The following is a 121,896-nucleotide window of genomic DNA, read 5'->3' on the forward strand; positions in this document are numbered from 1 at the left end:
ACTCAAGTTGAAGATATTCATTTCATGAAAGTACAAATAAAACAGGTGATAGCAAAGTTTGCTGGTGACAGTAAAAATACTTTGGCAAGAATAAAGTGTTTGGCAATCTAGCTATGCAGAACATGAAAAACTACCTTTAAACTGAATATGTTGACACTTCGTGGAATTGTTCCTTTGGTGGACCAGACCGGAGTATTGATTGCAACACAAGAGGTTCACATCTACCTGTTTACTTTCTCTGTTTACTGTTTGCATTCCTCTGGCAAGCAAAGATATTATTTTTCTGTTGAGGACCCTAGAAAAGCGGCCACCCTGCGCTCAGTCTTCGACCTCAGCACCCGCTGTAGCACTACTGATATAATGAGAGACTGTGGAGAGAAACTACCTGCGCCAGTAGAGGCTCTTGGTGCGGCATCCAAACAGCGGCTTCCACTCTCGGCCCTGTGGATGCCGTTTTGGGATGCATTCGTGTCACGCTGACCTTACTGACCATCGGCTGGCTAAGAGGGGAAATGAGCGCAGGGCATGAGAAGGAGGCAGCACCAAAGTAAAGTGCTCACCCTGAGCCATTATGATTAACCATCAGCAGTTTTTGTGTAATCATCGCCAATGTGCACACAGCAGAATCCTGTATGGAAAGAGCTGCAGAGAAAAATCAATCACATTATATTACTGTGGACATGCTTTATTGACCTCTGTTGGTGTTCACACATTTCATACTTGATTTGTATCTACTGGCGGGCGTTTAGAACAATGTGGGCAATTTGGACAATGAGGAAAAACAGGGCAGCATTTTCAAGCCTAAAGCCCATGCTTATGGATTGAGTACTACTTTACGAAAAAGAGCAACCTTTTTAGATGCACTTCCTGCATACATTTTATGAAATACCCACAAGCGTTGGATGGAGCAGTGCCCTCATTCAGGCCCATCAGAGAATATTTGTTGTTTTTATATATATATATATATTATATATATATATATATATATATATATAATATGTATATAGTAGTGTGTGTGTGTGTGTGTGTGTGTGTGTGTGTCTATAATATATGGCTGCATAAGAGCCAGGCTCATAGCACAATGTCTGGAATCTCCTGTAGCTCAGACAGACAACTGTAAATAAGAGTTGGATGTCTCATTATATGAACATCAAGCCATGACAGCTGCATTCATCCAAAATGCATTGTATTTAAAGGTTAAGAGTAGTTATGAGAAAAGTAATGTATTATTAAAATACCTTTCGGAGTGAAGTACCTTCAGATATATTTTCCTTGGTAATGAAAGCAGGATTCGGTGGAAATGTAGTAATTTGGAGCCCCATTTCTTTAAGCCTTTATTCCCCCTCTCCCTCTTCAACGATTTATCTGGGGAGAGTGAAGAGCTCACAGCTCGCGAACAGACAGTAAACATTTTGTTATAGTCAGAACCATCTCTTATTACTGGTTTTTCATTAAAAAAGAAAGCCTTTCGAAGCATTCAAAGCATTTCGGCGGATGAAGATGCTTCACAATTTTCTCCCTCTCACCCTCTTTCTCTCCTCACTATACCTGAATCCTTTCTCTTTTTGATGCTGTTAAGGGAGTAATTGAGTGCAGAAAATGGCTTGGCTTATTTGGACTGAGCCTGATCCAGAAATGATTAAAGCTAAAGGGGTTTGAGGTATTCAAAGAGAGAGAACAACAACAGAAAGAATATGGTTAATGCTTTTTTCTTTTTCCATTTTGTGAGAAGAGAAGGAGACGCGGGAGGGGTGGTCAGGCTCAGCAGCCAGACAGGCTGGTGTTCGAGGCGAATCGGGGGGGGGGCACAGAATAGCCCCTACTCATACCCCTATTAAAAGCATCAGGATTGTCAGAGACATTAAAAAGACAGGAAATCACTGTAAGAAATGAAGCTTCTTTTACCAATTACTGAATACCGAGTGCACACCTTGGAGCTCTTTGTCCTCTGTAGCACCAGTTCCCTGTCTCTCTACCCCTTTTCTCTCCCTTTTTCTTTCTTTTTTTCTTTCTTCCCGCCTCGCTCTCACTCTCGCTCTCTCTCTCGCTCTCGCTGGCTTACAGCCTTTGAGTCAGATGCATTAGCACCAAGGCCCGGAGAAGAGGCAGCGTTTTCAAAGCCCAGTTGGACTCACTTCTAGCCTGTCGTTGTGGCTCCTTTTCAGGCTTTTATTCGCAGACAGTAGGGGCAGGTCTGAAAGAGACGCCCTCAACCTCTCCACTCAAACATTTATCTCTCCCTTTTTGCCTTGCTACAGCAGAGATGATTAGCGAAGGGAGCCATTTACTGATCCGCAGTCCCTTTCCATACAGCGCGTTACAAAATAAAAAGGGAGCACATTCAGCTTGTCTGATTAACACACACCTACACAGTTGTGCACATTCAAACACGTACTCTCTAACAAACATGTAGTATAGCACTCAAATAGTCACAAAACTGTATCATTCAAATTGTGTTGCAGCTCTTTCTGTAGTTATGGGGGACAGCAGTATTTTTTTTAAATGAAGTCTCTTATATTTTATCAATAATTGATATGAGTGTGAGCCTTTAGTGGAGGATCTGTCAGGTCATTGAGTTTGGATAGATGGGCTCTGTGGTGCCCTCTCACCCCAGCCATGACTCTTGGGACCTATAAACACCTCGCAGACTGGCTCGCCATTCCACTTATTGAACCAGTCAGTTAATTACTTCCCACTTAAAACAATACCAAATAGCTAATGTAGTCAGTAGAGACAATTTAATGCCTGTGGTTGTGTGGGTTTGCAGCCTTTTCATGGGTGTAACGGCACAGCAGCTCTCCAATATGAGTCCATGGGAGCCGTCTTAATGTGTTTCACATTATGGGTTTTGTGAGGATTGTTGCTGTGGATGGGGTTATGGTGATAGCCACTGGTAATGGTATTGTTAAAGAAGATATAGCTGCCAAATTAGAGGTTCACAGAGCATATTTACCAGGGCAATAGCTGCCTTCACTATCCATAACGTTGTTAGTGAGTTTTCATAGACCATGCTGACGGATGCTGTCGCCTTGTTCGGGATTTGCTCTTATCAAGACACATGAGGATATTATTATGTAAGATTACTCATTTTCAAGAGATTTAACTCAGGGTCTGTTCCTTTGCAGCCGCTCCCTACACCCCAACCCCACCCCTGCTGCACACCAATCCCTTTACATCGTCCTCACCTCATCTGTCATCCCCACTAGCAGACAGTGGGGGACACTTTTCAAATCACCCAGTGTTTTGCCCACAAGCGCTGTTGTGATGCTAATAAGATTTTCATTTGTTTGAAAATATATTACTTCATTTTAGCTCCCTGCATGAGTACAGGTATTTTTAATGGTTTCAGCTTTTTAGCTTGGTGTTAATGTCAACCATCAGGAAGTTGCCAGAGTTGACAGCAAGGGTGTGTGTGTGTGTGTGTGTGTGTGTGTGTGTATGTGTATGTGTGTGGCGTGAGGCATCACTGCTCTCTGGCAGCCATTTGCAAGCTTAATGTTGTAGAAAACAACATCCATCTCTCTGCTCCCCCCCTCTCAAAACAGTTTCATTAGTCCTGGCGCTCTGACCCCTCTTCTTATAGTGTTGTCAAATGTGACATGCATCATATTATCAGCGAGTGATGTAATCAATAAAGTTTTTATGTCTGTGCTGCTGCCAAGTTGCCCAGCCTGGTGTTCACAGCGTGCATATTTTAAAACGCAGGGTCAAATTGGCATTGTATATGCTGCCTGACCGTCTCCCATTCATCCTCAGTTGGCTAATAAATAAGACAGGCTGAAGGCACTGACTATCAATAATAATAACAGAGTGAGTTTAGTTTGGGACCATATGATGAATGAAGCCTCCATGCTTTTGTACAGCTTTGTTTGGTGCTGACATATTGCTGTTCTGAACAAGTGAGTCTCAGACAAACACTTTGATTCAGGGGATTACATTAGTTAAACAAATATCCATCTGAATCAAGGCCATGGTGCTCCCTCTGGTAGTCCATCTGTACTGTTCAGTTTGCTCTGCATATTTAAACCATGTTGAAATGAAACATGTGGTCGTATTCTCTCACCCTTTGTGAAACAAAACTTCTTAGTTTTTAAGTCATTATAATTTGAAAAATGTAACCCTAATGATGAGATAATATAGCAAGATTTAGTTTATGTTATAACAAGATATGGTGGCATGTTGTTTTAAAAGATGCTTTCAAATATTTGATATCATAATGACAAAACGATCCAGGGAACTCCAAAGATACAGTAGCGACAAAAATGAACAATGGCAAATTAAAATATATGATTAGTTTTTATTTTATGCTTGTGATGAGAAAAGGTGACTTTCTGCTATTGAGAACAGTAGATTGTATTGTCTTTTGTGTGCATACACTAAGAAACACTTTAAAATGCATGGGGCTGTACAGTAAAAGAGGTAACATTATTTCTCTCTGATCTGTTGGTGGGACACAGAAGCTGCAAACTTACAAGTCTTCATCATGGATTAAATTACACCATCAATGGGGTTTCTACACTGAAGATTATTAGAATAGGATGCTCTGTGATCAGGAAACCCCATGGTTTAACTATAGAAATAATAATGTATTACAACAAATCATGACATCTTGCACAAACTCAAAGCTGTGTCAACACTGAAATACTCGCTGAAAAAATGTGAAAACTGTTTATTTTCCGTGTCAATGTAATCTGCCTCACATCACAATTTAGTCTATGATCAGTAAAACGTATTGATAGAAATAAAAATAAAAACATAGTAGAGCAAATACAGATTAGAGAACCCCCCAACGACACACAAACAGGCTTTGACTGAATGTTTTTCTCGTTACAACACAAATGTTCCTTGTACTAACAACATACCTTGAAGGTTATTACAAGATTGTTGTTACAAGAAAGAAATTCTTGTTAGACTAAACAAGTGTCTTGTTAAAAGAAAATTATATCCTTAAAATGTAGAATATCTCATTATCAAAGGGAATTATCTAATTTTCTGTGCTAGTTGTAGTGATAACTTGCCGTAAAGTAAGTAAAGTAGTCAAGTAGACTACAGCAAATAAGTAATTAAAAATAAATGTTAAAAAAAGTTTAAATAAGAAGATTTTATAAAATGCTGAAATAATATAAGACGTGCATAAACATACAGTAACTAGGGCTTTTTACAATAACAACCATATACTTAAATATTTAAGTGAGAGCTGACGGGCTTGAGCGTACTGCCAGCTGGTCATTGTTATTTCCATCATGGATGCTGTCAAAATATTGATGTTTTCTGTTTGTGTGTCAAATGTATTTTTAAAATGGACAAAATAATGTAGTGAAGGTCTCATGTTCAAACAAAGTTAGAGTCTGACACATTTATAAAATGACCTGTGGGTAATCACTAAGTAAAATATGCTTAAGCCTGAGCCAACAGAAATGGACAAAAAAGCACTGATAAATTGCTGTGCTCATTGTGGATTCTGTACTCAATTGTGGCATTTTCCAGGGTAAATGGAATTGTACATTAAAGTCTGAATATGCCTGACTTTGGGGGAGTGATACATTTTATTTTCCCTCTTTCTCCCACAGATGTGGCCTGTGGAAGCCACAGTATTGCAGTGCTTTCAGGGAAAAGGCCATCTTTAGGACCTCTTGATCAATCTGTGACCTTTAAGTACATAGCCATCTCGTAAATAGGAGGGTGCGCTTACAGAGACTTCAAAAGCAAGGGGACCCGATAATTTCAAAATGGAGCGGTGTGGAGTGGCGCTGGTGGGGAGTCCATAAAAGCCTGCCTTGTTCTCTACTCACCTCCTCTTTGCTCCACAACAGCCAGTTAGGGTAATAGCTCAAGGGAGAAAGGGGAAGAGAGAGAGAGAGGAGGGAGGGATGGCTGGATGGAGGGAGAGAAAAACAGGTAATTACTGGTAATCATTGGTCGAGGAAGAGCTGATGATCACTACAGTATAACAGATTGTACTGTTCCCTGTTGAAAAACACTGAGGAGACCGGATGTGGCGCTGTCGGCAGGTAACGACTGGGAAATTAGTCGGTAACCTTAAACCCCCCTCGCAATCATAGAGAAACTCTCTCCCTCTTTCTCTCCTTTTCTCTCTTTCTCTCTCATTGAGAGGAGTTATATAAATCTCAATGTTCCACTCAATAAGTACTGTATAAGTAGGGACTATGGGTCCTTTATTATATTACAATCTTTTTTATTTAGATTGGACATCAAGTAGAGGCAAGTAGCTGTGGTTCAACAAGGAGACGGGGTGATACAAACAGAAATATTAGAGTGAGAGACACCAGCACTTGTACCTCAGTCTTGATTTTAATCTGAAATATATTCATGAAATACTTCTGTCCAATACCTTTCCAAAATGTCTGTTTAGTTTAGACAATTCAGTTTTGCTTTGATTTAAACATAAAGTAAAATTCAAACTGTGTCCATAGGTAATAAAAGCCCTGAAATGTGATTTTATTATCTGTACACTGCAGTGAGATTCCCTTGCAATTCCCCTGCAAATAGCGTCAGTTTTCTAAGCCTGGCTGTCTAGCAACATTATAAATTTTCTGCTAAAACCGTGTACATTAAACAAAGACATAAAGCATTAATTAAATGACAGTGCCTCTAACTATTCGGTGGAATGCACTTCAACCTTTTCCAGAAATTACTCTGCATTGATTGCGACCACTAATACTTTTTTTTTTTACCCAAACAGCAAATTTGAGTCCCATATGATAATAGATGGGAGAATTGCGATGCAGTGTAGACAAGCCAAACAGCAGACATATTTGTGCAAAAGTAGGACCTTTGTTTGGTCACAAAAAAATAAATGTTCCATGCAAAGGAGTGAAAATCAAGCATATAGCCTGATCATTTTCACTAGGTCAGAATCAAATTATATTTGCTGCAGTTAGGTTTCAGATCTCTTAAAAACAACTTATGCAAATAAAATCATCAATGCAACTGTATTGTAGCACAGAGTATCGCTTCTACTTCAATGATTTCTTATATCACCTCTCACATTCACAGTGATGAGCTACTAGAAGTGTAGACTTTAGCAAAGCCAGTGTCACAGGAAGACTTATTGATTTTGAGCAGTGCCTTCCTTGGGCTCTGTGTGACTAGACAGTGGCCTCATCACGGTGGGAGTCTTTAGTGGATCAATTGGGAGCACTTGTGCCGCTTGTACCTGTTTGTAACTGATAAGACAACACTGCAGAGAACTCATAATGATTAGCGGAGGATAAACACAGCAAATCAACATACTGGGGAGGGAAAAGAGAATTAGCCTGAAACATTAATTGTCCATTGTCAATCAGTTATTAATCCAATTAGACATTAGTGTATATAACTGTAGACAAAGAATCCAACAAGAATCTAAATCCTGGAGCCAAAAAAAGTGCTTTAATCATCCCATAATAGTGACATGGGGAGCATATATCCTGATCCTGCCTCAGTTCAAAAGGAAGTTGTGAGAGATCATTCAGTCTTGACCTAGATGCTAAAGAACAGAGAGAGATGACCCACGGGAGATGACCCTGCCCAACACAAAGGTTATATTTAAAATGGAGGTACACAACTCTTGAATGAAGACAACCTTTTGTTCGTTGGAATAAAAAAACGTGTGTGTGTGAAGTGCCATAAACTATGACTGACATTTGAGGGAAGATGCCTCTTGTTGTTGACATGTGACAGCACCATCTGTTGTCATGGGGAGCCTGTCACTTAAAACAGGTAAGATCGAAATATGCCACTGGAAATTTATGTCTTCCGTCAGTGCTGTTAAACAATGCAAGACCAACGGAGGCTTAATTCTCACTCAAAATTACAGTATCACTAGCATGTTACCCACACCCATGTGGTACACTGTTTTTTGTTTTTTTTGTGATGTCCATTATAGCCAGTGTATAGTTTTTGTCATGACCGTTCAAAGGGAATTGCCAATAACACTGCTAATAATAAAAGGCTTGTAATGGAGCATACATAGGGGGTTTGTCATCTCGCTACAGTTTAATCTGGCTCAGGTACTCCGGCAGTGGAGAACAGGTAACGTGAGACTCAAAGATTCGCTGCATTAGTTCTGCTTAGCTAACCGTGAATGCTAATTGCAGGAAGAACAAACTGCTACTCTCCCCTCCTTTTCCTCTCTCCTCCCCCTTGGCCAACGGTAGAGCCCGCTGAGAAGCACAGAGAGTGTCATACAGCTTTGCTTGGAGCGGGAACAAAGAAGGTTGTTCTGCAACCGAGATTCAATATGTAGAGGGAAAACCCAGTTTAACATACAGTTGCTGATTTCCCCATAGCCATCATTTTCCATAAGTGTTACCAAAATAAGTGGAAATCTTTCCATTATTTAAGCTACGGCATCAGTTTCAACTCTACCATATCAGGTTAAATACTGTATTTTTTTATTGGCCTCCTTTTAAAACTGCAGCCTTTGAAAGCCATTTTCCCCCCAAGGTGCGAGTGGTATGCCCTCTCAAAGGAACAGAATAACTACATGTTTAGGATTTTAGGTGTAATTTGACCAAATATCTTCCAAGCACTTGACACTCCACAATTATCTATTGTGCAGATGAGATTGTCAGGTACACACATTTAAAAGTTCTGTTAGCTGAAATTCCAAAACCATCATCCAGCACTAGCATTGTGTGACCAAACAGCCTCTAATGCAAATTTCTCTTTGAAATAATAACTGAAGTATTACAGGATGAACAGAGATCAGAGTGCAAAATTATACCAACCACAAACATTCATAGCAGAGGGCTAAAATCTCAATTAAGAGACTGCGCTCCATTCAGAGGAAACCAACCGTGAACCACCTTTGTGAGAAAACAAGACAATGAAAGAAAGGGCTAAGCATGGAAGAGTTAAATCCTGTGCTAATACTGATACTGATACTAATCTGTGGGCAAGGTCAAAGACCCGGTTACACACCAGAGGCCATAAGGGCTCAGAGGTGCTGGTCAGCCTGAGCCGCCAAAGCTGTGATCTCTCTGAGGTTCTGACCTGGGCAAATGAGAGGCCACTACCCTAGTGGCAACCACTATCTCCTATCAGTCTTCTATCCAGACATCTATAGGCTACCTGCAGGGCCTCGGGCGAGAGCTATCATATAGCCACTGTACCAAGCACTCCTGTCTTTACCTTGCAGTGGAGATTTATTGTAATTGGAAGATTCCTTTACAAAAGCTTGGGATCAGCGTTTCTTCAAGGATCTCTGTGCGATCCCATGGGGGACACCCTTTGATCCTGACCTTCGAACCCTAAGGGTTAAGCCTTCCCTTTGCAAATGAGTTAGACATGATGGACCACTTCCTAATTGGCCAATTGCTCAGTGCCATTTTCTTGGTCCTGCTGGTTTAACAAGTGTATGTTTTCCTTCCCACTCTCCAATGTCTTACCACATCAGTACTGCTTTGGAGTGAGTCTTTTTCCACACAATATAGATTCATATGCTTTGCTAAAGAAGTCTACAGGGTCATCGTGCATGAAAAAGGTTCACATGGCAGAGCCCTTAATTCCCTTAAATATGTTTAATATCACCATTCTGTTGGGACTGTTTAAATCAGTGTTTGTGTATTCCATTGGGATCCCCGCATGTTTTCTCTCTTTTCTCTTTTGTCTCTTTCACTCTACCTCCCACTGTGTGTTAGCCTGATAATGCTGAAGGCTATAGTAGCTCTTAAACCATCAGAGACATTGGAAGAGAGGACTGGCGGTGTCGAGTCCCACCCTGCAGCATGTGGTTTGTAAGTTTCTGCCCCTCCCCACCTCCATCCTTTTCCCAATCAGATTAGTTTTTCTAATAGTGAGAGGAAAGGTTGTTGCCGGTGGGCCCTGCAGGCTTGGAAGAACAGGTGGCCAAGTGCTGAAATGGTTTCTCTGCATGGATCTGCAAAAGCAATGTGCAGGTCTGCATCTGTTTTAGACCAGATCACAAACATCTGAAAGTTACCAGAGCAATATAAGATCAGAGTATCCACAACTTTGGAGCAAACTTGAAAATATTCATTGAATCCATCATCACATAATTAAATGCTGTAGTATAGTGTATTTGGTAACCCTCATTCTGCAACAGTGTGAATAATTTGTCCTGTTGCAAATAGAGTTCGGTTCAACAATTACCTGTACCTGTGTTGTGAGACATCTTTCCAATCTACCTGCAGACCGTTACTCAGATGGATTACCCAGTAACCTTTCCCGATGACCTCTGTAGGGTTTGTTCACCTGCAGGACCATGGGAATCTCCCCTGCCGAAATACCTCCTCCCCAGTACACAGAGAACGTGCCTCACCAGCCGCCTAGCACCAAGATGGATTGTTTAGGGGTCCAGAATTAGTCAGGTCAGGGAATCCTTGGCCTCAGGCCTGGCTAATTACTTTCTAATGTGACGACGATTCTTTTGAAGAGCTATTTTCTCGCTGACCAAATCCCTTTAAAAGCATCTTGGGGCTGCAAAGGGGAACAAGAGGGAGTGCGCTGCGGCAGGCCACACCAGGGCCAGAGGGGGGGCTCAGGTTACACTCTGCCTGCTGTGATGCATTGTTGGTGGGACGCCTAGGCTCCAGTGCTCCCCCTCCCCCTCCTCAACCACCACCACCTCCATCCTCCTCTTCGCAGCACTGTCCCTCCAAAAGAGGCTGCCGCAGAGCCTCGCAGAAACTCTGACACCAGTCCAGAGGATGCACTCTGCACATGAAACCTTACACTCAACTAATGGTTACAAATGTGTTTTCAAAGAAATCCCAGGTCTCCCGTATAAACCATAGACTCACACTGCTGGATAGGCATATATGTACACACACTCATTGCACACAAATGTGGGCACACTGGAACACACAAGTGGGGACAATTGGTGTTGCTGAACTGGGAAATTTAAAAAAACACTGCATGACTGTTGAGATTTAAGGTTCCTTTTTTAGTTCACTTCTGTGGGAGACAAGACAGAAAAAAAATTCTATTTGAAATGATGTCAGGTCATTTGATTTTTACCACCATAATAATAGAACATTTTATAGCAAGTTGACTCTTCAAGGAATTGCCTTTAGAAATTGCAGGTGGTTTGTGGCTTTGACTGACACATCACACAGATTTCAGCAAACTCTTGCTTTCTTTCTCTCATTCCCTTAAAGAGAATGTATTCCCTTCCAGGGGAGTGATCCCTAATTAGCTGTCAGGTGATAGTGTGCTGCTTTCATTGTGCTCACTACTGCTGCTGCGCTGCAGGCTATGTGGTCAGCAGTCAGTCTGAGACTGAAGTGACAGATCATCTCTCTATATACTAGACCCCTGCAGCTGAAAGAGACCACTTGGTCCTTACAAAGAGATCCCAACTCTCCATATTAAGAAGAACTCAATATCAAATCATAACAAACAGATCTCTGACCCAGCAAAGACAGGAGGATCACTTGAGAATCTGTCTGTGTTGTCACAAATAAAAACAATAGCAGGTGATGTGTTTGTGTCCCACCAAGTAGACGACTGATGACTGGATTTGGATCTGAATTATTTAGTGGCCCTATGTGTTTGTCAGTTTAGTCAATGTAGGTGATTTTAATGGAGAAAAAATACTTCTTATATCATGTTCCAACATTCAGTGAAACTGACAACGGCTTTTGGAAAATTACAATCACATTTGCCATTTAAGTGTGAAAATAACTATCCTTTCCTGTATTTCCCAATAAAAGCCATATCTTCTAACTTTACAGGATATGGCAGACAGGTAATTCCTGATATAAAAGATATGATTTCTTCCTGTCTGTCTGTTAGTTTCACTGCAGGTCTCCTCCAGACAGTTCCAGTATCCACCCAGGCAGCAGAGGGACCTTGTTTGAAGGTCATGTCAGCACCGGGGCGTAAACGTTAGACCTTTTTGTGGTCAGGGTAAATGTACAAGGCCGCCCTGCGGGACCACTCCTTCCCTCTCTTTAATCGGCGTATAACAGGCCCTTGTAGAGCCAAACTGTCTGCGACACATCAGCACTTAGAAATAAAAACCCCTCAGCCAACCCTGCGACGGCTGTGGTCGGAGTACGGCAGCTGGATCATTTCAAAGGGACAACACAGACAGGTCTGCTGGTGAAAGGGAAAATCCATTCTAACAAGATACATCTTATTTCTGTATTTTAAAATCTTCCAAAATTGAACTTTTAAATATAAAAATATTTGTTATCCCTATGATTAAAAAAAGACTTGGAGGAAGATGATATCATAAATATTTAAATGATGAAACTGCTTCACTGACTTTGCTGACACAATGGCAGTGCGGGTGTTTATGGCACTATTGTCTGTTAGCACTACAATAAATCAACCTAATACATGCAAATACATCTTGAGGTTTGTCACAATGATAATAAATTACAGATTTAGCTCTCTGGTTTTAAGCTTTTGTCTTTAAAATAAACTATGTAAGATAAATTAAATATGTTTGCATCATGATCTAGAATACATTTCTCCAATAATTTCCAAACTGTTCCTGTAACAAATTTTTCTTATTGCTCTAAAATTCAGCTCCCCTAACATTTGCTGTACACTCCATAAATAAACAGTCTACAAAGTTAATAGGACAAAACACAGAATATACAGCCCTCTCTCCGTCAGTGAAGCCAATAATCTGAAGGAGCCGAGAAAGCAAACTTAACAGTTATAATGCTCCAGCCGAGAAACTTAATTTACCAATTTGCAGGAAGACAAGATGGCAGGAAACAAGCCAATTTGCCACGTGTGCAGCGCACAACAAACCCCAGCCTTGCTCCCCGGCCTCATGAGAGGTAATTATCCCTAAAAAAGAATGCCATGCTGTATTAAGATGTAGCCGCATCAAAACGAGGGAGACAGCCTCATTACAAGTAATTATGAGGGAATTAGAAACATCATTTAACTAAACGAGCAAATAATGTCCAGGATATTGAAGAAGCTGCCTGCACTTCTGCCGACCGCTGCAAGTCCCATTACAAAAATTGTAGGTCTTTAATAGAATAATGACATGCTTTATCTTCCCTCCCTCTCTTTGAGAGGGTCTTGGAGCAGGGGGTAGGGCTGAGGGAGAGAGGGGAGGATGTGAAAACAACTGTTGCAGAGCTCTCTGTCCTCAGTGTGGTCTCGCTCTTGAGCGTGTAGCGTGAGGCCTTCAAGATAATCCCCCTATTATCTTTACAAATACAAAATGGAGAGCAGAGAATTGTATCTCACATCCATTATTGTGTTAAAGGTAATGCTAATGGACTTATCTCTAGAGTAATATTCGAGTTCTCTACATGTACTGTAGCCTATAATAGTTTGATGCATATTGGACAGAGAATGGCACTTCAAAACAGGCAGTTCAAGAAATGGTTGGTAATTTAACAATGAAGCATAATGCATTTTGCCATTAAACTCCTAATCCAGATTTTTTGGTTAAATATTGTTCATGGGGAGTTTAACTTGGAGATGCAAAGGCTTTCACTGGTTCAAATAACAGAGCTGCTTGTACTTGACCTTGAGTTATAAACATCTCAAAATATGTCACCTCGATACTGTCAGTCACAGTATCATCATTTTAAGCATATTGATTGTAATACTAAAACCCATTCTTTGGGTTCGATTTAACCAAATGAAAAAAATATTACTATTTTAATTTAAATCCAGGTGTTTTTTCAGGCTGTGTCGGTAACCATTTGCTTTATGATTTTTGGTGTGTCTTTAACGTACCCTACATAATTTCCAAAGCAATGACTTTACCATATTTTACTTAATATACTTCATCCATATGTTGCCATTTCCCTTTGCCTGGTGTACAGTCGCATATTCCTCGCCTGTTAAGGAGAAGGGGTGGGGGCTGGGGAGGTGGGGGACAAACACAATTTCCCTTCAGCTCCTTCATTTCCAGTTGATATAAAACAGAATCATGAAAAATCACTTCTGGTCCAAGCTCTCCTTTTTAACCATTAACCCATAAATACAGATGCTGGTTAAAGCCAGCGGATGACAGGGCCTGCCTCAAAAACCTTGTTACACTCCCCTCAAATTCATTTAGGGAGCAAACAGGTCTTGAGAGTTGTCTGGCTTAATGCATTGCGATCGCTTTTAAAACTCTTGTCTTGAGGCAGACCCGAGGCTCTGCATCTGCTCGTGGTGTTATACTTCATAACCTTCCACTCTAATATGAAGCCGCACATACCCTCTTTAAATCAAATGGCTGTAAATATGTTGGGAGGTAGTTGAAAAGCCCTCATTCAAATAAATGATGAAGGGATGGATTATGTAAAAAAAATATATGTTCTTCAAATATTAGAAGAGAGCATTATAAATAAAAAAAGCAAAGTAATGTTGCTGCAGCCTGTTTAAATTTAATGGGGTCTCTATTAAGTTAGTTTTGATCTACATCGTTTTATCTCAAGACGTAAAGGAGGTGATATCCGGAGGTTTTAGTATAATTCATTATTATCCTGTAAATATCCTCTAAAAACTATCCTGAGTCAATTTGCCCTGTGCTCTCTGTCTTTGCCTCTCCATCTCCACACTGTGTGTAGCCCACAGTTTCCATTACCCCCATCGTAAATTAAACCACAGAGTGAATTACACTTGCTTTTCACCTTACCAGGCAAGTTTGATGAATCCTAAGGCACAACACATCATCTCAACAAATCTTCATCACCATGCCAGTCGCTGTCTCTTTGCAGTTTAAACCACTTCAAATCATTTTCATTGCCTTGCTATTAAAATTTGTAATTCACACCTGCCATTGCAGTGATACATAGTTACATCAAACCCCCTCCTCTGCCCCCACCTATTCCTCTCTTTCACTTTCTCTCTCTGGCTCTTGTTCTCTGCTTTGCTCCTCTCTGCATCTCTCTCTCTCTCTCTCTCTCTCTCTCTCTCTCTCCTCCTGTCTTGTAAATCAAACAACCTCAGGTGACAGGTCATGCAGATTTCCCACAAGTCAGTGGGGTGCAAACATCCATCCAAAAGAGCGGTGCATTGCCGTCACACCTGATGACATAATGACCACTTGGAAACTAATAAACAGCTTCAGTCAACCAAAGCTATTGCTCCTTTTCATAAGCGTTACGGTACCCCATCCCTCTCTCTGTCTCTCTTTTCTCCCCCTCTCCTATCTGTCACAAATTCATCCTCCTGCACCTCACCTCTTCGCTGCTGCTGGAGTTACCCATAAATCACTGCTGTTGTCTAACGCTATCCATTTTCCCAGAAACACAGGGCGGCTGTTGCAGAAATTGGGTCAGGCATAATCTGCAGGGCAGCAGAGCCTGGCTAGTCATGATTCTGCTAGGTAATGTAGCCATTAGCACACAGGGAGAGATTGGTGGGATGGGTAGAAGGGGTTGGGTGGATGGGTGGATGGGTGGGTGGTGGTGGCGGGGGTCCCTTGTACATGATGTGACACCCAAGAAAAGCTGGCAAATGACATGGTTTTATCGCTCCCCATCAACCACAGGACATTTGTGTGTGTGTGTGTGTGTGTGTGTGTGTGTGTGTGTGTGTGTATGCGTATGCGTGTGCGTGTGCTTGGGAGTGAGTAAGTGTGTGTGTTTCTGTTCAGGCTTGTGTTTAGTATTTGCATGTATATAACTGCTATGAAACTGGTGAAAAGCTGACTTGAAAATCTAAAGTAGCTTCTGAATGAACAAGACATACTGGATATGGTGTCCACCATTCAACATGTAACTGATGCAGTGATTCATTATGCAGATGGAGAAAAGAGAACAGCTTTGATTAATGAGAGTCTTGAACTTTGACAATATGCCTCTTTATTATGTTTCCCATTACAAGGCCTGATGCTAAGAGGCAGACTTCAAATGAGGGAAGAACCGGCCCAGAGGCATGATGAGCTTGTGACAGTGTGCATCTCTTTTCCACCCTGCAATGTGCTTTATCTACTTCTTAGTTTCCTCTGTATGTATTACCTTTATAAGGTGACTTGCTCAGTGCTCAGATCATCAACCTCTTGATTAACAGCAGAGTGTGGTGGTTCCTAGCAGTGTTTAGAAATTCAAAATCAATCTGAAAGTACGACTTTGCATAATGAAAACAACTGCAGTTCTGCTTGCAGACTAATCTGCTTAGGAATCAAACATACACTAGTTGGACCTTGCAGAAGGATAAATGCATGACATTTCACACTGTATCCCTACAAAGGCACTGTCCCTCCACATATACAAGCTTCAATTAAAATACACCTAAAATACACCTGTCAAGAAGCTCACAACGTAATATTTGATTAAATAATAGACGTATGGTAAGAAACCAACAGCGAAGTAAACTACAATATGAACGGCAATATATTAATTAGTGACTCATTCAATCGTTACTTTAGTCATGGTTAAAGTATATAATGATCCTTCAACATATAGAAATTATCACACTGGATCATTTCAATAGAATGCCTTGTAATAGTATTAGTTTGTATGTTCTTCAGGGGACAAGACGTGTCAAGACATCTAAGCTCTTCTATGTTAATAGTTATTGAACAGTTAAGTTTCCGAATGTAAGTACACAAAAACAGTAGCCTAGATAAAATAAAGCCAAGCAAGCCCAATTTTCACTGAAATAGAAAATTTATTGAATGAGGTTATTATTGAAGGTCTAAATTACAATAGAAACAATGATAGTTTTCCTTAAATGGAATAATTATGCTTTTCCTGTCAGGTGAAGTAAAATGACTGATGCTTTGTGACATATTTGACAAACCAATAATGAATAAAAAACAGTGTAAAAGCATTTCTTGTGGAAGCCATTTTTCTTGAATGGGATATGACTGCAAAACTCCATTATTTCTATAAGTCAAGGTTGTAGATGGAAAATAAAATAAAAAGTACAAAAAATATTACAATTAATTATACACATGGTGTATTTATACACGTAGGGAAGCTTGATTGCTTTCTTGCGAGACGTACAGTTGCTGCATAATAAGAATTTCCTCAACAAATAAAGTGATACAATTAATATACAGCGGTTATGTGGAGACACTTATGAGAATGTTGTATTGTAATGTGTGTTTTTACGTGGACCGCAGTGGTGAACATACAATAGAGTCAATCAGTACTCAATCTTGTTATACAGGTTGTATAAAGGTAACGCTGGCAGGTTGCTCCCCGGGTAGTACAGGGGCGTCGGAAAGGCGATAGACCGGGGAACTGGAACACGCAGTAAGGAATTATCTCTGAAAACCAGCGGCATCCCCACTAGTGTCTGTGCGGAGGCGTGGGCCATGTTGGCCGCCTCCAGTTCAGCTGATAGCTGCCGTTTCCATTTGTTCCTCCTGTTCTGAAACCACGTCTTGACCTGAGTCTCCGTCAGCTGCAGGCTGGAGGCTAAGCAGGCCCGCTCCGAGCTGCTCAGGTACCGCTTCATGTCGAAGGTGGACTCCAGCTGGTACACCTGACTGCGGGAGAAAACCGTGCGCGTCTTCTTCTTGGCTGAGTTGCCCTGCTTGTCCGCACCGTCTGTCTGTCTCTCCTCCGACAGAGGTGACATTTGATGGCACGGTCTCTCCCGCTCCTCCTTATAATCCTGCAGCAGAGGCTGAGGCAGGTGCGGCCGCCGTGCGAGCCCGTCATTTCCAGACAGAAGTCCTTTAGCTGGACCTAAACGCGAGCAGGAGGAGAAGGAGGCGATGAACATTACAACCGACAAATAGCCTGGTTTTTTTTACACAAGCGAATGAGAAAAATCATTTTACATGTTTTCGGCATACTCAGTTTGAGAGTTCGTCAAGTGTGAACTCTGACTTACTAAATCGACTGCTGAAAGCCGGTGACTTTTTAAATAAACAATTCAGCACGAGTATGCTCTGTGTACTGTAAGCTATTAATTAAATCCAGCTCAATTTAACGCTCAATTGACGACATGTAGTGCAGCCATTTTAGAAACATGTTTCATCAATTAGCGGGCTCAATTAAATTTGAAATGAGAGGAAAGACAGAGGGCTAATTATTCGACCTTCCACTTTTCCGCCGCCGCTGCTGCGTTGATAGTCTGCACACAACAAACAAGTGGAAGTGGATGAGCTGCATGTGCGTGTTACAGTCACACATACAAGCTAATGAAATGTGAGCTGAAGTGCAAACAAAAACATAAAACGGGAGGCCTGTTTTGTTTTTTAGGACCTACTTTCATGTAATTTTATATAGCCTAGTAAATAAAAAATATGAAAAGTGTAACTATGTGTAATACCACATTTTTAATTCTTCTTTTGTGCCACTTCAACAAGTTTCGTTCCCAATAATGATAATTATGATAATAATAATAGGCTAAAAAGCATAATAATAAATAATAAAAAATGTCCTCACCTAAACAGGAGAAATTATGGGTTTGGTGCTGGGTGCATGGCTCGCTGTGACCCGTGTCGGAGCAGAAGCAGTCTGCTGAGTCCTCCCCGCCGCTGCACTCCTCCTCGGAGGACACCGACAGTGAGCGCCTCCTCGGCGGAGGCGCCGGTCCCTTGGAGAGCTCTTTGGTTCCGGAGCGTGGCGCGTCGGACGGCGTCCCTAAAATAGACTGGATGGTAAAGCTGGAAATTGGGCCCGACGAGCACTTGCTCCCGCTGTCTTCTGCGCTACTCATGCTAGCTTCATAACAGTATCGAAGTATTGACTGAATCTGTCTGTCCCCTTGTATTCCGTTAATGGTCTCTACACGATGGGTGCGTAAAAATAACGAAAGCGGCTTTTGTCTTCTTTTTTTTACCCCCTAGCCTGTTTAATTGTGGGGTTTTAACATTGAAGGTGTTTTTTCTAGAGCTCGGGGAACATGAGTGTATTCCTGGTCCTCCTCCTCACGCTCTGGATCAGAGGCAGCAAGGTTGCGTTGCTTCATTTGCATGTAGGTAAGCTCCTCCTGGGCCAATCGCAGCCTCCAACATAAGCCCGGAAATTTCAAACTCCTGTCAAGGTTTTGAGATGGGATGAAGAGAGCGAGAGTCGAAGAAATCCAGTAGTACTCATTTCTGCACTTAGAACATTTACAGAAATTTTTACTTAGGCTAACTCCAAAAACAGTCAGCTGCAACCTTTGCTTTATTTTTTTTTTTATTAAAACAAATGCAATAGCCTATGGGTTGCTACGGGCTAATATAGTGTTGAGTAAATTAAAACCTAGTTATGTAATTGTTATTTGCACTATATTGCTATGTGTCATATCTTGAGCAAACATGTTAAGGTAGCCTATATGAAAAATATTTTAATATTATTTAGAAATCAACGGCTTTTGCAATATCTTTCCTATGGAGTGTGTTATGTGGCTTAAGTAGCCCATGCCTAGTTTATAAATACAATTTAATATCTTGTGTGATTCATGAAAAATAGGAAACGTGTCTATTATCCTACACGCAACATGTACAGTCAGGGAGAAGCTCAGTCAACTGAGGATGACCTCATGCAAGAAGTGGCATGTCGGCTTTTTTTTCTATTATCCTATGCATGCTAAATTGGCCGAGGTGACGGTAACACGCACACAGCCTTGGAACTAATACAGAGGCCTAACTCATTTTTCCTGAAAATAATAAACTCATTCCGCCTCCATTATCTGCGATTAAGAATTAATTTGATCATTACTGGGCTAATCTGCCTCGTGATGACCGCGCGTGGAGTGGAGGCTGGCTAATTGATTGACTAATTGATTGGAGGCGGTGGGGGCTGAGTGCGCGCACGCGTATGTGTGTGTGTGTGTGTGTGTGTGTGTGTGTGTGTGTGTGTGTGCGCGCGCGCAGTGTGTGCGCAGTGTGTGAGAGGAGGGGGGCGCGCTTCCCATGCTCTATCTTTGTGTGTGTGTGTGTGTGTGTGTGTGTGTGTGTGTGTGTGTGTGTGTGTGTTTCTGGTTGTGTCTGGCTACGGGACAGCTGCGGGGCTTGAGCTGGCGGTTCAGGCACATTATCCCTCTTTTACTGCTTTGAAAGGGAGCCCCAGACACATTACAAATGGTCAACTTTAATCATCAAGTCAGTCTTCCCGGTAGCCACACAACCGGCATTCGGTGTTAAGACAAGCTGGTAAAGGGAGAAGACGGCGTCTATGGACGCTGATGATGATGATGATGAGGATGATGGTGCTGACAGCAGCTTCTGTCGTCATCATCATAGCATCCAGACAGAAGCATCTGGATCCACGCGTAAATATCGTCAACTGGCAGCGGGGCCGGCAGCTGCTTAACGATCTTAACAAAACGCTTACGCAGGGGAGGCTTTACTGAACGGGGCAAATATATGAGGGCAGTCACGGCGGATGCTGGATTTATGGTGGTTACACATACGGCGTGAAATCTGCAATGACAGTTAAATGGGTTTATTTTATATGCCGCTCTTTTCAAACAAAGACCTTTTGTCAGTGCAGCCGCCTTCATCACTTTCAGACGACTTTTGCAAAGTGCGATTAGTTCATCATAGAGATAGGCTAGTGGACATAAGAGACCGCTATTGAGCTGCAGGGAATGAGTTACACACGCTGTTTTTATGTCAGAGGTGGCGTTTATAGGCCAGCGGTGCAGGCCGAGCAGTGTAGTTCCTTCTGTTAGTATGGAAATGCCCATCCCTTATCCACGTTCCTGCGTTTCGCCGAGGCCCAAACAGCAAGGAGCGAGCCTAAGTTCGTGCTCTATCACAATGATAGGTGGTGGTATGGCCGCCCTACCGCAATAACAGAACAAGATCTTTAGCAGGAGAGAAAGGTCTGAGAAAGACAGATGAAGTTATGAGGCGCTTTGATCTGGGAATCAAGCTTCGATAAATATTAAACAAAGACCCTTTACACGTGTGTATTATGATGTATGGCATGTCCAACTCTAGAATAAGGAAATTACCAGAGAAAATGATATCGATACATTTTCTAAGTATAAACGTTGATTATGTTTCGATTTTCATTCAAGAAAGCGGGGCCTGCTCTTTTTTCAAGAGGTGTGTGTGTGTGTGTGTGTGTGTGTGTGTGTGTGTGTGTGTGTGTGTGTGTGTGTGTGTGTGAGAGAGAGAGAGAGAGAGAGAGAGAGAGAGAGAGATAGAAAGTGTGTATATGTGTAAGGGAGAGGGAGAGAGAGTTGTAAACGCAAGCAGAGCGCCCGAGCCCTGGAGGTGTACAATTTATGTAATCTGAGTGTGGAAATGAACTGGGTAATTTATTGGAAAACACAAAGTCAGGAAGATTGGATCAGTACAGCCTATCCACAGGCTCCTATCCATCAAGTTCCAATTAACAACCTAACCATTGAGTTTTAATGGCTTTCCAATCTACTGCCCTGATAGACTCATCAATTCCTCGGGGAGAAATTAAGAAAATCGACCGCCCCCCGGCGTTTCAGTGTCATTCTTCACAGCAACTATATGTCAAATTAAAAACACAATTAAAATTTAAACTGTTCCAATCAGACGGTGCCCCGCAACCTATGTTTCACTTAATAGAACTTTGATGAAAATCGGATGCTCGCATTCAATCAGCAAAGCAAATGGGATGGGTTTAAAACAAGATTTCCTCTTCAGGAAGTGTCAAAAGAGTTGTTCAAACACGCGTCACACCAGGGACTGCTTGCCCTCTGATTATAGAAATTCACCAGTACTGTGTATCTATAACAGGAAGCGTTTGATGACGCACAGGGCCAACGTGAAAGGTCTTTTTAAGGGGGATTTACTAGAACTTTTCCATACACTTTCGGCCCATTTTGCCCAAGGAAGCAAAGAGGATCTTTGTTGTTTGGTATGATTTGTTAAAAAAATTGAAAACTTTATAAGGTGAGAATTAAACTTATTTATTATATCATTCCCTTACTGTTTCAATTGAAATATCATTGATTCCCATGGTTTCTTGGTAGGGAACCCTCTGCCACCCCCTGAAGGACCTCAGAGAACCTCATTTCATGAACCACTTGCCAGAAATAATTCTTCTTCTGCCATGACAGCACCTATTTTGGCTCTCTAAATAAATGCTTTAATCTCTGCATGCAGTCCCGCTATAACACACTTTATTATAGTACACCACCACACGTGTGAGCAGATGCCATTGGCTTCAGAGAAGAGGCCAGCGTTACGCAAGGTGGTCGGGCCACTTGTGTGTTTCCAAACTGGCACTAAAACCTATGATAGGGCTTAAAATTACCCATTGAGCTCTCCATTTTAATGTAATACACTGCGCGCAGTTCCCGGTCACGTTCGTTTGCCCCCGTTCCTGCAAATGTACTTTATCTGATTTTGGCCCCGCTCCCTTCTCTCCTTTACATAAAGATGTCGCACAAATGGAAATTATCGAGTGGTAATTTTTTCAATTTATGCGCGCAAATCAAGGTCATACGCTGAGTCGAAGCCGCGCGTGAACGTTGCTCTTACTTGACGCAATATGATGCAGACGTTTATGGATCGATATGTGCCAGAGGAATAATGCCATACTAATCTATTAATTTGCAGTAATGGGGCTGTGTTGAATGTGCATGGTAGGTGCGCGTCAATAACTGGGTGATTTGACGATATTTGAATGAACCCTTTGTCTCTTGATGAGGTCATCATATAGAGTTTATTGCTGACTGATTCATTTCCAATAACCGCATTAGCCTACAGAGAAAAACAAAAAATGACCTTTGAGGCAAATGCTGTTCTGACTACGTGTCATTTGTTACTCATAACCTCATCTGTTAAATTTTGAATTTTAAAAATGTTTTTTATGGTAATATTTCTCATGTTTGGGCAACCCAAGTGCAATATTGTGCAGGCTGTTATTATATATATCTATGCATTATACTGCAACAGACTGAACCTTCAGACAGCCTACAGCTAAAATTGTCCTCAAACTATGAAGCTATAGTTTTTCTACCTGCGCATCAAACACTCTACTAGGAAATTAAGCTCTGAGTGTTGGTGTTTTAATTAAAGGGACCAAGCAGAAGCAGGATGTAGTTTTCTCTGTAGAAGTATCCACCTGGACTCTGTCACCTGATTACACAGTTCACTCTCTGCTCTCGTAGCCTCCTCCCCTTGGATCGGCATTACTCCCTTGTAACTTTAGCATAATGAAAGATACTTTTGTGGGAAAAGTAAAATAATATAGGGCTAAAAATACTATGTGCAGTAATAGTACCATATATGTAGTAACTGTAAAAATGCCAGGTTCAGTCTCAGGCTCGGCGAGAGGTAGGCTATAACTTGGATCCTGTTAATAAATACCTCGGCCAATCGAAATTTGAGCCGCTTTCTTATAGCCTTATTAAAAAGCAACACCATCACCATGGGGTCGGTCAGCCAGTATCGTATTATTATTACACTTTTTATTTCATTTCCATTGATTTCCATTGACAAGTTGGAATTCCAATCTCTCCACATTCGCTCAGAAGTTATGCGTCCTTATTCACAAAAAATGTTAAAGCAGGATCATTTGCATGAAAACAACGATTAGCCTATGTCATCGTATTTTTTAAGCTTTTTTATAAGCCACCTTATCCATAGACTATTATATAGACCTATTATTTAATTAACTTACATGCAAACTTCTGCATGTCTTTGTTGAGATAGTCGTATCAAGTGTCCAGTGACACCTGTAGGATCATGTGTGTTACAAAGTACCAGTTTAATAATTTAGGCCCTATTTCTAATTTGAAATTTTACACTTATTTTTCTAACTGTAACACTTTTTTAAGATAAGCCTTTAATTTAGGCTACTATGTGCAATATATGCTTTAACTGTGGCTACATTGTACATGTATTAAAAAAAACCCATAAGAGTAAAAATAAGATTTTTAGAAAAACTGTTTTTATATCCTAAAACAAGTGTCCTACCTCACACTTAAATATAAGTGCCATCACAAGTGATCCTTGAGAGATGTGTCCGCAAAATTACGTTTAAACATAAAAAAGTGTTTAACATAAAAAATAAGACAAGAATGTCTTAACATTGATGCTCTTGCAGCAACACCAAAATAAGGTGAGGTAGCCTACTTGCCATAGATCCTAATATCCTTTCACCTCACACTAAACATACAATACACACACACACACACACACACACACACACACACACACACACAAAAGCTCATACTCAGGGAGTAATGTCCTCTTCTGAATACATTACCTATAATTTTGGCAAGATGGTGGCAATTACGCATGTAATTGACCAAGCCACTTTTTTATGTAAAATAACGTTTTTAAAGTGCATAACACTAAGATGATTACAGTAACCCACCTGCCTAAGCTACAAGTGTGTGTGTGTGTGTGTGTGTGTGTGTGTGTGTGTGTGTGTGTGTGTGTTGATGGAGGGATCGACGTGTATCTATTATCAGAAGATTTATTTGGCTCATCATCTACTTTTAATATTTTGTTTTCTTTTGGTGTCTCTTGTGCACAATATGTTAACAGTTTTATATTGCAGTGATTTAAAATATATATGTTAACCTCCCCTGGTAATTACTGAGATTTTCTAATCCATCACTGGATACAGAAGTCATACAAAAATATCCTAAAATGTAAGGAATATTCTCCATTTATTTCACAACATGGTTCAGCAATACAATATCAAAACGTTGTTTTTACTGTACAAAGGAGAAGCTGCAAGTGGCAGCCCTTCTCCCTGGGCCTCATTAAATACATACATTTACATATTTTTTACACCAGTGATATTTTTGTCGCTCCTGTTCAAAAACACAAAGTAGATTAAGAGACATTGGAGCTCACACTTGTGCTTGAAGGGCGTGTCCATGTGGAGAGAACAAGAGTGAGAATCACCAAAACTAAACATAAAGCTACATGGGTAGTTTACAGTTTGAGTGTCTTGATTGTCCCCCGTCAAGCGCTTCAAAAAACAAAACAAAAAAAGGGAAATTACAACCAAAGCCTCATCAATATTCCACCGTGAACAGATGACAAAAAACATGTAGGCCCTAGGCTATATTTCCCATTCACAGCACACCGTCAGTGTATTGCACATCATCATGTAATCAATTCTGGAAATGAAAATAAAATCATATAATTAGACTATGTCAGACGATTTCAGGCCCGCGCCTTTAAGCCGCCAATTTTTGTAAACATTATTATTATTATTTTTTTTTTTTTTACATCACACAGAGTTGGCCTGCCCAGCAACAGTCATGGTGGAAAAATAAGACACTCATCAGGCAGTGTAAGCAGATGGACTCCTGAGGTGATAATTACATAGGTTTATAATAATAATAATAATAATAATAATAATAATAATATAAATAATAATAATAATAATAATAATAATAAACAAAGTTTGAGTTGTTGGATTATGTGTAAACGGCACCCTTATGGAAAATGACACATGACAATATATTTGCCAAAGTAGGTCCATGTAGGCCTGACAGTGTGTCTCTATTCTTTTCTTTTTCCTTGTTTCTTCATTCAGTCAGTTGTACAAAAATATTAGGCTAAGTCTTTTTTTTTTTTTTTACTTTCGGATGAGTTGATTTGGAAAATAAACACCAACTTGTGCCGCAAAGACTCAAACCGGTCTGAGCAGCGGCACGGATGTGACGATGGGATGCGAGTAATAGACGCCCGGGTGCGGGAAGGTGAGCAGTGGCTGGCTGGCGGGCACGTTGGCACCGGCGCCTCCGTTCTCCGAGGCCGAGTTCTCGTGGTAGAGGATAGGCACCCGGACTATCCTCTGCGCTGCGGCGTGGCTCAGGTTGGCTGCCTCCAGCTCCGCGGCCAGCTGTCTTTTCCACTTGTTCCTCCTGTTCTGGAACCAGATTTTCACCTGAGTCTCCGTCAGGTGGAGGGACGCGGCCAGGCCGGCCCGCTCCGAGCTGCTCAGGTACCGCTTCATGTCGAAGGTGGACTCAAGCTGGAACACTTGGCTCCGGGAAAATACCGTGCGCGTCTTCTTCTTGCGGCACGGCTTCTTGTCGTCGTCCCTCTTCTTCCACTCCTCCAGCTCGTCTTTTTTGGCTTCTTCCGTGTCGCTCTCCTCCAGGATTATCTCGTCGCCGCTTTTGTTGTTGTGCTCATCGTCGTCGTCGTCGTCTTTGGCATCTGGTTCGGATTTGAGTACCAGTTCCGGCGAGTCTCTGTCTGTGCCTGAGGTTGGAGAGGAGTCTCTGGCTCCTGGTTTCTCGGTGACTGAAATGGGGACACAGAGAGATGTGGTCATAAACACTGGGGCCGGACCATGTGTTTGGGGTTTTATTAAATAAAGCCTGTTGATACTGGGCAGCCCATGGTGCTTTGGGAAATCTAAAATGGTTATAAGTAGTGCCAGAAACATATGGCTTGCGAGATAAACATAGAGCTAGACATGACTGACAACACCGTGGTCAAGTATATTCAAATAGCCAATTATTTTTACCCAGCTAAAAAAACTTTTAATAGATTAAAGAAATAGTGTTCAAAATATTTAGGCCTGATTTATTTATAGTTTTAGTAGAACAAATCAGGGTTGTACAGTCACTTTTAAGCTTTCGAAAATCTTTTCCTTTCTTTGCATAAACGTAAGATAGTGCCATTCATATCAGCATAAATCCCACATGAATAAATCACCGAAACAGGCAGGTAAAACGCTGTCAGTAACGGAGCCTCTGGGGTAAGATGTTCATAGTGAGCGCCAATAGACAAATCAAAAGCACGCTGCGCATCGTCACACTCATCCGATGATTTGATGATGTCTACTTCATTTTATGCTCAGTGTGTCACTTTATTGATCTATTATCCCGCGTTGTGGCATAACAAAATAGGCCTTGGTAGAGGACAAGGCGTCAAATCATTATGCAGTCTGTGGTGTGGTAAAATGAAGGCATGTATTATTATTTCCTATCATCAAAAACGCACAAAATCCTAGCCTACATATCTGAGTAGGAAGTGCAGTGAGCAGTTGATAAAAACATATTGCTGTGTCACAGAATGCACAGGGGACATCCTGAAAAAGTTTTCCCTCTCTAATATAAATACTGAACGCGAAAAACTCCAACATCAAGATGGAATTCAAAGGCTAAACATGTAACAGTTGCTTTCTCGTAAGTTATAATCTGTCTGTGTCCATAATATAGGCTATATAATAAATACAGTTGTGCTCTGTCTGTCGGTCTTACCTTCGTTTCTGTGTAGGTGGGCGGATGAGCTTAGGGCGTAGGGGTACCACCACGCCGAGGTGCGCTCCAAGTAGTGAGCCGGTAGACTGAACCTCTGTGCGGGCAGGTCAAAGCGTGGAAAGTTGAAGTCCCCGACCTGGGAAAGGGAAAATCCTCCCTCTAAGGCCGCCTTGGCGGCAGCCAGCACGGGCTTGGGTTTGGATGGTTTGCTATCACAGTTCAGCAGGTTCTTAATGAAGAAAGGAGAGTCCTTGGCCGGAGCGCACGTCTCTTGCGTTGTCTCTGGCATCGCTGTGGCTGTGGTCTGAACGCAGAGGACCACGGAAGCAGGAATTAAAATAGGGGGGGATAGCAAGGCTGACTTACAGATCGTCGATATCCTGGTTGCGGGGAGTCCCGGTTTTATTCTTCTCAGTGATTTTATGCGGAGACTCGATCTTCACCCGGAGTGCGCGTTAAAACACACGTCCTTCTAGGCAAGCAAAATAACAAAATAAAATGTTTGCGAGGTAGGCTAAACAAAACACATGTATAAACATGGAGATGTCTCCTTCCGGGCTCTTTCGTCAACACGCAAACTGTGTCCACCGTGTCAGTCAGTCTGGCGTCTGATGCTAATGATGAAATAAAAATGTCATCCAAGTTAAATGCGGAAAGTATAGGCGATTGGGCATGTACAATGGCAAATGGGATTAAGGGAGAGACGGTGAGGAGAGAGAGAGAGAGAGAGAGAGAGAGAGAGAGAGAGAGAGAGAGAGAGAGAGAGAGAGAGACCATCCTCCCCTTTCGGTGTGCTATAGCTGCAGGCTGTGTGTGCTCGCCTGTTATTGGTCTCATATAGTCCAATTAGGCAGCAAATGAACACAGGGCTGTTAGCGCCAAAAAGGAAGGTTTGGGATAAGCGCCGCGTCACATAACTAACATTACAGTCAGGCACAGACTGGCCGCACAAGGTTGCTCGTAATCCAGTGTTGTTGTTGTGTTTTTATATAGGCCCATATTTAACCACTTTCACTCAGGTTGTAGGATTTAAATTAGACCATTTATGAATAGATTTTAGGATAAAATGTTAGACTATATTTAACGTCTAAAATTATAATCAAAAGGTATTTGTTTTAAAGAAATCACTTTCTTAAAAATATAGCCTACTTAAAGCTTGCATTGATTATCCAAGGCCTACGTGTGATGCTTTTATATAGTCCCTTCAAACAGATTACAAACAGATACAAAGCAAATTAGACAAAGTACGTCCTGTGTGTGTGTGTGTGTGTGTGTGTGTGTGTGTGAGAGAGAGAGAGAGAGAGAGAGAGAGAGAGAGGTGAATAAGCCAGCCATCTAACAGCTTGGCCTATCCAACAGCAAACAATACTCTCACTACAATGCATACTCATAAAATAACTGTAATACCAATTTAAGTGGTGCAAATCGGAATCATGTGCTATTTTTTTTAATCAGTAGGCCTAGGTTAAAACGCCTCCTTTCTTGTGCAGAATCGTTCAACTTTGACAATACGAAATTAAGTAGGCTATATAACTAAACGTGTATGGTCACCATGCCGGCACTCTAATCGTCAATTAGTCCCCAAATGTTTTGTTTCACAGGCTCTCAGACACAATATGAGAAAGGCCTGGGATCAGGCTGCAGCTACTCAACGTGTCACCAAAGGGCGATTAGATTCATATTTCTAATTCATTGATTTTCAGCGAGAGCCACTTCCACAATGTCTGCGGGTCGCACAGTCATTTATTCCTCCCTAATCGATTTGGTTAATTCATCCCTCAGATTGCACTCTTTGTAAATGTGCTATGTATATTCACTCATTGATATTAATTGACTTGTTAAAAAGCAGTCCATTGGTTGGAAGCTGGAGTTGAGGAAGAACGAGGAGACAGCGCCCTCTGTGGGCCACAAGGAGGAAATGCAATTGTGTAGACAGCCTGAGAGAGAGAGAGAGAGAGAGAGAGTGTTGCTGCTTGTATTAATCCCGTTGTGGGGACAGGAGCCCTATCACACGGTCACATTGTGTGGACTCCCATCCTATTTGGGGACACAAAACAGGTCCCCACAAGGTAAACCACTAAATTATAGGCTATAGATTAGGACTGGAGACAGGCGTGTAGTGTTTATGATTAGTGTTAGAATATGAAACAGTTGGATCACATGTGTGACCTAACTGACATGTACTCATTTCATCATTATCATCATCACCCATTCCCTAAAGACACTCATTAGACATGTGATATGCAGCCATAATAAAGGGTGTCGGTGACACGGTAAAGCTTGCGTTGGGTGCCATGGTGCTTCTTTTCCCATCATGTAGAGTTCTTACATGCATGTCCATGTAATTAACACGTGTTATTCATTTAGTGAGCTGCTCAAGTGGAGATATCTGTTACTGTGATGCAATTACCACCTTTCTTAAACATCACAGGTATTTGATGGCACTCTCAGACTGAAGTGCAAAATGTGTATATGTGGCTGGGCGCTTCTATTTGTACAAAATCCAAATACTTCACATCCTTCTGATATGCTTCAGTTAGTATTTGTGAAAATGGACCGCTCATTAGAAACTGGATAAGCAGTTCTTGGTCTTTAATTTCTGGGACACAGACTATACATCTCTATATTACATGTTTTGACTTTTACATCATGCAGTCATATTTATTATTTTATTACAGCAGTACTACTGAATCAGGTGGATACCAGTTTTATTTATTTCCCAAAATACAATTTGGGTACTGTCACTGGGTCCACAAAAGCTCTATCCACACTGGGACAGCATTAATCTCTGGTTACAATTTCACCCATGTTTATTGCAGTATTTATATTGCTGATACACTTCACATCACTGAACACAAAGAAGTGATGCTAAAAAATATACAGACTTGTTGAAGATTATTGTGAAGCATTTTAAACATGTCATAATATTTCAATAAAGGAAAGAAGGTGTAAGGATGTAGGAAATGAAACACAAAAAGATGCTGATGCCTGATGAATGTATGTGTGACAAAATAAAATAAATAAATATATCATTTGGGAGCTGTTCAGTGTGCAGATATCATTCCTCCTTGTATTATTTTAACCCTTGGATAAAAGTGATTCTTGTAGGCATTTGTCATATTGGCCTGATTCCCAGGTTGTGTTTTTGAATAGTCCAATAGAGATTGTTGAAGGACCTAGTAATATTTACACCATAAATAATATTTTACTACTACTATAATGTCCAACACGCTTAACTGGGAATAAAAAGAACACAACCAATGCTAACCATGAAAATAAACAAACTAAGATCCTGCAGTCTGTACTACAGTTCATATTATGCATTGATTAGAAACATACAGTACTGCCCAGAGGCCATATAGGCCTCCTGAATGCTCCATAAGTCTATTTTTGTTGCTCCTCGGGTAGGTTACCATGACTTTTATATTATTTATTTCAAAGCACCCAGATATTGATTACTTCACAAGGAAAAATGACAAATGGCAGGAGGGAATGACACGGTCAGCAGGTTCTATTAGAGAAATGATAGTGTTGCTCGTGGTTTGTTAAAAGGTCCAGTTTAGATACTTTATAGGTTTACATCCATCATCGTCTAATGACCTATTTGATGAAAAACACGCGCTCTGGTGACAACGGCCCTGTGCAGCCAACTTCGCTTTGTAATTGCTCCCATATTAAATATAGATTTTTGTTTTGATATCTTGTGAGAATTCCTTTCTGTGGGTCAAAATTGTGATAAAAGAGAGGGATGCAACGGCAAGAGCTCAGAGGGAAAAAACTGAAAGGAAAATGGGGAAAAATAGGTGGGCACGAGATGTTGACGGTGGAACTGTGAGCTTGTGATTTTGAGTTCTGAGCAGCTGTGGAGGAAGTATTCAGATGCTTTACTTAATACTGCAATATGAAAATACTCCTTTAGAAATAAAAGTAAGTATTATTGTGTACTTGTAACTAATATAACTATATTAAAATGTACTTAAAGTATCAAAAATGAAAATACACTTAATGTAAAAAATCTGTTAATGTGAAAGTAGCATTTTATTGTCGTCACTGGTCAAGGTGGAGCTAATGTTAATATTTTAAACTGGTTTGTAGTTTAATCTACAGAAATGTATTATATTTAATAAACTGATGACAGTTTTATGTAAAATCTTAATCTTCAAAGTAACTAGTAGCTGAAGCTGTCAGACAAATGTGTTCAGTGGTGTAGGAATGACATAATTTATTGAAACCACATTGAAAAAATACTCCATTACAAGTAAAAGCCCTGCATTATTATATAAATGTATTAAACTATTAAAAAGGAAAGTACTCAATGCATAAAAACTGTCCCAGTGAGTGTTATCTTATTTTACAGTATAATATGAAGCATTAATGAGAAAGAAGAATTGTACTCTTGTAGCTAGTAAGATTAGGCTCATTTTAACTAACTTATTTACTGTTAGTGTAAGTTTCACTTTTCAACCTTCATCTAACAGTGCATCGTATTATGTAAAAATGTTTGTAGAAGCTTAATCTGTAAAGTAAGTAGAAGCTAAAGCTGAGTGAAAGATACAACATTTCGTTATTAAATGTATTGGAGAAGACGTATAAAGTGGCATGAAATGGAAATACTTAAAATTTTACTTAAGAACAGTACTTGAGTAAATGTACTTTGCTGCTTCCTACCATTGGTTCTGAGGTCCTGAGTCTTTGTACTTGTTTAGGAATCAGTGAAATTAAAGAAAAAAAGCTTTTTTCATTTTAGCCTATTTGAATAATTATATTGATCACATTCTGCTGTACAGCCAGCCTCTGTTATGACAGACTAAACACTATGCAATAGTACTAAGTGACTCTTAGGCTTTGGTAAACACGGATGTCAGTTGATGAAACACTATCCATTCATGTCGCCTTTCAGAACATATTGTTTTCAATTGGTATGAGGAACTCAAACAGAGAGTTTGCTCAGTATCCCATTAGACAACAAGATCTTGGTGTCACACTGCAGCCACACAAACAGCAGCATTTATCACTGTAACCTGTGTCCTTTCTGCACTTTTAAACTCCATTAAACCAATGAAGGCCACACTGAGATTGCTTAGTTTTAAGTATTGCTTTTAACTTGTAAGGGAATTGGTGGCCCTCCACTGACCCGGCAAGCTTTAATTGGGATTGTGCAAGTATTGATTGTAAGTGGCCGGGCGAATCTTGAATTACAGCCTGATTAGCTTTTACTCGGCCCTTGCACCAGCCAGTCGAAGGAGCTCAATGTCATCCAGGTTGGAACACTTCAGTGGCCGCTTGACTAGAGGGAGTCTTGTTACTTCCTGTGTAAACAGGAAACAACATTTATGTAAGGAGGGGAATGACAGTTCTTCTGACAAATGTACTTGAGTCACATAAGGCTCTAATATTCACTATCACTATGTTTTAGAAATAATATGAAAATGTCGCTTAGCATGTAGCCTTATGAGTACAGAGAAGGCGTATTCTCCTTTTTATCTCTCTTGCTCTCATTTTATCCACATTTTATCACTCTTTCTCATCCTTTATTGTTTCTCAGCAGAGATGATGACCTCTGTAAGGTTTGGATGGAAACAGTCATAGGAGCGATGTAGCCCTTTTTCTCTATTATGAGCAGCTTCATCCAAGCCCTCCAGGCACCCAGCCTCAATATCCACCTTCTGTACCTCCAAAAAACTCTGCCCTGGATCGTCAGCTTTTACCCAGCCTGCCTGTATGTGTCATTACAACTCGATAATCTAGAGAGGGCAACAGAAAAGTTCTCATCAGTGTCAGCCTGAGATATAGATATGGGCCGGGTAACAAATGGCCAAATGCACAGGCGGCAGAGCAGACCATCAATAAAGCAATTTCTTGTGTCATAACAGCCGCGCTTTTCCTAAAGCCAACCTTTCAAAACTTTTCCCTCTGCAAATCGCTGCAGCCCCACCATTAGAGTCCTGCCTTGTGAATTTAATGGATTCCGTACAAACAATATTCCACCATAATGGAAAAGGTTGAAGTCACTGAAGACAGATGAAGTCATAAACACGTATAATTGAGAATCAAAGACCGATAAATTTTAAACTGCTATCCATTTTCTCTTTTTAGATGATGATCTATGTCAGCACAGCTGCAGGAAAATGGAAGAGATTATGGGGGGAAATTATAACAATAAATTTTCTAAACATACACCTTGATTATGCTTCGATTTTTTGGAGTGGTAGAGGGCGAGGGAGGGGGTTAGAAAGAAGGCTGGGATCGCTGAAAGCTTGCTGGCTAAATGGCACCATAAAATAGGTTCCCTGCTCTTTTTCCTGCAGAGCGTAGGCATGCCTAGAGGTGTGATTTTCTCTCCTCTAAATGGGGGAAATGAATTGTGTAATTTATTGCAAACGTGCACACAGTGAGATTAGATCAGCATATCCCATCAAAGGAACAACAATCAATCAGCCTCTAGTTAACAGCTTGAAACACATAAACCAGGGCACCTAATGGCTTTCCAATTTAACAGATTGATAGACTTATCCGGTCCTAAGGGATGAATTAAGAAAACCGGGTACTTTCACACAGGCACTGGCACTTTTGACAGGACCTTTTCTCCCCTCTAGCTTACTTACCATCTTTACTCCTGAATATAGAGATAAGGTTAACCTAAAAATAAAGAGAAAGTCAGTTTTCTCTCTTTTCTTTTTTTCCCCTTTCTGTTTGAGAAAGCACTCCAGAGCTGATTTGTTATTCAGATGAGGCGGGAGTGGAAGTGTGTCAGATGTGGAGAATGGGCTCATTTTAATGACCTGATTATCGCGGGTCATTTGGAACTGTGAAATCAAGGGAGCTATTCAAAGCCACTTAACAATATCTAAATGTGACCCGGGCAACTCATTCAACCAAGAATGTAGTTTTGAAAAAGGAACTTGTTTGTTTCATATCTAATCATATCATTGATTCATGTAAACTCATATAAAAATATTAAAGGTATAATTTAACATTTTTGGTAAATACACTTATTCTTGCTGAGAGTTGATCAGCAAGAATGATATCAATCTCATGTCTGTATGGTATATACGCAGCTGGAGCGAGCAGTCGGTTAGCTTTCCTTAGCATAGCATAAGGATTGGAAACGCAGGATGTAGCTAGACTGGCGCTGTCCAAAGGCAGAAAATCTGTACCTTTTAAAGCTCACAAGCGAAAATTCAACATTTAAAGTGGGGTTATATACCAGACTACCAGCGGAAACTCCAGGAAGTTATTGGTCCTGGAATAGAAATATCCAGCACATAACCTGTAAAATGGCAAATTCTCATTTGTACACTTGGTTTTGGTACAGATTAAACAAAGATAGAATGTGTTAATTAGAGAGCCTTAGAGGTGCTGGTAGGTGGATTTTGTTACCTTTGGACAGAGCCAGACTAGCATTTTCCCTGTTTCCAGTCTTTATACTAAGCTACGCTGAACAGCTGCTAGCTCCAGCTACATATTTACAGTACTGAAATAAGGGTGGTATTGATCTTCTCATCCAACTCTCGGCACAAACACGGATAAACATATTTCACAAGTTGTTGTACTGTTCCTTTAAATACAATGTATTTAGGGTGATGCTGTATGGGGAAATTTACCAAACGATTGTAGCTTTAGCAACTTCCAAACATCCAAACCGGGTTGTAACATAAGTGGACTAGAGGTGTTCAGTACATATAAAAATGTATTTTTTAACACCAAGTCTTCAAACTAAACAGTCAACACAGAATCATCATTTTCACAGAACGAATCAGTAGCTTTTAGCATTGGAGCACAACCCACTGGTGCTCCTCACCACTCCTACACAGCTACAGATTTATGAGAGGCCACTGCCTACTATTTTGTGTCTGTGAACACAGCAAAAGAAACTGTTCTGCACAAGCTTAGTTTTGTGCTGAACAGAATGTAACATCTTAAACAGGCAAAATACTGAACTGAAGACTGAAGTGCACCAGCAATTTGACCACTTACCTTGGAAAACAAGTGAAAGAACTAGTCAGTTACTACAAATCTTTGAACTGAACAAAACAATTCAAATCAGCAAAGTGATCCGACATATCTACACCGAATACCAGCCTCAAAGAAACACATTAAAATAAGGTTAACTGGCTATACTGTCCTCTAAAGAGCTTGGCTATAAACCCAGAGCCTTGACCCAGAGAATTAGCGTAATGCACACTCGGTGTCACTATATTATCTTGTCCACATCCACAAAAGACAGCTGATCTCTCTCTGTGTCACTGCATAATTGAGGAGCTGTTGGTATCAAGGATGTGACCCTGAAAGGGCTGAGAAAGTGTTACCCTAGACCCCCGCAGGCAGACCAGAGGAACTGACTCGAGTGAGACCAGAACCACAGATGGGTGCATCTACAGGCCAGAGAAAGCAGACAGTCTCACCTCAGCTTCAATCTCTCAGACAGCCTCTGAAGCCAGATGGCCCATAACATATACATGTGACTGATGTGTGCACACTGTTATGTGACAAAACTCTACATTTAAGAGGAACCAGATCTTCTCGTCAGAATTTAATATGCGAAGGGCAGGGGTCAATTTTTATCTTGTCTCAGGCAATTCAAGAAATGGATTGAGATTCACCTCATGGGTTAGGAATGAGCCAAAATTGATTATTAATGAATCAATATATTGACTAATGAATAAAAGCCCATTACTGACCAATCAAAACAAATAGCACTTTAGCTGCCTCTTTGTTTCAGCTTTTTTTGCATCAACAGAAAACCTGCAGCTATCTAACACATAGAGGAATGAATGCTCCAAAATTGAAGAAGACAACAGAGGAAATACCTACACAAAATGGTGGTGTAAAGTATATTAGTAAATGTACTTCATTACTGTACTTTAGTATTTTTTGGGCAACTCTGTACTTTGACTGAGTATTATATATAATATTAGCAACCATCAATCTCGCCAAATTTTTTAAAAAGGTATGTATACTTTTTACTCCAATATATTTCCAACATACTAGTTACATTTTACACGCCACCTAAACTTTTTCTGCAGTGGCTCGTTTCTGTTACAGATGGTACAGATACATTGTTACAACCACTGACTGCTGGAGTTCAAGAAGAAGCAGCTTCATCATAGGTATGACGGGGCACTGGATTGACCCAGACAATATATAACGATGATCTGCAGCGCTTGCCTGTTGACAAAGAAAGGGGTCGCAAACGTTTGATGTTATGACAACTGCTATGCACAGCATACACTCTGAATTCAAGATCCATGAAAAAGTTGTCTCTACAACTAGACTACAGATCTAATGAGAACAGCAACAACCCCAGTTTTGCAGAAGGTGCAACCCCATTGTAGGATGAGGATGACTATGACACCCAAGATAAGGAGGAGAAAAGTGAGGAGCTCTAATATGTTGAAGTTGTTGATATCCTGGTCAAGGAAGATCCTGAATTTTAGTTGCCCAAGCATTAACGTTTTGCTTGCCATTTTTTTTACTTGGTTTCCACGGTGAATGTCGAATCTCCCCACTCAGATGAAACATACAATAGGTTATCAATGCTGGTGGTAAAAAGGTTATAGCTTTTTACCACCAGCAAATGTTGTAACATTGGTATGACATCATAAGATGTAGTAGTAATAACATTTCTATCCTGATGGGAGTGGAGTCACACAAAGAGTCACTGACGAGTTTGATGAGTATAAAAAGTAACTAATTACTGCAAAATATAGATGCTATTGTTTTAATCAAAGGTTTGCTCTTTCATAGGTTCAAGCCTGCAGAAATGGCCTTTCTTGGAAAATACATCGCTGCTATGGCCCCTGTCACTAAAGCAATTAACGTCTTGCAGGGAGACCAATGTACACATGGGCTGGCTTGTACCAACACTCAGTGTCATGGTTTTCAAACTTCAACAAGTCAAGACATCCACAAAACTCTGCAAGTCCTTGCTTGATGCAATCTTGGTGGTGTGAACAAGTCCTTCAGGGACATGGTCAAAGATCCTGCGGCTGCAATCCTGCTTCCAAAGTTTAAAACTTACTGGACAACAGATGACGTAAACCTCAAACTCATTTGCATATCACACAATCGGGAAGCTCTGGGTCTCAAAAGGGAAACCATGCTGAAGTGCCTTAAACTTGCATTCTTTCTAATGGCCAGCAGGGGGAAATTCCACTGATTACAAAAAGAAATCTGATTGTATAGAAGTCTATGATAAAATGACCCTATTTCTCATTCATTTATTACTTCAGTAAACACTTTCCTAATGAGTTTATGGTCTCAGTTGCTAGCAAGCCTTTTTCAACACAGCATGATGTTCATTTTGTAAATTGTGGTCCCATTTAGAGTAAAATAGATGCTAAAGCAGGCTATGCTTAAGGGCAGAGCTACGTTGTTTTTGACAAGTTGCTACGAAGGCGACCTGTCATGTGTAACAATGCATATCCGTCCTCAGCTAGTCCAAAAATGGTCATTTCTGGTTCCAAAAAACCAAGATGGCGACGGCCAATATTTCAAACTCAAGGCTTCAAATGAAATGTCACACTCATAATTGCATGAACAACTTAAAATTCGCCAATAGCCACATTCATCAGTAATGTGTGCAGAAATTTTACTACAGAAATATACACTGTGTATTATATTGTAGATCTGGACTTTATAAAGGGAAATAAGGAGGAGACCTCACAGCTTCCACATGATTCCACCTCATCAGAGGAGGAGTTCACAAGAAGCCCCAAAAATTACTAGTAGGTAACTTACTAAGACATATCGCAGCACTTCAACCTCGTGTCTAAACTCAGCGTGAGGGGGACATCAAACTGCAGTAAACTCGGACCATTTACTTTCATTTATCAGTTTTAATGAAAAGACCTTCATGAAGGATACTGATTTGCTTTTCCAACACTTGAGTCTTTTGCCACCTAAGTCTGGTCCCGGTGTCACCATAATAATGCCAATAATGGCACTTGATAAAAGAAATAACATTGTTCTGTCAAAACTGATTTTAAAATATTTTTGAACAAAGAGGGTAAAGATTCCCAGTTGAGTATACCTTGCAACTCATTCCAAATGGGAAAAGGCAGATTTACCCAGCTCTGTGATGTGAAGTGCATGTATTGGAGAACTTAAGCACTACCTAGTGCATCTTTGAGCCTACATTCAATACAAGCTAAATACTTTTGATACTTAAGTACTGTTAAACTGTTACCGACCTCTTTACACCTCCACACAAAACAGGAAATCAGAGAACTAAAATTGTGTTTTTCTACTTGACACTAATACTCGTACCCTTCCAGTGGACACAACTCCAGTGACACTCTTATTTGATCTGAGAGTATAGCAAGGCGCACATATCACAGATCACAAAGAGCAACCTAACATGATTGCCACCCTGCTGGAGATGGACAGTAATTGGTGTTTGTTTGCTCTCTTTTCTCCCTCTCTTGTGTTGTGGGGTGGTAAAGAGTGCTATTACTGTCAGCTGATTAGTTAGGCTCCTCTGCCTCTTCCAGCAGCTGACAGGACTGCCTAATGAGAGGAAATTTGAGCAGGGACAAGAGAGGCCTGCGCGCACACTCAGACACACATACATGAATTTAAACATACACAGAGCGAGTTTGAGTTAGATTCTTTAGACTTTAGTGTATTTATTTCTTCCAGCATTATTCCAGCATTATGTATTTAGTCAAATAAATTAGGATAAAAGTACGTGTGTGTGGACACCCCTGTCTTTTGGTACACAACCAACTTTATGGCAGCAGTTTGGGGAAAATCCTTTTCACTGAGAGCTTGGTGTGGTAGAACTTGACTGGCCTGCATAGCGCCCTGATCTCAACTCCATCCAACACATTTGATGATGACCTGGAAATACCTCTGCAACAAAGTTTGTTGTCTACCAAAAGACAGGGGTGTCCACGAACTTTTATCTTTATTTATTCGACTGCAAGCCAGACCTTATTGCCCAACACCAGTGCCTGACCTCACTAATGTGAATCGAAGCAAATCCCTATAGGTACCAATATGATATTCTTCAAAAACACAAGTAAATAATGTTTTTTGTTAATTTTATTTGTGGGAAATTCCTAATATTTAGCAATTAACACGTAAAATGAACAACAATTAAATACCATGTATAATGTATAAATAGGGATAAAATAATAGAAAATCAGCTGAAATGGAAACAAAAACTGAACTTAAGCAGGAAAGAAATTCTGCTGCTGGTAGATGAGTCATAAGTATTTTTGAATTGTAAGGATTTCGATAAAAAGATTGGAAAGTTTGCAAGTAGGAGTACAAGTAAAAGAATTTTACTTTTGCTTTTTTACTAAAGTCCAAAACAAACCCCTTATTTATCACAGGCTGATAAATAAGGGGTTTGGTCATGTAGCTTTACAGTAGATAAATAAGCTATATTAAAATACTCCCCAAACGTAATATTCAATGAAAATAGTCTGAGTCAAATCTAAATTTTCCTTCTGTTTAAGTAAAAATGGTATACATACAAGGGAAAAGCACCAATTCTAAATGGATTTCTCAGAAGTGCTCTCCTAATATATCAGGCATTCACACCAATCCTTGACAACTCCATCTTCCTCACAACCCAAAGTCCTCAGGGCACCCAAGAAAATTAACCATTTAATAGCAATAAATAACAGATTCTGACTCAAGGGGAGTTCAAATCAGCCTCTCTATTTCACACACACAGAGTACACTTACAAAGCTGGATTAACACCAAACAGCCTAATCAAATGCTTTATGACGCCATTATGTAACACCATTTTTTTCCACATATATGTACACACCAGCCTTATAAGATGTGACAGCTTTATAGAAACTCAGATACAGCAATGTTACCTTCAGAGTTGGAATAACACTAACTACATTTTCTCTGTACTAATTTGAGGCATTTGTACTTTACTTGAGTATTCCCATTTCATGTTACTTTATACATATACTCCACTACATTTCAGAGGGAACAATTCTTTTTAAGCCACCACGGTTAATTTAAATGCTTTACTTTATTTACCGAGACATATAAAAATTAGGATGAGCTATAGATCGAACTACATAAATAGTATATCCATTAAAATTGTTCTAATTAGCTGGGCCAACTACATTAATAAATGCTACTTACGCATTTTTGCCTCAATAATAATAAAATGATTTAACATAAACTCACACCCACAGGGAAAATATCTTACATGGAGTACTTTGAAGTACATATGGTTGAGTCATAATTATTGTGTACTTTTACTTACGTGACATTTTGAAACCAGGACTTTATCATGAGTCTTTTTGTATTGCAATATCTGATCTGAATACTCATTTTTAGTAGAACTAAGATGATTGTGCATTTATTTAGACTTTTTAAAACCAAGCAGAACTGTTACATCCTGGCATTTATCTTTTCTGTCAATGGCATTCCCATTAATGGCTCTTCCATCTTTCCATGCTTCTCCCCTTTTGCCTCTCTGATGATGTATACTTGCACACACTTGTATTGTCAAAATGGAGCATTGATTATTTGTAATAACATAAGTGCAAATCAAATCACCATTGCACAGGGACAGATTAGAGCTGCCTACCTGTGCACACGCAGGAAAAGGGGGCAGTTATTGACCAATTGATATGATGTGAAAGAGGGGCATTCTTTTTCCTGCAGTAGAAAGACCTTGACTGTAAGGCTAGCAATCACTCCACCACCTTACCTCCAACTGCAACTACCTCTAACACCCAACTGTGTCCTCAATCTCCACTCCAACGGGCCCAAGTATGCAACTTTTCCGTCAGCACCGTTGTGTATTTGGCTTTCTATTTCACTTTAATAGAGGAGAAATTGGCAACATATTCTTTTACAGCCCCCTGGCACCATTAGAAAGCCTGCTGTCATTTGGATTATTTATGAAAAACTATTTCATGCTTACTTACATTTGCTGCTTATTTTCCCCCAGTGTGACCTGAAGCAGATTTAGTTCCATTTCGAAAGCCTTAAAGCCAATTCTTTATGTCTGCAGGTCAGCCTTCTCGATTGAGTCGAGATTGAAATACCAGTGTGTAGTGGGAAAGGTATGGCAAGAGGAAACCAATGATATTTTATTGTGTAGAGGGCTATAGTAAGGAGAGAAGATGCTGAAAGAGGAGAAACGATAGAGGGGTGAAGGCAGGGGAAAGGGGCTGATTTTTAGGTAGACGTTGAATTGTCGACACCAGCAGAAATAAGAGGCAATGGAAAGGCCGTAACAAAAGTTGAGGAATGAATGGGCCATAAGCGTCCAGCTGCTCGTGAGCAGCAAAGACAACAAAGACCAGCCAAGAACTGAGTCAGCAAATTGGCATAGAAAGTAAATACAGAAAAGATCCAAAAACATGTCAAATACCATTGCTTGTGAGGTGTTTACAAGTACTACAATGATGAACTCTGCTGGGGGTTTTGTTTGTGATCCCCCCCGTTTCTAGAATCTATACTCATATTCTTGACTGTATAAGAAAATTGGCAATCTTTGTCTTTTAACATATCAATAAATCAAAATAAACTTCCCCACTAAGGAGCTCGACAGGCCACGACAAAGCAGTCACACTCATGCATCTACACTCATAATCCCATACTGTATGAGATGGGGTCTTTCACTCCCCATTGCACAAGCACACACACATACTTTTGATCTGGGTTTGGCCTGGGCTTTATACAGTGACCCTAATAAACGATGGCGTGGCCGGGCATGTTTGTCACTGTCACAGGTAAATGATGTAATTAATGACTGTGTAGCGGAGTGGATGGGAGCCGGGGTGTTAGCTTTTAAACATCTCTCCAGCTGACTGGGTTTGGGGAGGCCCAGCTGGACACAGCCAACGGATCGATACAGGGTCAAGGGTCAGTCAACCCTCCCATTATGGCCTAGGTTGCTCCCCTCATTGTCTGGCTAACGATGCCTGCAGGAGGACCAGAGATGGAGCCACTGCAGGGAGAGGAAGCAGCTCCTGGAGCTTCAAACTGAAGCTACTGTAGTTTCTGCTATCTATAATGTTTGCTAATATTGTTAAAGTACATCTCTGTATGATGGAGTATCCAACCGGCTTTACTGCAGTTGGAAACTCTCCGTACTCTGTGATAATGCCAATAAAGGCGACAGTTCCAACACAGTGCACGATTCTGATTGGGAGTGACATGTTTTGTATTTACACACATAGAAATCAGTACAATTCTGGCAGTACCAGCAGATTGGATTAATGTCTTTTGCTCCAAGTGCAGTTTCCTTTGTGTTAAGAATTTGTTATGTTAAAGGGCAACTTTGGTATTTTTCAAGCTGGCGCCTATTTTACCATGTTTGTGTGTCTAAGTGACTAATGGGGAGAACAATTTTTGAAATTGCTCCAGTATTGAGCAAGCGAGCTGCAGTCGGCAGAAGCGAAACTGGGCAGTAATGTAATCTTTTTGGGCAATTGCATACCATCAAAGTACGTCCACTAAGCTCAGACTGTTATTATAAGTGTCTGACAACATTATGGAAAGGATCCCTTCAGAGATAAAAAAGTATCCTTTTTGTTTACCAGAAACAGCCACAATATTGCCCTGTTTAAAGCCACCAGACACCAATCATAGTTTTACATCTCTGGTCTTCAGTTGCCTTGATTGGTTAGTTTGTGTTTTATTGTGTGACTTTTGTGTTTAACCGTTTAAAACACCAAAGTAGCACAATAACACAAACAAACAAAAACACCAAAGTAACACATTAACTCATCAATCGTGGCAGAGGTAGACCCTGGGTAGACCAAGAACTCCCGTGTTCTGCGAGGGAAAATTTCTGTTTTTATCAAGGTAGTCTGGTGGCTTTGAAGAAACCAATATACAGTAGCTACTGCTTCTGGTTAAACAAAAAGGATCTTACAAAAAAGTCCATCTCTGTAGGGTTGTTGTCAGACACATATAAAAGCAACCTGCACCTGTCAGTGACAAAAACAAGCACTTTAGTGGATGCACTTTGACGGTGCGATTTTGCCCAGAAGGATTATGTTGCAACCTGATTTCACCTCAGCCGACTGCAGCGTGCTCACTCAATAGTGGAACAATTTAAAAATTTTTGTCCCCAGTAGTCACGTAGACACAAAAACATGGGAAAATAGGGTTGAAAAATACCTAAGTTACCCTTTAAAACAAGAATGATTATACACATATTGACAAGTATCATGAAAAGGATGCTCCAGAATGTTTATGAAATAAATAGATTTGGATTGGAAAGTAGCAAATTATTTAACCAATATTAAAACATGTTATTGTAGAACTAAAGAAGTTAAGACCTCTTTCAGTGCAGACTGCACAGTGCAGATCTCCAGCTGACAGACCAACAGTGCAGAGCTGAACACTACTGCGTGATGTGACAGTGTACTGCTGTCCATTATGTGCAAACTGCATCTTTTTAAAATATTTCACTCAACAAACTAAAATAATCCAACTGTATCTACAGTGATGGTCTCTGGCAATTTAATCAATAATTGTCTATTCATAGAGAGCTTTTGGTTTGGAAAAACAAAACTCATTATGTCACAAATTTTGCAGTGATGAACACTATCAGATATAGTGGCCTTGGTTTTAGAGTTCACTTCCCTGGATTACAAATTTAAAAAATGTGTTACACCCCCAGAGGTCTTTTGTTGATGTCCAGCTACAGTATAGCAAAATGACCCTTAAACTGGCTTCTCAAACTGATGCTTATGCTAATGCATATTTACTTTATTCTGAGATTTTCTGTTGAAATATTGTGATATTTTTGTCAATGCAATACCCCTATATCCCCAAATTAATTGTTATTTCATTCCCAAGGATTTTATATGTTAATTGGGGACATCACTAAATCTCCCATTCTACTTTTTCTATTTCTTTTTATGACACCTCAGTAGTAAACTATGTTTTGTTTTTTTGACCAAAGCCGGTAATATCTTTGGAAGCGTTTGTCTAAAATATTCAGTCAATATAAAAAAGGTTTAGACTGTCATTAGATAATTATAAGCAAATGTTTTGCGAATGTTTCAAACTTGTCCTTAGATTCTACCCAGCAAAATATTATTTGCTTCTGTTGCTCTTCATGAGGTTCCTGAGGTTTGCTGCTGCTGTTGTTTGGAAATTGTCTTTATAATGTTGTTTTCTGGTAGGATTTCTTCAGATTTATTTATCCTATCATTAAATGTGTTGTTTTTCCATTACTGCAGAAATTAGTTGTTGCATTTTCTGATGTCTGTAAATCAAAACAAGAACAATATTACCATAGCAAACCTTTGTCAAAAAAAATACAGCAAAATACCTGTTTCTCCTCTTGGTATTGATTTAAAGTTAAACTAAATGACACATTTCCATGTGTCATTTAGTAACTCCAAAATTACATTAACTGTTTGTTAGACTTTTATGTTTTTATTTTTCTGTAGTAGTTGACAGTGTAACTGTACAAGTCATGGTTTGTTTGTTTACACTAAAAGAAATTGACATATAAAAAACAATTTAGCAGTCTGTACTCAAAAGGACAGAAGCCTCATTAATCTAAAACTTCCCTCACATTAGCGAAGTTATCCATTTCAGACCGATCTTTACTCAGACTCAATAGTCATTCCAGCAGGTCCATACAGATATCAAAACTCAACAGCTAATTCTAAGTGTGTCTCACGTCTCTTGGAGCTTTGAGTTTTTTATCCTGCAGTTGCCCTGAGGAATACTGTGACCAGTTTTGTTCATGACGTTGATGCATTAGTAATATCACAGCAGGGGGTGGAGCAAATCATTCCTAGTCAGATTTGGTTTGATCAGTATCCTCATAGGGCAGAAGCCAAATCTAAAACTTCCTTCACATTAGCATAACTGTCTGATTTCGGACCCCTCTTTACTCAGACTCAATTGCCACTTCAGCAGATCCATACAGAGATCTAAACTCAACAGCTAATTCAGAGTGCGCTAGAGTTTGTTTTATGTTGTGAGCTCCCCAAGGCATACTGGGACCAGTTTTGTTCATGATGTTGATATATTAGTAATATCACAGCAGGGGAGCAAATCGTTCCTGGCCAGATTGCATTTGATCAATATCCTCAAAGGGCAGATGCCTCATTAATCTAAAACCCTCGCATTAGCGGGACTGTCCAATTCAGACCGCTCTTTACTCCAGCAGATCCATACAGAGATCAAAACTTAACCGCTAATTTGGGAGTTTGTAATGCAGTGTGCTCCCCAAGGAATATGGGGACAAGTTTTGTTCATGCGATTGATGCATTGTCACTATAAAAGGGATCTTAATTTGTAATGCATTACGTCAGGAAACACCATTGTCAAGTCTATTCACAACTTTCTGAAAGATTTTCATTTTCTTTAACATAAAGGGGTGGAGAACATTTTTATTACCTTTAGAGTACTGTTATTCTACAATTTCACAAGATTTATTTTTCCTTAATGAAACTGAAAATCTTTGTGTCAGAATTAGGGCAAGATAAAAGTTATGTTTATTTGTACAAAGAAGCACCTTTCAACAACAAGGCAAACTGCTTTACATAAAAAGGCATTAACACAAAATATAAAAGAAAGGCAGGTCAATAAAAAGGCCATAAATAAAAGAATAATATAAAACAAACTAAAATAGAAGAGTATTACTCTGTGTCATAACCGATTCAGAAATTTTTATTTACATTGATCATATTTTAGGTGACATCCAGCAAAAGTAAAAGAATTAAGTACATAGAAAGAGTAGAGATGAAAATTAGTCAATCAATCGATTAGCCAATCAACAGACAATTCAAATCAAAATCATTTTTGAAGCAAAAATGCCAAACATGCAGGATTTGCTGCATTTCTTATGTGATACTATACACTATATAGAGAGAAAGTTTTGGACTGTTGGACAGGAAAAGCTTGAAAATATCTCCTTGGGCTCTGGGATACTTTAATATACATTTTTCACTATTTTCAGACATTTCATAGTCCACACAATTAATCAATTAACCAATGAATCAAAATAGAATCTGCCGACTTACTGATACAAGTAATCATTAGATGCAGTTTTGTGTCCATCAGAACTAAGAAGATCATGGCTAAGATCAGTACTAAATGTGAGCAGTGTGGCAGACATGCTGAGAGTTGATAGTCTACCTGTGACCCATTGGTGTTTAAAGATGTGCCAGTGGATGTACTATATTATCTCCTATAGACAGGCTTATCCATTACCAGCCTTCTTGCGGTGCGAGTGAAATACTCGTATTAGGGCAACTGTGCATTCAGAGGCATCGTTCAGGACAATGAACTATAGCCAGAGAGTGACAAGCTAGAAAAATGTCCCCACTTTTCAGGCTGTACAAATGACGTTTGGCCACGATAACTCACAACTGGACACTTCATTTCAAGTCGGGAGCTGGCTGGCCAGTCAAAAGCTATTATACCATCTTCTTTATTTGTGGCCCATGGTTTTGGTAGTGGGACCATCAAATAAATACTGCTAAAATGCCACTTCAGTCAAAAATATTGGCCAATTCTTTCTCTGTCGTGACTGGGTCCGGATGGTAACCTGTTTCTGATGGTATAAACCTTTAAGAGTCTGGTGGTCGGACATCCATCAGGCCCAACAGGACCATGAGTGTCGGATATACATGCAAGTGAATAAGAGTGACCAATGCTGCTGATCCCTTGGAGCCACTCTCAAAGCATTATAGTCAAATGAATTGATTACCAATTTATCATTGGGGAATTGCTTGCTTAGAGGAATAATCTCTCACCGATAAAGAAGAAATGGCTATGAATAGATTTCAAGGATGACAATCTCTGAGGAGTAATAGTATAATTTGTCACTTGTGACAGTCTATTTGATTGTTCTCGATATTTCAGCCTGGTGGAATACTGGACAGAATCACACCGGGTTGTCAGAGCCAGGCTGAGGTGTGTGTGTGTGAATTTGTCGAGTGGTGCTTTAATACGGTAATAAGGCAGTCAGAAGAACACTTAGACTTCCTAAGGTGACAGCAGCTTTATCGTGCATCGCCTCATAAAGCCCCATCATATCTGTTTGCCACTATTATCAAATGGCTGTTTAGTGTGCTCTAGTGTGTCCATGTGTGGGTGTGTGAAAGAGACAAAAAGAGACTGGGTGAACAACCTGTGTGTGTGTGTGTGTGTGTGTGTGTGTGTGTTTTGAGGGTGATGACAAAAAGATCAGCATGAAAAGTGAGTTGATCCTTGCTGAGGGCAGAAACACTGTAAGGGCCACAAAGACTTTCAGCTTTTTATAAGAAAAATAAGCCCATCCTCCCACGCTGAAGTGAAACATTTCTCTTTTTGCTCCTATTCCCTCCTGAAGCCCAGGCAGCTGTGGTCAAACTTAGGTCAATAAAATGTCTGTCTGTCCATTGAGTTGCCGCATCTATCAAAAGATGAAAGTTTGTCTTTAAAGGAGAGATAGAATTCAGTGGGGAGAGAGTGGGTCCTTTCTGTGAGGCATGCAGGAAATTAATCAAGGAAATGGGGTTTTTGGTGTGCCTATATCACATCTAATCTATCCTTTGTCCACATGTAGCCGGCTCCAAGCCTCACCAATCAAGAGCGGCACGCTGGCTTTATGAAAAGCCACTTGTTCCCCGCATAATTGGGGGGTCTCGTTGCTGAGTTAAATGGGAGGTGGAGGTGGAGGGAGGGGCAGTCTTGTTTGCCCATGTAAAGTGTGATCCAGATAATAGCATTCTCATCAAAGGCAGCAATTACATTCATTACAACGGCGCAAGGCGCGCCTGCAAGGAAATTAAGTGGTGAGAGGAAAGAAAAGCTTAATATATACCTCCTTTATCCTATCCCCCACCTCTCAGTTCTTTTTCAAATGCTCCTCATAGAACGGGAGACCTCAAGAAAGAAACAGTCTCAGTAAGAGAAGAATAAATCTTGTCAAAGTCCCCCTTCACCTTTCTGCCTCCAAGAGGCTACCGTCTACCGTTACTATGGCTGCACTTGTCTAGGATTAAAAAGCTTTTCCAGGAGGGTAATCTCTAATGCAGCTTTTACACAAGCCCAACAAATGACACCAAGTCTTTAAAAACTGCTTAAGACCTTCTCTAAATTAAATTCCAATTTCTTTCAGGAAAGGAGGAGCAAATCAATTGTCTTGTGTGGCGTTAATCCACAAACAGCCTGTAAATCAAGCGGTTAAGAGGAGAAAATAACCTTTTCATTCAGTTCTTTTAAATGTGAATCAGAGCAAGTGGATAACACTGCAACCTTCTCCATGACAGGTGTTGTCCCACTGCCCATTCTACATGTGGCAATGTGTATATTTAAACTTGCGCATATAAATTGGGTTATCTTATAAAGGCTCAGAGTTCAAGTCAGGCCAATAGAAAATGTTAAGTATATGTGCAATTGTATCAATAGACACAAGTTTTGAATTAGCGAGTTTGATTTATATTACATTAGATCTTATGTAATTGTATACATGGCTAAAGGTAACTCATTCAACATCCAACACAATTTTTTTAAGTATGCTGTAGGAAGTAATTTCTATGCAAGCTTCCATCAGTGTGACCACAGCATTACTGGGTGTAAATGCCAGCCCTAATAGAGTATTACCTGCTCCCAGTCTCATTAATACATGCTCACTGCCCTTTAAAAGAACAGCTTAATATAATGTGCAGTGGACATGTCATTAATGAAAAATTAAGTTTGACCAATTATTCCCCTTAAGTATTTTTAGGCTTAATAAATCTGTCCTTCAAACTAAATTTCCCATTGGTTCTAACTGCAGGAAATACTTATTTGGAAATACAAAATAAGATTATTATTTTAATGATTTATATTATGGGAATTAAAAAACAAAACTATTGAAACAAATGAGAGCACTGAGAAGTGTGCACTTTGTCTTTTCGTGCCGACAAATCATTGTGGCTGTGTGTGAATTATTCAACAGGATCTGGCCCCAGTGGAAACCTGAGCATAATTAAATTGCAATAAAATAACATTAGTGTGGACAGGCTGTTAGAAGGTGATGTAATTGGCCGCTCCGCCAGTCATAGTTCAACTGATGAGGTCGACTGTCACGTCTTTCACTGGTCCTGTACATGCTGTCCCTGGGGACTGGCAGCTGACACAAACAAGACTCACTAGCCCACTGAGTTTTCCATGTATGTACTGTGACAGACATGATCGGTGTAACCCTGACAAATCAAGCCTTTTCTGTAAGGTTATGACTTTGAACAATACTAGCCTCAATGTCTTAGCTTTGTATATTGTGTCATGTGGAATACCTGTGTCTCAAAACAATGTGGTTCGAATGGGAAGTGCCTTTTCACCACTGGGACGTGTGCGCCATCTAGTGTACAGATGTAGAACTGTACTCACATGTGGACGGGCAACAGCAGGTGGACATGCAGGACCAAATGTAGGCTACCTGTCAAGAAATACTAATACTAAAATAATTCTCCAAAGTGACACACCAACACAGCATTCACAAACCCAGGTACTACACAGAATATAGTGTAAATAAGTAGATGCATTTTCAACACCAAACAAGTGACTCATGTTACAAAGTAAAGAATTCCCTGGTAGCAGGTTTACATTACTGCTGTAATTCTACTGCTCTGACAGTTGTAGTTGTAATGTGGTAAAAGGATACAGTAGCCTCACTCAGCTTGCTCGTTCATCATCTTCTCCTCAGTGGTTTTCCTACAACTTTGACACAAATGGGGCAATGTGATCTTCACCAAGCTACTGGTAAATTATTAATTGTGATAAAACATGAATGAGTCAATAGCTTTTGAAAGTAATGTGATTATTGTGCCTCATTTGCCACTTGCGCATAATTGCTAGCTGTACATCTGAAAGTGTGTCATGTCACGTATGTGAGTGGATATGCTATCAGTTAACTTCATTAGCTGCTGGCAAGAGATGGGTGTTTCAAATCCACGTCTGTACAAAAATGCCACTGTACTCTGATGAAAAAGTGCATTGTTGAAGGTGTAGCGTAGCCTAATATACACTTTTCTTAATTACTAGTACCGAAGTTGCTAAAAAGAGACTGTAGAAAACAGGTTTCTTCAAGTATAAGACAACACTTGAACATTTAGATAATGATACTAAGCTCACTTTTAGAAACAAGTTTGTTCTCTTAATATTAAAATTGTTGCATATTTTATCAGAAAACCAATAACACAATAACATCACTTTCAGGGCCGCTTAAATGCATCTGTGCGGGGAGAAATGTGTTTTTTTAGCTAAGTTAGTTGCATACAGTCTGTCTGTTTGTAAAGCACAGCTTCACACATGTATTTTTGGAAACATGCATTTTAAGTAAGTGACCTGCCCTTCCTGCGACGCTTACATATAGGTCATAAACTATAGTAGGCCTACTTATTTGCAAATAATACATTATTTAAGATAAACTGTACCTTACCCAGAACGTTGTTGGGCCTTCAAAACAATCAAAATTGATAACTTAGATCTTCCGGGACAGAAAGAAGGCAAGCTTTGTCGATTCATATTGTACTTTACAAATGCTGAATAATAATGTTTTTAATAATATGTGAGCAACTGTACAGCTTTTTATTTTGACCACAGTTGCAGCTTTAGTGTTGGGAACCTTTCTTCGCGGGTAAGTGGATCTCGCGGCGGGGAGGCTTTTACCGGTGCACACAAGGTGAACTTTCACCCCTCAGACTGGTTTATTGTTTTGATATAACAGGTTGCTGTTTTGTGTGAATTGTAGCAAGTGGGTCGACGGGAAGAACATTTCACAACTTGCAGTACCTGTTGAGGATTTACTCAAACGCGTACAGACAATGTAAATAATGACGGTGTTGACCAGATAACGGCGTTTCTGTTGACAAAGATGCTTCGTCCAAGATAAGCTAACGTTAGCTGTCTGGCTAATGTAGCGTACGTAGCTTTGGTAACAACATGACGATGGTGAGAAGCGGTTTGTAGAAGCGACCGACCAGACATCGGATCGCGCCGATTTCCTGCTTGTCAATCACATATTTTCAGGATTGTTCTGTCTGGAAAGCCACAAAACGGCGTTTCCAGCCAAACAAACAACACTGGTTTATTTAACGTTAGCCGACAAGTTATCTCCGGAGAGGTAGGTGTAAGCAGAGGTGTAAGTTAATGTTACGTTTACGTTAGCGTTACATCTCTGAAAAATCAGCCAACGTTAGCTAACGTTGACGATGGTGCTTCTTATATTTATATATTTATATATATTTCCTGACCCCATGCCGATTCATCTTTGCTCTTCAGGAATTGTGGTTGGTTGGACAATTACATCACTTTCTTTCAATGGGAGAGGAAAAGCCAGACACGCTTGACTTTGTGAAGGATTTCCAGGAGTATCTGAGCCAGCAGACTCAACATGTCAACATGATATCAGGCTCCGTCAGCGGCGTCAAGGAGGCTGACGAGCTGCCACCAGGTTACTGGCTATGTTTCATGTACTCTTTACAACCCTTTCATGTAAATTCATCAGTTTTTAAGAGTCTGGGGTTGGTGCAATTTGATTTAGGCAAACAGCTGACATAACGTTATTCATCATTAACAGAATTTGCATCGCATTCATTTGATGAATTGTCATAGAAAGTAACTGCTGAGTAATCAGGCAGGGTCATCCTTATTCACATGCTCCTTCAATAAGTCTGTGATAAATGTTATTGTATACAGTTAAGCACAACAAATGTAACTGAAGTGTTGGACTACATGTAGTCAGCAACAGTGTTCATGAAAATAATACACACTACACACAAACACTGCTGAATCATTGTTTATAATTAAAGTTTCTATGGTATGTCATTTCCTGCTAATGTTCGTGTTTTCAGATTGCAGTCAGAATGGACTGGATCACCCCTCAGTGGACATGTCACTGGAGGACAGCTCAGGGATCCTGGTGGACGGTTTTGAGAGGACGTATGACGGAAAGCTCAAGTGCCGCTACTGCAACTATGCCACGAGAGGCACAGCAAGACTCATTGAGCACATCCGAATTCACACAGGTAAGTGTTAATAGTTAATTTTCAGGGGATAGCACTGACTCTGTTTTGTTACTTAGCCTGTTTTCCTCAATTAAACAGGAGAGAAACCTCACCGTTGCCACCTCTGCCCATTTGCTTCAGCCTACGAGCGTCACCTGGAAGCCCACATGCGATCACATACAGGCGAGAAGCCTTATAAATGTGAGCTGTGCTCCTTCCGGTGCAGTGATCGTAGCAATTTGTCGCACCATCGCCGTCGACGCCACAAACTCCTGCCAATGAAAGGTGCTCGCTCACTTTCCCATAAGAAGATGCTGAGTGTTTTACAGAAGAAGGCCAGCTCACTGGGCTATGGCCGCCGACTCCTCATCAACTTCAGCCCCCCTTCTATGGTGGTGCACAAGGCTGACAATGTGAACGACTTCTCCCATGAGCTCCCCCACTTACGTCAGGAGACCTATGATAGTCAGAGTCGAGGAGTCGAGGACGGACACACAACAAATCAAAATCACCATCATCATGACATGGTTATGGATAACCCCCTGAACCAACTGTCCACCCTGGCAGGCCAGTTGGCCAGCCTCCCTTCAGAGTCCCAGGCCCAGACTCAACCTCCTATGTCTCCAGGAGCAGAGTCTATCGTTGATGAGAAGCCCTTCCTCATCCAGCAGCCCCACCCTGCCACAGCTCCTGTGGCTGTCACGGCCAGCATGGTCCATGCCTCCTCCTCCTCCCCAATCACTCCAGAGCCCCGGGCTCCTCCCCACAGCAATTGCAGCCCTGGAGGGGGACCCTGCAGCGAGCACAGTGGGCGTACCAGCACCCCTAGTATCTCCAACAGCCAACCCAGTACACCGGCCCCGGTCCTGTCCGCCCCACTCCAGGACCCCCACATGCTGCATCACTGTCAGCACTGTGACATCTTTTTTCCTGACAACATCCTCTACACCATTCACATGGGCTGCCACGGCTACGAGAACCCATTCCAGTGCAACATCTGTGGCCACAAGTGCAAGAGCAAGTATGACTTTGCCTGCCACTTTGCCCGTGGGCAGCACAAGTAATGTATGACAACTTTGAAAGAACTTTTAATGAACAGCTTTGTTTTATTAATACCATAGTAATTTTATTTATTGGTCTTTTACTTGGCTTTGATGTAGCCTAGCCTTTGAAAGTTGTACTTACACCAGTAAATGTCAACATTCAGATGGTTTTATTTTTTATGGTGCCCATTTGAGTGTATTATAAAGGGATGATCAGTGTTTTCAACAGGTTGAGAATTTATTTGTGGTGGTGCTGGGAGTTGGATACATGTGCTGTCATAAATCAGAATAAAACTTACAATATATATTAGAATATTCCTTGAATTTGGTTTGTCTTTTGGGTTTGGATTTTAATTAGCATAGTTAAAAATGTATTTCTGTTTTTATGTTGTTAAATACATGAACTTAACTCATTGGCAAACTTTTCAAATCTCTCTCTGTCAAAGGAAATACAAGGCCACGCTAAGTTAACTGACAGAAATTGCTTTCATTGTACCTATCTAAAGCAAGTAGATAGGTACTGTTTTATGCAGGTTAAATGGCCTCATATTGGACTGAGCTGAATGAAAGCCAGTGGCTATTGGAAGGAATTAATTTAGCAATCTAAACACAACTTATGAATAAAGCAGCCATGCTATGGGCAGAGTACATATTTTGGGGAGACCACACGCATGTAGTTGCGAGTGGGCAACCCAAATAAATTCTCAACACTCCTGGAGCTGTGTTTCACAGGAGTGAAACTGTTGGCCTAGAGTGATCTTACTTAAGCCTTATTGAAATTATTTCAGTGCTTGGTGCATTACTACTATTTCTTTGCAGTGCCTGACATAGTCACTTTCTTGTGTGTCCAAGATAGGACTGTTATTTTTAAGATTAATAGATATTATTACAATATCTTCATGTTACTGTACTGGATAGGCCCGGAACCTTAGAAAAGAAGTTTGGCCATTTAAGTTTTCTATGATCGCCATGATTTTCTGTTTTTTGCCAAAATTCTGCTCCATGACTGCTGCTAAGAAACTTTGGGATCAAAACTATATGGATGGCATCCACAGTAAAACTGGCCAAACTTTGTGTCAGTTGTTTTTGCTCAACTAGCTGAGTTGGTAAACTATATTTTGTAGAGATCGTGTTATTTTGAAGTCCCTCAACACAGTGCCCTTCTTTGACCGGCATCACGGTACCTTTTACTCATTTTGTTTACACTGTTTGCATATTCTTTTAATTACTTCATGTCACATTGTAATATTTTGAAATTGTATGAAGTCACTTTGAAATCCAGTGTCTCTATATTTGGGACAGAGTCACCAAGTCTTGTGTCTCATGTGAACACTTTCAGAATTGCCACGTAGCACTGGGGATGCCAATTTTTACAAACACTGAGATTCCCCATTTATCAGATGGATCCCTGTGCTTTTCCGAATATTTACTGAGTATTGTATTCTGAGTGGTTGGATAAATGTTCAGTGTCAAAAAAGCATAATCATGCTGCAGTAAGACTGCTACTTTAGCACAATTGTTCTTTGTCTTGGGTACTGTTGTCTGTTGCGTAGCAACATGCGTGGAGAACATAGTTACTGTTTATAGGACCACCTCCTTGTCACCATGCTTACCAGTAAGAGGGGCATCCAGCAATGACTGCCTTATGTTCTCTGTGTGTTGTAGGTTCATAGGTAATGGTGAATGTTGAAGCCTTTTGGCGATTACTCTCTCCCTCTTGGATGGCAAATCATTTTATTGTAACATGGATTAATCAAACTAATTTATAAGTAAAGTGTTTTCTAACTGACCTGCACCTTGTCTTTTGTTTTCCTTTTCTCCATCTTTGTATTCAGGAACTCAGTAACAGCAATGTTACTCTTATTATGAGGTGTTTATATTTAATGTTCATTTAAGAGTGTGACATAATGAAATACACAAACACAGATCGTTGATGCTTTTAATCAGGTAATGTGATAAAGAGAAAAGAAATGAGAATAATTCAGTGTCACAATGAACAGCATGGCAAGAGCTGTAATGATTGGTAAGTATGATTGTAGAAGCTCATTGCAGCATCAGGTTAGGCCTTGATCTGCTCCTGAGTCTCTTCTTCCTTTTTCTCAGGGTCTGGCAAAGAGAAACAGTGAAATGTCTTTAATTGTAATGTTTACTTGAGATCATTAGATCACAATGACGTTTCTTACTGCTAACCTAACCTTTGAGTTGGATGGGGCCCAGGACCAGAGTTTGGCTGTCGTGTTCTGACCCCAGGTCTCTGGCCATACGTTTTTGGCAGCCACGGCGGCAGCGGGAATTGTAGTCCGAGGCTGGGCATATCAGGACCTTGCACTGGACGTACACTGACTCTGTGGCTCGCAGAAACTGGAAGGCCTTAAATGTGAAACGGGCATAGGCACGGGTGCCAGTGATGTAGGCCTGGTAGGTGTTGTCCACGGGACATCTAAAGGTGAAACAGACAGTTTTACTGGACAATACCAGTACTATGCATGTGTAACATTAACCGAAGAGCAAGGTCCACCAAGTGCTTCATTTTTAAAAATATTTGGCAGTAGTAAAAAGAAGTATTCAGATCTCCTACTTAAGTAAAAGTCCACAAGGTAAAAATACTCATTAAATACATTAGAGGTTAACGTCCCACACTTAACTTAAATATCAAAAGTAAATGTACTAGTTCTGTAAAGAAATGCCCCTTCAATTACACAATATTACATTTTACATTATAAGATAATTCTGATGCATCAATGCATAAGCAGCATTTTACTGTTGCAGCTGGTCAAGGTGGAGCTACTTTTAACTACTTCATGTATGTGGGTAGTCTAGTCTAGTGCAACTATGAGGATCCGGCCTCCTCCAGAGTTACCAGATAAATCTGGGGTGTTGTGAGATGGTTATTGGGATAGGGGAGGAAGCAAGTTCTGTAACACAAAGTTGGGGTTTAATTACTTAATCCACACTGCTTGTGGGCAGCAATGAAGCAAGTCACACTCTTATCTTACCCGTTACGGACAAGGTAGTAAGCTCTGGACTGGAAATCATGGGGTGATGGTGAGGCCACACACGTGTCAAGATAGAGGACCAGGGTGTTGTCACCCCTCCTTAGGTCCACTTGGACATACAGGTTCTGGTTGAGTGTCACCTCGTATGGAACTTGAGTCACCTGAGAGTATATGCAAAACGTCAGAATGGTGTGCAAGAGAAACGTTCTGTACAAACAGTCACCCCTTTACTACCCAAACACACCTTATAGTAGAAGCTGCTGGATGTGTAGAAGTCCATGCTGGTATTGAATCTGCCTGTGCCTGTAATGCTGCTGTTATCACGATGATGGACAAGGTACATAATCTGGGCCACTGAGTCCTGCTCCATTCGACAGCCCACGTTCAGCTTCAAGTGAGACTGGCGTGTGATCTCTCCAGAGTTGGTGGTGTAGGCACGAACAGTGTTGGTGTACACAACTCTGCCATTCTGAAACTGGTCAAATTATAAGAAAAGTGTAAGATATTGAAAAATAGTCAGACTCAAGATTCCACTGACATCTGCATCCATGTCCTTGATAATACAGTAAGAGAAAATTATTAGGATATACTGTATATTGTTAATGTTTTCCAGAAGATGATGAGTTGACTACCTTCCGAACGTTGCCACAAGTGTTTATGGGGAAACTGAAGACCACCTGATAGCTGGAAACCTGGGGTCTGCAGAGCGGGTCATTCAGGTAGAGACTGTGGCCGTCGTAGCCGAGAGAATTCAGATAAGTCCTCTCAATCACAATGTTCATGTTGTCTGAGGAGCAGTCTACTCTACCTGTCGAAGGACCATGTTTACAAGTTATTTACAACAGCTTGAATTGCTTCTAGGATGATTTATGATCTAAGATTACTGTGTTTTAAGCCATGCTAGCGGTAAGGTTCTAAGCTATGTTGGTAATTGGTTTTGCTTTCCACAACTTTGTCCAAAAATCACCAGAGGATGAAATCCTACTGACTACTAATATTTCCCGTAGCATCACCATGAGGTTAACATTTGTGGTTTTGAATAAAATGCCTTGACATCTATTGAGTGGATTTCACTGAAATTTGGTACAGACATTCATGTCCCCACCAGAATGAACTGGTGATCCCTTCACTTTCCAGCGCATCAGTAGGTCAAAATTTATATTTGCCTAATGCTTTTATTTATGACCAAATACCTGCAAACTGAATGCCATTAACATCTGTCTCAGATGTATTTTATGTTACTTTGTGTTGTACTAAATTAAGATTGCAAACATTATGTGCTAAAACATTATATTTGTGAGGGAGTTCACATTCTGATGTTTGATTTACAGTATTATGGAGATTTTAGCATGTATCATTACAAGTGCTCGATCCTACATTACTCACAATGCAACCAATGGCATCTTTTTGTTAGACCCTCCCAGCATGATCTTACATCTTTCAATCTCCTTGCCCCCCTGTTTGTAATGCAGGATTTCTGTGATAAATTTGTTGTCTCCAGCATCATTTCCTATGACTTTAAAAAGTATTACAAGCACTGTAGATACTATACATTGTTTTCACAGGAGCTAAGTCAGTCCGCAAGAAATATTTAACACACATATAATAGACGTCTTATACACATTTTAAAGTTACAATAATTGTACCTGAACTTGATGGCAGAGAGCTTATGAAGTCTGCACTGAACCCTCGTCCTACCACAGAACCATCAGTCCGGAAGAGCACCGTCATGTAGTTGGAGGATGAGTAGAAAGAATTCAGACTTGTGTTGCACACTTTCCCCAGATATCGTGAGCTAACAGATGGCCCATCGTAGACTGAAATGTAGTCACAGGAGCAGCAGTTCTCCAATCTGTTTTTTAAAAGAGAGGATAAAGGCCATACATTAATTTACTAATTCTATTGGTAGGCATTTTTTAAAAGTTAATAATATTCTTGCTGTATATCATTTCTGTCACAATTTTTCCATTTTGTATTTCACATAATAATTAAGCTCATTTATACTTATGATCTATAAGATCCCCAGGTCTATTCATAACTCACTGCAGGTACGTGAACGACAGGAAGATTCTTTGGTCAAATGCAGCTCTCAGCTGCCAGACACAGTAGGCATTGTCGTAGTAATAGTAGGGGTGGTTCGGGCTGGAGAAGGTGCCAGAGCCAAAAAGAGAGCCTCCACACGGGCCTGCTGAAAGTGGACAAAATAACATGAGTATCATTGCAGTGAACTGTTTGCAGCAGGTTCATTTTGCACACCGTGAATCCTACCTGTGGTTGGCATGTCAGTCGTGACTTGGCAGTAGGCTGTTAAAAAACAGTCAACAAAAACATGAATTTCAGTATAATCTTTGGGTGGAAACTGTGATCAAAGTGTGCTGAGCTTTGAATGACATGAGACTTACAGTAGTAGTCATAACAACAATTTCCATTGTATTGACAAGAGCTTGAGCAGGAGCAGCTTCCCATATACCGGCCACAGTTGTACTGACACGAGGGCTGAGCTGAGAGACAAGAGAGAGTATTAAAACATTTCAGTAATTGATGATGCGTTTTATTCTGTCACATATAGGTTGTTGAAAGGTTTTCATACCTGTGTTGACAGGTATGTCAGTGGTTGACAGGCAGTAAGCTACATGACAGAGAAAAGAGAATAAAGTGACTGACCATTTCTATTAATTTCTGAAACTGACTCTTTTTGGACGTTTAGCATAAAAGAATATACAGAAGTGACCTGCCAAAACAGAATCAAACACAAAAACTCAAGTGAGATTTAAACCCCATGACGTGGACACTTTAAATGTCTATAGAACTGTGAATCTTTAGGCTTTTATCTTTTATTTATCCTTATGGTTACTGCTTTAAACAAAAAAATAAATACAAAAAAGTTTCTGCATTTGTATTAAATTTGTATCACTGCACCGTCAATTTCTATGGAAACTTTGAATGACATTGGAGTAGTGCATTTCAGTGTGATGCACAATGCTTTATGTAGAAACTGTGATCAGAGTGTGCAGTGGCTTTTGTGCTGTGCTTTGAGGAACATGAGACTTACAGTGGTAGTCATAACAACAGTTTCCATTGTATTGACAAGAGCTTGAGCAGGAGCAGCTTCCCATATACCGGCCACAGTTGTACTGACATGAGGGCTGAGCTGAGAGACAAGAGAGAGTATTAAAACATTTCAGTAATTGATGATGCGTTTTATTCTGTCACATATAGGTTGTTGAAAGGTTTTCATACCTGTGGTGACAGGTATGTCAGTGGTTGACAGGCAGTAAGCTACATGACAGAGAGAAGAAAATAAAGTGATTACAATCTTTAACACCTCATATTGCTTGGGGTTGAGGGGACTGTGTCCGACCATTACTTTCCGAAACTGACTCTTTTTGGACAATGTTTAGCATAAAAGAATATACAGAAGTGACCTGCCAAAACAGAATCAAACACAAAAACTCAAGTGAGATTTAAACCCCATGACGTGGACACTTTAAATGTCTATAGAACTGTGAATCTTTATGCTTTTATCTTTTATTTATCCTTATGGTTACTGCTTTAAACAAAAAAATAAATACAAAAAAGTTTCTGCATTTGTATTAAATTTGTATCACTGCACCGTCAATTTCTATGGAAACTTTGAATGACATTGGAGTAGTGCATTTCAGTGTGATGCACAATGCTTTATGTAGAAACTGTGATCAGAGTGTGCAGTGGCTTTTGTGCTGAGCTTTGAGGAACATGAGACTTACAGTGGTAGTCATAACAACAGTTTCCATTGTATTGGCAAGAGCTTGAGCAGGAGCAGCTTCCCATATACCAGCCACAGTTGTACTGACATGAGGGCTGAGCTGAGAGACAAGAGAGAGTATTTAAACATTTCAGTAATTGATGATGCGTTTTATTCTGTCACATATAGGTTGTTGAGAGATTTTCATACCTGTGGTGACAGGTATGTCAGTGGTTGACGGGCAGTAAGCTACATGACAGAGAGAAGAAAATAAAGTGATTACAATCTTTAACACCTCATATTGCTTGGGGTTGAGGGGACTGTGTCTGACCATTTCTATTACTTTCCGAAACTGACTCTTTTTGGACAATGTTTAGCATAAAAGAATATACAGAAGTGACGGGCAGTAAGCTACATGACAGAGAGAAGAAAATAAAGTGATTACAATCTTCAACACCTCGTCTTGCTGTAGAACACACATTCTGATACAGATGTTTGCTCTGCAACTGTAAACAAAAAATAGTATTCCACCATGTCCATATAAGCACTGAGGAAATTGACAGACTTGATTGTTTCAGCAAGAGAGGGATGCAGAACCTGAATACTGTTGATTCGTTCAGTTGGCACTTACAGTGGTAGTCATGGCAGCAGTTTCCATAGTATTCACAAGTGCTTGAGCAAGAGCAGCTTCCCATGTGCATGCCACAGTTGTAACGACATGACGGACCAGCTGAGAGAAGACATTCACTTTATAGCAAGATTACTTCAACTAAAATGTACTTTTTTCTTTTATGGAACTTTGATTTAGAGAAATTCAAGTACCTGTTACTGGTGCAGATGTGGATAAACAGTAATCTGTATAACAGAAATTACATTGGTTGATATATGAACCCAAATCACTATTTTGACCAACCACCAAGTCTTCAGATTTTTTGTTGCCTTTACCCGAGTAAAGTTAACAATACAAGAATGTAAAAATACTCTGTGACAAGTAAAAATCCTATATTGTAATATATTACATTATTTATTAATTAATACTGTTGCATCAATACATCAGCAGAATTGTACTTTTATAGTTGGTTGAGTTTGAGCTAGTTTTAACTTTTTTATTTAGTCCAATGGGACCTAGGGGTAGGACCCCTTCCAAAGGGTCACAATATATGTAATATATGTCAGAAAAGAAGAAAAAACCCAATTCTGCTACATAAGTTTATTTTCATATTTTTTACACTATTTTAATCTTTGCTTTGGTCCGGCAAGTCCGACACTTTCCAGCATTGCTTACCTTTATAGTCTGGACAACAGTTTCCTCTGTATTCACAGCTTGATGAGCAAGAACAGCCTGCAACCTGGTAGCCACAGTTGTATCTGCAGGATTCTTCAGTTGCAGAAAGAACAAAAAAACAAAACAATTCCCATCAGTGAAATCGCACAGTTTCAGTCCATCTCTACATGGTTGTAATGTGTAATTGTGTTTTAAGGCTATTGAAATATCATTAAAATGGGGACACTGCATATTGTGTAAAACGCATAAACATTTTGGTCGGCATAATCATTGTGACTTACCCACAACTCGGTATTCAGCAAGAAATCCTGAGTAGCTAATAATGCTGTCACTCCTGAAGCGCACAGTCAAATAAGCACCAGTAGAGTGGAATGTGGTAATGTTGGTGGTACTGGTACTGTTGCCACACACCTTCCCCAGAAACCTGCTACTGGTGCTTGAGCCATCGTAGACGTAAATGGCATCATATCCACAAGTTGGGTGATTCTCAATGCTTTGAAAAGAGCAAAAGAAGAACAAAGGTTTGGAAATAAAGAGACAATACAGCAACAGCAGTTAGTGATCAGTGGGGCCCCCTGCATATGCTTACTTTACATCAAGTAACTTCAGCTGCACGAATTGTCTGCCTGGATTGATGAACCATGTACAGTCTGCGTTTACCGGGTACTTGCTTGGATAGTTGGGGCTGGAAAAAGTGCCACTGCTTCCATACAGGTAGCCACCACAGCGTACACCTGAAGAAACACAGGATCAGGACAATTGAAGAAATTACTAATAAAGAACGGGTAAATAACAAATAAATGGCAAGATGAAAATTAAAATACAATAACATTAATGAGAAACATAGTAATAAATAATTACACAAATAATAAAACATTTTGTGCTGCAGAGAATTTTAACAACAATTTTTACAGAAAGCAAACTGTATTTGTTGAGATTATATTTTGACTTAATTTAGATCTGGAAAGAAACAACTGCTTATTTTTAATAAGTCATGTCAAATTCTTCAATTCTGAATGTGAAATACCTCAAATGTATTTATTCAAAAAATATTCATTGGTATCTATGCCAGTTACATCTGTCTGATTATCTCTACTGACATTAACTAAACCTTTTACAATGGTTCTGTGACGGTGAGCTTACAGTTTGTACAAGAATTCACAAGTCATTTCAGTGCTGACATGGATGGGTTATTAAAGATAAGTAAATCTTCTCAGGTACCAGTGGAATTGTTGTAGTGTGATTACTGTTCTATTCCTGCAAGTTAAAAAAAACTTTAAATACATATCCATATATATTCAGATATATATATTAGAAAAGAAACAGAACGATTATTATGCTTCTTATTTTGGTGGTATTTATCTTACCTGCTACAGCAGAACCAGTTACATCATCTGTGTATGTTGCATCAGGAACTGATGTTTCTTAAATGACAAAAAAATATTAAAAAACAGAGAGATATAACACTTAAAGGTAAGTATAAACACATTCTGTAACTCAGATCAAAGACACACTTTAGTTAGCCTGATAATCACATCTTTCCTCTTTTAATACACCAGATTTACTAACAACCCCAATAAAAAGTACTAAATTGCGTGTGCATTCTAAAATATTGCACCTGTTATGGGTGATTAACTAAGAATTATTGCATAGATGTGTCTGTAGCGCCACGCAACTTTCTAAATTCTTCCATCTCACAAAGAAAAGAAGTCAGGTCTAAACAAAATTTGCTTTATTAGCATGAATGTTAATACAACAGTGTTGCCAAAGCTTCAAGGAAAATACAAAAAAATAAATAAAATTAAATTAAATAATTTTATTTCTATATATTGGATGTGGAATAATATTATTTATATTATATTATAATATTTTTCTTTCATTACGGTTGTGTCTCCTTCTCACAGCGATAACAGCAGCCAGCAACACTTGGCGTTTGCACCTTCCTTTCAAACGTATTAAATACAGACGCTATTGCACTCACATGACATTGCTTTTAGGCTTGTTAGATCCCATTGCGTGTAGTAAATAAAGGTATTTTCATGTTACCCTCCCATTACTTTTCCAATAAAATTGAAACACCCCAAATTGCATATTCATTAAGGCAAAAGTAGTAAATGAACAACAGGTGCTATCTTGCACTTTTGGAAGATGTCGTTCTGCATGCACGCCGTTAGTAGATCAGCTTACATGTTAATTTGCTGGTGATATCACGTTTGCACACGTTTTTACTCATACAAGCCTTTAGTAAATCTGGCCCTCGGGTTAATAGCGCTGATTTAGCTGAAACTGTTGGCTAAAACCATGTGAAATCAACAACACATCAATCAAGCGATACAGTCGGGGCATTTTGGTTCTTTTTATTTTAGTGGTAGTTTTTTGTACCTGGAGATTCTGGTGTTTCTGAATTCATTCCATCAGTCGTTTGGAAGCGATCAGCACCTGATGTATTGTGAAAAAAACAAACAAATAGGACAAAAGGTCTGAGTACATAAGCCACTTAAAGACCAGTGACAGCCTAAAATCCTGTCATGGAAAGTAAATATACAAACGCATAGATACGGAATTACTAACAACTAAACCTAAAAATACAAAAGCAAGACTGAAAAAAACACTATCCAAAACCAAATAGACAAACATTACAATAAGAAAATAGTGGACAATACCTCGCACTCCATATGAGGTGATCACGCTGCAAAGAACCAAGAGAGTCCACATGATGAATTCTTTCTGCATCCAACTTGCTTCAGATGCTGAACACAGCAGCTTTTATAGCCAGCAGCCAAATTCGACACTTTAATAAAGTGCCCATAAAGTTTCTGATGCCACCAATAGTGATAGTGATAGATTACTCTGTAATAATTGTGCCTGAGAAACACACACTTGGTTAACTATCATAAAGAGTACACAAAGATTGTTAACCTCTAGATTCAGGATTTTAAAGTATGTGCTTAGGACATCCAGTATGTTAGAACTTGATGAGGGTTTTGGGGAACTTACAAAGGAGAAGATAATAAAATCTCCACTATAATGAGCTTACATAACTGGCATCTACTACAGTAATGTGACCCCATGACTCCTGCTGCATCCTTTTACAGTGAAATAGTATGAACATCAAACATTTGTACTAATATTGATGTAGTTTCATGTATTTTAAAGCCTGGAAAATTTTCAAAAAAAAGCTAGTTAAACCTCAGCAGCTTATATGCATCCAAAATGTTGTTTGTCCTGTAAACATGCCATATACAGTAAACAAATCAATGCTTTTAATAATTAAAAAAATGATGCAGCTGAAGACTTTTTCATAGATTCTTTCACATATTCTTAAAATACTTGTGTGTTGGGTGATCACATTTCTTGGCAAATAATCTTATGCTTATAGGCTCTAAAGATGGCCAGATCAATCGGTCAGTCCACCAATTTGGTCCAGACTGAAATACTTCCAACAACTGTTGAATTCATTACCAAGAAATCACAGACATTCATGGTGCCCAGATGGTGATTCCTACTGACTGATAACCTTGATACCCTAACTTTTCATGTAGTGCCACCAAGTCCAGGTATGCTTCAGTTTTATATTCTTCAAGCATTTCTTAAATCTCTAGCACTGCACCTTGTATTAGTTCTAAATAATCAAATAATTCATTAGTTACAAATAAAGATAGAATTTGGCTGTTTTAGGGGTTGATGGGCATAAAGATGTTCTTTAAAATGCTTGGAATCCACCAGCTATTTCCAGAAGAAACGCCTAAAATAAAATACCCAAAATGAATCAGGAATAACTCCTCAACCATTTGGCCTAGATCTAGGTCTAGGTCTCTGCATTATCTGGTCTCCTTTGAAAGGTCAGAAGCTAAAGAATATAAATCAATTGAAATATTAAATTAACATATTTATTTTACCATTACAGACTAAATTGAGATGCAATAAAGAAAAATATGAAATTTTCAGCTTCGCCTGGTAAAAAAAGCTATATTTTTAATGCAAAAAAACATCAAAACCAACACCTTTCATTTGATGTGGATGTCTATGTAACAACTACGAGTCGGCTACCGGACCGCGAAAAAGACTGTGTGTTCCAAAGCAGCACTTCTCCTCTCTGCAGAAAAAGTTGAGAAGTTGGGCACACAGCTCCCAGGTATTGCACAATAATCAAGATGCGCCCAGTGATATTTTTAGTAACAAATCAGTTGATTTTTGGACTGAAGAGACAAACAGCAACGGTTGTAAAAATCGCGTGCTGCCCCCGGTACTGGGGGTGTCGGTGCTCAGCATGTTTCCAAAAACGTTAGAAACTGTAGTTGATAAGAGACCAGAAAAGACGGATGTTGTTTTCAAATGAGTGACTTTTGGTTGAAACTGTCAGCGCTGCATGAAGGGATTTTCATTTTTTGCTTCATAGACTTAACATTCCTTTAGCAATTATTATCACTGACACTGTAACAATGTTTGTGAAAGATAAAACCTGTGCTGTAAAACCCTCAATGTGACACAATGTTTCTCTTTCTGGTGAGAAGATCTAGTGTACCCTGCCCTGTTGAATCAGGTGTGTGTGTGAAGGATTTTCCTCATTATGTTCACGGATGTCGCCTTTGCGTAATAGTACATTGGTTAATAAACTTGTTTGCCTGCCTATAAAGAACATTTCAAAGGTGTTTGCTCTTTTCCTAGGACATGCTGAGTTTGGTATCCTTCTAAATTCAATCGTAACATCCTTCAGCATCCAACAGTTTGATAGTGACAATGATAAAGTGAGGATAAGAGACGCAGTATTGGTTTATTCTATACATTTGCATTTATTAGACATTTTATTAGTTCTCACTTTTGAAGTGGTTCATTAAGTTAAAAATGCAAGTCAGAGATGCAGATTTTCTCACGATATCAGTTAACATAGTTTAAAGAGCATTATTGTAAATTTATAGTAAACTTGCACTAATGACTGAATAATGATTGACATGCATAATATTAGAAAGTGAAACTCGAGAGCAAGTAAATAAGTTAATAGAGATGAACATAGGATAAGGATAGTATTAGTAATCTTGTAATGTAATGTCCTCCCTCCCCTACTCTTTTTCTCTTCTTAGTTTTGCTTGTATAGACTTAAGTGAATCAGGTGTCAGACTTGTTTTCTTGATACTTGTTTGAGCCAGAGGTTGAGCAAAATTTCAAAGAACATGCGTAATTAATCAGGAGCACAATTCCCTGTTCACAAATAAACATCTCTACAGTATGGTGACATTTCAGTGAGTCACTCAGACAAACAAGCCTGACTGTCCTTCTGCTTCCCACTCCTCCTTTGTGGAAATTGAGCTCTCTTTTCGATACACTTGCATCATCCTCCCAAAGTCAACATGTAGAGGGACATTGTGTGGTCTCTTTCTTTTCTCTCTGTCAGACCTATTTATCTATAGCAGTAGCTCGTTAGTACAAAGTGGGCTGTGAGTCATGGCAGCAGTGCCCCCGACTGAATGCTGTTTTGGTTAATCAGTAACTAGAGTGGGCTGCATGCTGCTGGTTAAAGTGAGGGTGCAGAGGAGCCTGAAACTCACTCAGCACCTCACTCAGCAGCAGCAGCAGCAGCAGACACACACGGTAAGAGAAAGCTTTGACTTTTTCTTAGTAATTGCCATTTGATGGTGCAGTACAGTGAATGCACAAACTTCATCAGAGATGAGAGTCCTATAATTTATAGGATTGATCTAGTATGTTCTTCAAAAAATAAATAAATAAATAATGTGCGAAAATAAATGTGTGTAAAACTGGTGTGCAAAAAAGAACCTCTGTCAAACTGTCTCTTTGACCGACTTTAATTTGAGGGTTATCCATTTCAAGACAATAAATAGGACCACTAATTTCTGTAAAGTTAGTATCCAAAATTCTGAGATCTTGACAGAAAATATCAGTGATCAGCCGTGTTTTTGACCTCATTGAGTCGCTTGAGTGCACAGGTTTTATTGATAAGGGACCAAGGCCATGTCCTGTGGTACATTTCCAAATAGAGGAAAATCTAGTGTTTGCTCACCTCGTCCAATAGTCCATCAGGCCACATTTCTGCACGTTCAACTCAAAGGATAAAGTCCTATTTCTGGATAAGAGAACTCACCCAAGTTATTCTCCTTCACAGAAATCTAAGTTAATGCATGAAAGGTGTTCGTGGAGGAGTTGTCTGTTCAAATTCAACTCAGATGGCCAGTTGCAGCCCTTAAAACAGCGTTCATCAGGAGCTCCAGCAATACTCCAGTTGAGAATATGTGAAATATCTCAATGAACCTGTCAGTAATCACACAAAGAGCAATCAATATCCAATGTTCCTGCCAACCAAACTTGTTAGAGACGGAAAAAACAGATCCAGCCAGATTTCTGATGAAAGCCATGCTAATAGTGACTAGTGAGTAATTCACAGGCCACCCAATACTAAGTGCTCACAAAGACTCATGAGGCAGTTGATAGATTGATATACTTTAGTTAATTCACTGGATACTAAAGATATTGTCTCCCTCCACAGAAGGAATTGTTTTGAAGTGACTTCCAACAAAAGGTAAAATGCAGATTCCATGGTCGCCTCTTCTAGCTCTCCTACTCGGCTGCTACCTCTCAGGAAGCCAAGCCAACCGAGTCTACGTTCACCCCTTCCATCTTTTTGCCACCGAGAATGTCAGCTGTGAGACCCTGCAGACACAAACGTCCAAGCCTCTGCAGACACTCCCTGTGGCCCCCCTTGATATTGATGTCCTGACACCAGACAACAGAGACCCGTCAAAACTGGATGCCCAAAGGCAGAACATCACAGAGAGGACGGCAGTTCTGGCAGAGCTGTTGAACTCTCTGGGCCTGAGGATGTACCAGGCTCTCAGCAGCAAGCAGCTCAGCACCAACACCCTTCTCTCTCCAGTCAACACCTTCGGATCCCTTGTCACCTTCTACCTGGGAGCATCCAAGAAAACAGCGAGCTCGTTCCAGGTCTTTGCTTTTGATTTGTCCTCATTGTAGAGTCTGTTGATGCGGTCCTTACGATCTAACTGATTATCAAGTCTTGCACGTTCACTCAAATAAGTAAGTTTTTCTCAATTCACTCTTTTTCTTCCAGCTTCTACTGGGCCTGAGCAGCGGCACCGACCGAGAGGACTGTGTGTCCTTAGTGGACGGACACAAGGTTCTCAAGACTCTGCAGAGCATTAACTCTCTGGTGGACGATGGACCGAAAGATGAGATCACCACCCAGGTCTGGACCTTCACTCGCAAGGATGCTCAACTATCCGAGGACTTTATTCAAGGCACACAGGACTTCTCATACACATCGTTCATCCGCGGGGTGGACTTCTCCAAACCTCAGGAGGCCAAGCAGCTGGTGAACAGCTTTGTGGAGAAGACGTCAGACGGGAAGGTGAAGAGCGTCTTCAAAGATTTGAACTCCAGCAGCGACCTTCTGTTCATTACTTCCTTCAGCTTCCATGGTCTGTCCCTTCCTCTCTTTTGTTTTGATCTCTGTTAAGTGGATTTTACAGAATACACAGATTGTGATGCACAATTTAAAGTCAAAACTAACTTTGTATTTTAAGAGTTTTAATTCATTTTAATACTTCAATCTATCAAATCAACATCTCAATCCCGTGTGTGTGGCCCCAAAGATTGTATTTGGAATGGAAAACATATTGCAGATCTGTATTGTACTTTAAAAAGTTTTCTTTTTTGTGGTACAGATGAAATACTGGACTACTTATTACGATCAGATTTACAATGAATCACACTTAGACTTAGTAAATTCAGCTTAGCTTTGTGTTGTTGACTCAGATGCTGATATACCAAACTGAAATCCTTCAGATAACAATGTTTAGAGTGCTGTCAACTACTGCACCTTCCACCACCTGATTGTGTTCTTTGGTTGTGTCTGTTAAGGCAACTGGAGGACAGCCTTCAAACCAGAGCAAACCTCCATGCAGGAGTTTCATGTGGATGGAACAACCACAGTGATGGCTCCACTGATGACCCACACGGGTCAGTATCACTACCTGAATGATAAGGTAAATCTTAGTTCAGGATATTTGTTTTTTTTATGTTGATTTGTTGGTTCACATGTGCATTTCTGTTCACAACATACAGTATTAGCAGCTGTGAAATATGAAATGTACTTGGGTGAGTGAGTTTACTCACTTCTTAGTGTTAATCTGTAATATTTTGTGATGTTACCACTAAGGTACGGCGGTGCACAGTTGTGAAGCTGTCTCTGAGCAAGCGGACCTATATGTTGCTGGTCCTGCCTCATGAAGGGGCCAACCTCCATGATATAGAGTCTAAGCTGCGCACTGATATCATGTCTGACTGGCACCAGAGCCTCCAGGAAGGGTGAGTATTGTGCTTTTTTAAAACCCTAAATCTCACCTTTGATGCTTGATGTCCTTCACAATACCACAAGTTGACAGACTAAAAATCAGGAGCATCTTTTATCGTCATGTTGTCGGCAGTTTGTGAACCTATTTTTGATTTCATCAATGTCATGTGACTTATCGTTCACTTATAGCAAGAATATGTATTACTGTTCAAATGTCGCTTTTATATTGAATAGCTCATTCCAAAATTCCTATTTTGTGTAATTATTTATTGAAAGATTGTTTTAAATTGTTACAATTGCAGTTTGAATTATCATTCATATGTAATTAAACCTACATTCATCATAATATCTTGCCAGCAAGTTACAAATATCTATTCAAATATCTATTCTTTTTCAAAACCTTATTGGACTGTACTAGTATCATTTTCCCAAAACAACACTTAATTTTCATCACTTTTGGTTTTTGAGATATAAAAATAAATATAAATTCCATAACTGTAGAAACACAGTTCCTGGTTTTACAGTATATGCCACTTCAACTGTTTATCAGTCAATTCATAATGTGTCATCATATCAGTGTAAAGCAAATGAAGCTATGTTGCATTTTGAGAGTAGAAAGAGTCTGTTCCGAAACTTAAAATCAGTCTCCCCTTGTGTCCATCCACCCAGTCTGTTGGAGCTGTCACTCCCAAAGTTCTCCATGTCTTCGGTGACTGATCTGCCTGACCTGCTGACCAACATGGATCCAGAAATTGAGGCCAAACTGTTGGGCTCCCAGGCTGAGTTCAGCCAACTCAGCAACGTCAAACCCTTCACTATAGATAAGGTGAAGTAGATGATCTTGTCATATTATAACAAACACTCACTGTGTGTGTCTGCATCATTAACAGATGTCTCTGTCTCCTCTCAGGTGGTCAACAAGGTTGTGTTTGAGATGTCAGATGAAGGAGCAGAACCTCAGGACAAGATCCAGGAAGCGGGCGTCCCGCTGAAACTGTCCATCAACCGGCCGTTCTTCTTTTCAGTCATAGAAGGAGATTCTAACGCCATCCTCATGCTGGGCAAGATCACCAACCCTACACTCTAAAGTTATAGTACCTATAGTAACCAACAAACTCCTCTGACATGAAAAATGTCCTACAAACCAGGCCCGTTTCTTTACAACGTACTTCACCACATACAACTTAAGTTTTTTAAGGTGCTGAAATCAGTCGTTCAACAGACATCTCATTTAGATCATACCCTTGTTTTTTTTAACTGAAATAATGGCCCCATTCTGTACATGAGAGTGAAGCACAACCTCGCTCAAGAAGGATCAATATTCAACAGTGTTGTAGTATCTTTTACCACCTAGCTGATCTCTCCACAAACTCAGGAGTCACTGGGGATCCCTGTCTCAGTATTTATGAAAACATGTTACTTTAAGCAAAGTTGTTTTCAAGCAGCCTGTTAAAATCCTAATTTTCTTTTCTGTAGAATTTATTATAGCACTGTTCTGTACAGTATTTTTCAGTAGAGTAGGTACAGTAACCACGATTCTCTATGATGACCATGACTAATGATATTGTATATTGTAACTAAGAGTTTATTTTTGTTTTGTTACGATTTGTGATTGCTGCAATAAAACTGTATCCCAATTTAGTTCAAATGTTATTGTTTTTCATCAGGATTTCAGACAAAGTAATTATTATTTCAAATCTTTAAATTAGTTTTATATTAATATTCGTCACCAACTAAACTTTTCTGGTTAGGAATTATGCTAAATGTATTGCTGACAGTTATTTTGGCAATGATCTTGTCAACTACTGCACATCAACCAATTTTTTAGACAGCAAAACATAAAATTTTTATTTCTCAGATAATAAATCACATTTTTCTTGTCCTGTTTCCAAAATCTTGCCTCTCTGCTTACTTCCATATATTCTGTGCATAAAAACAATATTAATGACAAATAATGCAGTGTCCTTCTCCCACCATCAACTTTGCAACTAAACCAAAGAATTAACAGATAACTCATTTCAAATAAATGACTAATAACAGAACTGACCATCACTGATTGACATAAAACAATTTAGTCAGTGGTAGAAGAAGTATTTACATCCAAGTACTACTACCACACTGTGAAAATAATTCACTACAAGTCCTGCATTCAAAACCTTACTTAAATATAAGTATGTAAGTATTATCAGAAAAATGTACTCATTGTGCAGTAAGATGGTCTCTGTCAGTATTTTATCATTACTGTGTTTATACAATGTTTTTGGAAAAATTTAATGCGTATGTGCATTATGTTTTACTGCTGTAGATGTTTACTGTTGGGTAGTTTAACCTACAGCAATCATCATATTCTATAAGATCATACCTTTGTAGCATTGCTGTCCTGCAAGAACCACAGATCTCTAAAAAGTAAACTTTCCATGAGCTCAGAAAAACAGCCCTGTTTTCAGCTTTGTCACAATGCATATTTATATCAGCTAATTGAAACGCTTTTTGTAATTCTGAAAAGAAACTTGTAACTAAAGCTTTCAGACAAATGTAGTGGAGAAGTACAGCATTATAGTAGTATGAAGTTGCATAAAAAGTAATGTACAAGTACCTTGAATTTGAGTAAATGTACTTCGTTACATTCCACCACTGAATTAGTGTGTACTGAATGTTGAGTAGATATTAAAATCAATGTACTACCTTTAACAAAAATCCAAATCTGTCTTTTTTGTAATGTAGCCATCTGCAAATCCAAAAAATAAAGATTTTATCATGCCTGGTTTAAAATGTGGTCATTGTAGCAACTATAGTGTATATTACATCTTACTCAGAAAATATGTGAATAAAAACATGTTAAATAATATGGAAATATGCATATCAGCATTCCAGAATGGTGACATGTCAGCAGCCTCTTGCTCTTAAGGCAAAATCCATCTTGATCCTGGCTAAATTTCAGTTTTCACAACACCACAGGTTGACTTTGACTTTCAGGTGTATATGTGGTTTATCAATGTCTAGAATTGTGTTCAGAGTAACGTCATGAGTAATAATAACTTGTTGGCATGTACACAGAGTCCTGTGGGAAAAAGATGTGTGCAGTGAAAACATGTTACTAATATACAACCACTTGTAGCTAGCTAATGACCTCTGTATTAAATCACACTCTATCCAAAGCTTTTAAATTTATTCCAAAATTATGTTATATTAACATATATTATACAACTTTGATTTGAACAAAAATGAACATGGATCCTTCACCAAGTAGCAGAAATGAAACAAATATTGTTTGAATGACATTCTCCCTTTACAACTTAGATTCTTGTTATGGACAATTGTGTCCCAACATATGATCAGTCCAATCATTTTCTATAGAGTTGGGCCTATCACAAGCACACGGCGTCATTTTGTGATAAATATTTCATGAACACATTACAATGCAGTCCCTTTTATTCACATTGTCTCACTCAGACAGTAGTTTCTCCGCTGTTCCCAACAACAATTTACAGCTCAATCAGACGCAATTCAGACAGGTTCCTGCTGTTGAAACGTTTGTGCATTAAAGTATAAAAGTATGCATTAAATGGAGATATTTCTGAACAAAAAGGAGTTCAGTAGTGTCGGTTGTTGCCCTACATTCTTCCTGGTCTGATCATCCTAAATGTTTTTTTTCCCCTTCACAAGTCTTCAGGTAATGCAGGAATGAGTGCAGCATGTTAATGGATTTCAGTTACTAGGAAGTCAACTTTTTACTGGTTATGTTCAGCGAGCTCTCGGGCCTCTCTCACAAGGTCCATCAGAGTGGAGAACATGGAGATGTCACTTGGCTGAAGGCCCATCTTCTGGATCTGAGAGACAACAGTACAGAGCAGTTTAAGAGAGAATAATCAAAAGTATTTCAGATGACACTGAAGTTTGTAACAGAACTTAGTAGCAGTTTGTAACTTGAGAAATATTTGTCATCTGTTTGCCAGAGGAACGTGCATTGTGTGTCTCAAACGCCACCTACCTGTTCCCCCAGATATTCCACATCCAGTGCCAGCTGAAGTCGGATCTTGCTGTCGTCCGTGGGTCCACCGTTTGCTCCTGCCGTTGTAGTCGCGCTCGCACCCTTTCTGGCTTGCTTCAGTCGCTTCAGACTCTCCTCCATCTTTCGCACTGAGCTCAGCACCTCTGAGATGGTCTCATAGTACCTGAACACGTGAAAGATGGAAAATGAAAGTGGGAAACACTTGGGTTGCAGCTGGAGAGATATCTTTAGAACATTAAAGAAATACAGTATTTCAATTATATTAAATGGAACAGCTCATTGTAAACATCATAGGCACAGGTCATACGTTTTAATTCTTCAACTCTGGTACTGTATCTGATCTGGGTCTATTTATGTTTGCAGAGTTCATTTGCGTGCGTGCGTGCGTGCGTGTGTGTGTGTGTGTGTGTGTGTGTGTGTGTGTGTGTGTGTGTGTGTGTGTGTGATAGAGAGTGTGAGTGAGTGAGTGAGTGAGTGAGTGAGAGTGAGTGAGTGAGTGTGAGAGTGAGAGTGAGAGAGTTATTTTACCTCTGTGTGCAGTCAGATAGTGCAACTCGCAGCCACTCTTGTGCCGTAGAGGGCGTGACTAGCCCCGTTGAGTCAGTCAGTAACTGATGTAACGGTCGTAAGGCGTTGTCCATGTAGGCTGATGCACGTGCCGGCAGATCCTGTTCGGGGAGGAAGTAGAATGTTGTTTGCACAGGGAGTTTTTTTACAAACATGTTGGCAGAAGAAGATATACATTTCAATAATGGCTTGTGTTAAGGGGGTCAGCTGGTAGAAAACAGAATTTGTTCAGCATTTTGTTCCTGTTGACAATGGAGAGGCGGTTGATATTCTGTCACAACAGCTCCAGACTAACAATAGGCTATATTCATCTCTATTCAACTATTTAAGTAAAACTGTAGCTACAGTTTCTTAATGTAGAGCTATGCAGTTGTCAGTCATATCAAAATGATGTGTAAAGTATTCATTTTGCAGGTCTATAATGCAGGAAAATATCAGACTCAGTATCAGCTGATACTAAAGGACTAAGAGCCAAATTTACTACATTACATTTATTCATTTAGCTGACGCTTTTATCCAGAGCGACTAACAATTGCTATATATCAGAGTTCGCACGCCTCTGGAGCAACTAGGGGTTAAGTGTCTTGCTAAGGGACACATCGCTCCCGTCCTCCATCACAAGAGTGATAGTCCATGTCGGAACAAATGACACAGCTCTTCGGCAGTCTGAGCTGACAAAATCAGATTTTAACCGTCTTTTTAACTTTTTAAAGCAGTGTGGAAAGTCCGTTTTTATCTCTGGTCCCATTCCCACAGTTGGTCGCGGTGCTGGCTGCTTCAGTAGACTCCTTGGCCTCCACGACTGGCTCCAGTCCGCCTGCAGGGCTCATCGTGTGTGTTATGTGGATAATTTTAATATTTTCTGGCAAAGAATGTCTCTTTTTAAGACAGACGGACTTCACCCAAACAAACGGGGCTCAGAAATGTTAGCTGCGCACATACAGCATGTGGTGCGGTCCACACATGACTTACGTGAATGACTAATCATTCATGCAGCACACCTGGACACACCACCGGTCACTGAACAGATCTCTGGCTCACTGCCACAAACAACTGTCTCCACCTGCTGGCATGTAAAGCCGTCTGCTCCCAGCGCTGTTCCACAGACTTCTATTCCTGTCATCATCACGCATAGACCAGTAAACCAAAACGTGCACATCCCACACAGAAATATTAGTAATCTCTTAAGGATTAGGACAACTGCACCAACTCCAGCACCCAGAACAAACTCATTTAAAATGGCTCTCTTCAATGTGAGATCACTTTCAAGTAAGACTTTTATCTTAAATGATTTTATCTTGTCTGCAAATCTAGATTTTATGTTTTTAACTGAATCCTGGTTGCAGATGAATGACTATAGCCAGCTAGCTGAACTGTGTCCGCCTCAATATGATTGTTTTAGTCAACCGAGGGTCAGTGGTCGTGGTGGTGGGCTAGTGAGCCTGTATAGGAAAAATTTTAAGTACGCTGTGATGAACTCCTTTGAAGTTCTCACTCTTAAAGTTGGAGGGCTGCAACCTATCATATTTGTTATAATTTATCGCCCCCAAAAACCGCCTGGAGGATTTTTATCAGAACTTCCTGAGTTTTTATCTACTCTGGTTTTAAATTATGACAGAATTGTTCTTTGTGGCGATTTTAATATTCATGTTGATGACCCCACCAATGTTAATGCAACTGACTTTTTAAATATGGCCACTTCTTTTAACTTCAAACAACATGTCAAAGGGCAAACACATAACCGTGGTCATACACTGGTTTTTACCCTGGGTGTCAACATTTCCTCTGTGGAATTAGTGGACATGACCATATCTGACCACAGATGTATTGTTTTTAGCTGCGATTCGCCTGTTACTCATGCCGCCTCACCAAGCTCCGTGTGTTCTCGCATTTTTAATGAACGAAGTGTTTCAAAGTTTTGCGCATTCTTCCAGAGCCAAAGCCAACACCTGTCTGATTCCAACACCAACAATCTGGTCGATCACTTCAATCATATCTGCTTGTCGTCACTAAATATTACTGCTCCTCTAAAGGTTAGGCCTACGTCTAAATCTAGTAAGCAACCCTGGATAAATGACAGCATTCACAGCCTAAAAAGGGAATGCAGGAAAGCAGAGCGCAGATGGAAAAAATCCAGTCTCCAAGTCCATTACATCAGTCTGAAGGATTTATTAATTAACTACAATAACATGGTTAAGGATCATTACTACACATAAACACAATCCCAGGTTTCTGTTTAAGACTGTGGATCAGCTGGAAGTAATGATGACTGTGAATTGTTTTTATCTTATTTTACCAATAAGGTGGTGTCAATCAGAGCCTCTATTACCCCCGTGGCCTCTTACTCAGAGGTTCCTCACCAGCAACAAGAGAGTTTTAACCAGTTTTATCCCATCTACTTGTCGGAGCTTTTAAAAACAGTATCACAAATGAGTGTGTCCTCCAGCCCACTTGATGTAATACCTACAAAATTTTTACTGAAAGTAATAGATTCTGTTGGCCCCCATTTGATCTCTGTTTTCAGCACTGAGACTGCCCTGCTTAAAGTCACCAATGACCTTTTAATGTCTGCTGATGAAGGCATGTGCTCAGTCCTTGTACTCCTGGACCTTAGCGCTGCTTTTGACACCATTGATCACAACATCATGTTAGACAGACTGAGGCACTGGGTGGGGATCTCTGGTACTGCCCTAGAATGGTTTTCATCCTACCTGTCAAATAGGAAGTTTTGTGTGTCTGTAAACAACTATGTCTCCTCATTCTGTCCAGTTAAATATGGTGTGCCTCAGGGGTCGGTCTTAGGACCCATTTTGTTTTCCTTGTATCTGCTTCCCCTTGGACATATTATCCATAAACATGGCATTTCTTTTCATATTTATGCTGATGACACACAAATATACTTGCCCGTCAGATCCACAGACCCTGGAATGCTGAGTTCACTTAACAACTGCCTTTGTGAAGTTAAAAAATGGATTTCAAATAATTTCCTCCAGCTGAACTCAGACAAAACAGAAATCCTGGTCATCGGCTCCCAGCAGATGTCAAAACAAATACTGCAGAGGTCTGTTGTCTGTTCCAGAGTCTCGACTGAAAACTAAAGGGGACAGAGCGTTTGCTGTCAGGGCCCCGAGGCTCTGGAACAGCCTGCCTGAGGAAATCAGGTCGGCTGAATCAGTGAACTCTTTTAAGTCCCTTCTTAAAACATACTTTTATAGGAGAGCCTTTCCCAATCTTATTTGACTTTATTTTATCCCTTTTATTTTATTGTATTTTACAAATTTTATATTAATTTTTCATGCTCTTATCTTGTTTTTTTGTATTATTCTTTACACTTGTTAAAGCACTTTGTAACTTGTTTTTGAAAAGTGCTCTACAAATAAGGATTATTATAATTATTATTGGTGGATGTGTCACAGTAGGGAATTGACCCCGGGTCTCTCACACCAAAGTCATGTGTCTTATCCATTGTGCCATCGCCACCTCTTTACTAACATCCCGATTAAAGAGTACTAAATTGCGTGTGCATTCTAAAATATTGCACGTGCAATTGCAGTACCTGTTATGGGTGATCAACTAAGAATTATTACATAGATGACAACACGTGCGAACACAGTAGAGGTGGCAGTATTAAAATGAGGGTTTTGCGTGTTTTAATGGTTTCCGGAGAATCGGGAGGGAAAGTGGCCACTGTGCAAAAACCTCGGCTTGTTCTTCATTCAGTGTGTCCCAAGTATGTGGAAATCGTATGTACCAGCCCTTCCTGCGTAAGATTGCACTAAATACTAAGTACTCGGGACAGCACACCTGAAAAACTGCTTTGGGAAGCCCCAGCAGAAACGGATACAGTATGCTGGAATGACCCAGACACGAGGAAATGCCTGCAAATCGTGCTTCATCCAGCCAGAGAGAACAATCACCGACCGTCTACACCATGCCTGGATGCTCCACTATGTCCTGTCCCTGGCCCTGTACGCCTCAACGCCCCATTCCCTCTCCAATACCTACAATTTGCCGGTGATATCAAGTTTGCACACGTTTTTACTCACACAAACCTTTAGTTAATCTGGCCCTTAGATCACATTCAGGGGCATTAAATCCTGATCCGGACATCCTTATTGAAAGGTTACTGGTTTGTCTGAAGTGCTGTATGCTATAAAAAATTTTGGCACAAAGTCAGCTAACTGGAAATTAAGTCCAGTAAGTGGACCTTGAAGTTTTTGTCAAACTGCCACTTCCAACATAAATTATGAATATTAAATCATCTTTTTAGAACTTTGGTGTGTTTCTCATCACGATTGCAGCTGTATACCGGTTTCATGGTACAGCATTGTATGAAAATGGACCCAGCCCTCGGCTCCCAAATGCCCTTTCTTCAGCACTGAGAACCAAGGTCCAGCGAGACCTTCAACTTAGAGGGCTGCGCCTATACTCACAGAATCCGGGTTACAGTACGTAACCCCCATTCTATTTCATATAGGGGGTGGGAGAACACAGTCCTGTCCGCGAAGCCCTCCTTACAGGATGAAATGGCGGCAGTGTAGGTTTAACCGTACTGAACGGCAGCTACCCCTGTCCATGAGCAACTGGAGGAACGAGAGCACCGCAGGCAGCGGACAGGCGACGGGTCCGTCCCCTGATTCTCCTGCCCGGGAGGAACCCTGGAGATGACCTGCTTGTTTCTCCAGGAGCTCCCGGAGCGCCGCTTGAAAGGCCAGACCCAGCAGCTGCACCAGTGTTAGTGAAGAGTGTTCTGTCCACACGAAGCGCCTGCTCTCATGTGGCTCATACACAATTTCTGTGAGGAGGGGTGTGTGAGGGGACCTCTGACCGTGAACAGAGAGTGTATAGTGCTTTTTGCTTTGAGCTCACACAGAGTGGGAAATGTGTGCTTGGTGTGGCTGATTCGGCTGAGGCAGTCACAGAGTGTCTTTTCAACAACTTCCACAAAAGGAGCAACAAGGTAAAAGTCCCGACCCATAGCTTACAAGTCGTCTGCTCTGAGTGACGAGGGTCGGCCAGCACCAAGCAATCCGGTTGCTAGATGTCATAAGCCACAGCTAATGTGAAGCAACGTGGGCACACGGGGTCTCCCTGGTCGGCTGATCCAGGCAGACCGCATTTGAGCATTAGATTAGCTATTCATTACCTCAATGTTAGCTCCATGTTAGCTCAATGTTAGCTTGCCTCGCCGCGGCAACCTAGTAGCGTCGAGGCCGGCGTCATCAGAGGTCGGAACGGGAGAAGCGAGGAGCCACTCGGAGACCCATGAATGGGAAGAGTGGAGCCTGTCAACAGCAGAGTGAGGGCTTCGTCCAGACAGCGGGACAGACGCCGAACACCCTTCCGGTTGTAGCGGCGTCTCGGCCCATTCTGGCCGGCTTGCTGGAAGACATCGTCCTTCTTGTTTTCCAGCTGGAAATTCTTTAGCTTTTTAGACAAATCTTCTGCTCTTTAGACAGCTCAGTGCTGAAGAAAAATGGGAGCCGAAGGCCGCTGTCCTCACCGTTGTATATATACACAAGGTGCGGACGTCGGAGAGGCCCACGCTGTGGGTGGGCGTAGACTAAAATTCTCAGTGCCGCGCAGGTGCGTGGAAGGGGTAAACCCAATAGCGATAGCCTTAGAGGGCGAAGCCTATACGAAATACAACCTAGCAGATGGTATAAGTTACTCACAAGTCCACAACCACACAACATCATTGTTACACATCTTACAAACAGAGTCCGAGTTGCATCCTCTTTTAGGACTAAATGTTGAACTGTCGCCGGTGTTCTGACAATCTATGCTGCCTTGCCGAAAAATGCTACCATAGTGCAAATCGATACATTCGACTGTACTCGGCCCTGCTCCGTTTTCCATTCCAGATAGTACCCAGAGATGGTACGTAGCTTGTTTTCATAGTGACGACACACACAACTACCGCGGTGTAATGTTCAATGCGACACACACACCAGCGATCCACACAGCTTTCTAGTTAAAACCTTTCAACCTTACTCAGAATGTAAAGACAGATAAGCGGTATGAAAACCTTCCAGCTGTGTTTTCCTCAGCTGTTGTTGCTGCAGCGGTCTGTGTGATGGCGGGAGCAGAGGGCTCTGTGAGCGGGCAGCTGGCCGGCCTCGCCAGCTCATCCCACGGGTTGGCACAGGCTTCCCCCGCAGCCTCTTGCGGAGCTCCTCAACTCCAAAAATATTCAAGCACATTTTTGTTCCGCCATCACTTCTCGTAAAACTGTCAATATTCGAAATCTACACAGTTGATTTCTCACCTCAAAACTTCTCAGAAGTGGATTTAGTGATGAAATACCATACGAAAACTGTAAAATATAAAAGTTTCTGTTGCTGGCCTCTGTTTGGTGCACGCATTTATGATGCAGTGAATATTCTCTCTGACCAATCAGCAGTCTGTGGTGTTTTCAGTAGGTACACCTCAACGGAGTTGAGCTGATATGAAAAAAAGTACAGTGGGGAGAAGTATTTGATACACTTCTGATTTTGCAGGTTTTCAGACTTACAAAGCATGTAACGTTAGAGGTCTGTAATTTTTATCATAGGTACACTTCAACTGTCAGAGATCTAAAATGAAAATCACATTGTATGATTTTTAAATAATTAATTTGTATTTTATTGCAGAATCTAACCAGTCAATGCTTTTCAAAAGCTGAAATTCTGACCTTTAAATTATAGCATTTCCATTCAAAAAATACATCACAACACAGTTCCAAGTGCATTAGCCCTGTTTGCTCCAAGATATGTTAGCAGACAATGTTATATGATGAAATCTAGGACAAACATGTACGTGTGCGTGTTTGCCGCTTCACTGACCTTATTAGTCCTGCGGTAGAGTCGTGGAACCTCAGAGGCACTCTTCAGGAAGCGGCAACAGCGTTCAGTCAGATGCTGGGTCATCCTGGTGTTCACAGTGGGAATGCTACTTGACAGGCAAGCCTTGGAGTCTGATAGAGCATCTGACATAGAAGAGAACAATAGTAAGAGTCGAGGAATGATTAGATTGTGATTTTGTGAGATATTGTCTTTGAAGATGTCATGTTCAAAAGCCTGTTGGGGATTGAACGGTCGCATGTCAGTGAACACTAGATTTATATTTGCATTGATTGCATTGTGTCTTGGCATGTTTTCCATTAAAAACAAGACCAGAGCAGATATAGTGCAATTATCCTTATAAATAATCCTCCACTAGTATTACAGTTTCTATTCAGAGAAACATCCAAAGCTTCTCAAAAGGTGTTCAAGTAAGATCAAGCAATGTACGTAAAAAGCTAAAATGACTTCCATATGTACTGTATGGGTAGCTTACCTTCCACAATTGCAAAGTTTTTGAATCCAATGGCTTCTAACCGCTTTCTGACCATCTCTGACAACTCTGGTATCTAAGAGAAAGACGAGCAAACTATCAGTGTGGAAATAGTTAAGTGGAAACCATTTTAAAAAATCTCACAATGGAACACTGATGTACACTTCTGACTGAAATTAAACACTTACAGTGAGGAAAATAAGTTTTTGAACACCCTGCTATTTTGCAAGTTCTCCCACTTAGAAATCATGGAGGGGTCTGAAATTGTCATCGTAGGTGCATGTCCACTGTGAGAGACATAATCTAAAAAAAAAAATCCAGAAATCCCAATGTATGATTTTTTAACTATTTATTTGTATGATACAGCTGCAAATAAGTATTTGAACACCTGTCTATCAGCTAGAATTCTGACTCTCAAAGACCTGTTAGTCTGGCTTCAAAATGTCCACCTCCACTCCATTTATTATCCTAAATTAGATGCACCTGTTTGAGGTCGTTAGCTGCATAAAGACACCTGTCCACCCCATACAATCAGTAAGAATCCAACTACTAACATGGCCAAGACCAAAGAGCTGTCCAAAGACACTAGAGACAAAATTGTACACCTCCACAAGGCTGGAAAGGGCTACGGGGAAATTGCCAAGCAGCTTGGTGAAAAAAGGTCCACTGTTGGAGCAATCATTAGAAAATGGAAGAAGCTAAACATGACTGTCAATCTCCTCGGACTGGGGCTCCATGCAAGATCTCACCTCGTGGGGTCTCAATGATCCTAAGAAAGGTGAGAAATCAGCCCAGAACTACACGGGAGGAGCTGGTCAATGACCTGAAAAGAGCTGGGACCACCGTTTCCAAGGTTACTGTTGGTAATACACTTAGACGTCATGGTTTGAAATCACGCATGGCACGGAAGGTTCCCCTGCTTAAACCAGCACATGTCAAGGCCCGTCTTCAGTTTACCAATGACCATTTGGATGATCCAGAGGAGTCATGGGAGAAAGTCATGTGGTCAGATGAGACCAAAATAGAACTTTTTGGTCATAATTCCACTAAGAAGAATGATGAGCACCATCCCAAGAACACCATCCCTACTGTGAAGCATGGGGGTGGTAGCATCATGCTTTGGGGGGTGACAGGGCGACTGCACTGTATTAAGGAGAGGATGACCGGGGCCATGTATTGCGAGATTTTGGGGAACAACCTCCTTCCCTCAGTTAGAGCATTGAAGATAGGTCGAGGCCGGGTCTTCCAACATGACAATGACCCGAAGCACACAGCCAGGATAACCAAGGAGTGGCTCTGTAAGAAGCATATCAAGGTTCTGGCGTGGCCTAGCCAGTCTCCAGAACTAAACCCAATAGAGAATCTTTGGAGGGAGCTCAAACTCCGTGTTTCTCAGCGACAGCCTAGAAACCTGAATGATCTAGAGAAGATCTGTGTGGAGGAGTGGGCCAAAATCCCTCCTGCAGTGTGTGCAAACCTGGTGAAAAACTACAGGAAACGTTTGACCTCTGTAATTGCAAACAAAGGCTACTGTACCAAATATTAACACTGATTTTCTCAGGTGTTCAAATACTTATTTGCAGCTGTATCATACAAATAAATAGTTAAAAAATCATACATTGTGATTTCTGGATTTTTTTTTTGTAGATTATGTCTCTCACAGTGGACATGCACCTACGATGACAATTTCAGACCCCTCCATGATTTCTAAGTGGGAGAACTTGCAAAATAGCAGGGTGTTCAAAAACTTATTTTCCTCACTGTAAGTCTAAACTGTAAGTAAATTGGAACTATACACGTATTTAGGTTGTGCACCTGCTCCTGCAGCTTTTGGATGTCCGCTGCAATGTAGACCAGCTTTTTGGTGGACAGGGAGGCAGGACTCCCACTTTCACTGCCGCCCTCGTCCATTGACGTTCGGCTGGAGGTGGAAGAGGCTGAGCTCGGCAGAGGCCTGGTTGGCTCTTTAGTCACCTCGGTGGGTGGAGTCTTAGTCAATACCTGTGTGGACACCGATCAAGATGAGGAACAAGAGCAAGTAACAGCAATGTTTTTTTTTTTTTATTGGAATTACTGCTCATTTTAGTCTTCCTCTGATTTATTTACATTTACCTCATCAAGAAACTTGGCATATCGTGCGTAAAGCTGCAATGTGAGCTTCCAGAAGCGATGGGCCAGAGGTGACAGGTAGACTTTATCTGACCAGCATCTCACTAGGCAGGACCACAACACCTCAGATACCTGCAGGTGGTATGAACTGCCAGCTGGACAAGAACAGACACAAATACACAGTCACTTCAGGTAAACTATTAGGTCCACACTGCCATTCATGATAGAGAATAAATTTCTACCTGGTGCTGCCTCTAGTCCATCGCTTATGCTGTTCTCCAGACTTCCTGCTATTTCCTTGTACCTGGAAAAACAGACACATGGAGAGGCGAAGGACAAAACAATCAATGTGTTATCAGCTTATCTGTTACATCAGCTCCAATATGCAGGTGTTTATGACGTGAAACAACACTGTGTGCGCTAGAAATGACAGACTTTCCAGACAAGCTGGACTGTGCAGGTTTGTATTGTGAAATAAGGACACAAGCCCTAAGCTTTACAGTGTGCGTCTGTGTTTGTGGGGGCTGGAGGAGGTTGAATGAACAGTAGACAACTGCTTTACTTTTTCACACAGATCAATGGTCATTCAGTCAGGTACAGTGTCATGTTTACGGGCTACGTTTAGTAATACGCTGACACTCATCCTCAGCTTACATTTTGCTTCTTGTCATCATTCTGCATGAAACTCACACCCATAAGCAGTTTTCCAGATTCCTATAAAAATGGGCTTTGTTCAACTTCTGAACATCTGCCAACTTGAAGTGCTGACAGTCTGCAGTTTTAATCAAATCTTGTCTCTTGAGTCCTTACAGCAAGACCAGGCAATTCTTCAAAATACATGCTGAGCAGAAATTCCACTTTCACCGACACCTGACCATATTCATTTAAGCAGAGGTCTAAATTCAAAAGATTACAACACATATTTGAACTTCTCTCGCTAGCTCTATGAATGCCTTCCAGGAAAGACTGTCTGAAAATGTGTGGCATTACCCCCATCTGAGCTAAGCTAACCCCCTCCAGGACATGAGACCTCAAACTATTCCCTAAATGAAGTACATTTTTGTATTTTCAACAAATAAGTAATGAACATCTTTAAAAAATGCATAATTTTCCGACTAAGTTTTCCAAAGGATATATAGTATTTTGAAGTCACACTTCCAAAATAATTATGGTTGAATGATTTACAAAACGTATAATGGGATCTGAAAAGAGCCATGGGTGGGTACTATACATAGCGTAATCTATAGGCTACAGTATGTAGTATAGATCGTATTGGAGGTAATATGCACCGTAGTTGGAAGTATACAGGCAGGTTCCATTTGTTGTGGAAGCTTGTATATGAGGGGTGTACCCTCAGTCTCTTCACACTGGCCTGCGAGCTGCACTGACGCTCAAACCTCCGCACAAACTCCATGCTCTCAGTGTAACGCTAGAAAAGAAGATAAAGAGTCAACAGAAAACACACACACACTCACACTGGTGAAAGGACTCAATCTAACAATTAAACTTTTGTCACAGCAAATATTGTGGGACATTTAAGCAGCAAAACTAAAAACTGTAGTTATAAAGTTGACAGGATGGATATGACTGCTATCTTTGCATCACTGGCATACACACACGAACTGTGTTACTGTGGCTGTACCTCATAGAATATGTCGGGGTTTCCAGGGTTAAAAAGGTAGGCCAACCTCTCCTCCATCCCTTTGATAATCTCTGGCCACACAGAGTTCACCAGGAAATCATAACCTGGCACTATGTCAGCTTTGTCACTGAGGAAAGAGGGAACATCAGCACATAAAAAATATGTTATCATCTACATTTCTTCGAAGTCCACTAGTCCAGATGTGTTGAATAAATTATGCATGGTAACCGCATTCATATATAAATACAGCACAATGAATAAATTAAGTGTGTGGTCAATATGCTGAATGCAACAGCTCTACAGACGAAAGCAAACATTTTGCTTCTCTAGCAGAGGCTAGATACAACTACTTGATTTATGCATGCTTGGAATGAATTTGGCTCCATGACAACATCAGTACCTGGATACGGCTCCTCCAGTGACCTCTCTAAGCAATCTACAATGATGAGGAACAAACTCCAACAGTCTAGAGTACATCAACTGGAGACCATTCGGAGTGGACTTCACCACCTCTTCTACTATCACCTAAAAGAAAGAGAGGGAAGTAGAGGATGTTCTGGCAGTTATCAATTAATATATTTAAAAAAGCAGGAACTCTTGGATCTCATGTTTACCTGGTCCATGTATGGTTTGACCAGCACCTGTCCTACCAGGGCCTCAGCATCTCGAGTCTTGTCTATGGTGGCGTATGTCCTCAGACAGTGACGCACTATGACCACATTGGATGTTTGGAGACCCTCGATCAGCAGGCCCTCTAGAGATTGCTGCAGCATGGAGGTGATCCCTGCGATACGCTGGCAGAGGACAGAACCTTGGTCATATACACAGTTAAAGAACGAGCATCAAGAAAATATTCTGAGCATATTCCAGCAGACACAGAGACCAAGTGAATCATGAATCAATGTGGTAACTTGGATCAAATGTTACTACTGCTACTCCGTGCAGATGGTGGCATTGATGATTTTCCTGTAAGAGAAAAGCCCTCAGCACCACCAACCCAACTGAGTGTCTATTTATTGGTTTATCAGCTGTCTGCATGACCTGTTAACACTTACAGGTCTGACTTTGTCCAACAGGGGCATGCCTTTGCTCTGTACAGCGTGGAACTGCAGCTGGTTGAATTCTGTAGCAATCCTCTCCAGGATCTGACCTGCTAACAAGGGACTATGCAGAGACAGACAGACATGAAGTCAGACACAAAAGCATAGAACTACATCCCTGCAGTGATCAAACTCAAACAATGTGAACTTCTGGTGTGCTCAAGTGTTTTTTCTAATGTTTTTGCCGTTCTTTGCGTCTGCAATTTTGAGTTTTGTTGAAAAAAATGGAACGCGTTGCTCAAGAGCACAAAATAGAAACACAACAACTGCAAATGCTGAAAATGCCATTACTTGGTTAAAAACCTGTAAACATTCAACACCAGTATAAATACCAAGTGATGCCAGTGGGTTTGTTAGCATGTCAGTTTCCCACCTGCTGCTTTCCAGAGAGCTGGATTCCTTGGAGTTCTGTGAGTGAAGGATCTTCTCAATCTTCTCCACTGACCGCACCACCTGAATTAACCTCAATACATACACCTGATGGACAGCATAATAATAGAAAGATGAGATTGACAACTGTCTACTATTGCACAATCTAGATTAAAAGCAGGAAAACTAGCATTGCTGTTACCTAAAAAAAACAGGTTAATCTAGGTCTGGGCAACAAAACAATAATTATCGCGATATAATTTTCCTCAATAACAAAATAACAAATGTTTAATAAAGGTTTGATTTAATTAATTTGAATCACGAACAAATTATAAATTATTTCTATGAAGATATTTATTCTGTTGAGGGAAAGGGTCACTGAAAGAAGATATCACTTAATATTACTCATGCATATCATAATTGTTTTGAATGTTCTACTTTTTTTTTTTTTTTTTTTTTAAGTGATCCACTGTTTGGCAAGCATCATGTTCTGACCATAAAGAATAGTTAAAACCATAATCCACAAAACCATCTGGTTTTTTTTCTTCAATTTTACTCAGGAGCAAAAATCAGCCTTTAAACCTTTAAAAAAGAAATAATGATTTGACATTTATCGTGATAATTATCAATATCAAACAATGTAAATTTTGTTATCGTGATAACATTTTTGGCCATATTGCCTAGCCGTACGTTGGCACCAAAAATCTTGTTGAAACAACATTAAGTTCACAATTTGGCATGGGCATGCCAAACCAGTCACAGAGCCATGTTAAGGTGATCATAAAATAAATTTAATGATGAATACAAAATATGATCAAGTGATGAAGTCAGACAGGAAGACGAGGAGCCAAACCTTTTTTTTCTGCAGATCATCGTGTTTGGACAGCTGGCTGTCTATAGCCTGAATCACCTCACTCACGCAGGACCGCAGACTCTGTAATGAATAACAGCCAGAACCATGCATGAACACTCTGTGGCCGGAATCAATCAAAGCTTACAGTACACTTAGTCAGAACACATACCATAACCTCTTCTCGTAACTGCCCCAACGGCACTGAAAGCTGATTGAGGGCCTTGTCCATCCCCACCTGAGACAAGGAAGCAGAGGCCAAAAGTTAACAAGAGTCTACCCTCACACTATCAGAAATGAAAACATGAATGGTGGTCTGCCTTTTATTTTTTGGGAGCATATCTACAGCCTAACTTTGACATAACATTAGGGCTGCAACTAACGATTATTTTCTTTATCAATTAATCTGTCGATCATTTTTACAGTTTATCGATCAGTTGTTTGGCCTATAAAATGTCATAAAATGGTGAAAAATGTCGATCATTGTTTCCCAAAGCCCAAGATGACTTCCTCAAATGTCCACAACCCAAAGATATTCAGTTTCTGTCATAGAGGACTAAAGAAACCAGAATATATTCACATTTAAGAAGCTGAAATCAGAGAAATTGGAAATTTTTTCTAAGAGAAAATAAAAGTTGACTAAGACCAGAAAGAGAACACACATTACCCCTATCCTAAAGTCTCTGCATTGGCTTCCAGTTAATTTTAGAATTGATTTTAAAATCCTTTTACTACTTTATAAGTCATTTAATAGATTTGGACCAGAATACTAAGCAGATTTGCTTTTACCTTATGAACCTACTAGAGGTCCTCAGGTCCTCTGGTAGTGGCTTTCTAATTATTCCTAAAGCCTCAACTACAACCTACGGTGAGGCATCCTTTCAATGTTATGGCCCGGGTTTGTAGAACACCCTTCCTATTGAGCTGAGAGCAGCAGGAAATCTGGACATGTTTAAAGGCAAACTAAAGACATACCTATTTAACCAAGCTTTTAACTGAGCTGTATTTTGGGTGGGGCGGGGATTGATTGTTGGTCTTGACCTGCTTTTTTTTTTTTTAGTATTTTAACTATTTTAAATGGTTCTATAGTGTGAAGCACTTTGTGTTACATGTATTTGTATGAAAAGTGCTATATAAATAAAGATTGATTGATTGATGAATTTAATAGTTGACTAACTAACTGACTAATTGACTAATCATCGCAGCTCTACATAACATTAACAAATATTTTGTGATAGAAGACATTTTACAGTAGAATAATCAATATGCTATCAAAAATAATAGTAAGACAAAAAAGTAAGTATTGCTTTAGTTTACCACTCTCCAATTTCTTTTTGCCTATTTGCCAACATAATCACCAATAATAAAAAATATCTGTGATAATATCTACTAAAAGCAAAGGCTTGTCAATTTATAGGTATAAGAATATTTTAGCTGATATTCATCAATACAGTTTAAATGAAGGTCAAGCTTGTCTTAGACATTTTAGGAGAATATTTATCAATAGACGTGGACAGTGATTTCTAGATAACCTCCCTGTCTCCTGTGGACTACAAGGCTGTAAGGTTCAAAATGTCCAAACAAAGTGGCTAATGAGCAACATCAGTAACAACTTACCAAGTTGGTGGAGAGGTTAACAAAATCGGCATAGTCCTTGTTGATAAGCTCCACCATGGCCGTTTTCAGCAGCTTATAGTAGAGCTCCAGGTCCTCTCTCATCTCCTCCAGCTGGACCTGCTTCCGACACTCCGACACAAACTGGTCAACGTCAAAGTCATCCTGCAGACAGAGGCGACAGACAGCAAGATCAGAAGCATACATCCAGCATCCCTAACACATCGACAGACAAGCTTTACCAGAAAATGGAGAGAGAAAAGCGACTTGGCTACAAACTGACACATCATACAGAATGAACACATGCACAGAAAAGTTTCACGTTATATCAATATAAACAACAACATTAATAATTACCGTTATTTAACTTTAAACGCATATTAACTGTACTAATTAAACAGGAAAGGTTGAAAAAACAGGAGTATCCAGTAAAGACTTAACTAGCTAATGCTAGCTAGTTTAACTGTACGGCACAAGCTATCGTTGGCACTTTACCAAACATAACGTTAACGGATTCTTACCTTCATAAAAACGTCCTTGTCGAAGCACAAAGAATCCGGTCCCTTCGGTAGATTCATGTTGGATTATAAAACACAGCTACAACATACACAGAAAAGTCACAAGCCTCCTTCTCCAGTTAGCTGCTTTTACCATGCTTCCGCAAACATGGCAAGCGCACCAACGAGCAAGCAAAGGAGGACCACTAGAGGTTTCAATAATGTAACAGCGCCCTCTGGAGACAGCAAGCGGTAAAGTCATTGTGGCAAGGCGAGGTTTCTCAATTCACAACACCAAAACAACAATCTTTAAAAATGTTAAATAGACAAATAGTAAACTAGCAGCACCGTAGATATAAAAGTATAATGAACTTTAAATTGCATGTGATTTCATTGCATGGATGAGGGGTGGCAGGGGCGCAATGGCTAAGACAGACCGGGGTCCAATCCCCCACTGTGACCCATCCACCATTGTGTCCCTGAGCAAGACACTTAACCCCTAGTTGCTCCAGAGGCGTGTGATCTCTGACATGTATAGCAATTGTAAGTCGCTTTGGATAAAAGCGTCAGCTAAATGTAAACCTTGGATGAGCTCATAGCTTCAAATTCAAATCACCTTTATTGGCATGAATGTATAACTGTATTGCCAAAGCTACATATAAATTACATAAGAACAATTAATTTCATTAAATAAGTAAATAAAACAGTAAAAGTTGTGTTTGTGTGTGTTAATAAAAATAAAATAATAATAATAAATATATAAAATATTATAATTCCCGAAAAAATAGATATTAAAAATAAAAAAAACAGTAAGTGTGTGTGTGTGTGTGTGTGTGTGTGTGTGTGTGTGTGTGTGTGTGTGTGTGTGTGTGTATTAATAGACAAAAAACAAGTAATTAATAAATTAATTCAACAGCATAGCTGTCATCTGGTATTATTTGGAACAGGGTAAAATATTTAGGTCCATCTCCGACCTTCAGTGCAAAAAACAAAACAAAAAAACAATCTGAATGAACCAAAAAAAAGAAAGAAAAACATGTCAGTGCCCTTCGTGACAAAGATGACCTCTGTCTTGACACTAACAAGAGCTCATTTGATGACATGATAATGTTTATGGTCAGCAGTCAGCTACAGAAAGTGAAATAAATGTGGGCACACTAATGCCCCCACAGCAAGGCAGCAATGCTCCTTTGCAAATTATTTGGTCCAATGGGTTTTTTGCTCAAATTAACTGATGCTGCATTAAATTTCAAACCTGGAAATGCAGTAAACCTGCTGGTGCAGTACCGCTCTGAACATCCAAGTGAGTCATTCGGACTCCCTTTTAGGGGATATTTTTAGTTGTTGTTTGCTCTAATAGGCTATATTGTCTGCTTTGTTTTGGGGTACAGAGGGGTTAAGGGTTATTTAGGGCCTCCAAAATGCATGTCAATCCCTCTACACTAAATATAAACTATCAAAACAATATTATATATATTATTTATTCATGCTTGACTTTGGAAAATGTAATCGGCAATCCAATCTTATCAAAGAGTCCAAAAAAATTGATCTAAAAGTGTAAACATTTGCAATTCCATGAGAAATCAGCAAACTCCATCTGCTGAGGAAGCTCTTGTGGTGTAGAATTTAACATATAGGGCTTTTACTAAGTGTACCTTGCTTTGTTTAGGTGTTTGTGATGATGTGCAAATGTTATGGGGTATAGGTGGTAGGGGCATAGACATGACAACATCCTGAAAAAAAACATAGGCTAATATTATAATCATATTTTTTATATCAATTTAGTTGTTTGGTTTTTTTGGGGGGGGGGGGGGGCACGTGATACCATTACATTTTATTTTCATTACTTCCTGCTATGCTATCATTTTTTTGTGTCCAACATTTTATCGTAACGTTATCATCATAATTATTTCCACATTTTGCCTCCAGCAGCTCCCATCAGCCTCTCCTCTCTAAATTTGGATGAGTAAAAGCATCTTATTGGCTGACAGGGAAGGGCTGTGGTGTCAGGTGACTCTCTCTGTTCTGTCTGTGTAAGAAATCGCTGGTCTCTCAACCCGGATGCTGCTGTACATCCTGCTATCGATAATTTTGCCCAGTGCGCAGGGCTGTAGACATAGACAGAGCAAGGGGGCGGAAATCTTTCGGTACCCTTGAGGCTTGGCAGCTCACCCCGGATACACACGCTTCTGAGTGACCGCCGGGCTCCGCATCCGAGCCTGGAGGGCAGGGGGGGGGGATCATAATTCATACCTAAGATAGGGGAGGGTGTAGCCGCAACACTAAAGGCAAACACCTCCCTGATCTTGCAAGATCGTGACAACTTGCTCGCCGCTGAAGCCGTAGTGGAAGGTGTGAGAGAGAGGGAGAGAGAGGGAGAAAGAGAAAGGGGGAGCAGAGCAGCATCACTACAGCGAGAGATGGCGGAGTGCGGGCGGAAGGCGCTGTCTCTCCTGGAAGCGGCCCGCTCCCGGTATGAGAGCCTGCAGATATCCGACGACGTGTTCGGCGAGTCCGGGGACGACAGCAGCGACAATCCCTTTTACAGCACCTCCGGAGACTCCGACTCTGACAACTGCATAGCCGAGGTAGGCGAGGAGGAGCAGCGGAAGCACCAACACCAAAAGCGGGGCGATAAGGACAGCGGGCACAGCTGGGGAGCAGGAGGCGGCAGCAGTGGGAGCAGCGGAGCCGGTCCCCCGGGCTCTCTGTCCCGTAGTCAGGCGGAGGAGGAGGGCTGGACGGAGACTCTGCAGGATGTCACGGTGCCGACGTACAAAGAGACATATGGTGAGACGTGATGCACGACAAGATGAATAAGGTCGTTTGCGCAACGGGGAAGATATTGGGTGGGTGAAGTGAATGGAGACAGGCAGAAAGAGTGCAGTCTACCTTCATGCTTTTTAGGTCAGGCAGGCCATTTCTGTGGCTCTCGATCTGGTGCCAAAAGATCACACAAAAGGCTATTGCTTTGGAACAACTGGATGCTTGTTTCATTTTAGTTTGTGTGCGTGCGTGCACCCTCCTTGTGTGTATGCGCGCGAGTGCGTGTGTGTAGTGAGAGAAGCATGACATTGCATCGTTAATTGCTGTATTAAGTTAATGGCAAACGCTTAGCCTTTGATACTTCACCCCTTGGTGCTTTGGTACACATGCTGTCCTGTGCATGTGTGAATCATGTTTCAGGGCAGTGCAGGGAGACATGCTGTTTAATTTAGAGAAACAGCATGTTGTCCCTCCAGGTTCTACACACACATCCACACACATTACATAAAGCTAGTGTAGGCCTATGTATGCAGGTACATGCACACATGCTGGCCTTTCTTCTCCTGCCCCAAGTTAATTAACAGAACTTTATTAGCATGAGACACAAGCTTGAGTCAAAGCGACCTCAAACAGAGAAACAGCACCGTGCACCCACAGCTGCTTTGTCTTTCTTTGTCTCAGTCTGTCTCTGTAATAAATGGCCAAAGGCATCACCTCACAAATTGTTCTCATGCTGTTTAAAACCCACTGCTAGCCAACAAGTACCTACAGTCACCTTCTGTCAGGCTTAGTTTTGGAGTTGTCTTCCTTTCCCATCTCTTCTGCCGAAGCTGAAGCAAAGGCAATTGGTGTAAAATGCAACCTGAATCCACTGTGACATGTTGCATGTTGCACTGGATTTGGCTCTAGCAGATATGGAAGTGCCAGTCTGCTCACACAGTGACAACATACATCGGGGCATTCATATACAAATGTAGAAAAGCACAAACGTGACAGGAAACCACTGGAAATTAAGTGAACTGCAGTGGTTGTATGCAAAGAAGATTTGTATTGCAAAATGTTCCAGTGCCAACAGAAAAATGACTACTTCAGAATTCAAAATAAAAGACCAAATATTATTGTGAGATAAAAGTTTTTAACTATTGTGTTTTCTGTTGAAGCTATATGGGGCCCAATTTAGTGGCACTGACCTACCAGTCAGAAGAAGCAGGATTACTGAGCAGCAAACAAAACCCGAAACCACTCTGTTTACTTCCGTCCTTGTTCCAGATTTAAGGGGTTTCCACTCGGCTCAATTATCCAGCTAACTTCAGTAATCCTGCCTATGAGAGATGGCATAGATATGGAGTGCAGCCTATTTCACATATCCAAAATAATCTGAACCCAACTGAGCTAATGCCATAAGAGGTTCTTTGGTGAGACAAAGGTTACAAGAAGTTATGTACGCCCACGCACATCCAGCTCTGTCCTGCTCTATTGGACTGTTTTTGCTCTGTTGACTGAAGCTGGGGAGGCAGCAGGTGTGTCTGTCTGCTTTGTGTGGCCTGGTTTGTTTTGTAAAGATACAGTTAGTGATTGTTTGCACAAGCAGTGCCAGTGTGGGTGTGGTCCCGCCATCCTGCATCAGGGTTGAGATGATTAAGAGCTGCCTGACTGGAAGGATGCAGGACTGCCATGGAGCAGAATCACACTTCAGACTTCGAGTAGCCAAGAGTGTACTTTGATTTAATCGGACTAAACAGTAAAGATTGACTGCATCCTGAGCTGCAGCATACATAAATGTGTTTCTCCACCGATTTTAATGGCATGGAATGGGAAGATGCTTAAGCTAGATTTCCACTAAGTCAACCATGGTGGAAATATAATCAGTGATATTTTTATCATGTGGATTTCACTGTGTAGCCATCAGCCCACTTGTCTTCCTGTCCATTTCTCTGTCTGTCTATGTGTCTTACTGTCTAGCAGTGACAGTGCTGACACAGACACAGTGTTGATGTGACAGCCTCAGTCCTTGGAGACTGTGCACCGCGTACATAAATCATCAGCCTCTGTCAAAAAGCACAGAGTTAACCTCACACAAACTTCTTCCAATGGTTTGTGTTTTGGCTTTGTTTACAGTTACAGCGGCAACTCATACTTGGTTTTGTTGTTGTTTCCCATGCAGTGTGAGGGGCAAAGAAATAGCAAAGCAATAAACCAGGGATTATGAAGCATACATCCATACATACATGATAACCACCTTATCATAATGTTGAAGGGAATTAAAGAGATATTTATTCATTCACCTTGCTGAGCTTGTCTGATAGATTACTTGCACTCTCCATACGTCAGTTTGTCTCCCTGAACCTGTATTTCTGACTGTCTGCAGTCAAGCAGTGCATGTTACCTATTACCTTTGCAGAACTATTTGGAAAAAGGGCATACACACAAAGTGATATTTTATTTTTATTTTTATCATTTTAGCATGCATATGTATATATATACAAAATATGAGATACATAAAGAAATGAAATTATATAAACTATAAATAGCATATAAAACAAATGACACATGACACAGGAAAACACACAAATAATTTGATGTAGTCCCATTGTGGTCTGTTGACATTCAGTGAAAGTGTACTGCAATGATATGAATGCATGACGGCACAAAGTCAGATGCAGAATGCTATATACATTATTAACCATACTACAAAAAGTCCAAAAATAAAGGAAACTAATTTTCACAATCACATTTTCAGTTTTTCATTGTCTGTAACAAAATTTGTATCACTGGAAAAAACATGTACCACTGGAAGATTCAGAATAAATGCTTATTAAATAAGCTATCATTCCTTCTTTTCCAGGCTCTTAAGACAAAGTTAGCTAACTTCAATCAAAAATTGATAGTCATTTACATTTTTATCATCTGTACACCAGTATATTTCAGGGTTTTATCGAGTTACTGCTTGGAAAATAGACGCTCTTAAATCCTCATAGTACTGAATGTACAATACATAAGAACATTGGGCTGATACGATCACATTGTGTGACTATCTCACACAAGCCTGTTCTCAAACAAACTATAATTTAAAAATCATAATGAGTAGTCTTTGTTTTACACATGTGAAGAGGTTTTCCTGATGCAATGCATAGCAGCAGAACACAATTCATTTTCTATGTGATTTGGCCTATTATTTACTATTCTAAACATATACAGTATATTGACATCAGAAAAAATATTCTTTTTCATATTGTAGTATTAATTTCAAAATATTGCCCAGACATAGCTGGCATTTGTCTGAGAAAATCAAATCTGAGAAATCGCACTCAAGCTTATGTGTTTTTTATGTAATTTCCGCTAAAAACTGAGCTTAAAGCATGTTTTGTCTACACATAATCTCTCATTCTTAAATCCATGGATATAAAAGCTCCATCATCCACCAGGCAGATGTTTGTCCCTCTACAACAGCAATACTACAACAGCTGGGGATCATGAGGGATTATACTTACTGTCTGTATGTGCAACGTAGGTGGAGATTGGAAAGAGCACTGTGGGAAATTGATATTTCACAACTTCCCTTGTAGATGAACATTAGCTAATATTAGTAGTCTGAAATGAGAATGTAAATGTCTGATCTAGTTTTATCAGTGATGTAGGCTGGACTGAAGATCTACTGGTATGGATGTCTAAAGAAAATGCTATTGAGGTACTCAATGATACAGAAACAATTCCATTATCCATAAAAGTGATGAATTCCCCCTCAGGTTGTATTTTTGGCTTTCTCCTGAGATGAGCTGAGGTGAGTCATTTTGCCTCGGTGGACCTTCCATCTGAATGTCTGATGTTTTTATAGAGGAGTGGCTCGCTCCGAGGAAGTCACGCTGGATTTTACATCCAGCTTTCAAGTCTAATGGAATGCAAATGAGTGGATTTTTTTGAGCCACACCCTGGCTACTCCTGCTGTCTTTACCGCAAGCATCAGCTTTGTGAGTTTTTCCTCTTCCTGTGCTCCTCCACATGTTGCTTAAGCAGTCATTCATTTAGGTTCAAGTCTTGTGCTTGTTATCTTTAACTCTAACACTAAGACTGAAGCAAAAATCTTTCATTATTTTGGAAGCAGCACACCACCCAGGACTAGAGAAGAGAGATAGAGAGAGAGTGAAAACCTTGTTCTACGCTGTTCAGAGATAATGGGATTGTGCTGTTCAATTTAGCCTGCAGTTGTTCAGCTCGATGTCCAAATTCCTACTCACGATCAAATAACCTCTGAGAAAACCTCTAATTTACTAGAGAAAACACATCAAGCCACTCATTGCACTCAGTGCATTGTGTATTGACTGTATGACTTCAATGCAACACCTAAAACTTACAGAGCTTTTTACTATGAGGTGAAATGACACTTGCCCCTCAGTAAACTAGTGAATGACAATATATGAAAGAGGGAAAACAGGGGAAAATAGCTTCATAGGAAAAGAAGACACACAGGCTGACAGTCGGAAGCCCTTACATAAAAACCACATGATTTGTGATGTGTGTGTGTGTGTGTGTGTGTGTTTGCGCGCGTGTGTAAAATGAATACTGTTGCGTACACCACAAGGTAGCATATGCTTGTTACAAATATAATAGAGCAAATCACAAGTTGACATATGAAAATTTTAAAGGGATATTAGTTTCATGGTAGAGTGTGGCATTTTAACTAGTACAGTATTTTAGCTTATTGTAAGTTACTAAACTGTACCACAAATATTTAAAGTCCAGACAGAGATATGTTTTGTAAAATATTTCTAAAATATTTCAATATTTTCCAAAATATTTAAATATTTAAAATGATAGCTAAACTATGATTCAGTAGGCATACTTTTGGCAACTGGGGAAGAGCTTTAACTGTTAATTACTTTTAAGCAAACTAACCTTTTTAATGGTTAATTATTTTAAGCAAACAATTTGCTGTTTATTTATACTTTTAGCTGTGTATTTCAACCAATCCATCACATTCGCACTTGGTGTTCAGGTGTTCGAGCTGACTCAATGTGAGGATTTCTTTTTTTCATTTAAATTGTAATTTCTATTTTTCCAAATTAGTTAAGCCACTCCACAATCGTTCCATGTGTGTTAACCCCTAGCAACTGCCAACTACCAAGTACTCCTGGTTGGGAATTACTGGAGTTTACCAGATCTGTTATGTTACGTTATGTGTGTAAAGTAACAGACCTGTAACTATGTGTGTATTGCAAATCCACTGGTTTAGGTGTGTCCATTTTTGGTTAAAAAAGAAAATGCTGTTTAAACAACATCTTTTCATACATGGCTTCCTCCTGACGACGATCAGATCAGAACATGATTTTGAGTCATTGCCTGCCATAACACTAAAGCAACAAGACACTGAAAACCTTCTGCAAGCGCAGAAACGCCACGCCGTGACGAGTGTGATGGCTGTCATGTTGTGTAAACTTTCCAAATGCTGCCCTGGGCTGTGGCGCTGTGGCTCATACATGAAAAAGCACAATGATTATAATGTGTGTGTCTCTCTGTTACTGTTTCCTCACTTCTTTTGAAATAATACTGTAGTTTATGCAACCAAGAGACAGTTTGCATGCATCCCACACAGCCTTGACAGCTCAACAAAATCTAATTTTATCATGTCTTACAGTGTCAAAAGAGAAATCTTTTCAGCAAAGTCAATCAAATTGAAGGCCTGGTGCCAAAGTTAAAAAACTTGGATTAAGTGACAGTTGCGTGCGTCTGTGAGCTGGCCCATATGGGACTTTGTCTGTCAATCTGTCCGTTTTCCTCTGTCATAACATTTCACACTTTTTTTCTCCTTCCTGTCTTGATCCAGGCCCTGCTCAGAAGATGCCAGCCACTGCCACTGCCTTGGACTTCTTTCAGCTCTTTGTCCCGGACAATTGCATCCAAAACATGGTCACCCAGACGAACATGTATGCCAAGAAGTTCCAGGAGCGCTTCGGCTCAGAAGAAGGCTGGTGTCCTGTCACAGCCCAGGAGATAAAGGCCTTCCTGGGCTTTGTCACCTCCACCAGTGTGCACCGCTGTGAGTCGGTGCTCAGCATCTGGAGCTCGGGCTTCTTCAGCAACCGGAGCATCGCCTTGAAGATGAGCCAGGCACGCTTTGAGAAGATCCTCAAGTACTTCCACATCGTCGCTTTCCGGCCATCGCAGGGAAGCAACCAAGGCCTGTACAAGATCCAACCCTTCTTGGACTCGCTGCAGCAGTCATTCAGCTGCACCTTTAGACCTTCACAGACACAGGTGTGTGCACTCTACTCCCTAAAGCATCTTATAATATATTTGGACAGTTAGGTACTACATTCTGCATGGATATACATTTGTAATGCCAGACTGGCATAGTAGCTGCAACATCAGGGGTGTTAATGTTTCAGCCAGTATCCTTTTTATTAGCTGACACTCACAACTCTTTCAGGGGTCAGCAAGATTTAGCAGCACAGTTGACCATTTTCAACCATTTTACCTTTTATTATCTATTCCAATAAATGTGAAAATTATGAAACAGCTTCTGGAGTTGATCAATACATGACATGTTAAGTTTGAATATATGCAACATTCAACATTTGTTGAATCACTGTTTTCTCTGTTATCTGGTTAGCAGTGTTACTTTAAAGTACATTTACATTTATATACAGTACATATGCACTTTTAATGCAGTAGCTAAGCTAGCTATTCACTCTTGAAGTAGGGCGAATCAACTAAATAGCTCCCACAAGGAGTCCCAGGTTGAAAACTGCCTACACAGCAAGTATTTTGGTAAAGTACTTTAACAGACTTCCCCTCCAGAGGACTTGCTTTAACTTGCTTCCAGTTGCACTGTATGCATTATATCTACATTTATGCAATTGGGGCAGTGGAGCGCCAGCCTTGCTACCCTATTTTGGGTGGCAGTGGGTTTATTCAACTCCTACTTTACTTTATTCTGTAGATGAACAGCAGCACTGCAGATTTTTTAAAAAGACAATGAATAAAGAACCTGATTGAAGTAGAATATGTTAAAGCATATAAGCACTCCCATATCATTGTTTGCTCTTGTCCAACTTGATTACCATATTATATCAGGTGATGGCAAAAAAAGAAAAAAACACAAGAAATGTGCTCTTCTTGAGCAAAGAGAGACAGCAGCAATCACTCACCCTTGTTCAACCTGATGAAAACCAAGCATTTGTCTCATTAATAGCAGAGAGAAAAGAAATCATAGCATGTCATGTGCTCCTGATTGTCCATATTCTACTAAGTTTATTTTTTACCTAACAACTAACTAATGAAAGTCAAAGAAAAATAACAAACTGTTTGGTTTCTTATTGGAGGACATAGCGTTGCTTCCACTTCATTTAAAGGCTTTTCTCATTCATCCACATGTTCCATAATAATAAAATCATACATATTTAGAATCTGGTTAGGAGGAGGGCACTGTCTTGCAGAATGAGTGCTATAACATCAACTTCACTGTGAAAGATGATGTCAGTGCTGTGATGCATTTGGGAAAACAGCCTCCTACAGCAACTCCCTCCTCATATCACGTCCACATCTCATTCATCTCATGTCATTTTACTGACAAAACAGTTTGAATGTGAACGTCAGAGTTAATTTCATTGTAAAGTAACAAAGAGTTTGGTGAACTGCGGTTTCACATCAGTGCTCTCTATCCTCTTAGATAATGACTAAACTATAACAATGAGGGCAGACTTTCAGACAGCATGCGCATGTGTGTCATTAGCACGGGGTACATGTGTATCTAGGCCAGTTTGTGTTAGTTTTCTGTGCCATGGGCAGAGAGGGGGCCCAGATAGAGAGAGTGGCACGGACTAAAACTGTTGCTCCACAGGCAATGGAAAAGTCATCTACCCATTAATGCCTGGGACCAAAAAAAATACTATTTCAATTATCAAAATAGTGGCGTATTAATTTCTTCTAATCAATCAATTAATCGACAAATCATTTCAGCTCTATTTTTAAATGTCAAGAAATGAACAAAGGAAGTCTTTGTCGTCAAATGTAAAATACAAGATATTTCTCTACATGTGGGTCTGTGTGACCTGGATTTATCTGCCACTTAGCATTATTCAGCATGTGTGTGAGTGTGCTTGTGTGAATATGAGCATGTTATGTCAGCTCCTGCTGACAGCGATGCTTCACATTTTCTGTGTCACACTGGCAGTTTTGCAGTCGCTACAAAGATCTGTTGACACTGCTTTGTATTGATTTGCAAGTGAAAAATCTTTGAGAGCATTTGTCGCAGTCTTCATCTAACGTCCACTGCAAGACAGCAAGTGAGTGGATTTTCTTCCTCCCTTTGTCCAGTACAGTATTAGTGAACCCATGCAAATGATTTACTTGAAGCATTCATGTGGAGATGTAACCACCTTGTTTTCAGCTGTTAGGATAAGGTGTATCTGGTCAGAGAGAAGAGAAGTGTACTGCAGTAACTACCGCTGTGCTAATATGACAGTTACAGGATGAGATATGATGAGATATAAAAGGCCTTTGTGGTTTGGATGATGTCATCCATCCAAAGGCTAGATAGCCTCATTCATTTTCCACTAGTATAATCCATAATTCCATATTTGACTTGGAAATTACTTGTTGCTCTCAGTGGCTAGAGCAGGAGAGATCTGTTGCTCACTTCAGCTTTAGTCAAATCACAATGGAGCGGGATGAGGAGGCGGGGAGACACCAGAGGAAGGGAAAGCCAAGAGAAAAATGAAATGCAAATATTTGGTGTGTGGTTGAAAGCATCTCTGGGAAATATTTGGCCAGGTTTTAGTTATATTGCATTGGTCTAAACGTCCAAGAAAGGGTTTGAAAAGCTTTGGTTTTGTGTGTGTTCTGTTAATGCCCCTGTTTGCGTGTGTTTGGATTTGTGAATGTGTGCCAGTTGTTAATACTTTCTTTAATTACTGTTGGGAAATTTATCCACCGTATCTGATCTGACCCATCTTAACTATTTAGAGACTTCTGAAAATTCTAAATATGCAGCATCACACTCACATACAAGACTTGTGAGGATCTTCAATTGGCTGCCTTCTGTCTCCAACCCTTAGCTGTAATGTTACTTCATACACAAATCACTCTTATCCCTCACACAAAATCCCTCTCCTTTCTTAAGGCCAGCTATTTTTCCAGTAACACATGCGACATGGTTACATAAAAATCCGCTAAGGCAAACTCATGTGTACAGTAACGTTTGTGTTTCCAGGTTCTTCACGAACCCTTGATAGACGAGGATCCAGTGTTCATCACCACCTGTACGGAAAGAGAGCTGAGGAAGAGGAAGAAGAGGAAGTTCAGCCTCTGGGTTCGACAATGCACCTCCACCGGATTTATCTGTCAGGTAGCAATACTCAGTGAAAAGAAGCTAGAGAGAGAAAAGAGTAGATGTTTTTTTTGTTTGCTTTGAGGGTATTTTAATTTGCTTTTAAACTTCATGGCAGAAATCTAATATTTTACATCATAAATGCAAGAAAAAGTCTTCAGTCTGCCTGGAGTCAAAAAAGCCTTGCTTTGATCTTCATCAAATTTCAAATCTCATTCTGAGGTTGCCGATGTTGCCTCATTCTGCATTCAGCCAATTACTGTCGACACAACAGAGAGTATAATCACTTTTCATAAATTCACGCACAGAACTCAAGTTTGATTTAAAAAAAAGAAATTATCAAAACTCTTCTTGGAAAGAAATATACCTCCTGGAGCAAAAGTACTGGTTGTCAGATTTGTCTTTTGATGTTGTGTTAGAGTGGAATAGCTACTAACTCAGAATTAGATCTGTGTTGTCATATCTCAGGCAGAGCTGCTCTGCTCACTAACAACCTTGCCCTTACAGCAACCTTCCACTCCTACGTTGTTTGCTTATGTAACACCACCATTTAACTGGGGCCTGGCACTGCAGGAGGATTGACAGACCTGTCCAACTCTGACCATTGCAGGACAGGGGACAGAGGAGAAAACATTAGAAATGGGGTTGCATTTTTATTTTGTATTGTTAAATTGGTGACAAGTGATTGAGGCAGCCTCCTCCTCACTACTACCCAGTATCTAGCAGACCGGATGCCCAGCTACACTGTGAGTGAACGCTCTCATTTTTAAACCAAAATGCAGGTTGTTAAATTTTGCAAGACTTCCATTCAGGCACCCACACACAGGCAGGCACACTCACAAACGTTTGCACTGATATACTCAAGAGGACCTTTACTGACATAATGCATTTACCACGTGGTTTCAGCAGCTAGAATTTTTGACAATGCTTTTATTTGTTGCAATGGTTTTATTTGTCAGTGATTTGAGATATCTGCATCTGAGATTTCTACCTCTACCCCAGTACAATGGAGGTGAATAAAACTGTGTTTGTGGTGCTTGCAATAAGTTAGATTTAAAAAAGTACATTTAGTATTACAAATCCCTGTATGTGTTTCCCAGGACATGGTTCTGTGTTGAGTTGCATTGAAGGGATAGTAACACAAAGTAGGATTTTTGTGCTAAATAGTCTAAGTTAGACTGTTCAAGATAACCATTAGTCTAGCCTAGACTGCTGAAGTCTCATTTAACTTCAAATAGACCTTTTAATACATTTTACATTACAGACTGTGGAATGTGGGTTAGGCGATATAAAGGGATTGTTTAATGGCCAGTATGAAGAGGAGGAATGATTACAGCAAACGAAAACTATTTAATGTCCATGTGGACAACAGACCATTGTTTAAAGACATACATTTACAATTGTGAACCTATCCTTTAACCTAAACATAATTAAAAACTCAACCAGTGAGAACTGGCCAAAATGCCTTTCTTTCCAAAAATGTCCACCATCACTTAAATTAGTTAAATTGGTCCTCACAAAGATAAAAGTACAGGAGGATGCGCAAACACACAAACACACACACACAAGTATTGTAGCGTCCCTCAAGAGGATGCAACAAGACATTTACTGGCTTCACTGACAATTCATTAGCGAACAGTGCAATGAATACTGTGGGCCCTAGCCAACACCAGAAACACCAAAACAGTTCACTCTTGTTAGCTCTAAACAAGCATCTTACTTAGACTTCTGCAAATAGTTTTACTTCTGCTTCTGAACTAGCAGAAAAACAAAACCCATTCCCTCTAATTGTCACACTCACAGGTATGTTATCTCACACAAATCCAGTCATCGGTAGCTATAGAGGGGTTCAGTACACATACAAAGGAATCTTTGTCTGTTGCAAAAAAGTGGCTGCTGAGCTATCCATTTATAAACAGTGCTTGTATAGGGTAGTTTTGTACTGAGTTGAACGTGACAGCTTGAACCAGAAACAGAAGTGTACAACTGAACTGAAGGCAGTCAGGATCAACACTGAACATCATGGTTGTTGGTGATGTGTTCACTTCACTGTTGCTGCTGAAGTGCATTTGAACGGAGATGCGATCGCTTAGCTTGGTATTAAATAGGATAAATATATAATAGGATCTTAAATATGCAGTGATTATGAATCTTTTAACTGAACAAAACTGAACTTTGAATCATCAAAGTGATTTAAACTTAAACAGTCCTTTTTATCTTTAGCTCTCTAAGTGAAGGAGCATCTCTGAACACTGACACTCATAATATAACAGTAACATCTCACCCAGTTTATTACAATTTATAATGCTGGCATGACATCAGAAACAGAAAAAACAAATAATATCAGTAAAGCAGGCTAACATTTTCTTGTTCAGGTTTGAGAGTGGCCTGCCAAATGACCAACTTCACCAGGCTCTCGGATAAATTGATACAGCCATAATAAAGCATTGTAAAGAAAGGACATTTCACTGCACAGAACCCATAAAAGATCAATTTCAGGCATAAGACTACACTGCAGGGGAAATGTTTCCTTCTTTAGCCTGGATGTAGTCCAGAATTACATTAGTGGAGAGAGAAACAACCACAATCAGAATTCTAATGTGCATATTTTCTTTCTTTTTGTCATCATTGATGCGCAAGTTCTGTGTAACAAACAGCACAGACATTTGAGGCCATATCACATTATCCCATCCATTTAACAAATACACATTATCTTTCACACTGACTGCGGCCATTTGGCAGTCACTCAGTGTTTACCAGTTCACTGTACGCTGATGTGTGTCTGCACTGAGATCTTTTCTCTCTAAATGAATTGTGTCGAGGGAGAGAAAAAAAATCTAAGAAATAAAACAAGTTAATGGAGTGAATCAATGAGATTCCATTAGCCAGCACACCACACAGGGATACACAAACACACACACAGAGGCATGGGCTGACCACTTAGTGTAATAGCTGAAGGTTGTGATTTGACTAAAGCTGAAGTGAGCAACAGATCTCTCCTGCTCTAGCCACTGAGAGCAACAAGTAATTTCCAAGTCAAATATGGAATTATGGATTATACTAGTGGAAAATGAATGAGGCTATCTAGCCTTTGGATGGATGACATCATCCAAACCACAAAGGCCTGGGCAGGTTGCCATGAAATATACTGAGCACATTCATGTTCTCCAGAGGATGAAGTCATCTCTTGGACACCTCACCTTTCTCCTTGCACCAACATGAGGTCAGAAAGTAATTTTTAGCCTGTTTTTTGTGGCATTTTATGCCGTTGTGAGAGCATCAGCAGCAGAGAAATGACTTGACAATGTGGTCAGTGCCTTAACATTCTGGTATGTCTCAACCTGGAGGATTTACCATAAATGTGGCAATTGTGACTCTATGGGTCATGCTAAATTTGCATTCACCACTTACTTTGTGGTAAATCACAGGAAACAAGGGGTGGCGCAAAATGCATTAATAAATAAATAGCATTATGCCAGGTTGAAAAATACAACTTTACTTTAAGCCACTGGGACCCCCAAAACATCATCTTTATAATCCTGATACTTCATACTCTAATCAGCATATTACTATGAAATCTCACAAACCTATGCTTGAGTTCAACTAGATTTTAGCAACTTCATGGCCTTTTCTCTAGCACTATCTCAAACGTGAATTTTTAGCCTCTTCTGGTAAAACTTTAAGAAAAGCCTCAACATGCCGTATGTTTTTGTAAAATAAACAATGCAGCCTCGAGGGTTTAGACCTATACTGTAGCTGCACCATTTTCTAAGCTAGAGAACAATACATTGGTAATTTATGGAGAACGGAAATAATAAAGCTTGCTAGTTCTACATCTGTCTGATCTACATGTCCTGTCTTTTTCATCCCACCCTGCAGATCTCAGTCCATCTGAAGGAGGGCCAGGGTACGGACGGTCTGGCCACCTTGAAGAACAAGCCTCAGCTTCACAGCCTCGTGGCCAAGCAGCTTTGCCAGAATATCTCCGGCAAGAACACCATCATCTTCACTGGGCCATCCATCACAAGCCTTAGCCTCTTTACCGAATTCAGCAAACAAGGTACACAGCAAACAAGATACAACAGCAGATATTGTATCTCCATGCTGCCTAATTAAAGCATTGTTTCTTTTTTCCTGTCTCTTGTCCTCTCCCTCTTCCTTCCTCATACTCTGTCATCTCTCTTCTCATCTCATCTCCCATCTTGCGTTTTTCTATTTGTTTATTTATTTTTTATTATACTGTGATGATAGTGTCCCCAGGATAAACAGCACTGAGATGAAAACAGTCTGTTGCATGTCACCTTCAAATAAGACTTCACAACTCTACAGTGTGCAATTACAATGATGAATTTTCTTTTTTTTATCCTTGCTTGGGAACATGGGAATGTGTAAAAGCACAAGCAGGCCTCTGTCATACCTCACTTATATGTAATAACTTTTTTTCTTGGCTAAGAACTTAAACATTTCTAAAACAAGAGAAACTGTCTCAAAGAAGAAAGCTTGACAGTGCAAAAAACTGCCATTTTGTCTATATGTAATTCCTAAAAACAAGTCAAACAAATTTGCCACTGGTGTGTCATCTCTTCCTGGTACAAACCAATTTGTTTTGAGATTGCATGCATACTAAATTTTAAATATATTAAATATTTATAAATATTCACTTTCTTAACAAAAAATTCCCTAAGGAGAAATTGCACTGAAACTAAGCTGAATTACATCACTAAATGTTTCCATCTTTAAGAAAAATGCATCTTGACGACTTGAATCTCATACCAAGTGACTTGTTGAGATGGATGTTTTTATTGTAACTCAACCAACATCAACCATAACAGCCTCTGGGATTGCACTGCAGTAGACTGTTGCACAATAAATCATGGAGGATTTGGTAGGGAGTGTTAAGCCTTGTCACCGCTCAAAAAATCAATAGGTAAAGTGAACACTTTCATGGAAACTTAGGTGAAACACCACGTAACATTTGACAACTATAAATTCTGAATCCAAACAGGGTTTTTGTCTTACTGTTAATGGCTTACAGATACCCCCCAGACTCATTATGCGTTATTTTATCAGAATGTTTTGCAAAAGGTCAGCTGGAAATTGTTTTGGTGGAAATTGTGATATTTTATGCTGATAACCCATCTTTGAAGTAGTTTTCCACAGAGCTCTGATTTTAATGCTCATTATACCTCATTAAGGCATCTTTTATTATGAAATCCTATTGTGGTGGCAGGGTGTCACATTTAAGTTCTCTTCAGTGACCTTTCGTAATGGTAATAGCACATGTGGGACAATGTCATGCCATGAAAGGTTACAAGTGAGAACAAATATTCAGCAAAACAGATCAGGCTTCTTTTGACGATATCATCAGCGCAATTTGGAAATTGAAAAGTTTTTACGTTCCCGTATTCACAAACGTGCTTTCACTAAACAGTAACAGAAGAGCACTGTCGAACTCAACCGGGAAGAGCTGTAGTACGCCAAGTAAAGAAAAACTAGTTCAGAGATATAATCAATATTTTGTCATCCTAATTGGGTGAAGTTTCCACAAGGCATTCAGCCGAGGAAAAATTCAGTTCTGAGCTTGTGAAAGCATTGTTCAACTTTTTTTTTTCAAATTTATCATGCTGGTTTAATTAACTGGAGTTAATTGCCCTGCATTACTCTGCAGCACTTATTCTGGACACACACATACATACACACACGTGATACAAAGATAGAACTCATTCTCCAAATTGAGAACATTAACAAATCAGCAGCAGTCAGCCGCATGATTGTTTCATGCTGCTCATCCATGCAAGAAACAAAGAGATGAAATGGGTGGAAAGACAGAAAAATCGAAAGACAGAGATGGCATATGAAGAAGAAAAGAAGGGTACAGTTGTGAGAGAGATAAATAGTTTTGTTTCACATCAGAAGCAGAATGCATGAAAAGCACAATAAATGCACAGGAAGTACTGCAGGCGTGGTTGAAGGTAGGGCTGCTGATTAATCGTTTGTTTTATAAAAGGTCAAAACACAATGAAAAATCCCATCACAGTTTCCAAAAGCCCATGGTGATATCATCAAATTGCTTTATCAACATTACCCAGAACCCAAATACATTCATATAAGATGAAGAAAATCAACAAATACTCACACTTGAGAAGCTGGAACCAGAGAATTTTTGGAATTTTTGCTTAAAAATTACTAACAGATCATTTTTTTTGTATATCAACTAATCAGTTAATCTACTAATTGTTTCAGCTCTAGTTAAAAAACTTTTATTTATTTGATTAATGTGTTGTTTATTTTCTCAATCAATGCATTAAGAGTTTGGTCTATAAAATATATATAATAAGTAGTAAAAACATTCAAATGTCTTGTTTTGTCCGACCAACAGCGCAAAAAATATTCAATTTTAATAAGAAGACAGCAAATATTCATATTTGAGAAGCTGCAACAAGGAAATAATTGCAATTATTACTTAAAAAATTATGTGAATGATTAACCAATTATTAATATGAATAAATTGGCAACAAAAATAGTTGCCAGTTAATTTAATGTGTATCGACAAATCAGTTAATCTACTAATTATTTCATCTGTTGTTAGTAATGTTTGGTAATCTATCTATAATAATTGCCTATATTTCTCACATCTGTATATATACTAGTCCAGTGTTTCTCTGTTGCAGAGTTATTTATACAAATGTTAACATTTGCTTGGTGTTTATCCTTCTCCAGATATCTATTGTTGTGGTCTGCTGAGCACCAGGAAGAGCGATTGTACAGGATTGCCACAAAGCATGCTGGTCTGCGGCTCCACACCAGCGCAGCGCGGCCAATCACGAGTGATGATGAAAGGCAGCATGTCGTTGATCAGCTGGTACAACAAGGGACACTTCAGGTTCCTCACCAACAGTTATTCCCCAACAAAACAAGGTAATGGTGCACCCACTGAACTCTAAAGGTCGTTGAATTATCAATATTTTAGCAATGACGGGAGACGGTACACAAGATGCATTAGTGCACAGAATGTATTGTGCATGTATGTAGAACCGTACAGAACATTTAAAAAGTCTTTGGGCTGAGAGTTTTTCAGTGAAAATAAGATTAGCTGTATTGTCGTTTCTGGATGAATTTCAGGTGAAATTGGCACATGGTTAAGCATTCGTGTCAGGGAAAATCAATGAGAGCCTCTAATCCATGGTAATCCATTTCCAGGAGGTGGCAGGATAGTGATATTCCCCTCATTTTATAGCATAATCCACTCTCCATTTAACAGTTTTGTTATATTTTAAATCTAATTGAAGGGCTCCAGCTTGTATGAGCTCTTTGAACGAAGAGAGCGGAAGCAAAGCCCCAGATCAGTTAAACTGTTATTATCCAATATTGATTTTTCTTTCCCTCTGTGTGTGCGTAGGTGGGTGTGTGTTTGTGGTTTTCACTCTGTACAAAAAGGAGAAAAAAAGTAGTTCCATCCATAACCACAACATTTTGTTCTTATTATGACGCATATAATAAAACCAGGTCAAGATCAGTGACTGAAATAAACATGATGATAAAAGAAAAATAAGTTATATGTATAAACAACTTGATGACAACTGCATCATTATTGAGATGTTTTCATTTAATTTTTAATTTTTTTCTGCTACCATGAACCATGAGTAGAAATATTGCTATTAATAAAAATCTGTAGTTTTGATTTGGCACACGTGTAACTGCTAACATTAATAATGGCTGCATTCCATTTATATGGATATATATGTACAAGTTAAAATCCCTGATGTTGTGCATGCTGGCTCACTGTCATTGCATACCGTGACTTAAATGGAACAGAGCCATCGTTAATGTTATTTGTTACATCTGTGCATTTCCTGCTCTGACAAGTCTGAATGTATGCTGTGAAAAAGAACCATTAAACAAAGCAGCTCACCAGGGACCAAAGAATAAACATAAATTGTAACGAGGCGCACCTGGACAACCTCCCTCGTGTATAAAAGAGCGATTCTTTTCCTTTCCCCTGTCTGGTTGTTGGCCAGGTGACCACAGAGTCTGGATAAGAGGAGTCTCTTCAGTGGGATCTCGTTTCTCTGCTGTATGTCTCTCACTTTCAGTGTATGGTATATGTGTTTGTGACAGGTATGATCATTAAGAGGAAAAGCGGGGAGATCCCATGTCCCTTGGCTGTTGAGGCCTTTGCGGCGCACCTCAGCTACATTTGCAAATACGACGACAAGTACAGCAAGTATGTATAACATTTTTCAAAATAATAATCTGTAATATTTGACTGCAATCTTGCAGTGGGTTTGTGGTGTCTTATTTTAGATAAACTCTGCCCTTACAATGAGACTGTGTAACGTTTGCAATAAGACAGTGAAATTAAATGTCCTGTATTGATCTGGTATGACCACTGGCATAAGAAGACTAATGTTTAGACACTCAATGTAGAGAAATATCCTGTGTTTGAACAAAAACTGTGGATACCATGTCCTCCCTTTGACCATTTCTTGACCAATCAAACTACAGCTGAAATGATTAGTCAATTAAAAGATTAGCTTACTGACTTAATTGACAACTATTTTGAAAATCAATTATAGTTATATTTCACACAAATATACTATGAGGATTTGTTGCTTTTCTCTGTTTCTCTTTTGGACTTTTGGTTAGACAAAATGTATTTCAAGACATCAACTTGAGCTGTAGGAAATTGTGATTTTTCACTATTTTCTTGCATTTTACAGCCCCAATGCTAACTGTTAGTTAATGTTAGCAAACTAAAGATACATATTGCTGTATAATAATATATAAAAAAATAATAATAATAATAATAATAATAATAATAATAATAATAATAATAATAATAATACATTTTATTTGTGGGCGCCTTTCATAGCAAGGACACCTTACAGATTAAAACAGTTAAAATACATTTCAAGGAGGCAAATACAATAAAGAAAATAAAAACAAGGCACAATTTAAAGATTAAGAGAAAATAGAATAGAGAAAAGCAATTTAAAAAATAAAAGAAAGTAGTTCATCATGAAGCCGGTGGGTTTTGAGCAAGGTTTTAAAGGAGGATAGGGACTCTGTCGTACGGATGAATAGAGGGAGGGAGTACCAAAGGTGAGGTGCACAATAGCTGAAGGCTCTGAACCCCATTGTAACTGGCATTACTCAGTTGCTTAAATAATAAATGTCACAGATAAATAGATTTCCTACTTGTGGTCCCATTAAAGTCCAAAGAGGAATTCTTTAAACTAACTCATGAGAATTTGGGAAAATTAAGTTGTGTGCCAATATCCTGTTTTTGACACCTGTTGCCAGCATGACTGTTACATAGTCTTGCTTTAAGGCCTATTACTTATAGTGGAGCATTATCTTGGAGTAAGAAGCTTTTTTTCCTCTTAGGTACTTTATCTTCCATAAGCCCAACAAGACCTGGCAGCAAGTGTTCTGGTTGAGCATCAGCATCGCCATCAACAACGCGTACATCCTCTACAAGATGTCTGACGCCTACACGGTTAAACGCTACAGCCGAGCACAGTTTGGAGAGAGACTGGTCAGAGAACTGCTGGATCTAGATGACTGCTCCCCCACACAGTGAGGAGGAAGACGAGGACAGCAGGAGCGCACAACAAAAACACACACTCACTTGGACACACACAAACACAATCCCCGCACTTACATTCACACTCTTCATTACGGTTGTACAGATTCTGCAGTCTGTGTCTATGTGATGATACTGAAGCAGTGCCAAGCCTGTCTCTCTTCCTCGAGTTGTTTTCTGTGGTAGTGTAAATATTCATTAAAACACGACTGCACACTACACAGTAGAGAATCATGAGCCATGGGACAGTTCACATGCCTCAACTGCAACTTTTAACCACACAGATTTACTAAGGATTTGCAGCAGGAGCTATTTCACAAGCAGAAATGCAGGCGGGAACAACAACAACACCGGGATGAATTCAAGTTAAATTATGTCAGCTTCAAATTTTAGCTCTTATAAAAGAGTGAAATTATTGATGAGCCTGAATCTCCTGTGTAAGTGTTCAAATGTATACCTGTCAGGCTAAAAGCTACGTGTAGCTTGAAATTTACACTCTGCAAAAACACCTGTGACCCCGTAACAAAAGCTTAGTAAACCAGGACTATGACGTGTTTACACGCTGCATGCATAAAGAATTTGGATTGTGATGTTCTCTTGTTCAGTATGAAAATGATTTTTGTTCCAGGTGGGTTTTGAAATTATTTTTGTGTGTGTGTTTGTGTGTGTGTATGTATTTAGCAAGTGGAACAGCCATTTGTTTGCACGTTGAGCCTGAGGATGTAAATGTACGGCTATTGTGACCCAGATGTGTTGTGTTGCTGCACACTTACTTGCTAGAGAAAGACATAAAGCCACACCCAGCAGTGTGCAACCAATTCACAGCCTACAATTTCAAAAGAGCCAAGAAAAGATTTTTCATAAAAGCTTGGTTTCAGATGTCTGAAAGCCCCTGAAAGCATGGTTTCCAATTTCAAGTACTCTCTGCAACAGTAAATATTCATAACTTAAAAGACAAAAATAACAACTACCAACAGATTCTACTTCAGATATTGCTAAATCCCACGTTTTCTCCAAAAGAGCGCCGCTTACCACCAGTGACAAGAGTACAAACAAAAACATAAATATATATACATTTCTCATGTAATGTAACCAAAGCTGTTCCAACTTTGGAAGAAAATGTTGTGCTCATGTAGGGTCACATCACTCATAGTAAGACGTGGATTGAGAAAATAACTGTTTTTTGTCTAACAAAGAAATCAAACAATTTATGCCATCAAATGTGCAGCCTACTTTTGTGCCAACGACACGTTTAACATCAGATAAACTAATCTTATTTGTCTTTTTTTTAATACTCATGTAAGTTAGCTATATTTTATTTTTGCAGGGCAGAACACATTCAAAAGCTCCTTGATTGAATGTTCAGTAAGCCAGTGTTGCTAAGCAACGAGTACAATCTTGGCCACTGCACGGGGGCTTGGATAATATTGCTTGGCAAGATTTAGGTCCAGGAAGTAAAAATGGACTCACTGGTGGCTTATAAAAATGTCCCAGAAAACCAAATGTTGCAACAAATCTTAATGTAGATAAGAGGCTTTGGGGCTGTGACTTGCTTTCTCACGCACGTCTGGTCTCAAATTGTCAAATCTCGTCAGGAACTCCAGAAGTTTTGAAACTATTTGACAATTTAAAAAACATGGAACGTTCTAGCAAGTAATAATAACTATGGACATACTATCTATTATATATTTCTATAGAAAGATCAATTTCATCTAATACCTTCTAATCTGAAATGGAAGCATGGATACATTTCCCAATTCACACTTAATGTGAATGTTGCTTTCTTCAAGTGGCACATTTCTTGCCAAGAAACAGATTTAAACCTGCCACCTTGCATCCAGCCAACAGAAGTGTGAGAGGAGAGGCGAGCGTTTATCTGATTAAAATACACTTACTGTCTTCAGACCGTATAATTACACCACACTGCTGTCTGTAGCTTTAATGAGGACTAAACAATCCACTTTCCTTTGCTTAACATGTTACACAGTCAACATGTTATTGCCATGCTGGGATCATGTTATGAATATTTTAAGGTTTTGTCGTGTGCTTACTCAATCAGCATGGTTTGATGTGTGAATACATATTACAGGAAGATGACGCCAGTAGACCAGATTTGTAGAGTGATTCGCTGGCAGGAGTCATGCACTTTCCCCCATCACAGTCTTGCACTTTGAATTGTAAAGTTAGCAACATGTTTATTAGATTATTCTTTAAGCTTTGATTTGAACCTAATGATAGTATACACTGCTCTCAAAAAAATATGGAAAATATGAATAGAAAATTTCTGTAAATACACGTAGATAAATGAAATGGATTATATAAAAAAAAAAACCAATGAAATGTAAGTGTATATTTTGTTTACAAAAGTATGTCCATAATCACTCTCTCACTGAGACTTAAGATTGTGATTTTCTTTTTTACTTTTTCACTACTCCAAAGCATTGCTGTTGTCATTGTTGCTCTTGTGTGTGTGTGATTCACTGAATGTTGTTGTCATGTGTCTAATCGCTGTTCACCTTGAATAACACTGGTAATTTTTGCCATGTAATTGTCAACTGAATGAAAAAATGAAACTGAAAGCCATCCTGCCCATTACACTGTATATGTCCTACTGTATATTGTTTTTTAAAGGGAAAATCCACACTACTAAAAACTTTTCAGTTTAAAGAGTCACTTTTCTTATTAATAATTGGCTAAATGTGGATAATGTGATGATGCATCTTTATTTATTAAAATATTTCCAATGCAACTTTAGGGATATTTGATATAAGAATTGTTTTAGCTTTCTAAAATATTAGTTATAATTTTGGAAAAATATGACAATCCCTGAATCAAAATAAACAAACAATCCACCAATTTATATCATACAAGTAGAAAAAATCATGGTAGGAAGGGCAGAGAAACCAATTTTTTGATTTGTCACATGACTGTAGTCTGAGTAAGGGCATGGACACAGTTATGAAGCAGAAATAGACGAGGCAGTGAGGCAGCTTGAGAGCGAGTTAATATACCAGAAAAAGGAAAATCCAGCTCTTCAAAGCCAAATAAACCCTGCACTGCATCGCAAAATGGTGAAGAACATACTGTTAAGAGTATCCTAGTGTGAATTTTTCTTTTACACGCGTGCCTAAAAATGAGCCTCTATGACGGCTGCGTTTGTAAGTGGGCATCTGTAGCTGATGGTGGTCTGAGTCATGGGTCACACACACACCTTTAGATGGCACTCACCAAGAATGTGTGTGACATTTGCAGAGGTTTTCTGTAGTTCTTATATCTCTCAGGCCATGGTTACTCGGCAACACATTAGTATTTAAGTAATTTTTCTGCCCATATGGTAATATTGTTATCACCCCTGTTGCAGACGGAGAGCTGAGCGGCTTTGTGTCGTCTCCTTTTAATCATCTATCAGAAGAGAAGGGCAGGGGATTTTCCCTTATGATGCTTTTGTTCATTTAGTTCAGAGGCTTCATTTTAAGTTCTCAGGTTGGTCTGTCTACAATTATCCTGTCCAGACGGCTCTATTGATCAGCCATGAATCAGATATTTCTATAGTGCCTTTTCCAGCTTGTTTTTCCCTCTCATTGCTGTGGTTTAGTGTTGTTGATGTCCTGAAATGGAGTTGATGTGAATGACTAGAACATATTAGATTTTAAAAGATAGGTTCTAACAAAATGAATATAGTGAAATCCTGTCCTGATGGTGTGAATAATAGAAACTAGAGAAATAAATCTGTCGCCTCCGCAGTAGAGTTTTTGATGCTGAACGTGTTTTATGCATCCGTATGGCCTTGTACCATTGCTGGAATGACTCACCTCAAGTAGTATTTCAGATTTTCACAGAAGCACTGGCGTCAACAATACAATATAAGTTTTTAACTCATCTAAAAATAAATAAAACCTAAATATATGTATTTCATTTTACCTGGAAAAGAAATGACAGCAGGTCCCAGTGATGGATGTTAGTTTAGTTTTTGTAAACTAAACTAACTGCTCTGTAGGAACCGAGTTTGTATGTTGGAGGAAATAGGGATGAGTGAGCCCCTCTAAAGTCAGAAAGCTTAACATCCATAGCCATAAAACAAGTTATAACCACCAATATGAAAACGCCCACCCCAAGAGAAATGTCACTTTGATGGGTCTAACTACAACAGTGAGGATGTTTTTCTTTCCATTTTCTACCTTGTCTCCTTTTACAAATAGCAGAGGCATCTGATACCTTTAATTTATGCTCATTCATTAATGTCAGGGGTGCAAACAAAGGCAGATGGTACTGTGCAAGACTGTCTTTCATCCAGTTTTGTCAGACAAATGATTATCCCTAAATCGCTTGTCAAAAGCTTTGAATTGTTGCAAAAAGTTGCCATGAAATAATTACCCATTTAATTACCCATTGATAATGATGTCCATGTATGTGGTGTGTTGTATGTGTTGTTGTTGTTGTTGTTGTTGTTGTTGTTTATGTCCGGTGAGGGAGACAGTTGTCAAATGAATGATTAGCTGTGGATGTGATAAAGAATTCAATTGGCTGACCTCAGGGCTTCATAACTAACTGCTATACAATATATTCACTTAGTTAAATAATATACATACTCTAAATGGACTTCTATAACCTTATCAGGTGCTATCAAACCACTGTACAAGTAATAGTAGAATTAGATTTTGTTGTTGTTGTTATTGTTGGGAGCTCAGCAACCAAATAGTGAACACCAGGGTCATGTAGTTCACGTTTTTCCGGATAAAATGTCAGAAATGTTAATGTTACCAGGCACCAAAACTTTAACTGTCCAAGTGGTAGAACTATTTCACATGATTTGATTCTGGTTTGTAATGGTGGCTGCAGGGTGTTGAATAAACTCTACTGTGGGCTAAAGTGTTATCTAGTTTCACAGATGGGCCAGACGGATGTGTGTATGTGCATGTAATGTTAACGAGGGGTGGAATAATAAGTGTAAAAAAAAAACTGGTGTATGCTGGACCAAATAACTTTCTAAATGCGTGTGGTGACGAGTTGTGCAAGGCTGTCGTGTAAATGGGTCTTCATTAAAGCTCGCCGCATGTGGGTGCTTCCAAATGATTGGAAATCGTGAGGAAGGCACAGATCTGTCAAATGTGCATCATTGTACTTTTCATGATTTGAGTGCAGAGCCTGTCTTTACTAAGCATCTTTGATTAGAAGTTTATTTGCAGAACATAATCTTGCCACATTAGCTTACCCCCTAGTCATTTTCGTACTGTTTTCACTGTGTACACATCTTGTACACACACAAGAGGCAAAACTACTGTGTGAAATTTAGTATTCTGTATTCACTGCTATTAAAAAGTTGCCCAAACAAAACAATTAACAGGTTTAAGTATTTACAAAGTGTGTGTTTGTACTGCTATGTGCTGGTTGCCTCTGTACTGCAAAGATTGTTTGTTGTTTAACCTGGAGAACAGTTTTACGATGGCCTGGCAAAAAGCCCATCTGATGTTTTCCAAGCATCTGAGATTTTGCCTTCAGCAATCAAGGAACCAAACCTGTAAGTGAACTTACAAAGCCAACCTGCTACACTGAGTATTTAGGTTGCTAGGTTATGATGGGGCTGGTCTTCATGCCATTTCTCACCTTGTTTGACCTGTGAACTGAATTATAAAAGACTGACTCTGCTGTGTACAACTCCCTCTGTCACTTGAGCACTTACCCCAGCTCCTACTCAGTCCTAGCATGGACTGATGTTGTGAAGTCTGTGTGTCCACTCTCTACTTGCCTGTAAGTGTTTTTATTTTGTTTTGAAAAGCTGTCACGGCTTCAACTGAGCTCAACAATCACCATAATTCAATTTAATATGATTTTCAATGAAAATGAGAATAATGTCGCAATTGCAGTGTCAGTCAAAATAATCGCAATTAGATGTTTTTTCAAAATTTTTCAGCCGTAATTGTTCAGGCTGAAAAAACGTTATGTGTACTGGACATCTTGAAAGCTTTTCACCGGCTAACACTCATTGGGTTCTGTCTGGCCTCTCAGCCACCTCTACTTAAAGCTCTGTAGATTTGCCAACATTTTGCACACACAGTATCTAATAAATGTTCCTGGTTTTATATACCTATTGTGATTATGGAGAATATTTCATGTGTTGGACTTGCTTTGATGGAGAAACAGCATTGGGGAAATACCATTGTTGATGCAAACATGGGTGGTACTATATAAATCACATACAGTACCTAGAGAGTCTGAACTAAATGGGTGTTTGAGGGTGGTGATGGGGCAGTGGATAAGACACATGCCTTTGGTGTGAGAGACCTGGGTTCAATTCCCCACTGTGACACTCACTAATGTGTCCCTGAGCAAGACACTTAGCCCCTAGTTGCTCCAGAGGTGTGTGACCTCTGACATAAAATTGCAATTGTAAGTTGCTTTGAACAAAAGTGTCAGCTAAATGAGAGAATCACACAGACAGGCCTCACATATCATGGAAATGTTGTTTTTTTTCTTAATTCTTTCTTAGATTTAACGTTAATAGCATGAGTATTATACTGAAATCCTTCAGTTAAATGCCATGACGGTCAAGTATGAAATGATATATTGCTGTTCCTAAAAAAGAGTTTTCAAAACTCACCATATTCTTTAAGAAACATTTTGATACGAAAAAATAACCCTGTATTTAAAAAATAAACTGAATATCAGCACTCAGACTTTCAAAAATATTTAAGCAGACTCAGGCATTTCACCTTCCTGCTTCACTCTGCACAGAAGGTGACAACACCAGACATGAATTCATGCATAAAATGATCAGAGGAGGTTACAGAGTGGTATTTGCTCATAAACAGTTTCTGAAACCAGAGCTACATGCATTTTCCTTATGATACTTATTTTAATGTTTAAAGGGACAATAAGTATTTTAGTGATTAGGGTGTTCACTTTCATCAGCAACTTCATGGACATATTTGTGACTCAGCTTACAGAAAACAAATAGTGTTATAATCAAGATCAAGATATGTTTTATTTTGCTTATGGGGAAATTTGTTTTAGACTCCGCACTGTAGTTCCATAATAAATTAACAGCACACAGTAAAAAACACAATAAGAACACAGATGGCATAAAACCATTAGCACATATCAGAAAAACCACCAATCATAAAAAAAGATAAAATATAAGACAAGCATCATAAAAACCCACGAATAATAAAACTAGTTAAACACCTAATTATTTTTATCCTTGACTGGAAGGACTGGAACAATGCATTGCAGGAGCTCACTGCACCTTTAAGATACATTTCACTTAGTCACTCTAGGTTTATTCACTTAGTATTTTGGGCTTATTCACTTGGGGCTCATAAGGAGTTTGACTTGAAGATGAAAAGAATAGAATAGACAACAAAAATGGCTTTGGAAATACATTCCCATAAACCTGCTGTGCAGCTTTTACCATCATTTTCTTGATTACTTTAAAAATGAGCTAATAAGTGTTTGAGATAATATAATCACTTAGGGAAAATATTACTCAAAGCCATTAGTGAGGGCAATAATGTTGTAACTGATGGCCATATCATAGAAAAGGGCTGGTCTGGATAGATTGCAATATTTAAGCAATAAATTGAAATATCGATGTAATGTGAGACAAAAGCAGCAGAGGGCAGCAAATCACAATTCTCTCCAACACTGTCACTGGCTATCAGTTTATTGATCATGGTAAATGGATTGTAATCGGTCAGAGCACCAACATGAGACTGTATAATTGAGTTATTGTCGTGCCTTATGATGACTTGCTCCATAACGCACTGACTGGCTGAACTCCTGAAAATGGGGGTAACTTAAACAGCAACCTTCAGGAAGAGGCGGTTTGGCAAACATAGTGGCATGTTATCCCATCTGCAGAGTTCAAGAAGCTTTCAATGAAAATATTATTTCTGCCTCTGACTGTGTGGTGGAGCATGTGCTGTGTGTGTGTGTGTGTGTGTGTGTGTGTGTATTTGTGAGTGAGAGGTTGGATGAGCAAGTGATGGAGAATGAAGCAGGCCTGACAAGCTGAAAGCTGCAGCTCTGCTTGCTCCTATGCCTGAAGGTAAAATTTAAACTGATTTCTGCAGAACAGAGAGACCTGTGGAGAAGTTAAACAATAAAGAAGATCAGTTGAGCTCAACACTGAGCTGCAGACATATTGAGTGTCACAGAGAAAATGGGCAGCAGTACCAGCCAACATTGTAAATAGTTAATTAGTTCTCATTTGATTGTTATAGTCTGTAGTGAGTGGAAATGATTTTGTCACCTCCTGCCTTTGCGCCACTGCATCCTGCCAATAAAGCAGCTGCTCAACTCAATGGGAATATACAAAGAAAGAAACAGACAGAAAGATGAACAGCAAAATAAATACATTTCATATGGTGTCATAACAAATATTTATTTGATTGATGTTTGTTATTTAAACAATAAATCTGCGTGTTCACAATACAAATAAACAGTAAAAGTAGACGTACATGAGTATAAGCATGAAAATATATTCAAATTACCAAAAGTAAAAATAGACATTATGCAGAATGGCCCATTTCAGAATAATTTATATTATGTAATTGGATTATAACTATGGATGCATTATGCATCACTTTAATGTTACGGCTGGTAATGGTGGGGCTAATTGTAACTACATTAAATACTGCTGGGTAGCTTAATCTATGATATTACATCATAATTTATTAGTCAATTTTATTTTGTATTAATAGCTTGTTTCTGAAAAGTAGTAACTAAAGCTGTCAGATAAATATAGTAAAGTAAAAAAGTACAGTTTGCCACAAAAATGTAGCGGGATGGAAGTATAAAGTACTAAAGTGCTTCAGTAAATGTTACTTTCCATCACTGCAAATAAACTAAGGAATTTAAGGAATTACTGTAATGCATCTAGAAACAAAGCAATTTTTTATACTTATGCAGCAATCTCTTCGTATTGTTTCAAGGTTCTGACAATTAGCAACTCGTTTTCTTCTTTAACTGTAAGAAAAAGATTTTGTTCACAAGTAGAGTTACTGTACAGTTTGAGTTTGATAGAAACAATAGATGCATTTCATTATTAGAGAGTATACATATTTTCCACTTATTTTAGGAGAGAAATAGAACTTTTGTTTCATTATGAAGCACAGCTTCCCTACTTCCAAGGCTCCTTGGAAATAGGGAAATATACTCACTCTGAAGGGCCAAAACTCCACTTCATTATGAAGAACAACTTTATTGCATTGTGAGACCAACTTGTTTCAGCTTGTAGCTTTGATCAAGCTCATTTATTATCCCAATATGGGATTGGAGACAAAAGAAAACTTTAAATGGCTGTTTAGTCAACCAGTCAACTAAAATATTCAAAAATAGAAATCTGAGCTTATCTGAGCACTTCAAACAATTAAAGCCTGTTTGAAAATGAAGAACTGCTATGTTCACTTCCTCATAACTTGCATAAGCAGACCACGTTGTACACGTATATTTTGTCGGAGTGATATTGTAAAACTTTAGTCATCTGAAATATAAAAGTGGACTAACAAAGGTGTTTCTGAGGTATTTCCCAAGTTTATAACCTCTGTCTCCACAATGTCTGGAGTCTCCACCCATCCTATGTGTGCAAGGTTATGACTTTCTCAGCCCACACTCTTTCAATCAAGCTCTTTACCCTGCACACTCACACCTTTACTGTATGTTGTTATGTTGTAATCAGTGGTCTCTGCAAGACCGGGGTAATGATTATATTTATGGTTTTCTCTTGATATCTTTCCTTCGGAGGTCAGTGTTGTGTCATGAGGCGTCACCTGTGGGAGGATGCACAGTTGTACTCGTACATTCGTGGGGGGGGGGGGACTATGTATTTATTTGTGAAAGAAAGGAGCAGATTCTAGATGATACACAATGATTAATCTGTCTTTTCCCCCATGCTGGCTGCTGCCCTGTTGTTACATTATTGCACGTGCCTGCAGAGAAATTGTTTGGAAAATGGCATCATTTTAACATAAATTATGATTTCACAAACACAGACTTTTGACACAGTCATGGATAACGCTAATTATTCCCTCTCTAATAATTTGTTCTTCTTTACACAAAGGTGTTGAGAAACTCTGCAGACTGCATGTGGTCTTTTTCCAGTCAGATGGCGTGTGTGTGTGTGTGTGTGTGTGTGTGTGTGTGTGTGTGTGTGTGTGTGTGTGAGGGGATCTAACAACTCCCTGTCATGTTTCCTGGTGGCTGCTCACTCATGACTCACCATTTTGTCTCTGCATGAGTCAGTTTATGTTAGATAGATAGATAGATAGATAGATACAGTAGATAGATAGATAGATACAGTAGATAGATAGATAGATAGATAGATAGATAGATAGATAGATAGATAGATACAGTAGATAGATAGATAATTGCTGGATGTCTACTAGAAGTCAGTCTGACTTTTGCTTTCTCATGGAGACAATAGCTCCCAGCTGTTTGTGTGTGTGTGTGTGTGTGTGTGTGTGTGTGTGTGTGTGTGTGTGTGTGTGTGTGCGTGTGTGCGTGTGTGTGTGTGTTTGTGCTGAGGGAGCCTCTTTTCTCCCACTCAGGTCACATCTAAACAAGAGGACAGGGTCAAGACCATACAGATTAAACTATTACCATTATGATGTTAGTAGGACTCGAGGGTGGAATCATGACCAGCAGTTATGAATACCAGGTTTCATAGAGAACAGTTAAAATGACGTGCAGCTGCCAAAGAAGAAAGGAGAGAGAAAAGAACGGAGGAGGGGGCTGAGAGGTAGGGGATGTGTGATTATTTGCCTCCTTACGTGTGTGTGTGTGTGTGTGTGTGTGTGTGTGTGTGTGTGTGTGTGTGTGTGTGTGTATGCCTAAGCCAT

General features: G+C 39.8%; 7 protein-coding genes across 10 annotated transcripts; 3 read left to right on the forward strand and 4 right to left on the reverse strand.

Annotated features, from left to right (window-relative positions):
- Positions 1–16,528: 16,528 nt before the first annotated feature.
- Positions 16,529–18,771, reverse strand: hmx2 (H6 family homeobox 2). Its single transcript, XM_038736766.1, has 2 exons — positions 18,282–18,771; positions 16,529–17,576 (listed from the first exon to the last, which is right to left on the reverse strand). The coding sequence occupies exons 1-2, from the start codon at positions 18,553–18,555 to the stop codon at positions 17,029–17,031; spliced, it is 822 nt and encodes a 273-aa protein (XP_038592694.1). The 5' UTR covers positions 18,556–18,771; the 3' UTR covers positions 16,529–17,028.
- A 5,642-nt stretch (positions 18,772–24,413) lies between these two features.
- Positions 24,414–27,673, reverse strand: hmx3a (H6 family homeobox 3a). Its single transcript, XM_038736818.1, has 2 exons — positions 26,998–27,673; positions 24,414–26,032 (listed from the first exon to the last, which is right to left on the reverse strand). The coding sequence occupies exons 1-2, from the start codon at positions 27,284–27,286 to the stop codon at positions 25,413–25,415; spliced, it is 909 nt and encodes a 302-aa protein (XP_038592746.1). The 5' UTR covers positions 27,287–27,673; the 3' UTR covers positions 24,414–25,412.
- Positions 27,674–50,600: 22,927 nt separating this feature from the next.
- ikzf5 (IKAROS family zinc finger 5) lies at positions 50,601–54,769 on the forward strand. Its single transcript, XM_038737767.1, has 4 exons — positions 50,601–51,053; positions 51,212–51,383; positions 51,784–51,957; positions 52,036–54,769. Exons 2-4 carry the CDS (start codon positions 51,251–51,253, stop codon positions 52,998–53,000), a joined length of 1,272 nt encoding a protein of 423 aa, XP_038593695.1. The 5' UTR covers positions 50,601–51,053; positions 51,212–51,250; the 3' UTR covers positions 53,001–54,769.
- Positions 54,770–54,904: 135 nt separating this feature from the next.
- On the reverse strand, positions 54,905–63,730 carry cuzd1.2 (CUB and zona pellucida-like domains 1, tandem duplicate 2). Of its 2 annotated transcripts, none has more exons than XM_038737769.1 (22): positions 63,648–63,730; positions 63,367–63,423; positions 62,352–62,408; positions 61,574–61,718; positions 61,266–61,477; positions 60,985–61,077; positions 60,522–60,554; positions 60,331–60,429; positions 59,910–59,948; positions 59,722–59,820; positions 59,216–59,254; positions 59,028–59,126; positions 58,566–58,604; positions 58,378–58,476; positions 58,244–58,279; positions 58,019–58,160; positions 57,622–57,827; positions 56,608–56,783; positions 56,220–56,450; positions 55,976–56,136; positions 55,175–55,419; positions 54,905–55,085 (listed from the first exon to the last, which is right to left on the reverse strand). In XM_038737769.1, exons 1-22 carry the CDS (start codon positions 63,715–63,717, stop codon positions 55,039–55,041), a joined length of 2,424 nt encoding a protein of 807 aa, XP_038593697.1. In that variant the 5' UTR covers positions 63,718–63,730; the 3' UTR covers positions 54,905–55,038. The 2 variants fall into 2 exon arrangements, with proteins under 2 accessions (XP_038593697.1, XP_038593696.1); XM_038737768.1 differs by having other exon boundaries at positions 58,019–58,163.
- Positions 63,731–66,410: 2,680 nt separating this feature from the next.
- agt (angiotensinogen) lies at positions 66,411–70,951 on the forward strand. 2 transcript variants are annotated; one of them, XM_038737773.1, is made up of 8 exons: positions 66,442–66,573; positions 67,106–67,369; positions 67,487–67,941; positions 68,069–68,435; positions 68,878–69,002; positions 69,176–69,324; positions 69,980–70,136; positions 70,221–70,951. In XM_038737773.1, exons 3-8 carry the CDS (start codon positions 67,525–67,527, stop codon positions 70,395–70,397), a joined length of 1,392 nt encoding a protein of 463 aa, XP_038593701.1. In that variant the 5' UTR covers positions 66,442–66,573; positions 67,106–67,369; positions 67,487–67,524; the 3' UTR covers positions 70,398–70,951. The 2 variants fall into 2 exon arrangements, with proteins under 2 accessions (XP_038593700.1, XP_038593701.1); XM_038737772.1 differs by lacking the exon at positions 67,106–67,369 and having other exon boundaries at positions 66,411–66,573.
- Positions 70,952–72,462: 1,511 nt separating this feature from the next.
- cog2 (component of oligomeric golgi complex 2) lies at positions 72,463–89,569 on the reverse strand. 2 transcript variants are annotated; one of them, XM_038737770.1, is made up of 18 exons: positions 89,409–89,569; positions 88,891–89,052; positions 87,446–87,511; positions 87,277–87,357; positions 86,428–86,531; positions 86,010–86,118; positions 85,569–85,748; positions 85,355–85,479; positions 84,955–85,081; positions 84,602–84,741; positions 83,555–83,616; positions 83,316–83,467; positions 83,019–83,204; positions 81,207–81,279; positions 80,714–80,856; positions 73,851–73,990; positions 73,302–73,485; positions 72,463–73,140 (listed from the first exon to the last, which is right to left on the reverse strand). In XM_038737770.1, exons 1-18 carry the CDS (start codon positions 89,463–89,465, stop codon positions 73,042–73,044), a joined length of 2,190 nt encoding a protein of 729 aa, XP_038593698.1. In that variant the 5' UTR covers positions 89,466–89,569; the 3' UTR covers positions 72,463–73,041. The 2 variants fall into 2 exon arrangements, with proteins under 2 accessions (XP_038593698.1, XP_038593699.1); XM_038737771.1 differs by lacking the exons at positions 88,891–89,052; positions 89,409–89,569 and having other exon boundaries at positions 86,428–86,533; positions 87,278–87,357; positions 87,446–87,512.
- A 1,893-nt stretch (positions 89,570–91,462) lies between these two features.
- On the forward strand, positions 91,463–111,877 carry pgbd5 (piggyBac transposable element derived 5). The gene is made up of 7 exons (XM_038737748.1): positions 91,463–92,174; positions 97,972–98,402; positions 101,359–101,493; positions 105,355–105,535; positions 108,196–108,393; positions 109,594–109,699; positions 110,863–111,877. The coding sequence occupies exons 1-7, from the start codon at positions 91,805–91,807 to the stop codon at positions 111,056–111,058; spliced, it is 1,617 nt and encodes a 538-aa protein (XP_038593676.1). The 5' UTR covers positions 91,463–91,804; the 3' UTR covers positions 111,059–111,877.
- The last annotated feature ends 10,019 nt before the right edge of the window (positions 111,878–121,896 follow it).

Source organism: Micropterus salmoides, unplaced genomic scaffold, assembly GCF_014851395.1.
Source record: "Micropterus salmoides isolate LMB-PRFRI ecotype aquatic unplaced genomic scaffold, ASM1485139v1 Ms_hic_scaffold_22, whole genome shotgun sequence".
Classification (NCBI taxonomy): domain Eukaryota; kingdom Metazoa; phylum Chordata; class Actinopteri; order Centrarchiformes; family Centrarchidae; genus Micropterus; species Micropterus salmoides.

Coding starts and splice junctions, on each gene's coding strand:
- hmx3a (XM_038736818.1), bottom strand. CDS start 27,286: ATGCCAGAGACAACGCAAGAGACGTGCGCTCCGGCCAAGGACTCTCCT. Junction 26,033..26,997: donor CCACCTACACAGAAACGAAG/GTAAGACCGACA, acceptor TCCCCATTTCAG/TCACCGAGAAACCAGGAGCC.
- hmx2 (XM_038736766.1), bottom strand. CDS start 18,555: ATGAGTAGCGCAGAAGACAGCGGGAGCAAGTGCTCGTCGGGCCCAATT. Junction 17,577..18,281: donor CCATAATTTCTCCTGTTTAG/GTGAGGACATTT, acceptor GCTCGCGTTTAG/GTCCAGCTAAAGGACTTCTG.
- cuzd1.2 (XM_038737768.1), bottom strand. CDS start 63,717: ATGCAGAAAGAATTCATCATGTGGACTCTCTTGGTTCTTTGCAGCGTG. Junction 57,828..58,018: donor CTGTCGTTCACGTACCTGCA/GTGAGTTATGAA, acceptor TTTAAAAAACAG/ATTGGAGAACTGCTGCTCCT. Junction 56,784..57,621: donor CTCTCTGCCATCAAGTTCAG/GTACAATTATTG, acceptor GTCCTTCGACAG/GTAGAGTAGACTGCTCCTCA.
- agt (XM_038737772.1), top strand. CDS start 67,525: ATGCAGATTCCATGGTCGCCTCTTCTAGCTCTCCTACTCGGCTGCTAC. Junction 68,436..68,877: donor TACTTCCTTCAGCTTCCATG/GTCTGTCCCTTC, acceptor GTGTCTGTTAAG/GCAACTGGAGGACAGCCTTC. Junction 70,137..70,220: donor AACCCTTCACTATAGATAAG/GTGAAGTAGATG, acceptor GTCTCCTCTCAG/GTGGTCAACAAGGTTGTGTT.
- ikzf5 (XM_038737767.1), top strand. CDS start 51,251: ATGGGAGAGGAAAAGCCAGACACGCTTGACTTTGTGAAGGATTTCCAG. Junction 51,384..51,783: donor GGCTGACGAGCTGCCACCAG/GTTACTGGCTAT, acceptor TCGTGTTTTCAG/ATTGCAGTCAGAATGGACTG. Junction 51,958..52,035: donor GCACATCCGAATTCACACAG/GTAAGTGTTAAT, acceptor TCAATTAAACAG/GAGAGAAACCTCACCGTTGC.
- pgbd5 (XM_038737748.1), top strand. CDS start 91,805: ATGGCGGAGTGCGGGCGGAAGGCGCTGTCTCTCCTGGAAGCGGCCCGC. Junction 92,175..97,971: donor GACGTACAAAGAGACATATG/GTGAGACGTGAT, acceptor GTCTTGATCCAG/GCCCTGCTCAGAAGATGCCA. Junction 98,403..101,358: donor TTAGACCTTCACAGACACAG/GTGTGTGCACTC, acceptor TTGTGTTTCCAG/GTTCTTCACGAACCCTTGAT.
- cog2 (XM_038737770.1), bottom strand. CDS start 89,465: ATGAATCTACCGAAGGGACCGGATTCTTTGTGCTTCGACAAGGACGTT. Junction 87,512..88,890: donor TTAACCTCTCCACCAACTTG/GTAAGTTGTTAC, acceptor TCCTTGTCTCAG/GTGGGGATGGACAAGGCCCT. Junction 73,486..73,850: donor CTATCTGACTGCACACAGAG/GTAAAATAACTC, acceptor TCACGTGTTCAG/GTACTATGAGACCATCTCAG.